Source organism: Myxocyprinus asiaticus, chromosome 27 (genome assembly GCF_019703515.2).
Source record: "Myxocyprinus asiaticus isolate MX2 ecotype Aquarium Trade chromosome 27, UBuf_Myxa_2, whole genome shotgun sequence".
NCBI lineage: Eukaryota > Metazoa > Chordata > Actinopteri > Cypriniformes > Catostomidae > Myxocyprinus > Myxocyprinus asiaticus.
Genome location: NC_059370.1, coordinates 15,647,678 through 15,761,069, shown reverse-complemented (window position 1 = coordinate 15,761,069; position 113,392 = coordinate 15,647,678). Strand labels below are relative to the sequence as shown.

General features: G+C 35.2%; 4 protein-coding genes across 11 annotated transcripts; 2 read left to right on the top strand and 2 right to left on the bottom strand.

The window, feature by feature from the left end:
* Positions 1-2,196: 2,196 nt before the first annotated feature.
* On the bottom strand, positions 2,197-32,218 carry LOC127417796 (neutral alpha-glucosidase AB-like). 4 transcript variants are annotated; one of them, XM_051658040.1, is made up of 24 exons: positions 31,981-32,218; positions 25,916-26,017; positions 24,682-24,790; positions 23,882-24,009; positions 23,508-23,687; positions 23,238-23,310; positions 19,432-19,513; positions 19,177-19,273; positions 18,904-19,084; positions 18,628-18,781; positions 18,254-18,489; positions 18,010-18,136; positions 14,034-14,113; positions 13,410-13,550; positions 11,495-11,591; positions 11,275-11,376; positions 8,390-8,633; positions 7,923-7,987; positions 7,745-7,821; positions 7,549-7,623; positions 7,354-7,467; positions 4,734-4,846; positions 4,533-4,633; positions 2,197-4,418 (listed from the first exon to the last, which is right to left on the bottom strand). In XM_051658040.1, the coding sequence occupies exons 1-24, from the start codon at positions 32,052-32,054 to the stop codon at positions 4,312-4,314; spliced, it is 2,859 nt and encodes a 952-aa protein (XP_051514000.1). In that variant the 5' UTR covers positions 32,055-32,218; the 3' UTR covers positions 2,197-4,311. The 4 variants fall into 4 exon arrangements, with proteins under 4 accessions (XP_051514000.1, XP_051514001.1, XP_051514002.1 ...); XM_051658041.1 differs by lacking the exon at positions 31,981-32,218 and adding an exon at positions 26,916-27,070; XM_051658042.1 differs by lacking the exons at positions 2,197-4,418; positions 4,533-4,633; positions 4,734-4,846 and adding an exon at positions 5,107-7,055.
* Positions 32,219-41,131: 8,913 nt separating this feature from the next.
* On the top strand, positions 41,132-51,611 carry LOC127418411 (phospholipase A and acyltransferase 3-like). Of its 3 annotated transcripts, none has more exons than XM_051659073.1 (5): positions 41,132-41,258; positions 41,899-41,951; positions 49,674-49,782; positions 49,932-50,200; positions 51,175-51,611. In XM_051659073.1, exons 2-5 carry the CDS (start codon positions 41,937-41,939, stop codon positions 51,313-51,315), a joined length of 534 nt encoding a protein of 177 aa, XP_051515033.1. In that variant the 5' UTR covers positions 41,132-41,258; positions 41,899-41,936; the 3' UTR covers positions 51,316-51,611. The 3 variants fall into 3 exon arrangements, with proteins under 3 accessions (XP_051515033.1, XP_051515031.1, XP_051515032.1); XM_051659071.1 differs by lacking the exons at positions 41,132-41,258; positions 41,899-41,951 and adding exons at positions 47,237-47,902; positions 49,173-49,232; XM_051659072.1 differs by lacking the exons at positions 41,132-41,258; positions 41,899-41,951 and adding an exon at positions 47,946-49,232.
* LOC127418412 (phospholipase A and acyltransferase 3-like) lies at positions 41,163-44,766 on the top strand. The gene is made up of 5 exons (XM_051659074.1): positions 41,163-41,258; positions 41,899-41,951; positions 42,838-42,946; positions 43,166-43,434; positions 43,833-44,766. The coding sequence occupies exons 2-5, from the start codon at positions 41,937-41,939 to the stop codon at positions 43,944-43,946; spliced, it is 507 nt and encodes a 168-aa protein (XP_051515034.1). The 5' UTR covers positions 41,163-41,258; positions 41,899-41,936; the 3' UTR covers positions 43,947-44,766.
* On the bottom strand, positions 51,370-98,129 carry LOC127418406 (N-terminal kinase-like protein). 3 transcript variants are annotated; one of them, XR_007893423.1, is made up of 19 exons: positions 97,982-98,129; positions 71,656-71,796; positions 69,982-70,104; positions 69,664-69,884; positions 69,413-69,503; positions 69,115-69,270; positions 65,606-65,764; positions 65,370-65,477; positions 65,131-65,244; positions 63,204-63,359; positions 62,932-63,120; positions 62,749-62,824; positions 62,167-62,361; positions 57,740-57,858; positions 57,524-57,604; positions 56,101-56,463; positions 55,561-55,969; positions 54,418-54,496; positions 54,226-54,286 (listed from the first exon to the last, which is right to left on the bottom strand). XR_007893423.1 is itself a non-coding variant. In XM_051659058.1 (18 exons), exons 1-18 carry the CDS (start codon positions 98,087-98,089, stop codon positions 54,162-54,164), a joined length of 2,604 nt encoding a protein of 867 aa, XP_051515018.1. In that variant the 5' UTR covers positions 98,090-98,129; the 3' UTR covers positions 51,370-54,161. The 3 variants fall into 3 exon arrangements, 2 of the variants coding, with proteins under 2 accessions (XP_051515018.1, XP_051515019.1); XM_051659058.1 differs by lacking the exon at positions 55,561-55,969 and having other exon boundaries at positions 51,370-54,286; XM_051659059.1 differs by lacking the exons at positions 54,226-54,286; positions 54,418-54,496; positions 55,561-55,969 and adding an exon at positions 56,984-57,026 and having other exon boundaries at positions 56,300-56,463.
* Positions 98,130-113,392: the final 15,263 nt, after the last annotated feature.

The following is a 113,392-nucleotide window of genomic DNA, read 5'->3' as shown; positions in this document are numbered from 1 at the left end:
TACCAGAGTTTCTCACTGATTTTAATCCCGTTTGAATTGGTCATGATTTTTATGGACTGCACGTTCACGCACCATTAAAGATAATCGCGTAGACTATTTTACCTTCTATAAAACGCCTGGTAAAAAATAACCCCTGGTTATAATCCCGTGCAAACTGACATGCTGGTAAAAAGCCAGTGAATCTGCACTGTCCATCATGAACCCTAAAGGGTAAGAAAGTAAAGGTTTCTGTGAACTTTCCGTGTTTCTCAAGTCATTCAATTGTCTGAAGTTGATGCTGGCCAAGAGAAGAGACCAGAAACCGTAAAACGCGATTCACTTCAGAAAAACTGCAGATAATGTTGGCTTGCGTTTGGACTGATGCATGTTTTTCTCAAGCATTTTATGCTGTCGAGAGTTTATTTAGTCAAGAATATATATATCAGAAGTTTACATATACATAGGTTGAAGTAATTAAAACTAATTTTTTTTTTTTTAACCACTCCACAGATTTAATATTAGCAAACTATAGTTTTGGAAAGTTGTTTAGAACATCTACGCTGTGCATGACAAAAGTAATTTTTCCAACACTTGTTTACAGACAGATTGTTTAACTTTTACTTGACTATATCACAATTCCAGTGGGTCAGAAGTTTACATACACTAAGTTAACTGTGCCTTTAAGCAGCTTGGAAAATTCAAGCTTTTGACAATTAGCTTCTGATAGGAGGTGTACTGCATTGGAAGTGTACCTGTGGATGTATTTTAAGGCCTACCTTCAAACTCAGTGCCTCTATGCTTGACATCATGGGAAAATCAAAAGTAATCAGCCAAGACCTCAGAAAAATAATTGTAGACCTCCACAAGTCTGGTTCATCTTTGGGAGCAATTTCCAAATGCCTGAAGGTACCACATTCATCTGTACAAACAATAGTACACAAGTATAAACACCATGAGACCACGCAGCCATCATACCTCTCAGGCAGGAGAGCCATTCTATCTCCTAGAGATGAATGTAGTTTGGTGCAAAAAGTGCAAATCAATCCCAGAGCAACAGCAAAGTACCTTGTGAAGATGCTGGAGGAAACAGGTTGACAAGTATCTATATCCACAGTAAATCAAGTCCTATATCGACATAACCTGAAAGGCTGCTCATAAAAAAGCCAGGCTACAGTTTGCAAGTGTACATGGGGACAAAGATCATACTTTTTGGAGAAATGTCCTCTGGTCTAATGAAACAAAAATTGAACTGTTTGGCCATAATGACCATCGTTATGTTTGGAGGAAAAAGGGTGAGGCTTGCAAGCTGAAGAACACCATCCCAACCATGAAGCATGGGGGTGGCAGCATCATGTTGTGGGGTGCTTTGCTGCAGGAGGGACTGGTGTACTTCACAAAATAGATGGCATCACGAGGAAGGAAAATTATGTGGATATATTGAAGCAACATCTCAAGACATCAGCCAGGAAGTTAAAGCTTGGTCGCAAATGGGTCTTCCAAATGGACAATGACCCCAAGCATACCTCCAAAGTTGTGGCAAAATGGCTTAAGGACAACAAAGTCAAGGTATTGGAGTGGCCATCACAAAGCCCTGTCCTCAATCCGATAGAATATTTGTGGGCAGAACTGAAAAAGCGTGTGCGAGCAAGGAGGCCTACAAACCTGACTCAGTTACACCAGTTCTGTCTGGAGGAATGGGCAAAAATTCCAGCAACTTATTGTGAGAAGCTTGTGGAAGGCTACCAAAAACGTTTGACCCAAGTTAAACAATTTAAAGGCAATGCTACCAAATACCAACAAAGTGTATGTAAACTTCTGACCCACTGGGAATATATATATATATATATATATATATATATATATATATATATATATATATATATATATATATATATTATTCAGTTAAGAAAATGAGAAAAGTAGCTACACAAGCACGTAAAATTGTGATTGGCCCTGCCTTTCAGAACATATTTAGCAGAGAGACAAATATAATGTGAACAGATCTTCTTTTTTTTATTTATTTTTTTTTTATTCAAGAGTATAATATAGGATTACAGTCTCGCTAATATCACCAGTTGTTATATTTTGCCAGATATTCCAATACATTTCTTCTAAAAATCCCAGATCCAGTATATGATCATGTTTAAAATGTCCTGCATAATTAATGCACTGCAATAAATATTCTGATAGGTCAGTTACGTGGCGACAGTGTGTAAATGCAGAAGACACACCCATCTCTATAATTTCTGTAGACATTCAAATCGACAGTAAATTTACAGACATCGGCAGTAATAACATACAGACAAATGTCCGGTAAATGTATCCTGTCCAAATAGGGCTTTCCTTCCACCTCAAAAGTCCTTTTACTCTATATCCCTTAAAATCATCATGATAACAATAGTTTTTCCACAAAATGCCATATTTACTATACTATTATTTATCATCTGAATAATCACATCCTCTTACTCCACGTAAAATCTATATTAGGTCTCTTATCTTTACTCCCCCTTCTGGTGACTTTTGTAAGTGTTGATTAGAAGAGTTATGCACATTAAAAATAGGAGTTTTTGTTGGGAGAATCAGAAACAAAAAACAGAAAAGACTAGATAAAAAAAAAAAAAAAAATGAATCAATTGGTGTATGTTTGTTTTTTACTTGAGTAGAAAAATTAAAAAGAAAACACCTGTTTTTTCATTATCCGTTTTTTTGAAGTGAAGAATGAACTGAAGATACACAGATTATTATTGTACACTTTCACTTCATTGTATTATTTATAATTTTATAATTCTATTTTATTTTTCATTCTATTTGAATTTTTATTTGATTTCATATCATTTTATTGTTCATTTCTTTAGTAAATTGTATTTTTAATCTAATTTAATTAAATTTAATTGTGCAGAGCTTTCCACCATAGGCTGACTCTTTCAATACTGTAATAGTGGATGCCATATTTGGATGTTTTTAATTTGAATGTTTTTTTGTTTTGTTTTTTGGATTTGATTTGGATTGTATTTTAATAAAGAGAAAAACAAACTTTAAAATGGAAGTCAGTCTAAAGTGGATTTGAATGAAATGTTCCTGAATTTTATTTAAAACACTTTAAATTCATAACATTTTATACTTTTCTCCAGAACCTTCTGCATTTTATCAACAAGCATTTAGATCTCCCAGCAAACTGAAATAATGGAATAATTAACTACTTGAAATGAAAATGTAACAATACTTTGTGTAGCAAGCATTGAAGTTTGATTGTGATGGGCAAACTTCTTATAATGAAATAATTAGGTGAGTGAACAAATCAAGTGAACCTTACTGCCGAAGATATGATGGGGGGAAAATGAATGCATTTACATTTAATCTTTATTACCATCTCATTTGAACACCCATTCATCAATAGAGACATTAAACTCGGTCTCAAAGCCCACGCTTTCAGGGTCACCTTCGAAAATGCAATTAAACCATAAAATGGAAAATCAGCAACACAGAGCAGTCACATAAGATGATAAAGCAGAAATGTACACAAAACACTTCACTCTTTTGGACATCATATATATCGTTCTATAGTGGATGACAATAAAACTAACTTCACACAATCTTCCACATCACAGTATATGAGGCTGGAATAATTATAAGCACTGGGCTGTTGCTGGTTCAAAACAATCACAAAGTCCCAACCCACCCGACATATTCAAGTGCACTGAGAAACATATTAATCAACAAGGAAAAAAAATCCCACAGATTTAGTGGTTTATCCCCCTGAAAAATATTTCACAAGAGTCCCATGTCAATTAAACCAAGCCATGAGCACATCCTGCTCATTGTTAGTCTCCAGTGAAGGACTAACTCATTTAAAAACTCTAAAACCCTCCACGTGCACAGGTGATCACAGGTAAACCATTTACTGGAGCTTACATGTTTTTGAAAAGGAAGCATGTCAAAGACCAATTCACACCAGTAATAATTGGATTTTCGTTGTGCACTGTGTTAACTACATTAAACTCGCAACTGATCTAAATCTTCTGACTTGTGTGATGATTTAATTCATCTGACTTTAACACTACTTTTTCACTACATGGAATTAAAAAAAAAACATTGGACTGATTTTACTAAATTTAAAATGGAAAGAATTTACTGTCTGACCCTGCCATTGGGATCCATTTCTTTTGAGCACTGAGAAATATCTCTGACCCTGAACATAGTATCACTTCTTCACTTTTGAATTGTCATGTTGATTCTGTGTGCCTAATGTGTTTGTATGTTCATATGATTCTCTTTTTGGCGTCTCTCTCCTCTCATCTCATCTGGCCCCGGCTGCTGTAGAGATCCAGTGCGCTACTGCAGCTGCAGGGTCCAGTCGGCCCCCGCGTTCATCCCAGGTTTACGAAGAGTTAACACTGACATAGAGGCATCAAAGTCAAACTCCACAGAGCTTTCTTTGCCTGTTTGACAAAATGTGAGACGATTAGGAGAGGATTTAATCCCCAGCATGAAGGTCATTTTAATCATCATTTTACAATGTTATGATTTTGAGAAGAGCTAAATGAATATCTTACCATCCATCTTCAGAAGAACCTTGCTGGGCTTGCTGGCCCCCAAAATGATAACTTTTTCAATCCATGATGGGGTTGAGAAGTTACAGTCTGGGCACAGGTTACTGAGATGAGGAAGAGATGAGGAGTCAAAACTTGTTACGGTATATATGGAGTAGAATGCAAAAGATTGGAAGACAGGAAAAGGAGGGATCAATAGAATACCTGGAGGTGAGAGCATTATTGGCAAATGTGAGGCTCTGATGAATAAATTCTTTCTTTGTATCATAGCTAAAAGTATGGCCATCATCAATGTAGAGCTCTCCTTCAGCAAATTTCTAAATAAAAAATAAAATAAAATAGTTGGTCTAAAACATGGATTTTCACTTTGCGCATCATATCTATTTTAACTAGGGCTGTCAATTAATTAAATATAATAATTCAGATAATTAAAATTCATTACATAATTGTGCAGATGAGTAAAGCATTGATAAGACAATAAAAAAAGTGACTTCAAAAGGCAATATACTGTTTGTTTCCATATTATTATTAATATTTATTTTTATAAAATTTTATTATTTTTTTTTTTGATTTTTCCCCTTTTTCTCCCAATTTGGAATGCCCAATTCCCAATGTGCTTTTAAGTCCTTGTGGTCGTGTACTGATTCGCCTCAGTCCGGGTGGCGGAGGACGAATCCCAGTTGCCTCCGCGTCTGAGATCGTCAACCCGCGCATCTTATCACGTGGCTTGTTGAGTGCGTTGCCACGGAGACAAAGTGCGTGTGGAGGCTTCACGCCATCCACTGCGGCAACCACGCTCAACTCACCACGCGCCCCACCGACAACGAACCACATTATAGTGATCATGAGGAGGTTACCCCATGTGACTCTACCCTCCCTAGCAACCGGGCCAATTTGGTTGCTTAGGAGACCTGGCTGGAGTCACACAGCATGCCCTGGGATTCGAACTAGCAAACTCCAGGGGTGGTAGCCAGCGTCTTTTACCACTGAGCTACCCAGACCCCCATTGTTTCCATATTATTGAACACAAGCCTTTCATTGGCCTGCAGTCCAAAGCGATCCATTTTGCAATTGAATTCGTCAATCTGTCCGAGATTTATTATAAGGGCTTCTTTAAAGACATGTCAATGTACACATGGACACATTAACGCTTTTGGAGATTTTCCCTTAGGTTGAGTCACATCAAACAGTGTTTTTAGGTTGCTGTGTCAAGTTAAACATGGTTTGAAACTTAGAAAAACACAACTCGGGAGATCCCTGCTTTCAGAGTTGCGCTCTGTCGAGCCGTTTTTGAACCCTGAACATGTATAGCCAACATTTGGGAAGGGATCATTTTGGCAAGCTTCGCGATTTGGATTGAAATGTGATAAACATTGGGTCATCTCATATTGAGGCTGTCGTCTCAGTGTTTTACCACACACAGCTGCTAAATGGTGCCATTAGCTTGTGCATCGCTGACTGTAGTAGTTAATGCAGGCTGTTAAACGAGGATATGGCATGCAAGGCTACATCGTAATTTAAATTTTAATTCACTCCATAATGCTGCAGATAACATATACCAATGTCTCAGAGGTCAACATTTGTAGAATTTAAAGAGATTTCCCATAACATGTACTGTTTCTGTGCTTCTTTTAGAGCTGTCACTCTTATTTTTCCACATTAATGTGAAAATGCCAATGAATAAAAATGTATTACATTTTCTTAGGAGTTTTTACAGAGAGTGGTCTCCCAAAAACTCATGTTACATCTATAACCCAAGTTCATTTCCTGATCTAAACTGGGGAAAACTTCATCTAGACTGAATATTTTTTAATGTCTGGACTGCATCTGCAGGGTTTTATTATTATACAGACAAACGGCTCGATATGTGTGAAGATAAATTTCACTGCAAATATCACATCAGTAACGCTGGAATAGCAGCTAGTGATTTGTAACCTGTCAGCATTCGTGGCAACGGTTCAAACCCATTTTATATCAAACCATTTAATTTCTCTTGATGAATTAAAATAAACCGGTCTTACTTAAATGAAGTCCTGACGGCGAAAATCAGGAGCTTCCATCTCACGCACACTCAAAGTTTGTGCGTGACGCAGCAGCAGCGAAGTTTAAGTGAGTGAAGTTGTTCTGAGGGAAGTTTGAATGACACTTGTTTGAGTGAAAAATGCTTATCAAGAATGCACCGGACAGGACATTGTCGATAACATGAACCCCGATGAAATATGAACACAAGCAAAACCTTCGAGATTTAGTTTCATAATTTCATCACTCCACAGAAATAGAGTAAGCGTGCGTCTCCTCGGTCACTGCATGTATTAACCAGGAACATTTGCAATTATACGTTTAAAGTGAAACCGGAGTGCTTTGCGTTCACTATCACGGTTTATACTTGTTAGTTTATATTTTTGTGGCAGTTTGGCACGAGCCTCTGCTGACAGTGTGCGCATCAGATCGCTTCACGTGCTCTTCAGGACTGGAGCTGGTTGACCTCTGCGGTGCGGCACAGTGATGCTCGGACTCAGAGTTCAACTGAATGACACACAAAAGTACCGTTCATGGCATTTATACAGTATATTCGCTTAAAATCCCTTATTTGGGCATTAAAATGTGATAAAAATAAATAAAAAAATTCAATGCCAAAAGATCAGATGGTTATTTAATAATCGCGACAGGCCTAGTAGGAATATTCCTTATTACAGTCCGGGGATGTGATTAATTGCATACATTTAACAACGTATTATTTAAAAAATATATATAATTAAATCACATTGAATTAATGCATTCAATTGACAGCCCTAATTTAACTAGTGAAGAGACAGCTCTGTACCTGAGGACTGAGGGCCACATACAATGTGTACGGGTCATTTTCCATGCATGCAGAAGACCTGCGTACTCTGTCCTTCCTAGGGATGATAGAGCCACCACGCTGGAACACTGGGATCTAAAAGAGACATAAAACTCCAAATAAACCAACATTTTTATATAATGTTGCATTTTGTTTTCTTTAATAAAAGGCACTTACAGAGCTAAGACCGACTGGGATGTAGAGATTCTGTGCGCCGTTGTGTTTCTGGAAGGTGTGGACATCGTACCAAACCTGTATATGAAAACAGAAAAATAAGATCAAGCACTGGGGTGAGAGTGAGATGCTACACAGATAAACCTAAATTACATTTAAATAACATTTAGTGTAAACTATGACAAAACACAGGTGGCACCTCTCCAGCTCCAGGCAGGTATGCTGTGACCCCACGAGATCCTTCCTCAGTGACCGGGTGAACCAACAAATCCCTCCCTGAAAACAGAAGCAGGTTTTATCAAGTTATACATTCTATATTACAGACTTGCTGATATCTGAGACTTTCATTTATAAATGTAACAGTTATTATCTCTTACCAATGAGGAATTCATCATCAATGGTGAAAGTAGCTGTGTCCTTTGGATAATCAACCCACAGAGGTCTGACAAGAAAAAGAGCATTAAAGTGAAAAGGCATTGCACTCATGACTGCAAAAACAAACTAAGTCAGCTTAGAATAGCGAACAACATCCTAAACAAGCATACACTGAGATCAGACTCAGACTGATCTCAGATTGTTATACCACGGTACAGAATGATTCCCATATTCATGTTCAGCACCATCGTATTTACAAGTATCCTTTGAAGTACCTTGGAATACATGATAATAACATGGTAAATGTCCAATAAAACAAGGTAATATCATGGTACTTTTGGGTACTATTATTGTCAGTGTAGAATGATAAACTCTCAAATTATATACAATGAGAATCTCTGAAAGGGCTGTCAGAAATTATTTCAAATAAAAGGAAATCTACAACATTGTTCAAAGGGACCACGCTCACCTCATGACTGGCATTCCAGTTTTGTGTGCATTGTAGAACTGCTGGTACCAGTATGGCAGCAGGGTATAACGCTGGCGGACTGCCTCCCGGATGAGTGCTGTGTTCTCTTGGCCAAAGAGCCAGGGCTCCCTGCGTGGAGTGTCTAGATGGGCATGAGCACGGAAGAAAGGCTGATACGCCCCCGTCTGGTACCAGCGAACCAGCAGCTCAGTGCTGGGATTCTTAAAAAAGCCACCTACATCAGCTGTGTGTAAGAAGAGAGATTAACTATCATGATTACTGAAAATATAAAGCAGACAATCTCCATCATATAGCATTCAGTTCACACTTCACAATTGAGAATATTAATTATTTTAACTTTAGTTGTAGGATTCAAAACCCCATTTAATCAAAATTGAAGTTTTATGGCTTTTATTCCATGTCTGTTAACTTCTATAAGCTAGTGGGTGATTCTGATTTTAGTAATAGATCTACCGATCTCTGTTTGAGATTTAGAGGTCAACAGATGAATTTTGCAGATACCAATAACTAAGATGGTGGAAAAGACCGATAACTGATATCGGCCGATAATTTAAAAAAATGATTTAAAAATAAATCATAGTTTTTCTTTACTATGACTACAACAGACACAAGAGTCCAAATGAATAAAAGCCCAGATGCAGTTTATTGTTCAACCAAAATTTTAACCAGAAAAAAAAAAAAAAATGTTTGGTGCATAATGCGGGACTTTCAACTATATTTATATATATATATATAAAATAAATAAATAAATAAATGCCCAAAACACACAATGGACTCTTATTATGAAATGACAGAGACTTGGCCCCATTTCAATGCTCTATATTCAAGTATTTACCAAATTAGGCTTTTTATAGCCTATGTATTCACCAGATGAAGGGTTTTGCACGTATATATTTCACCAGATGAGGTTCAATGAGGAACATTTATTATTATTCACAAGATTTGAAGTTGGAGATACGATGTATGTGCTGACGGGGCAAATTTCCATATAGTCGTGGTTTTCTTTGTGTGCCCTCGCTTCAATTTAGAACACTTGATTATCTATCAAAAAAACAAAACATGCATTGAAGTGAGGATAAAAAATAAATGAAAGGTTTAGATACCGCAAATCCCCACATTATTGTTAATCACAAATAAAATAAATAAATAAATAAATAAGCAACTATCGGCATTTATTTTTGCCCAAAACCGCTAGTTTTAAAAAGCACCTATCGGCACAGATTAATCTGCAAAACCAATATATTGGTCTACCTCTAATAAAAATAATGCTGCTGCCACCTCTGTAAGGTTATTTTTTAACCTGTAGGTTTTCTCCAAAATTATAGCCAAAAGTTTTCATTTTGTCCCCCTCTCTACAAAATAATGGACTACTCTGTAAAGATTGATCCATGGCATTTAACATTTTATCATTCTTCAGAAAAATTATTAATAAATTCAAAAATCTTAGCCGGAGAACTTACTAAAATTTGGTTGATTTACTTAATTAACTTAAGAGTACACTAGGGTTATTCCATTAAGTTGACAAAATGAACTTTCAGCTGATGTATATATATACCGATCAGCCATAACATTAAAACCACCTGCCTAATATTAAAACAAAAAACATCCAGTGAACGGCAGTTCTGCGGACGGAAACGCCATGTTGATGAGAGAGAACAGAGAATGGCGAGACTGGTTTGAACTGAAAAAGTCTACGGTAACTCAGATAACCACTCTGTAATGTGGTGAGAAGAATATCATCTCAGAATGCTATTCTGAGATGCAGGTTGACACTGTTTTTGTGGCACAAGGGGGACCTACACAATATTAGGCAGTGTACATGCATTTAAAATCTACAGTTTTTCTCTACCGAAAATAAGTCCCAAAAATATAGATGACTCACCTTTCACTAGACAGAGTGTCTGAATCAAATGTTTACCTGCAATCGACAAGCAAGTAGGTTCATGGCGTAACAAAAGCCTATTGGGAATTTAAAGTGCCATGCAATTTCATGATATCTTTAAGAAGATTGAGAGAAATCTGTTTTGAGTTGCATTTTAAGTAGTGCTGATGATTTAATGCAATAATTCAGTGTGCTTAATTATATGAAAAACATCATGTTAAAAAAAATGAACACAATTAATCATGACCCCGGACCAGAATTTTCCTACCATCGGAGCAATTTAAGCTTGAAAGTAGCATCATAATTGTTTAAATACAACTTTTTATAATTATTTAACCATTATATATTTAATTATTGTTATTTTAGGGCCTTTCTCAGCAAGCATTTATACATGCATTTAATTCTATTAATTAATTGGCATATCTTGCAATTCATTTGTTTAACATTTTTAATTGATTGACAGCCCTACTTTTAAGTAATAAATTGACTGCTAAAAATGTACTATGGTGGAGGCCTGGGTAGCTCAGCGAGTAAAGACGCTGACTACCACCCCTGGAGTTGCGAGTTCGAATCCAGGGCGTGCTGAGTGACTCCAGCCAGGTCTCCTTAGCAACTAAATTGGCCCGTTTGCAGTGGAGCGTAGAGTCACATGGGGTAACCTCCTCGTGGTCGCTATAATGTGGTTCTCGCTCTCGGTGGGGTGCGTGGTGAGTTGTGCTTGAATGCCGTGGGGAATAGCGTGAAGCCTCCACGCACACTATGTCTCCGCGGTAACCCACTCAACAAGCCACATATTGCGTGGATGCGCGGATTGACGGTCTCAGATGTGGAGGCAACTGAAATTCGTCCTCCGCCACCCGGATTGAGGCAAGTCACTACGCCACCACGAGGACTTAAGAGTGCATTGGGAATTGGGCATTCCAAATTGGGGAGAAAAATGTCCTAGTGACATTTAAAGAGAAAATCTAGGTTTTTGACAGACCTCCACAAAAAGAAATGCCCACAAGCCCCAGACTGAGACACATGGGAATAGAAATCTTGAGATGGTCCCATTCAGCTGCATTATCACCAGTCCAGGCAGCACCTGAAAAACACAACGAGACCATGTTACTTGCTCTCCAAGCACATGTGTAGACTAAAATTATACAAGTATCTCTCTCAAGCTCTGAGTTCAGTGTACACAAACTACTATATGAATTCACCGTATCTCTGAGATCCAGCAAAGAAGGCTCTGGTCAGCACAAATGGCCTTTCAACTCCACCTGATCGCTGAATCTGACCCTCAGCAGTGGCCATTTGCTGAAATACAGAGTGGAAATTAGGGATGTCTCAAAAAATCTATTTTTGAAGAAAAAACATTTACATGAAATCATCATTGTAGGTGTTAGAGTATGAAAAACATTAAATCAATGTTATTGATGGTTGTTCCTCTTCCAATGGTTCTAAAATTTATATATACAGTTGTGCTCAAAATTTGCATACCCTTGGAGAATTGGTAATATATGTACCATTTTTAAAGAAAACATGAGTGAGCAGGCAAAACACATTTCTTTTATTTCTTATGGGATTCATATTCAACTGTAGGTTATAACAGAATGGCACAATCATAAAACAAAACATGGCAACAAAGAAAAAAATGAAATGACCCCTGTTCAAAAGTCTGCATATCCTTAGTTCTTAATACTGTATATTGCCCCCTTTAGCATCAATGACAGTGTGCAGTCTTTTGTAATAGTTGTCTATGAGGCCCCAAATTCTTGCAGGTGGTATAACTGCCCATTCATCTTGGCAAAATGCCTCCAGGTCATGCAAAGTCTTTGGTCATCTTGCATGAACCGCACGTTTGAGATCTCCCCAGAGTGGCTCGATGATATTAAGGTCAGGAGACTGTGATGGCCACTCCAGAACCTTCACCTTTTTCTGCTGTAAGCACTGGAGGGTCAATTTGGCCTTGTGCTTAGGGTCATTGTCATACTGGAAAGTCCAAGTGCGTCCCATGCGCAGCTTTCCTGCAGAAGAATGCAAATTGTCTGCCAGTATTTTCTGATAACATGCTGCATTCATCTTGCCATCAATTTTCACAAGATTCCCCGTGCCTTTAGAGCTAACACACCCCCAAAACATCAGTGAGCCACCACCATGCTTCACAGTGGGGATGGTATTCTTTTCACTATAGGCCTTGTTGACCCCTCTCTAAACATAGCGCTTATGATTGCGACCATAAAGCTCTATTTTGGTCTCGTCACTCCAAATTACAGTGTGCCAGAAGCTGTGAGGCGTGTCAAGGTGTTGTCGGGCATATTGTAACCAGGCTTTTTTGTGGCATTTGCTTCTTTCTGGCAACTCGACCATGCAGCTTATTTTTGTCCAAGTATCGCCATATTGTGCTCCTTGAAACAACCACACCATCTTTTTCCAGAGCAGCCTGTATTTCTCCTGAGGTTACCTGTGGGTTTTTCTTTGTATCCCGAACAATTCTTCTGGCAGTTGTGGCTGAAATCTTTCTTGGTCTACCTGACCTTGGCTTGGTATCAAGAGTTCCCCGAATTTTCCACTTCTTAATATGTGATTGAACAGTACTGACGGGCATTTTCAAGGCTTTGGATATCTTTTTATATCCTTTTCCATCTTTATAAAGTTCCATTACCTTGTTATGCAGGTCTTTTGACAGTTCTTTTCTGCTCCCCATGGCTCAGTATCTAGCCTGCTCAGTGCATCCACGTGAGAGCTAATAAACTCATTGACTATTTATACACAGACACTAATTGCAATTTAAAAAGCCACAGGTGTGGGAAATTACCCTTTATTTGCCATTTAAACCTGTGTGTGTCACCTTGTGTGTAACAAGGCCAAACATTCAAGGATATGTAAACTTTTGATCAGGGCCATTTGGGTGATTTCTGTTATTATTATGATTTAAAAAGGAGCCAAACAACTATGTGATAATAAATGGCTTCATGTGATCACTATCCTTAAATAAAAGACAGTTTTTTTTTTGCATGATCAGTCTTATTTTCAAAATCAATGGCAAAATTTCACAATTTCTGCCAGGGTATGCAAACTTTTGAGCACAACTGTATTAGGTCTTCATATTGCATATCATGCCGAGTTCCTTACCACGTAAAGTCCATAGATATTGTGTACATCTCTGTGCTCCCAGTTTCCATGGAGTGCATCTTTATGCATTGTGACCTCTGGGCCATTGAACACAGATGGCTCATTCATGTCATTCCAAGTATAAAGGTTCTCCATTGAGCCCTGTAAAGCAATATATAAACTTGTGATGGTGTTTTTGTCCTTTTCATTCCTAAAGCTTACTGACAGTATTCCATAATATATGTGTGTGTTCTAATAGCATTACTGGTTCTGTTTTGAAGGCATTGGTGAGGAGTTTGATAATGTATTCTATCATCACGTGTAGGCGTGGCTGCGTCTTCCTTCCTGAGACATTCATTTGTGCTTATTCTGCATTAAAATGCTTTGTACTTATTTTTGCAAACTGATTTTGTGAGCGTAAACACTTGGCATACGTAGAAGGGAAATGAAGCATAAAAACATCACATCCTGTTTGGGTGAAATGAGGGGAGAGACAAGTTTAGAGTAACAACAGCTGCTTGAATAAATCTATCTACACTACAACCGAAATCATAAGGTCTAATGCTTCTAATAATCTAGTTTCAGGTCCTTATTCTGGATCAGTTTTTCAGCTCTTTCAAAAAAACGAGAACATTAAGGTCTCACCTCATACTGATCATAGGCGAACATGCTGGCCCACCAGGCCCGCATCTCTGGGTTTGTAAAGTCTGGGTAACCGGAGTTTCCTATATCAAGACCAGACCAAAAAAGCAACAAGATATACATTTAGAGGGGCTGTCAATGCTAATCAAATTAATTTCATGTTATGCAAAACAAAACACAGAAACCACCCCCCCAAAATGATAATTCACAAAGATATTACATTACTGTGGCAGGAAAGTAAATAATTGAATAGAGATTATAAAAAGTTGATTTAGAAGTCAATATATCATTTTATTTCCATAACCTTGAACATAAGCCAATCACTGGATCCAATCCATAGTAATTAATTTTGCAATCAAATGTATAAAATGTAATGAATTCAATATTAAAGGGATAGTTCACCCAAAAATTCTAATTCTCATCATTTATTCACCCTCATGCAGTCTAAAACTCACCTTGAATTTCTTTCGTCTGCGTAACACAAAGATATTTTGAAGGATGTCTGATGTGTTTTTGTCCGTACAATAATGGGGTCCAAAACTTTCAAGCTCCAAAAAGCACAAAGGCAGCACAAAAGTAATCCACATGACTTGAGTGGTTTAATCCGTGTCTTCTGAAGTGATATGATCACTTTAGGTGAGAAAGACCAAAATGTAAGTACTTATTCACTATTAAGGCCTCGATATACTTCCTACGAAATCGAAGAACGAATGGGTGTGACGTAATTTAGAACGTTGTGTTTTGTGCCATTGCTTTGGCAAAGCATCACTCACTCCCAGTCAGTCAGTCACTCCATCCCCCTGCTGTACGCGAGCATGCTCGCTCACACACGCACGCACGCCCGCCCGCACGCACGCACGCCCGCCCGCCCGCCCGCCCGCACTGGAACCACCTGGCTGCATCCGAGACACCATGGCATTTTGGGGACACAATATTGTTTGAGATAAGTAACTTTAACTAACGTTACAATATCCACTACAGTTATCCACTAGTCCAAACACAATTTTATCATTATTAATGTACGACAGCAAACAGATAATGTTCCTGCATAAGTTATCGTTGATAGTTAACATTAATCTAACGTTAGCTAACGACGTTAGCTGTCAGTCTCCTTGCTAATGTCAACTGACATAACCGGCTGCTTGTCGTGAAAAACAATGTATAACGTATGTAACGTTATATCTAGTTAGCTAACGTTAGCTAATTATCTAACGTTAATGTTTTTACCAGCGGCTCTAACAATGTAACTATTTTCAGCATCTGAGGAGCAAGTTCATTACAGGTAACCACTTTTGCTTCATTTCTTTGATGGCTCACAGGGCTCCACATTAACGCTTGTCCACTTGTCCAGGACAAGTGGATTTTTGAAGGGGCAAGTAAAAAAGAATTATACTTGCCCGACCGGACAAGTAGACTGATTAAAACATCAATAACACAAAAATAACCAGCTGTATTTGTGATAGGCTAGGCCTGTGTCACTTATTAGAAAGTTCATATTCTTATTCTGCTGTTGAAAGTAATGAAGAGCACATAATTTTATAACTCGCTATTGATCTAGTAACAGCTGCACCCTGTTTGATTGACAGGCGGCGTATGTGTGTGTGCTGAACATGTGCGTGCGTTCCGAAAATGCTCATGATAATGCACACCTGAACGGACAAATACATTTCAAAATTACACCAAAATGCCCATCTTGGTGAGGTATTCATGTAAACATAGAGAGTGGTGTCTAAAGTGAACTTAACAGTGGAGAAAAAAGCGGATTTGTATTAAAATGTCGGATTTGTAAGTATAAATGTAAGCTAATAAATAGACCTGCTGCTGTCTAGTGTGTCATTATAATAATCAAACAACCATAACAAGAAAATGAGAAAACACTCACTGCTCTTGACGGAGTAACTTCAGTAGCTTTAAAAAGTATTAATGTATTATAATCAGACAGTGAACACCAGTAGTAGTTTTGTTGTATTTCATTCTGAATGTTTACTTCAATACTTGATGGTCTACTGCTGTTATTTTTTTTTAAAGCTCTTAATTTGTATTTTTGTTCTATTATTTTTAATCTATTTCTATTCATTGCTGTTTTTATTGTTATTTTATTATTGACTGTTTACTAGTCTTGAACAATTACTTAAGAACTTGAAACCATTCTTCGATAATTAACATTAGTGTTATTTGTTGTGGTTTTGAAGCTGGTTTTGAGAATCGTCAAATTTCACTACAGACTACTGAAATTTTGGTATTATGATAATGTATAGCCTACATTGTACATGGTAGATCTTGCTGCAATAACATGATGAAAAAGTAGATCTCATTCCATAGAAGTGTGAGCATCCATGATGTTAATGATGGCGATGGAGGCTTTCCTTTATTTGACTACCATACGTGACATAAATTAACTATCATATGGCAATAGCCTCCTCCCCTACCCAGTGCAGTTTACATTTCTGTCGCAGAGAATTGAGTTGATTGCATAGGTACACTATAAGGCTGGCCATCGATCGTAATTGTAGAAAACTATACAACAAACTCTGACATGTTACTTGAGCATGTAACTTAAATGTCCTTTTTTCTTTCTCTTCGGACAAGTATCTTTTTTACTCAGACAAGTGATTGACCAATTTTCTTGTCCGGAGGACAAGCACATGATAATGCTTAATGTCGAGCCCTGGCTCAAATGTATGCTCTAGTGGATTTTGTGTTTTGACCATTTGTGAACTGTTTTAAACTCTGTCTCCGTTTACAATGCTTTGTGGGTGTGACTCTTTTTGCCATATCATCACCATTCATATCTATACAACCAATGTGTTTATGATTAAATTACTACTAGGGCACAAATTTGTTTACAACAATACAAAGTTCTTGATAGATCTAGCCCCTTAATTTTGCTCTCAAAGTGCACCAGATTGATGCATTTAACTTTAAAATGTACAAACTTTTCTTACAGGGGAGCATGCCCCCACCCACCACACAGTCTCACACAATCCTGTGGGAAACACTGAACATGAACATATTGGCGTGTATTTTTTTTTTTTTTTATATTTTCCAAGACCATGCAATTTTTTTTTTTAGTCTACAAAAGGAATCAAATCTACTCAAATACTCTCAGTGCCCATTCACTCATGTGCCATCTGCAGCGAAAGCCATTCACACATCTGTCTAAAGATATGCCTCTATCATCATTCTTTTGTCTTTATTCTGCACATTAACACTTTTATAGACTCATCTTTGCAATAATATCAGTGTCATAAATCACAATAACAGAGTGTAACCAGCACATATTATGGCCGCATGTAGCATGTTAGCGCATTAGCGTTATTAATTCAGAATTTTAACAACACAAATTAAACATTTTCTACTGCATATATATTACTTAAAATCATCATCAAGTGGTTAAAACAGCTTCTTTTACTGACCTCATATGAATTCTACTCAGAATGAAGCATAAGTCATTGATAACACATTTTTAAGGTTTTACTGAACGTCCTCATTTAAATGTACTTCTAAATGCCTCCCACATTGGTGTGGCGGGTGTCTGAATGTTTGGAAACAGTATACCGTTGCTCTGCAGTTTAGAACTTCTTTTTACCCCTGAATGAAGAAGAAGAACTTCTAAGGAAATATATCGGGGTCTTAAATCTTGACATCTGGCCCGACTGGAACACAGTGAATAAGAACTTAAATTTGGTCTGTTTCTCACCAAATTACCGTATCGCTTCAGAAGACACGGGTTAAACCTCTCATGTCATGTGGATTACTTTTATGATGCCTTTATGTCGTTTTTGGAGCTTGAAAGTTTTGGACCCCACTGACTTATTGTATGGACAAAAAAACATACAAATTATCTTTGTGTTCTGCAGTAGAAAGTCATACGAGTTTGAGATGGCATGTAAGAGAGAGAATTATTTTTAGGTGAATTTAATAAAATTCAGAACTCATAATTGCTTATAAATAATAAAGGAAAGAAAAAACAGCTCACCTGGCCAGCACCAGCCTTCATAATTTCCACCATCCTTGCTTTTAGTGTAGAAGTCTTTAGAAGTAATCTCGTTGTGGATTTTGTAGCCACTATCAACTTTGATGTGTGGGTCTACTATAGCCACAATCTACAGGCACATGTTAGATTACTGTCACAAAATTAATTGACTTTATAACTTCGGTATGTTTAAATAAAGATCCATACTCATACTCGTACTACACTTTTACAAACAGCGGAGGCTGACCTTACGCCCCTTGGCCATTAAACCCTGTAGCATTTCTTTAGGCTGAGGGAACTTGTGTGGATCCCAGGTGAAGTAGCGCTTGCCATCTGTATGCTCAATGTCAAGCCATATGAAGTCGTAAGGGATGTCATGCTGGTCAAAGCCCTGATCCACCGACTGCACATCCTCTTGGTCATTATAATTCCAGCGGCACTGGTGATAGGCCAGACTAGCGAGTGGGGGGAAGGACTGAGTGCCTAGAGAGTGAAAAAAATCACAATATTCAATTTGAATTGGTCAGGTGCATTGATAACTGACGCAGATTTACTCAAGTTAATTCAAGCCTGTAGAACTGACAAGACTGGTGTAGTTTAGAGCTCATAGGTGGTATTTACCTGTGAGAGAGGCATACTGTGAGAAGACATCTGAGGGTGTGGGCCCAAGCATGATGAAGACATCGATGATGCCGCTCTCAGAGATCCAGCGGACGTCTGTCTGTGGTGTCTCACTGGAGCCTTGAACAAAGTCAAGCATCTTACCAAAAACAGTCTGTAAGGAAAAGAAGGTGTCAATGTGATATTGTGAAAACAAATCAATTCTAAGACAACAGAAACAGAAACTTTAATTTTTAATTATTTGCAAAAGAAGCATTTTCACAAATCGACTCTTACCTTTCCTGCCGTGTTAGAGCTAATGTCTACCCAGGTCTCAGCTGCATTAAGCCAGAAAATGCCCATGGTTCTTTGTGTGTTATGAGCCAGCATGACAGGTACTGATCCATATAAGGCCATTGGGTTATAGAGTTCATATTGAAACACATCTAGGTTATACAGCCTATATGGGTCTCCACCACTAAAACAAAGCAAAAAATAAGAAACATTTGGACCTCATTGCTAACTGATTTAATAGGAGGTCATTTTTAAATCTCTAGGATGTCTACTCACTCTGTAGTTTTGAGTTTTAGGTTGTCTGCATGCTCTGGAATGCCATATACATGTTCTACACCAGGCAAGGAGAAGTCTAAACTTATTGATGTGGGGCCTAAGGAAAATAAATTATTTGACAGATGAATATCAGAGATGATAATCATTAGTATGCAGTCTTACTATCATAAATAGCAATTACAGATCCAAATGACACTTCCAAATATAATTTTTAATAATGCATTTTGTGTAAATGTATTTGCAATATTGACAGACCATTTGGTTTGGTATCTGTATGAGATTTAAATGTTTCTTCCCATAGACCATCCTCCTCTTTATCACTCTCTCCATCCTCCACCTGTTGTGAGAGGAAAATAAAGATATTAAAGAGAAATGCAGAGACAAACTAGATTTTAAAAATAAAGTGAGTGGTGTAAAGTTTGCTGTCACGATGCAAGGGTGTTCTGAGTGTTTGTAAGCATGTTGCTACGCAGTTGCTAGGGGTTTCTAGATGGTTGCTTATTGGCCCAAATCAAAAGGGACCACCCCCAGGCCCCCTTTACACCTGGCATTAACATGCGTTTTCTGTGACAGGAGTAAAGGGGGCCTATGATATTCTGGCTCCGGGGTAAGAAATTAAGACAGGCTTGGGTCCAAAATGCCCCTGAAAATTCAAATTCTGTGAGGCAAAAATGCCTCTGTAATAAATTAATCCTTTTTTTATTTGTAAAATCTGAAAGTCGATTTGAGGTCTAGTTATATATTTATAGCATAAAGAAATGAGCTGATTTTGACTTAATTTTAAGAGTAAGAGGTCAATCTAATAATTCAGATTTAGAATTTACATATAACTTACAATTTTTACATATAATGAACTGATTATTTTATTAAGTATTTGACGTAAAAAGGACGATTCTGTATTTTTTATGTTAGGAAATAAATAAAATTGGCCCTCAAAGAATAAATTGTCCCTGAAAATCAAATTCAGAGGACAATTATTGCCCCAAATTTCACACACTGTTCTGCGCCGTAACTATAGCTCAGGTCCCCCCTCCAATGCAAATCTGTGTGATTTTTTTAAAAAATTTTTTTTATTGTTTACCAGGTGAAAATCTAAAGTCCAATTGCCTAGAAAATTCATACAACAGGCTATTCAATCAGAGGTATCCTTTATGTCTGCAGCACAAATCGTGCGGGATGGATTATATGCAAAAATGTAATACTTAAAGGGATAGTTCACCCAAAAATTAAAATTCTCTCATTTACTCATCCTCATGCCATCCCAGATGTGTATAACTTTCTATCTTCAGCAGAACACAAACAAAGATTTTTAGAAGAAAATCTCAGCTCTGAAGGTCCATATAATGCAAGTGAATGTGTCCAGACCTTTGTATTGTAGCTCCAAAAATCACATAAAGCAAACATAAAAGTAATCCATATGACTCCAGTGGTTCAATCCATATCTTCGGAAGCAATATAATAGGTGTGGGTGAGAAACAGATCAAAATTTAAGTCATTTTTTTACTCTAAATATCCACGTGGTGCCTGCTTAATTTCGCTTTCACATCTGAAAGTGAAAGTGGAGATTTAGAGTAAAAAAGGACTTAAATGTTGTTTTTCTATCACACCACTTCTGAAGATATACAGTTGAAGTCAGAAGTTTACATACACCTTAGCCAAATACATTTAAACTCAGTTTTTCACAATTCCTGATATTTAATCATAGAAAACATTCCCTGTCTTAGGTCAGTAAGGATCACTACTTTATTTTAAGGATGTGAAATGTCAGGGGCCTGGAGTCGCGAGTTCGAATCCAGGGTGTGCTGAGTGACTCCAGCCAGGTCTCCTAAGTAAACAAATTGGACCAGTTGCTAGGGAGGGTAGAGTCACATGGGGTAACTCCTCGTGGTCGCTGTGTGGTTCTCACTCTTAGTGGGGTGCGTGGCGAGTTGTGCGTGGATGCCGCGGAGAAGAGTGTGAAGCCTCCACACGTGCTACGTCTCCGCGGTAATGCACTCAACAAGCCACATGATAAGATGCACAGATTGACAGTCTCAGACGCGGAGTCAACTGAGATTCATCCTCCGCCACCCGGATTGAGGCGAGTCACTATGCCACCACGAGGAATTAGAGCGCATTGGGAATTGGGCATTCCAAATTGGGGAGAAAAAGGGGAGAAAATCAACAAACAAACAAAGTGTGAAATGTCAGAATAATAGTAGAGAGAATTATTTCAGCTTTTCTTTTTTTCATCATATTCCCAGTGGGTCAGAAGTTTACATACACTTTGTTAGTATTTGGTAGCATTACCTTTAAATTGTTTAACTTGGGTCAAACATTTCGGGTAGCCTTCCACAAGCTTCTCACAATAAGTTGCTGGAATTTTTGCCCATTCCTCCAGACAGAACTGGTGTTAACCGAGTCGTGTTTGTAGGACTCCTTGCTCGCACATGCTTTTTCAGTTCTGCCCACACATTTTCTATTGGATTGAGGTCAGGGCTTTGTGATGGCCACTCCAATACCTTGTCTTTGTTGTCCTTAAGCCATTTTGCCTCAAATATGGAGGTATGTTTGGGGTCATCATCCATTTGTAAGACCCATTTGTGATCGAGCTTTAACTTCCTGGCTGATGTCTTGAGATGTTGCTTCAATATATCCACATAATTTTCCTTCCTCATGATGCCATCTATTTTGTGAAGTGCACCAGTCCCTCCTGCAACAAAGCACCCCCACAACATGATGCTGCCACTCCCATGCTTCCTGGTTGGGATGGTGTTCTTCGACTTGCAAGCCTCACCCTTTTTCCTCCAAACATAAAGATGGTCATTATGGCCAAACAGTTCAGTTTTTTTCTCATTAGACCAGAGGACATTTCTCCAAAAAGTAAGATCTTTGTCCCCCTGTGCACTTGCAAACTGTTGTCTGGCTTTTTTATGGTGGTTTCGGAGCAGTGGCTTCTTCCTTGCTGAGCAGCCTTTCAGGTTATGTCGATATAGGAATTGTTTTACTGTGGATATAGATACTTGTCAACTTGTTTCCTCCAGCATCTTCACAAGGTCCTTTGCTGTTGTTCTGGGATTGATTTGCACTTTTCGCACCAAACCACATTCATCTCTAGGGGACAGAATGTGTCTCCTTCCTGAGCGGTATGATGGCTGCGTGGTCCCATGGTGTTTATTCTTGCATACTATTGTTTGTACAGATGAATGTGGTACCTTCAGGCGTTTGGAAATTGCTCCCAAGGATGAACCAGACTTGTGGAGGTCCACAATTATTTTTCTGAGGTCTTGGCTGATTTCTTTGGATTTTTCCATGATGTCAAGCGAAGAGGCACTGAGTTTGAAGGTAGGCCTTAAAATATATCCACAGGTACACCTTCAATTCAGTACACCTCTTATCAGAAGCTAACTGTCTAAAGGCTTGACATCATTTTCTGGAATTTTCCAAGCTGCTTAAAGACACAGTTAACTTAGTGTATGTAAACTTCTGACCCACTGGAATTGTGATATGGTCAATTAAAAGTGAAACAATCTGTCTGTTAACAATTGTCGGAAAAATTACTTGTGTCATGCACAATTCGAAAACAGTATACAGTCCTAAACGACTTGCCAAAACTATAGTTTGCTAATGTAAATCTATGGAGTGGTTAAAAAAAATAGTTTTAATGACTTCAACCTAAGTGTATGTAAACTTCTGACTTCAACTGTAGATTTAACCAATGGAGTCATATGGATTACTTTTATGTTTGCTTTATGTGATTTTTGGAGCTACAAATGTCTGGTCACCATTCACGTGCATTGTATGGACCTACAGAGCTGAGATATTCTTCTAAAAATCTTTGTTTGTGTTCAGCTGAAGAAAGAAAGTCATACACATCTGGTATGGCATTTTTGGGTGAACTATCCCTTTAAAGTTCTTTCAAATCCTTAACTCTGAAAATGAGCAATAGTTATAGTTGTGCTTGCATTAGCACTATGAACTAAAAAAAAAAAAAAAAAATCTGCCAATGAGTAGGTCACCGAGTCTCACTGATGTGTAATTAACCTAAGCACACCCACAAATGCACACATATAGCTACTGACCTTGTCCCCTTCATCCTGCAACTGAGCTCCATCTACACTCTCTTTTACTTCTGCACCATCTGGCTGAGCTTGCCTGTGATGATACACAAACACACAAAGAAAATAAAAACGTTAGTCACGCAGTAGAAAATGATTGTCATTAATTTAGTCTCGGTTTACAAAATCTCTTTGGACTTTTTAGTATGGCCATGGCTATCTTCACTAATGTTGTCTATTCAGGTGTTAAAACTCAGAATTTAGCTGGAATGGAAAATAAAGCAGAAGGCTCACGTGTCCTTGCGAAGCTTCAGGTGCTCAAAGGCCAAAAGGCCACGAGAGTTGAGTGACAGTAGCAACTCTGGACCCTCCATAATGTCCAGCCTAAATGGACGGGCACTAACAATCAACCTCTGACTCTCTGATCCCAGAGACAACACGACACCATTATCATCCTGAGAAAACACTGAGAGACTGTAGATGAAGAGAGATATAAAGAGAGGGAGAGAAATGGAGATACAGAGAGAGACAAAGCAAAGAAAGCAAATGCATGAGAAGAAGAAACAAGGAGACAAGACGAGGTTACTCAGAGGAACAGACTAAATCGTGCATGTGGTTGAGTGTTCCCTGAATAACACTGTGTGTTCTCAGATCACAGGGACACTCACGGCTCAGTAGGTGGCTCTGCTATGAGCACATCTGGCACCTCAAAGCGAGGCTTCAGAGGCCTCAGTTCATTTATCTTCACCCGTGTCACATTCCCCTGCAGCCTGTACAACTCCAGCAGCAAATGCACCTGCAAACAGCAAGAAACCAGACTGAGCCAAATCAAGGCTGAAATAAAATGTAACTGAAATAAATATAAACATATCTGGAAAACACAAACTCAACTACAATACATTTTCAGCTCTAAAATACAAAAACAAAAATGAAATCTAAACACCATGAAAAACGGACAGTCAGAATGTACAGTAAGGAAATTATTTTTACATACTTCTCATAGCACAAGTAAAATCCGGATAGCAATAAATGCACCAGATATTCTAGCAAGACAATTAAAACTTCTGTTGTCAGAGGTTACGTATCACTGAGCATGTTTACATGCACATTCTTACATCAGCTATGCCTAATAAGCCAATAACGTGTGTGGTCATGTAAACGCATTAAACGGCTTTCCTTTACTGTGTCAGGTCAAACGGCATAAGGATAAACCCGATCGACATGGGTAGATTTTTGCCCATTATGCTGATTTTCCGTTGCACGTGAACACCTTTACCGGCTTATCCAATGTGCGCATGCCTCTCCATGGTTTGACATCAAAAGCGGAAAATAACACGATTATTAAAATGTCATGAAAACGCAGATTTCTTGCTTTGTCTAATTTTTAAAATAAGCTGATTTTTGGGTTTAATCAGTGTATTGCCGTGCATGTAAACAGGCTTAGTTAAAAGAGAAGCATGAAACAGACCTTATTGTTGTCATTGATGAGCTGGAGGGTCAGTCTAGATTTGCTGAGCTCCAAAGTGTCCAGAAGAGCTCGGTATGGAGACTGGCCCGGTTTGAGCGCCCGTTGACGTCTATGAACAATCAGAGAGACAAGAATGATTGATTTTTGCATTGAGTCCAATAAGACACAATGCAAGTGTAGCACTTTCTTGATTTTACTCATTACACAATTATTTTCAGGGATCTCTGAAGGTGATAGAGTGATTCTCACAAAACCGGTCAAGAAAATGTCATAAAGAAAATTATTAAATTCTATTTTGCATAAAGAAATTGAAGCATACATTTAGGACCATTAAGATTTTTTTGCATTGTGACATTATTTTCAGGACACGTAAGCACATTTTACCCCCAATTCTCATTACCGTAACGCAGGGGTGGGGAATGTCCGGCCTCGAGACCATTTTAAATGTCCCACAGGGCCATTCAAGAATTAATTTAATAAGTATAAACAAATGCTATGATTCCGTTAAGTGTAAACAATTCAAATTAAAATAATGATTACAAATTATTTTAAATAATAATGATGCAAAACACTGTATAATGTAAAGTCCCCATTACATTTTTTTCTTGTTATGTGAGCACGTACAGAATGCACCTGTACGCTAACATCAACCCCAAATAAAAAAAATTGCAAGCAATTCAATGGTCTGCAAATCATTTTGTAAATACTCGAATGGCCCTTGATAGTAAAAAGATTCCCCACACCTGCTGCAAAGAATCCGGATGTTTTACTTTTCTATTTCCATTGTTTTCAATGATGATTCACTGTTTTGTGTGTGTATTCCTTTTAAAAAAAAAAAAAAAAAAAAAAAAAAATTTTACAATTTTTTTTATTAAAATCAGTGAAAATAAAAGGCAGTACCAAGGAAGTACTAATATGATCTATAAATACTTTACAGTTTAAATTATGTCTAATCTATTCCACGTTGAGGTAATGAGAATTGGGGGTAAAATAAGCTTAACTGTCATGAATAAAATGTCACAATGTAAAAAAACAAAATTATTGCCCTACAAATAGGCTCGCTTTTCTAATATGCAAAATATAACTTCTTATTTGTTTCTTTTGATTTGGGAGTAAAACAGGACCAGGACATTTTCTTGACAGGTTTTGTGAACATCACCCTATACACACAATGCTAGTTTTCTGCTGTAGAGATCATTGAAAAACATACAGAGTTACAGTAAAATGGACATACTTGCAGAAGGCACTCTGATCGCAGGTTTTAAAGTTTCCCCGGTCCACAGCAAAGGTGCTGCTGAAAAACAGAGACACAAAGACCACAGACAGCAGCCCCATCCTAAAGAAACAAGAGGAGAGAGCTGCACTCAGAATGGGTTACTGTTGTGGATCAGGTTAGTGTAATGAATGAGCAGGGTGTAGTTTAAAGAGACTGAAGTTACTGAAACAGGCAAACTCAAAGGAGTCAGTGCTGGATTCACTTGAACTTCCTCATTTACCACCCTTTAGGATCATTTTCTTGTCTGTGATAGACATGTGACATTACACACTGGATACTACACAAAAAAATCTAATTGAAAGGAAATCAAGCTAAGACGAGGTTTCATTTGACATATATGCAATTTAAACACACATACTAACTATCCAGGAAAACTGCATTATGAATAATAAAGATCATGTAAAGAATATTTTTCTAAACCCAGATTTCCCCCAATTCTGTCAGTTTTTGCAATAACACTTAATGCATAACCATTGGATAAATCGATATTTTTAGACTCCCATTTTTGCTGGCTATTTAGAACCAGACCTAAAACGTCATGTGCAAACTTTTGCAGTTTTAGTAAAGACGATTTTCAAGACAGATATAAGAAATCTCATGTGAATCCCTCGATTGCCTTGATCTACTGACAGATCTTCAATGGTAGGATGAGATGCAAACGGCAATGCATGCTCAAACAATCAATGCAATAAAATATACTTATGGATTTAACTACATAGATAATAAGTGTATAAAGACATTAATGTCTTGTGAATTAAAACATGACTCGTCATAATCCCATCGATGGTACAGCCACGCATTCACATCCACTTTCTGCTTCCTTTCTCAACACCTGCAGCAAATTTAGTGTCCAGCTCTCATACGAAAGGCACAGCGTTTAGCTTAAAATAAAGACGTATGAAACTCAAAGAAAGGCATGATAACGGACTGATACGAAAGCTAAAAGTCTTTGTTTTACCTTTCAATGGAGATAACCGCCATCTTGGACACACAGCGTTAAGCCCAGCCTCCCAGAGGTCGGTTTAGTTAATGTTTGCTGGAACACTATTGAGTAACAACGGATACCCAGAAGACCGCACTGTCCATGGAAACCGATCCGTCTGACATGTATGCTTAAGTGTGCTCAAGATAATTGTGTGATGAAATGGCTTCATATTGCACATAATCAGTTCTCCATTATGGTTCTTAATTTCAGTTCTATGTTATGTTAAAGGTGCAGTGTGTCATTTATTTCCTCATTAAAAACTTAAAAAAAAAATAGTGCTTATGAAACATATGCATAAAATAATGACCACTCACATTAGATGAAGACTCCAGTCATATCAGAGACCTTATAAAAGCTGTTTTATTCTACACGGAGAAGGTCCCCTCATGGAGGCCGCCATATTGGATCACATGACCAGCAGAGTACAACTTGCTTAGGCTGCATTCCATTCAAAGTCAGATGTGGAATATTCCTACTAGATATCTCCGACCTCTGACCATAAATGCATGCCAGATCATTGATGACGTGTAACTAAACAAAACTGCAATGCAATTCCAACATGGTCTGAACACATCAAAAGTTCTAAGATGACTGCCATATTTAACAGCATAACATAAAAAAATTACCGAGTGCACCTTTAAATTTAGAGACACACTGCATCAAATGTTATGCCATTAATCTGTCTTATTCTTGTTTTAGGTGATATTTATTCATTTTATTCATATTATACTACTGTCCTATTTCTGAACAGAAATATGAAACAAAGGAAGAGGCATATTTCTTATATTTGAGATCTTTACTATTTTGCATACAACACAAAGACAAAATGCAAATAGAAAAGGATTTCAATTGTCCTACACTGTATACATAAAAATTCAGTGCTTAATAATAATAATAATAATAACAAAATCTACAGAAATTTGGCTGGACAATATAAAGGTTTCCTATTACGAAAAAAAGAGTTTGGCAGAAAAGCAATTCACCAAACATATCTCAATTACATCTTAAAATTGTTTTTCTGTAACTATTTTTGCACATTTTAACATTTCTCTCTTAAAATGTCAAATTCACATCTATGTACTGCTTTAGTTACCAATTAATACCATGTAGAAAAATATTGTCTGTCATATGAATGCAAGAAAATTCTAGTTTGTAACCCCCATGATTTGTCTGCTCTTAACTGCAGTTATACTTGAAACCTCCAGCAAAGGTGTCCCAGACGGTCAATGTTCTTATGTAGAACACTGTGGATGGGTGCTGTATAGCATGCAACATCACCATCACGGGAAAAGTCCCGAAAGAAAAGTCCTTGGTCGGCACAGAAGGTGAACTTCTGTGGCATAGGGCTGTTCCCCTGCATGTACTCCCATACACCCAACAGCAGCAGCCTTACTTCGAAAGGAGAGACGTGAGGGAAGACCTCTTGGATGTTACTTAAAACTGGGGGAAGAAGCTGTCCTTCACCCATACATGATACAAGCAAACAAGAGGCCTGAAGGTGCCAGGGGGAGTCCAACACTGATGGTTCCCTCAATGCTTCCCAGTGAGCCAGTAAGGTGGAAAGTAGGCCCCGCAGAACAACAGAGCAGTAGCATAGAGCTGGACGTCCAGCCGCAACTATGCAAAGGAGATGGAACACCACAGGGTTTCCTTCAAAGCAACGACGAATGTGAATGTCTCGCTCAACTGTAGTTTTGGCATGTTCCTCTGGAGGCCATGACAGTTCTCCATTTGCTACATCTGGGCAGATGTTTTCCACCAAGGTTACAGCAATTACCTTTGCAGCTTCAGCATTAATTGGGGGAAGCTCATCTGAAATGAAAGGTTCACTTCCATGAGGGTAGCGGCCATTACCAGCACCTGCAGCAGAGCCATTTCTAGTATTGCTAGTGGTGCATCCTCCACCTGAACTACAGCACTGAACAGTGACTGCAAGTAAGGACTGCATATTCTGATTTACTGTGTCTGGGTCAGGTTGTGAGGCCATGTGAGGAGGTTTCAAACCCTTTCCAATCACTCCAGCATGGAATACAGACCACACACTGCCAGAGAAGTTAATAGAGGTGCCAAATTTGCAGTTGATGTCCATAAGTGAGACGCCTAAGTCTGGGACAAGGTTGGGCAATTGTGTTGTGTTATCATCTGGACTATCCTGCAGACCTCCAAACAAATCTCTGTTTCCTTTGTGTAGCGCTCCCTCTACCAATTGTTGCAGAACAGCTTTCAGTGTCAAGGGAGAGTAGGCTGCCAGACGTGACAAAAGTTGCATGGAGTAGCCCACTGCCTCGTCCCCTCCCTGCCATCCTACCTTAAGGCTGTAACCTCGCTGCCGAAGAGACATAAAGAAATGTGACACTGCCGCTCTACATATCACCAACAGATGAGCTGGAGAGCAAGCTCTGGGAAGTTGGCTACACGACAGCAGACGGACAGCAGCCCTGGAAACCATAGTGTCACCATGGAGAAGCAATGGGCAGAAATCATGTAGGTGATTGGAAACAGCAACTCTGACTTGCGTAGACATAGATGACTGAGCTGAACTGCTTGCTACAGCTCCTCCATTTTTACGATCCTCCTCTTGACTCTGTACTGCTGTAGCCAAGTTGTTCAGGAGCTGAGCTAACTCTCTGTTGTTGAGGTTCTGGGTGTGTATCTGAGCAACACAGCGGGCTACTGTTGAGGGTAGCAACCCAGAAAGAGAAGTGGAGAGGGGGGTGTACAGTTGTGAGGCCAGGGCAAGCTCCTCTGGGTTCCGGGCTTGGGTGAAGAGCTGACACAATGCTTCGGTGGCCACACTCAGGCCGCCATACACAGATAACAGACACAGGAGTTGATGCAACCAAAGGTGCCTCTTCCGCTCAAGACGGAGAGTTTCAGCACACAGTTCATCTATGTGTCCTTGGAGCTCCTCTAGAAATGGAATCACTTGAGGCATTGCTGAACCAGAGGCAGAGGAGGAGTGTAGGTAGGGTTCGTCACCCTCAGGCCGGTTGTGCACAAGCTTGTGAAGATGTAGAAGCAGCATTTGGAGCAAGCGGTCACAGGATTCTCGAATAGTATCATGTGGGGAGGGTGTAGGGCCTGATATGATCACAGAAGGTGGTGTGGCAGTGTCGGCAAGGAACTTTAGCACCCTTGATCCACCTGCAGGACTTTGGCTAATAAGATGCACTGCAAGATCCAACATGTTCTCGAGCTCCTCCCGGGTCAAGGCCTGAAACTGAGCCTGGAGTTGAATGAGGACAGGTGGTTGGAGAAACTCCACCAGCTCAGCAGAAACAGCACCCAGGAGAGTAGGGGAAAGAGCAGCCAGCTGAAGCAGGAAGGGCACAGTGGCCCGACGGAGATGAGGGGAGCTCTCCCACCCACCTGCCCCAGATGAATGTGGAGGTAAATTTTGAGGTGGAGGAGACAGACTATCCTGAAACATCCTGAGAAGCTCTTTCTTAATGCTGTCAGAATGCCTGGAGGCCAAATGCCCGAGAATACCAACCACTGATCCAATTTTGGGCACTCTACTGCTCTTTTCTGTTGCCTGCTGTTGGTTTAGCCCCTCTGTGGAGGAACAGCCATGTGCATAAAAGTCTTTGAGGCCACAAGCCAGCACCCTGCTGATGATAGTTCCAGGGAAAGCTGAACCAATGTGGGCAACAACCCAGTCAAAATGGGGGGAGTGCTGGACGGAGGTGTCCAGCAATGCATCCACACATGCATCAGGGCACCAGGCCAACATGGCTGCTAGACACTGAGAGTAGCACTCCATAAGTGAGCGAGTGGCTGCACATGACATCCATAGCTGCAGCAGCTCATTAAGGCTGGAGGAGTGAGGTGCTGCCCTTCGTCCTGCATGCTTGCTGCTAAGCTGACCAAGAAGGTCTACGGCCCATGTGCACACAAGTGGAGCCCAGGCTTTAGGGCTAAGTGTGATAAATTCTGAGAGGACTGCATGGACCTCTTTAATAACATCCTCTAGATTGGATACACTCGTAATGCCTCCTCCAATTGTACTGTTACCTCCATTTTCACCTTCTGCCTCCAGATCTTGTAAAAAAGATGCTACATATTCATCATACACTCCCCTTAAGTGCTCCAAGACGGCTCCACGGCATGCTGGGACGGTTCGGAGGAGGCGCACTGCACAGCGGGCATGATCGCGAACACTGAGTTTGCGTCCCTGTGTCTGGTCAACACCGCTGATGAAAGCCTTGACTTCTAAAGCCAGCTCTTGAGGGCTAATAGGAGACAAAAAGTACAGTTGGTGTATGTAGAACAGAAGACTTACACATTTGGATTTAAATAAAAAGCTTATGAACTTTTATGTATAGGCTATAGCATGAAGTAAACAAGATTTATTTTTCTAGTATAATTATAACTTCTTGTATAATTTCTTTTCTACAAAAAGTTGTATGACCACATATGAATTGAGGGACTACACAGACTACACTTGTCACCCACAAGTGAACTTAAAAAAAAAAAAAAGCTTAAAAAGGTGATTATAATGGTGAAAAACTTTAAAGAAATTGTGACCAGTTACAGAATCTACAATACGCACTTTCCCTGACAATAAATTCTAATCCAAAATCTTGATGTTGGAAAAATGTTAGCCCATTGTTCTCTGTCAAACACACGTTTGTTTGTATACTGTTTACACTGCCAATGTAAGCCATTTACAGTGCCAGTATTTTTTATACAACAAAACATTTATGGCATACTGGAGTAAACATGACAACACCTGTAGGCTATAGCATGACTAGTTAGTAAGTTAATTAGTGATTAAATTAAAAACCTATGTACGTTTTTTTTTCCGATAAGAACTCTAAAACTGATTCAGATTGCTATAGAATCTCTTCAAGTGTTTCTATAGCAATACTATATATATATATATATATATATATATATATATATATATCAAAGAATCAGACCAAATGTACTCACAATAAAGGACGAACGCATTATAACACTCCTTTACAGATTAATTTAAATACAAACTGAAATGTCTTCCCTAAATTGAAGCATTGGTGTGGCAGTTGTTGCTCACCTGTAATTGTTTAGAGTGTGGCAGTGAGACGTCTGCACGCTTGATAAGACATTCCCCTCGAACATGGCAGACATCGTTTATGTGCTTAAGATAAATACTCCATTCACAATATTTTATTTACGTCCAAATAACTACTACAAACGGCAAACTGAGAGGAAAAACAAGTTTTAGCAACTCTTTAGAAATTTCAGCTCCGTTTCAATAAACGATGGAAGAGGCAGCGGAAGCTCACGTTCATTCTCTCGTTTTAGGGAATATTACGTTTAGCCGTATGTATCGCCCTCTGTAGTTGAGCAGAGATATTGTCCAAATCAAAAGTGTCAAATGGCTTATGTGTGTTTGACTATAATGAAGGAAATTGTTCCTTCGAAGACCAAGTACAGGATATGCAATCATTTTCTCCAGGAAATAATTTGTTCATTTTCATGTGCTTAAAGTTTATCATTTATTAATATTTTTATCCCAGATATTCATTTCTCAAGATAGGTATCTTCCTGATATAACCGGATCTAAAAATATTAAGAGTTTCAAAAGAGCATAAAGATCACATTTAGGGCATCCACCAATGAGCTCTATATACTGATCAGTTTGCTAATTTAACCTCTGGAGTTATTTTTACTCAAACCACAAATATGATGGATAGTAGTAGTATCGGGCACAGACATCATTGTAAGTATATTGTAAATATGCCTCAAGGTGGCAGCTATGTTATCATCACATGACCAGCTGAATACTACTTGCTTAAAGAAATAGTTCATCCAAAAATGAAAATTCTCTCATCATGTAATTACCATCATGCCATCCCAGATCTGTGTGACTTTCTGTCTTCTGCAGAACACAAATTATGATTTTTAGAAGAGTATTTCAGCTCTGTAGGTCCATACAATGCAAGTGAATGGGTGTCAACATTTTGAAACTCCAAAAATCACATAAATAAGCATAAAAGTAATCCATAATCCACACATGCAGCGAATTCCAGCGACAAAGCAACACAATCCCATTCATTTTCAATGAGAGCTGCTGACATCCGGCGACACGAGTGACTGCGACGTCTGGCGACTAGATGTGGGCATGGTCATAGGTGAATTACAGACCGAGCCAATGGGGCCAGTGCCAAGGGGCTCTTGACTATCAGGGGCCTTGGGGGCCCTGGGCTTTAAGGTCTTGCGGCCCGTCAACTTTGAAATCAAATGTTTATATATGCTTGAATATCCGAGCCCCACAGCCTATACAAGGCCCCTTCGATAGGGCCCTGTGACTATGAAGGCCCCCAGCCCTTGTATAGGACCCTTTTGCCTTCCTGTTTCTAATTAAAATTTGTTTGGGCTACTCTTTTACCCTATAAAGCTGCACATATTATATTTCATATATGCCAATCTAAAGCCTTTATGTCATCAACATGATCAAAACTTTGCTAAAAAAAAAAAAAGAAGGGGGTGGGGGGATTTGTTGTTGTATACATTGTACTAGATGTCTACTGCCTCCTGGTGAAAGCATCCATAGATAGATTTTGTACACTGATAGATCTCTAATCTGTTTAATGATTAAATAATTGAGCACTGCTGTAACAACACTCTCCACAGCACTCATCACACAGCAAACAAATTTCTTGTCAAATTAAAATAATATTTTGGTTTTACCAGCAATATATCTGATCTGTGATCACAATTTTTAAAGAAATGGCCAGACTTGCAGTCCACCAATAACATTAGAGTGACAATAGTAGGAGTGCCCAGCGACTTCACAGTATAGAGATGAGCGACATCAAGCGATGAAGTCGCTGCATGTGTGTACAGGGTTATATTTGTGTGACGTCATGCACCTACATCTCAGCGAGAAAATTGCAGACACATTACAAATCCGTTAAGACGCACAATGGACAAAGAGGTGCCCAAAGGAAAAACTTCCCATGGTTCGAGATCATGAATGGTGTGCTTGGACATCGTCCTGCTGTTAGTGGAGAGACCACTCGGGACACCATGGCAGTTAAAGTCAGTGAGTTGTCAATGGTTACTTATCTTGCTAGCTAGCTAACATTTCCATACAATATAAGCTTGATATTCAAGATAACTAAATAACGCGAGGGCCTGGGTAGTTCCGAGAGTATTCAGCTCTGTAGTTCGACTCCAGCCAGGTCTCCTAAGCAACCAAATTGGCCTGCTTGGTAGGCTAGAGTCACATGGGGTAACCTCCTCGAGGTCGCGATTAGTAGTTCTCGCTCTCAGTGGGTTGCGTGGTAAGTTGTGTGTGGATCGCGGAGAGTAGCATGAGCCTCCATATGCTGTGTGTCTCCACGGTATCATGCACAACGAGCCACGTGATAAGATGCGCAGATTGACGGTCTCAGAAGTGAAGGCAACTGAGACTTGTCCTCCGCCACCCAGATTGAGGTAAGTAACCGCGCCACCACGAGGACCTACTAAGTAGTGGGAATTGGGCATTCCAAATTGGGAGAAAAAAAAAAGATAACTAAATAACATGCATGTTTATTTTGGCTTGTGAAATGGGCGGGGTGTGACGTTTGGACCAGGGCAGCGTATTAAAGGTGAGGTTTAGGGCAAGGCTGCGTGGCTTACTGAGTGCACCTTTAAGTGATGGCATAAACGAAGCTTTCCGAAACTTCGAGTCAGTTGAACCAATTGCTTCGGAAAACGATTCACTGTTTCGAAGCTCTCCAAACACCACACACTGAGGACATCTGATGGTCACAGGTGTGTAAGTGCAATGAGAAACCTTTTTTGACTCGAGTCTATGGTACCAGATTTCTGCAAAAATAAACAAACAAATAGAATGTTTTGCAAACAAACACAATCTGCTTCGCAAAGGAAAATTTTGAAAATGTTTTTTTACCTGATTAGGAAAAAATATAAAAATATAAAGATAAAATATATATTTTTTACTAGAAAATAGTGTTATTCATGACATTTTTTGTTATTACCAGAAAGGATACAAATTTTACCAGAAAATAAGTAATTTTTACCATAATAACGCAACTGAGTGAAAGTATGTGGCAGCACTGCACCATCTACTGTTATAAAAGAAGACGTGACTCTCTCTATATAGATCCTCAAAGTGGGCTCAGCCCATTTGAGAAAATCATTGATGCATTTGTTAGAAAATCAGAACTGTGTTTGAGAAAAGTTATGGTATTAAAATTGTATCAAACTGAGGTCTTGAACTCACACATACTGCTTCAGATTAATTGACGAGTGTGTTACCCATTACACTATACAGTATTTCTACTGTTAAGAAATTGGGTGATTTTATAGACCTAAGTTATTGCTGAACTGACTCGAGATCACCTTATTCACGCTAGCGCCATCTTTGATTTTGAATGGGAATGACATCGAGGCTGTGAGGGATACACTTACCATCTCTTCAGTAGTCTGTACCAAGGGTGTAGAATATGAGGGGGATACGGGGGATGTGTCCCCCTCACTTTCAGTAAAACCAAACTTTGTCCCCCGCACTTTTTCATGGGACAAAATTGTTTACTTTGTGTTTCATTCAGCAAATGTGTATATGTGTAAATCCAAACATTTAAATTCTCTGGTCAATCAACAATAGCTGCTCAACCACGTACTACTTGAGCTCGTCATGTAGCATAGTTTCCAATGTGACCATATCAATCACCCGAGCTGGATCTCAGCCATCAGTCATTGGTCACAAAATCAACATGGCAAAATATTCTCCACTCATGTTTTTACTGTGACATCAAGCAATTAAGTTGTCAAATGGCATCTGTTGGATGTTTTTGATGATGATCTGTGATATTATGGTATTATAGTTCGCACCGGATAGCGGAAGAAGCTTAATTACGTGCGCAATCGGCATTCGCACTAACATGCGAATTAATACGCATTTTCATCTAACACTGCATCATAGTGGGTGACACAACTTTGCCAGATCATACCTGTTTATTTGCCCATTTTGACGATTGCGTGAGTCGCTCACTGCAATAATGGTAACTACAATTAATTAAGTTACAATTAATATATTTTCTCAATGTTTCCAAGTCTCCACTGAATGATTATTTGATATAATGAATTAGTACTGATTCTTTGCTCTCAAAATTTGACTGAGAAGTAGGTATGTAAATTAAAATTAGCCAAATAATTATGTATTATTGCTTGGTTTGAGATGGCTTATAAAATCTGAAGTTATCCAGCCAAAAAATGACAAAAAAGGCTTCAAAGTTTTTTATTTTTTTTGTAGCCAAATTTTCATTATCAAATTTTCACACTTCGTTTTCTTTGAATCTTTGATTAGTTGTGCCAAACTCATCTGTCACAGGACAGATCACAGTAAAAAGTGGTAACCTGCAATTGTTACCTTAAGGAGCTATTTCTACATGATCTAAACACCAAAGCTATCTTTTTATCTTGTAACCTAAAGTAGTAAAGTTAATCCAGTTAATAATAATTAATGCAGCTAAGGCTACAATACGTGGATATAATATTTCTTATACTGCTGCACACAAGAAAGCCCTTATATATAAATGGCAAGATTTAGAAAAGGAGGTTAAAAGACTAGAACATCTGCATAGTACAACCCCCACTCAAATAAACTGGTCTGCTTTATGCCATGCTAGGGCCAAACTCAATCTTGATCACACTAATCATATTAAAAAACTACTGTTTCTCTCCAAACAGAATTATTATGAGCATGCAAACAAATCCGGTAGACTGTTAGCATATCAGATAAAAAAAAAAACAATCTGAACGAGCAATTAAGTCTCTAAAGATGCCAAATGGTGTCACTACATACAATCCTGTACTTATAAATGATGCATTTCGATCCTACTATGAATCGCTCTATTGTTCACAAAACAGTGCCTCACAATTAGAATTTCAAACTTTTTTCAATAATATTTCTCTTCCAGCTATTTTGGATGAAGACAGAGATTACCTTAATTCGCCTATAACTTCAGAAGAGGTCCTGGCTGCAATACAATCAATGTCATCCAACAAGTCACCAGGACCCGACGGTTTCCCCCCGGAATTTCATAAATCATTTTGGCCCGAGCTTTCTAACATTTTTATGCCAGTTTAACAAGCTATTTTAGATCAAGGCGCAATACCTGAAACATGGAAAATAACAAATATCTGCGTAATACTTAAGAAAGATAAAGACCCACAAGATTGTGCATCATACAGACCAATAAGTCTACTTAATACAGACTCTAAAATACTGGCAAAAGTTCTGGCATGTAGGTTAGAGAACATACTACCGAAGTTAGTTAAGCCGGACCAAACAGGGTTTGTGAAATCGCGTTATGGCACAGATAATATACGCCGACTTTTAAATGTTATTAATTTTGTTCAAAGTGAAGGGCACCCTGCACTTGTTCTCTCCCTTGATGCTGAAAAAGCTTTTGACAGAGCTGAGTGGGACTTTTTGTTTGCAACTCTTGGAAAATTTAACCTAGGGAATAATTTTATTAGGTGGATTCAGTTGCTTTATTCTGATCCTAAGGCAACAGTAATTGCGAATGGTCTCACTTCGACTCCGTTCTGCATAGGGAGAGGCACAAGGCAGGGTTGCCCTCTCTCACCTTTGCTTTTCACCCTAGTCATTGAACCCTTAGCAGAACTCATTAGACAGAGCAGAAATTTCCACAGCATTATAGTGGGAGGGGAAGATCATCGAGCATCACTTTACGCTGATGATGTACTTATATTTATGTCTAAACCAGAGCAATCTATTCCAGTATTACTGGAATGTATTTCTTATTACAGTAGTTTTTCTGGTTATAAAATAAATCTTTCCAAATCCATTGCATTACCTTTAAACGTCTCTTCTTTAGAACATTTAAAATGAATTTCCCCTTTCCAATTACCAGAAAATGGCTTCAGATATCTAGGCATTTTTGTCACAGCTTCACTTAATGATCTTATAAACACTCATTATATTCCTCTTATAGAGAAAATCAAGCTTAACTTGAAAACATGGTGCTTACTCCCAATCTCATTTCTAGGGAGATTAAATGTTATAAAAATGAATGTACTTCCCAAGCTTTTATATTTATTCCAGTCCATACCTAGTTCCAGTCCATACCTAGTTATTTAGCAAATTCATTTTTCAAAGATCTCAATAAACATCTCTCAAAGTTTATCTGGAATAATAAAAGGCCACGTATCAAATTTTCCAAATTAATGAAGCCAAAAGATAAGGGTGGGATAGCTCTGCCAAATTTTCAGTTTTATTATTGGGCAGCCCAGATAAAAAATATGATCAGTTGGTGTAGTGAGAGGACAAATTCTGTTTAGTATAAGATGGAAGAAACAACTTGCGCCCCATTACCAATTAGATATTTGCCATTTGTTAAGAACTATACAAAGCTAAAAAAGGTTTCGGAAAATTTTACCATATCAAACACTCTTTGAACCTGGAGGGATGTTAAGACATACTTAGGAATTTCTGCCTCTCTTTCCTTGTCTTCTCCACTTTCTTTTAACCCTGATTTGCCTTTAACGTTGCAGAAGATTGGTCTTTCAGCATGGCTGAAACTAGGAGTCTCTCAAATATCTTGTTTATTTTCAAAGGGCACCCTAAAGTCTTTCCAGCAGATTGTAGAGCAATATAAAGTTTCAAAGTCCAATTTTTACAAATATCTTCAATTGCAGCATTTTTTAAAACCAAAGATAGACAAAGAAGAGTTGAGAACCGAAACAACAGAGATTGAAGACCTTATACTGAATCCAAATTGTTTAAAGGGATTAACATCAAGGGCATATGACATCTTGTCTAGTAATTGCACTTCTGCCTTGCCGGGACTGAAGGGTGTTTGGGAGAAGGATATTGGTCAAACCATTGAAGAGAATGACTGGGCTATTGTATGTGATAATATAAACAATAAAAAAAAAAATAATAATAATAATAATAATAATTAATAATATTTTTGACTTCAAACCCATTATCAGTAATTTAGATGTGGGGACATGAAGCACATTTTTAAAAAAACAGTAGCTTGTGTTAGGTAAAAATATGCTTCATGTGGTAACATCTTAATTAACTGCTTTTAACATTTCGTCCCCCTCACTTTTAAAATGATGGCTACGCCCCTGATCTGAACTGCAGTTTAAAGTGTTTTTGGATTGTTCCACGGACAAAACATCAATAAAAATATCTGTCCAAGAACATTCAGTATACAAAGAACTCCAGACAACATGAGTTGTGGAAAATCATATATGATTTAGGAGCTTTATACAGCTTTATACCGTTCGTGCCATTGAAGTGATGGCAAGTCTATACCTCACAGCCTCATTGTCATTCCCATTAAAAATTAAAGAGGGCGCTGGTGTGAATAAGGTCTATATAACACTAATTCAAGGTTTCACTGTAGGATCAACACCCCCTAGCGTAACCGCGAAACACTTCTAAACGTTTCGAAACTGTTTTGAAACAGTATGACGTAACGAAGCCTCGTTTGCTGAAATCACATGACTTGTCCAGTTTGATACGCGCTCCGAAGCATTGGTTCAAAACAAATGTTTCGTAAAGGTTTCAAAGCTTTATTAAGCAATGTTTTGAAAGCACCCATCACTACTTTAAGGTAGCCTACATGTATTTTACAGACCTGAAAATAATAGAAAGAATGAAAAGTAACATTAAAGGGGTCATGACATGAGAAATTAAATTTTTCTTGATCTTTTAACATATAAGAGTTCATTGTACTTTAAAAACATATTTTAGAACTCAAAACATCCTCCTCACTCCAAAAAGAGCATTTGTTGAAAGCAAGCTGCCAAAATGACTCGTACTCTACTTCCTCCACATTGTGATGTCACACTGTGTAAGACATTTGCATCTGACCAGAACCCTTCTACTAAGGGTAGCCTACAAGCTAGCATAAAATAGCATAACGTGGCAGTTCCATTGACATTCTATGAGCGGTACACTGCTGAGGACACGAGGCCATTCTTTTTTAATGGATGTCTATGAAAGAGATGCTTCAGTGTGCTGAATAAACTACTTTTGAATTGACCACCTGTCCACTAATCTTCAACATGTTTTACACGACTTTTGGAATTAACTATGTGTGGAGTTTACTATGATAAAATTGCTGTTTTATAAGAGCAGACATGGACAATTTTACGACAGGTAGGTGTCAGTTTACGGCTCTCCCCATTCATTTGTATGGTATCCGCAAATGGTGACTCACTGTCGTAACATGCTAGTTGACCATTACGCTCTCTCCTATGATAGAACCATGTAGAATCTCTGATCTGACCGCTTCCACAACAACACATCAATGCCATCCTACATTCAGTACCTTATTACTTCTGTAGCCCTGCCCAGTAGCGGTGAGCAGTGAGATCAGAGCAAGTGAGTCGAGAGACAGTCATAACAGTGGGCATTTACTGTCAAGTCTTAAAGGAGAAGTAGCATCAAAACCATGCATTTCTAACAGAGGGTCAGAATGAGGGAGGAAAATGATCATGTTTTACAAATATATGATTTTTGTTTTTTTTTTTTTTGCAAAAAAACTACTAATATTATAAGTTAACCTTAAAATTAAATAATAAAAAAGGCATGTCATGAATGTTAAATACAAAACCATATTTAGGTGTTTTAGGTATTTTGGTGTTGTTACTACTGATGAAATTGGAGGGTTTGATGCACAGTGCAATTATTTATGGATATTGTTCATGGAATTCAAGGTTGAATTCTATTCAGGTGTGTGTGTGAGAGAGAGAGAGAGAGAGAGAGAGAGAGAGAGAGAGAGAGAGAGAGAGAACTTATTGCTTAAATATGCTTTACAAAACAATTGAACTGCAAAAAAAAAATGTAAAAAAAATGACCTAAATATTCAACTAAATGAACTGATATTATTGTAGATTGATCAGAAGCCAGAGCATGGATAATTAGCACAGGGCTATTTATATTCACCTGCCTCCACCCTGTGAGCTATTCACAAACACATATTTTGTACTGCATTATAATAGTTTATTTCTGCTTGGACATTTCATGTCTCATGAATCACACTCTTTAACATGAAGCTGAGCATGTTTATTGCATATTTTACAAAAAGAATGACCATTTTACAGAACTGGTTTTCTGCTTTTCTTTTTCTATAACTGAGCATGCTCACACGACGTCAGTACTGTATGACAAAGCCAAAGTGAAGAAAGATGAACTTTGAAGTGTAGTTGGCAACGATAAGTACCGTATCAACAACCTTCTGTATTACAGCCCAAAGCTTTGCGGGAAAGGAGTATTGAGAGAGAACTCTAGCTAAGCACTTTGTTCCAGAGCTGAGATCTGGGAAACCGCAGGTACATCATTTAGATAATTAAAGTTATTGTGCCTGTATAAACAATACAGGATTATTAGGATATTTTATATTAATTTATGGGGTGCTCAGACAATGCTTCTATTTTGCACTCTTATGTAGTTTAATACAAAAGAAAATAACAAATGATAGCTGTTATCAGTATGACAATTTGAGTAAAAGTTTGAGAAATTAACATACATTTTAAAATCTATTTGGTATGTGCTCAGTTTGCTTTCAGCATGAACAGCAAACTGACATGGACTTCAAAAGTTGAGACTTCTTTGCTTCCTTAGAAGCACACATGATGCTCTTTGGAACATTCTCAAATTCTACATGGATCGTCAGTGACAAAATCTCTATATTTTGAAATATTTGTTCGCAAGATCATTGTCTAATTTTGGATTGCTTTGTCAATTTGATGTTTATTTTCACTGAGTCAATTGGCTTTGTTTACGATAATTTTTAAGTTCATAGCTCACTATTCAGCATGTAATTTTTCAGAAAATGTTTCTTTGATGTAACAGTGATTTAAAGTAATTGTCTCAAATGTGCTGCACTCCAAAAGTCATTTTAAGCTGAAATATGACAGTCTTATGATAATGAACAGTAAAGAATCTCTAATGTCTTTGTGTTTGTCGTAGGATTAGTTTAAAAACCAGAAGAGCAGCTTGAGGTTGTCATGGCATCAACAACGGTAAATGTATACTCATTTGAAATAAAATGAAAATGTAACATTAAATAGTAAATAGGTAAAAGTATATTTTGGTATTCCTGATAAAATTGGAGGTTTTGATAGTACTGCACAGTGACACAGAGAAAGAGAGTTAAAAACTGCTCAGTGTGAAGGATTTTGCTAAATGCACTTCTTAAACAAGGGTGTGTCTCTTTACTTAAATAGGCTTTATGTTATGCAAAAGTGCACTGTTTCACTTTCATTTCTTTTCTTCATCAATAATGTACAATAATGTATTTTAGTTTAACAGTATAAGCCAATTCACACACTGCCTGAACAAACACCAACAAACAATGACATTCGAAAGTTTGCTGTTGGATTTAGAATGTTGAGAAGAGCTTAACTGTCATTGTCCATGTCACACTCCTCCAACAAAACCCAACAACTGTGTTTGTCTGTGTTTGATGCTGGGGCACAGCGAATTGGCCTTATGATATACGGTATGAGAGTTTTGACAAGGACTTTTACTACAGCTCTATAAAACTGAACCAAATATTATGTCTTATTAAAGTTATTAAATTGACTTTTTCCATTAATGGTCAATATTTGTCCCTAGATTTGATTTTTAGGGGCCTTTATGAAGGCATATTGTTTTTTCTAACCATACTTTTATGTCACACATTCATTTACGCATAAAATTAAATCAACATCGATTCACTTTACAGTATATGTGATAATATGTATAATTTGACATATAATAAAATATTAAGAACAACATCAGATATTTTTGGGCATTTGTTTGACCTCACATTCTAAATTTCAGGAGCATTTTGGACACTTTCTGTGGCATTTTTGCCCCAACCCCCCTTAATTTCTCACCCTGGTCTGATATTATTGTCTCCTATAGTATAATGCGAAGCCGGAGCCTGGAGACCTCATTGAAATTTTCAGAGTTGGATACCAGCACTGGGCTATTTATGTGGGTGATGGTTATGTCATTCACCTGGTCCCACCCTGTGAGTTATCCACAAACATGATAGATGTTTCATAATATTAAAATGCAGATTATGCTACATTATCACAGAATGTTTATTTCTGCCTAGACTCTACAGCTCACGAATGAATGACATCTCTTTGTTTTACATTAAGATTGAGCCCTTTACAGATATTAAAAGGAAATGTAAAGAAAATAATGATATTTTGTTTTCCATTTTTCCCTTTTATTGAATCTGTAGCTGAGCATGCTCAAGCTGGGGCCTACAGTATGATGTCTGTACTGTATGACAAAGCCATAGTGAAGAAAGAAGAGCTTTGGAGTGTAGTTGGTGATGATAAATTCAGTATCAACAACCTTCTGGATGACAAATATGAGTCTCGGGCTCTCAGAGACATCATATTGGAGGCCCATAGCCTTGTGGGAAAGGTGCTTCCATATAGTGTGTGTACAAGCAACTGTGAGCACTTCGTTACGGAGCTGAGATACGGGAAGCCACAATCTCGCCAGGTATGAAAATCTCATAATTCACAAATTTAATAGTGTATCTGGATGTTAGTCAATTATACTGCCCTACATAGGAAAGGCTAAGATAAATGCTTAAAAGTTACTTTAGTGTGGATTTTGTATGCAATTTTTACATTGTTTTTTCTGAATTTGAATCTAGTTGAGCCAAGCCCATCTTTCACTGGGCGGATCATTAAACTTGATTCTGATCTTAACTAATTTTTGACTAAATCTATAGTTACTGTGTTTTTTTATGGAAGTATAATTTATAGTGCCTGTATAAATAAAACAGGATTACAGACCTGTTAGGATATTTTATATTAAGTTGTGATGTCGTAAGCAGCACTGATGCACTTATATCAGAATGTGAATGAAGACACTTTTTCTGTCCCTTTTCACAGGTGCGGAATGCAGTGACAGTTTTTGCTGGAGTTGCTGGTTTCTTGGGATTTTTTGCTACTGCTGTATACTTGCTCAGTTCAAAAAACAAACAGAAGGAGACACAGGAAAAATAAAGAAAATAAAGACCTTTATGTGATCCTTTATAGATACTTTTTTTAATTACTGTACTGATTTTCCTGATGACTTTTTAAGCTTTTTGATAAATGTAAAATTAACAAAAAATAACATCTGAATTAAAACAAACTGACATGGGATGTGTTTCACGGTAACGTCACAATTCACAGTTTTACGACAATCTTAATAGAGCCCAACAGTCTGGTTCTGGAAGTAAAAATTCCATAAATTTTTTCCATAAGGGAATTTTTTAACGATAACTTATAAACCTTAGAAGGTAGACATACTGTGAGCTCTGAGGTTGTTATGGTAATCAATGGTATATGCTTCTATTGAAGCCATCAGTTCACATTATATTTTCTTATTTAAAAAATAAATAAAATCATGTTTAATACTGGAATTCCTGGTGAAGAACTACACTACCCATGAATCCTGAAGAGAAACTTCCACTAATCAGAGTTGACAAACCCACTGCAGCAAAAAATCTTCGAATCGACCGCCCACTCCTGTAAAGTGCTGTGAATGACGCAATCGAGTCTCCCTACACTCTCAAACTACATTTGTTTGTAATCGTAATGTGTTTTTATTACGATTACATCATTCACAATGCTTCATGGGATTTTAGTTCATTCACCAAAAGTGATCAATTTTAACAAAAACAACTATACAATATTTTTGGAAGTTTACTGAATTTTCTAATAACTTTTTAAGCTTTTGATGACTATGCAATCAGGAATATTGGTGAAATATCTACTTTATAGAATAAAACAAAAATGTGCATTTTACTCAAACACATACCTATAAATAGTAAATCCTGAAAACTGATAATTTTGCAGTGGTCTCTTAATTTTTTCCAGAGCTGTGTATATATATATATATATATATATATATATATATATATATATATATATATATAAATATCAAACAATTTACTGGTATTTGTGACTTAACATTTCAAAGGTCTCCTATTCCACATGTCATCATGCCGACTGTACCTGCTGTCACACCTCAGACTGATACACACTGATCACTGATACACACTCACTGCATACAGTAAAGTCTATGACAAACATGAAATAAAAGGATCTTTACTGTTGTTTTTTCCTAAAAAAAAAAGGAAGATATACTTACATTGTTGTGTATGTTTGAGTGAGACACCATACCAGTATGTGGTATGAGTAAATATAACATCAGAGGTTATGAGTCAACTGATTGACCTAAGCTCACTTGTGGACGCCCTAAAAGCATTCTTGATGCTCTTTTGAATATCTTCCTGTGACCCACCCAGCAATTAAACTTTGTCATCAGACATTTTGTTTTTTCATATATATATATATATATATATATATATATATATATATATATATATATATATATATATACAGTTGTGCTCTAAAGTTTGCATACCCTGTCTTTTATTTAAGGATAGTGATCATATGAAGCCATTTATCATCACATAGTTATTTGGCTCCTTTTTAAATCATAATTTTAACAGAAATCACCCAAATGGCCCTGATCAAAAGTTTACATACCCTTGAATATTTGGCCTTGTTACAGACACACAAGGTGACACACTTCAAGGGTATGTAAACTTTAGAGCACAACTGTATATATATATATATATATATATATATATATATATATATATATATATATATATATATATGAAAAAACAAAATGTCTGATGACAAAGTTTAATTGCTGGGTGGGTCACAGGAAGATATTCAAAAGAGCATCAAGAATGCTTTTAGGGCGTCCACAAGTGAGCTTAGGTCAATCAGTTGACTCATAACCTCTGATGTTATATTTACTCATACCACATACTGGTATGGTGTCTCACTCAAACTTACACAACAATGTAAGTATATCTTCCTTTTTTTTTTTTAGGAAAAAACAACAGTAAAGATCCTTTTATTTCATGTTTGTCATAGACTTTACTGTATGCAGTGAGTGTGTATCAGTGATCAATGTGTATCAGTCTGAGGTGTGACAGCAGGTACAGTCGGCATGATGACATGTGGAATAGGAGACCTTTGAAATGTTAAGTCACAAATACCAGTAAATTGTTTGATTGAAAACGAATAATTAAAACTTTAATGTTGTATTTTTTTTTTTTTTTTTACAAAATAGAATCATTGCAGTTTAAGCACAAATGGAAATATTTCTAAACAGAATGTGAGGGACAAAACATTCCTATCTGTTGTTAGTTAACAAGGCAATAGTGTCTTTCACCACTAATGAATTGCTAATGCTTGACGAAAGCAATTTTCTGTGAATGTGAAATAGTAAAATATTTAGATTGACATTAAATACATACATGAATCTCTTTGTCATTACTCTGACCTTATACAGCCTTACATGTTTACTCTATGCATTTAAAAACCTGTTTGTTTCAGCATAAGTTATTTGAAGCTTTTGCTGATATTATATCTTAACGTCTATAACTAGACAAACTATCACACCATACTCACATGTTTGTCCTCTTTCTGCGAAGAGCATATCCTGATGTGCATATGTCCAAAATGCAATTCATCGTTGTAAGCTGCTGCATGACATGATAACATCATGCAAATATTCAGTGCTCATTTGTTGTTATAATTTCCTTAAAGTGTATGTTGGATGATGTACATTTTCTCAGGAGCATTTAAATGCTATATAACCTGTTATTTTGTATAATACTAGCTCGGCTGTTCTTACTGACTCTTATAAGTCATTTATGAGATATCTAATCTATTATTTTTCTGTACTTCACCAAATATCATTCATAATCAGTTCACTAAATTTGTTATTTTTTACAATTTTGGTGCTTGGTCCCCTTTTCCTTTAATAATGCCTTTCTTTTATTTTGTCCAGAAAGAGTTAAAAGCACACCATAACTGAACACATTCCAACAAATTTCTTTTACATACTAAAAATGGTGCTCCTTTTGTTTCTAGGCCACCTGAATCATTACTAACACTTATTTTACCAAATAGGCTGATCATATACTCTATATTGTATATTACTTAAAAACAAAGGTTTAGAGATTTTGTCCACTTTTCCCATTCCATTTCTTTTTCTGTATCTGATGATGGGGCCTTCAGTGTAATGTCTGTGCTGAGTGATAAAGCCACAGTTAAGAAAAATTCGGCACTCATTAGTCCTGTAGCCTATTCTGTAAAAACTATATTTTGGTACCTGTATATTGTGACTTTCCAGAAAAGCCAGAGGGGACTTAAAATTGCTGCAGACCAATGAATGACTCAAGAGAAATCCAAGTCATGTGTTCCTATTAAAATGTCCCTTTATTGCATCCACAAAAAAATAAAAAATAAAATAAAATTAAAAAAATAAAATAAAATTAGCTCTCTTAAAACACTATTTTCAATTTAATTTAATTAATTTACAAACAATGTCCAACAGGATTTTCATTAATCTCAGGAGAATTATGTCTCCTTACCCTGGCATGTCATGAACAAATGTTATTTAATGTTATCTCAAATCGCCATTCATTCTGTTATGGTAATGGTGGAAATGACATTTTGAACTTTTTATTTTTATTTTTTATTATAAAATATCAGACCTGTTTGTCTTTAAAGGGCGTATTTTATATTTCCTAAATACACACACATTAAATATTATTGTCACACTATTTCAATATTTTACAAAATGTGATTGACACATGAATACATAATACTAATTTTATATGTCTATATATATATATATATATATATATAAAATAGACAATCATATTTTAAGATTGAAAATTCTGGTCTTGGACAAAAATAATAAACTAAACATTGAAGTAATTTGAACCGCATGCGTCCACCAATGAGCACTCGGTGCGCTTCAACACTCTGCACACCGATTGGTCAATTTCTCTTCTAAACCCATCAGCTGATTCATAACCTCTGATGTTATTTTTACTCCAACCACAAATACACTGACGCTACTCTCTCCCAGACTCTTACTCACTGTAAGTATGAGATCTTATTTATTTCAGACAAAAAAATACATAGTTTAAAATGTATACGCTCTCAAACAGCTACTAAATCATCTCTAAACCAAACCTGTTTGCTGACGATGAACTATCTGACGTGCATAGCACATTTGTTTGCCAGAACAATGTATAATGTCAAGTTGCTCCGACAATCTAACGATTGTTTTCAGCCGATGCCCGTGTATTTTAAGACTAGGCCTTCAGTGTGATTCATGCCATTAAGAAAACACAGTTTCACAATGAATAAGACACCCTATGCCTATCATACATTATGTGGCAGTCAACTAATAATACCAACTGACATTTTAAAAACACATCCACGTATGAAAGCCAGAACTTGATCCGACACTGAATGCTCAAGCAGCCTAATTTACACTTAGAAAAATCCTAATGTTGCTATAACAACGCAAAAATCACTTACTAATTTACTTGAAGTGAAAATCAGTTCTCTTTTCCTGTTTAATAAATTAAGCAATCACACAGTCATGCAGAACATCTCCTGTTTTTAAATCCATAAGGATCTCTTTCGCAGTGGTGATGTGGCAGTGACAGCTGACTCGTCAGCAAGATCTAGCGCTCTTCGCTTTCAAATTACATCACTTAAAGCATGATTGCATCACTCAAGGCCAGCTAGAAGGCCTCGACCGGGACATATCCTAAAGATCACACTCACCGAGAACAAATAAATCAATCTGAGTGGCTGATGAATCTGACGATCTGACTTTAGTTGCTCACTCATTTGCACTGTTGAGAGATTCTGTGGAAATTCTGAAGGCCTGAGGGGGTGGAGTTCAAACTCACGTGCTGCTTCAGGCATGTGATTTGTGAAACTTGTCACACTTTGCTTGTAAGCATCAAGGAATAAATTCTGACTGGATAAACTTTTAGTTTTTCTGCATTTGTTTGTAGATTAATTAAGAGTGGAAAGCGATAAAAATACAAAAACGTGATTGAGAATGAAAAGATGAAAAATATTTATTTATTTGGCATGTTAGGCCAGCAGAGAAGGCTTTGCTGGCCCTGTGAAATCGCCACTGTTTGTTTTCGATGTGTCAACCGGATTCCTTTAAGATAACCTTCACACTCATGCACATAACCCATCATTTATGTAATTCCTCAAAAATATTTCTCTTAAGTTACAGGGATTTAACTTCTTGTCTCAAATGTGCTGCGAGTACAATGACAGTCAAATAATATGGAATACAAACAGCAGTGAAGTCTAATGTCTCTTTCTGTGTTTGTACAGGATTCCTGTCAAAACCTGTAGAGCAGCTTGCTTGCTAAGGTTGCCATGGCATCTTTTCAGGTAAATGTATTGACTGATCTGATAAGAATGTACAGAATTAAATGTAACATTAAATAAAGTAAATAGGGAAAGGTGTATTTTAGGACTGTTCTTGGAGGTTTTGATACTATTGCTCAAGGTCTATTACAAAATAAATTCTATTAAGGCAACACAGAGAGACAAAGTTAAACGTTGCTCAATTTGAAGGATTTTGTTGCATGTTTTTAAGGCAATAGAGAGAACTAAAATGCAATTTTGAAACTAGAGTTAGTGTCATTGCTTAAAAAATAGCAACAGCACTGTTTCGCTTTCTTTTTCTTTTCCTCTATTCACAGGTTTAACAGTATTTGGTTATTTTGGTTTAGCAGTATGATATATTAGAGTGTTGATAAGACAAATGCTTTGACTATTCAACTATACAAATTAAACTTTAATTTACATCTGTATTATTGTCTCCTATAGTATAATGCGAAGCCGGAGCCTGGAGACCTCATTGAAATTTTCAGAGTTGGATACCAGCACTGGGCTATTTATGTGGGTGATGGTTATGTCATTCACCTGGCCCCACCCTGTGAGTTATCCACAAACATGATAGATGTTTCATAATATTAAAATGCAGATTATGCTACATTATCACAGCATGTCTAATGAATAATAACTTATACAGTAACATCAAGGTTTAGCATTTTATAGATTCCTTTTCCATTTCTGAATCTGTAGCTGAGCATGCTCAAGCTGGGGCCTACAGTATGATGTCTGTACTGTATGACAAAGCCATAGTGAAGAAAGAAGAGCTTTGGAGTGTAGTTGGTGATGATAAATTCAGTATCAACAACCTTCTGGATGACAAATATGAGCCTCGGACTTTCAGAGACATCATACAGGAGGCTCAGAGTCTTTTGGGAAAGGAACTTCCGTATTGTGTGTTTAGAGGAAACTGTGAGCACTTCGTTACGGAGCTGAGATACGGGAAGCCACAATCTCGCCAGGTACAACTGATTTTCATCACCTGACAATTTATGCCTGTAATAGTATAACTGTGTGGTAGTCAATTATAGTGCTCTAAAAAATGTTTTGTTTGGGAAATCGCAGGATTACAGAGCTGTATAATGGTAAAATATCTGACTTAAAAGGGATAGTTCACCCAAAAATGACAATTCTCTCATCATTAACTCACCCTCATGCCATCCCAGATGTGTTTGACTTTCTTTCTTCTGCAGAACACAAATGAAGATTTTTAGAATATTTCAGCTCTGTAGGTCCATACAGTTCAAGTGAACGCTGACCAGAATTTTGAAGCTCCAAAAAGCACATAAAGGCAGCACAGAAGTAATCCATACAACTCCAGTGGTTTAATGCATGTTCTCTGAAGCGATCTAATGGGTTTTGGGTGAGAACAGACCAAAATGTAACTCCTTTTTCACTGTACATCTTGCCATTGCAGTCTCTAGGCACGATCATGATTTCAAGCTCGTTTACACTTACTAGTGCTTGACGCATGTGCAGAGCACTAGGAAGTGTAATAGAGCTTGAAATCATGCTTGCCAAGGAGACTGCTGTCAAGATTTCTAGTGAAAAATGTTACATTTTTGTCTTTTCTCACCCAAAACCCATTAGATCACTTCAGAGAACATGCATTAAACCACTGGAGTTGTATGGATTACTTTTGTGCTGCCTTTATGTGCTTTTTGGAGCTTCAAAGTTCTGGTCAGCATTCACTTGGATTTAATGGACAAACAGAACTGAGATATTCTTTTAAAAACCTTAATTTGTGTTCTGCATAAGAAAGTCGTACACATCTGGGATGGCATGAGGATGAGTAAATGATGAGAGAACTTTCATTTTAAGATGAACTATCCCTTTATGGTCATTTAAGCTATTTTTACATTTTTCATCAAAGGTGATAGGCACTCCGCTTCTCACTCAGAATTAATTTGGACGCTTTCCCCATCCATTCTTACAGGTGCGAAAAGCGGTGGAGATTGGTGCTGGAGTTGGCCTTGCTGCAATGATTAGCTTTGCAGTTCTCGCAGCTGCTGCAGCCATTTTTGGTTCAAAAGACAAAGAGAAGCAGACACATTTAGCACAGAAAAGGAAGAACTGAAAGCACAATTGTGGTTTCACCACGGTTTCTAAATTTCTAAAACATTTTCAAAATTATTTTGATACCATACTTTATTTTGATTCCTGTACTTATTTTAATAATAACCCATTTTTAGGCTTTTTGATTACTATATAATCGAGAATGATTGGTTAAATATTTTATCTGGTAATATTTGAATTCCTTAAACTGACATATTTGTGTCTTAGTGCCATTCATTCTTTTGACTCATTTTCATTCATTTAGTAGTTTTATAGTGTGAATTCTAATAAAGCACAAATAATTGTGGTTGTGTAATACACCGGGATGCTTTCTGGGTGCGGTTGCACAATTTACACATAAGAAAAGCTAGAAAGTGTAGTTATTGTGGTGTTGATGTAGGAGGGCAACTCTGTGTCGCTGGCCTGTGTTACAACAGATCAGTGAGGCCTTTGTTACCATTTGCTAAACCAAATACCTGCAACAGCAAAGCACTGTGTCCAAATGACAGACCGTGTCTGTTTACTATAGTACATAATATGTTGGATTTAACGTGTGTATACAGTACATGAACAACGCCGTCTGAAAATATTGCACCAGCTCTCACAGACATGTCTTGTTAACTTAAAGAATCATCTCTTGATTAGTTTATAATACAAAATATGCAGTATTGCCCGCTTGGAACAAAAAATGAAGGCACAAACCAGAAATAATAAGAACATCCACTCTGACCATGTCATATGGCAAACAAAAGTCCAAAACACCTTTCATGACTTGTAATGTTTCTTTGGACCAGTGAATCCATTGTTTTGAAAATATTCATCTGTTTACACATGCTATAGTAATGACTCTGTCTCACCTTGGACCATGATTAAGTTCACAGCTGTCTGCATAATCTGTCATAAAGTCCACATTCAGGCCATAAGGAGTCTGTGTTGATGTATTATCAGTGTACATACATAAAAGATACAGTTGAAGTCAGAAGTTTACATAAACTGAATTTAAATGTAATTTGCCAAGGTGTTTCACAATTCCTGACATTTAATCGTAGAAAAAAATTCCCTGTCTTAGGTCAGTTAGGATCACTACTTTATTTTAAGAATTTGAAATGTCAGAATAATAGTAGAGAGAATTATATATTTCAGCTTTTATTTCTTTCATCACATTCCCAGTGGGTCAGAAGTTTACATACAATTTCTTAGTATTTAGTAGCATTACCTTTAAATTGTTTAACTTGGGTCAAACGTTTTTGGTAGCCTTCCACAAGCTTCTCACAATAAGTTGCTGGAATTTTTGCCCATTCCTCCAGACAGAACTGGTGTAACTGAGTCAGGTTTGTAGGCCTCCTTGCTTGCACACGCTTTTTCAGTTTTGCCCACAAATTTTCAATTGGACTGAGGTCAGGGCTTTGTGATGGCCACTCCAATACCTTGAATTAGCTGTCCTTAAGCCATCTTGTCACAACTCTGGAGGTATGCTTGGGGTCATTGTCCATTTGGAAGACCCATTTGCGACCAAGCTTTAACTTCCTGGCTGATGTCTTCAGATGTTGCATCAATGTATCCACATAATTTTCTTTCCTCATTATGCCATTTATTTTGTGAAGTGCACCAGTCCCTCCTGTAGCAAAGCACTCCCAAAACTTGATATTGCCACCCCTATGCTTTGGGATGGTGTTCTTTGACTTGCAAGCCTCACCCTTTTTCCTCCAAACATAACGATGGTCATAATGGCCAAACAGTTCAATTTTTGTTTCATTAGACCAGAGGACATTTCCCCAAAAAGTATGATCTTTGTCCCCATGTGCACTTGCAAACTGTAGTCTGGCTTTTTTAGGTGGTTTTGGAGCAGTGGCTTCTTCCTTGCTGAGCAGCCTTTCCGTTTATGTCGGTATAGGACTCGTTTTACTGTGGATATAGATTCTTGTCTACATGTTTCCTCCAGCATCTTCACAAGGACCTTTGCTGTTGTTTTGGAATTGATTTTCACTTTTCGCACCAAACTACGTTCATCTCTAGGAGACAGAATGCGTCTTCTTCCTGAGCGGTGTGACGGCTGCGTGGTCCCATGGTGTTTATACTTGCGTACTATTGTTTGTACAAGTGAACAATTTTTTTTCTGAGGTCTTGGCTGATTACTTTTGATTTTCCCATGATGTCAAGCAAAGAGGTACTGAGTTTGAAGGTAGGCCTTAAAATACATCCACAGATACACCTCCAATTCAGTACACCTCCTATCAGAAGCTAACTGTCTAAAGGCTTGACATAATTTTCAGGAATTTTCCAAGCTGCTTAAAGGCACAGTTAACTTAGTGTATGTAAACTTCTGACCCACTGGAATTGTGATATAGTCAATTAAAAGTGAAACAATCTGTCTGTAAACAAGTGTTGGAAAACATAATTGTGTCATGCACAAAGTAGATGTCCTAAACAACTTGCCAAAACTATAGTTTGCTAATATTAAATCTGTGGAGCGGTTAAAAAATTATTTTTAACGAACAACCGAAGTGTATGTAAACTTCTGACTTCAACTGTATCTAGGATTATATTTTTCAAATCTCCCTTGACTCCTAATAGCTCAACCAAGTGAGTTCATGCTCACTCAGTAAACTGATATTTTTTAAATATAAAAAACATTTATTGTACTGTGAGGAGACTAAAGGAATATTGTGGCAGGTTAGCCAGCAGACTCGTCTTCCCTCTTCCAAGTTTTCCAATGTACAGACAGATGTGAGGCTCCTCCTCTCTGCCATCAGGAATGTTTCTTTAAAATCTTGCACTGACCGCAGTCCCTTCATCTTCAATTAATGTTCAATCGGAGCCTTTGGACTTCTCAGTCTTCACTGTGCCTCCCACGTTAAGGCGTAAAACTCAGTCCAGTTTGCGTACGCCCAGTTTGAGAGGACCCTTTGCTGCCTTGCGTTCTGCCCGTTTGGCCTCCAGCTCCTTTCGTCTCTCTTCTCGTTTCTTCTTTGCCAAATCTGCCTTGCTAAGACCTGATGGGACAAAAGAGAAAGTGTGGTTACTAAGTCAATAACTCAGTTTCCTCTAACTGAAAACACAGCAGCCTTTCAGTGTCAAGAAGAATCTGCAATGTGTGATCTGGAGAAATGTTCACAGATCTGACCTTGATCACCATCCAGCGATTCCCAGTTTTCTTCGGTTCCCCAGTCTCCTGCAGTGTCTACATCCCAGCCATCAGACTTCTGTGACAAAAATACACACATCATACTCATAAGCACATTAATTCATTTTTAAGCATTCAGACAACTTCGATTCAAAAAAAGAAAAAAATCTTGGTATTTCTTAAGTTGGTAGTCAATTCAAGCTTTAATTTAATTAGTCATTTTTGGAAGGGGTGGGGCAGGGGTTATCTAAGGACCTTTTTCAGACTTTGTATTACCAACTTGGTTTAGCAGGTAAAATCTAGCAAACTTAATAAAATTATTTAAAAGGGATAATTCACCCAAAAATGAAAATTCTCTCATTTAATCACCCTCATGCCATCCCATGTGTATGACTTTCTTTCTTCTGCAAAACACAAAGTTTTAGAAGAATATTTCAGCTCTGTAGGTCCTTACAATGCAAGTGAATGGTGATTAGACCTTTGTAGCTCCAAAAATCACATAAAGCAAACATAAAAGTAATCCATATGACTCCATTGGTTAAATACATATCTTCAGAAGCAATATGATAGATGTGGTTGAGAAACAGAACAATATTTATGTCCTTTTTTACTCTAAATCTCCACTTTAACATGTGACTTTAAGATGTAAAAGTGAAAAAGTACATTTTTATCTGTTTCTCACCCACACCTATTATATTGCTTCTGAAGATATAGATTTAAACACTGGAGTCATATGGATTACTTTTATGTTTCCTTTATGTGATTTTTTGAACTACAAATGGTCTGATCACCATTCACTTGCATTGTATGGACCTACAGAGCTGAGATATTCATCTAAAAATCTTCGTTTGTGTTCAGCAGAAGAAAGTAATTCATACACATCTGGGATGGGATGAGGGTGAGGGTGAGTAAATGATGGGAGAAATTTCATTTTTGGGTGAACTATCCCTTTAATGAACAATTTTATCCATTTATAATACAGCCTGCAACCGCAAAAGGCCTGCTTTCCCTTCTAGTGAAATCACAAACTGAATTACAACGAAATGCACCCCGTTCCTCATGTACATCCACTGACAAACAGTTGCAATTTTGATTGGTTTATTTAAAATTGTGTATGCTGACAAGTTTTGAAGCAGGGTTCACCTGCATTAAAACCATCCTTCCTGGGGGGCCTGGGTAGCTCAGTGGGTAAAGACGCTGACTACCACCCTTGGAGTTTGCGAGTTCGAATACCAGGGCATGCTGAGTGACTCCAGCCAGGTCTCCTTAGCAACCAAATTGGCCCGGTTGCTAGGGAGGGTAGAGTCACATGGGGTAACCTCCTCGTGGTCGCTATAATGTGGTTCATTCTCGGTGGGGTGCATGGTGAGTTGTGCGTGGATGCCGTGAAGCCTCCATACGCGCATCACGTGGCTCAACAAGCTACGTGATAAGATGCACAGATTGATGGTCTCAGACATGGAGGCAAATGAGATTCATCCTCTGCCACCTGGACTGAGGCGAGTCACTACGCCACCACGAGGACTTAAGAGTGCATTTGGAATTGGGCATTCTAAATTGGGGCAAAAAAGGGGAGAAAATAAAAATAAAAAAAAATAAAAAAAAACATCCTTCCTTATCCTTTTTCACCACCATTTCCCAGTCTCTATACTAACTTCTCACCCAACGCCCTACTGTCCTTACCGGCATAGCAGCAGTGGTGTTTGCTCGTTGTGACACACTGGAAAACAGATCAGATGTTGCTGATTTTCCTCCTGATCCATCCCAGTGGTAATCACTGGTCAATCGCACCCCTTCTTGGCCAGAGCTTGAGCTGGCACTCTTTGAAACAACGGCTGAGGAGGTGGCTTTATTTCGTGGTGTTGGGGTGAAACTCTCAGCCAAATTCCCATCGTCATCCCAGTCGTTACCCCAGCCCTCATCAGCAGGTGAACTTTGACCCTGAACATCAGCGTCTTTCTCATTGGACCAGCTGTCATCAGCATCCCAGCCAGAGCTCCAATCAGAACTCTGCTTTTTAACTGCCTCAGAGGATTTCCGACCCACCTATGGAACGATAAAGTATATGGAGTCATAACTACCTGACTAGACATGTTTTTTTTTTTCTGTGTCCTGGGCATTTACTGAACTGAACGATTCCCAATGCATCTAAAATTTTCTGAGACAACGTAGGGTTGCAAATCTGTGACGAGTTAGGGGCTGTTCACATTGAATGTGTTCTTCAATTATTTTTCTATGTAAAGACGCACTAGATGGACATCTTTGGTGCACTTTCAGATGCTGTGTCAAGCTAAAACAACTTCAACACTGGCATTCTGTCATTTTGTGTAACTGAAAAGACACATCAGAATGACCATCAATCAGCACAAACTTTCTGTGGCTGTGCAAGTGAATGAGCAAGTTTGTTAAGCATGTGATACATACTGTCCCACATTTGTGATTCCTGCATAAATACATTTATGCCCTTTAAATAAAAACTTAAATGCACAGAATTTTGGCTGATTATTTTCTTTAAGATGTTGTAAAATAAAGCTTGTGTATGTTTGTTTGCACAGTGTAAACGCACCTGCAGTGTGTAATTTCAGCGCCACTAGTGCCACTAAACGAAACTGCAAAAATAAACATTGTTATCAAACAGCTTTCCCGAATACTAGCCCTGTCTGCCATTGGTCGAATAAATAGACAGCCCCCCGACAGCCCCCTCCCCCTCCAAAAAAAACAAAGCGGTCAGTCGAGTCACTGTTGGTGTATTGGACGGTCAGGATGCTTAAACAAACAGAGCAATATTTTTTATAGTGCCACAGAAATAGTGTTTACAGTTTTAGAGGAAATAAACCTACTAGTGGCTTACTTATAGTTGTCTCTGCATATTGAGTTGGGATAGGAAAAAATATTTTAACATCAAAATGGCTATATAATTCAGCATTAACAATTCATTTAAAAAAATCACAATGACATTTTTTTCCCTTTCACCCAAAACATTTACAGAATGAAGCTGCGCTACACAGAATTGAAAGCTAAAGTCATCAAGTGAACAAATCAGTAGGATAATGGAAATCTCTCATCATCCCTATGTAAACAAGTTACACTAATACAAATCACCTACATTACTTTTCCTGTGTGTTGAGGAAACAGCTGACCAATCAGAGTGCCAATCGTCTGGATCTGTTTGTACTTTCTCGGGGTCCTGTGGGAACACAGAGATAGCTGGCCATTATTTACATTTCATTGTTCATGTCTAAGCTACTTTTTAACTCTGTAAAAGTTCAAGGATTAACAAAAATACTAGAGACTTTGCATAATTTGAATAACTATCAATCACCTCAAGGCTTCCCCAATCCTCATCCTCCCACCGTTCTCCATCTGGCTCTGCTGTTTTCTCATTTGACGTCTCCGATTGGATTCCATATGCACTGGAACTCTGTGTGCTCATTTCAGGGTCTAAAAGAGGAGGAAGTTGACATAAAACTAGGCACTTCTGATTTCAATGATTATTTCTACTTATAACAGGGTTCATACCGATGCTTCAAAGTTAAATTCAAGGACTTTCAAGGACATTTTTATTTGTTTTCAAGGACTATGCTCGAGATGTCATTAAAACTAATTATTTATTCATTTTAAATAAAAAGATTTTATATGTTAATTTATTTTTTATAAAACACCACTTATTACAAGTACAACATACAGTGAATATAAAAAGTCTACACACCCCTGTTAAAACAGCAGTTTTTTTGTGATGAAAAAAAATGAAACTAAGATAAATCATATCAGACTTTTGCACCTTTAATGTAAAAATTACAACCTATGCAATGCCACTGAAAACCAAAGTGACAGATTTCAGAGAAAAAAAAATAAAAATGAAAACAGAATAACTTAACTGCATAAGTGTGCACACCCTTTTATAATTGGGTATGTGGCTGTGTTCAGAATCAATCAATCATCAAGCTCATGTGAAATAGTACACACCTGTCTTCACCTGAAGTGACTCTGATTAACTCCAAATAAATCTCAGCTGTTCTTGTAGGATTTTTCCTACAAGGATCTTCTTGGTTGCATGCTACTACAAGAGCCATGGGCCACAAAGAGCCTACAAAGTATTAACGGGATCTCAATGTTGAAAGATATCGCTCAGGTGAGGGCAACAAAAACATTTCCAAAGCATTAAATATACCATGGAACACAGTGAAGACAGTCATCAACAAAAGGAGAAAGTATGGCACAACAGTAACATTATCAAGAACAGGACATCCCTCCAAAATTGATGAGAAAACAAAGAGAAAAGTGGTCAGGGAGGCTGTCAAGAGGCCTACAGCAACATTAAAGGAGCTGCAGTTCTTTCTGGCAAGTACTGGTTGCTCCATACATGTGACAACTATCTCCCGTATTCTTCATCTGTCTGGGCTATGGGGCATGGTGGCAAGACACAAGCCTTTTCTGACGAAAAAAAAAAAAAAACATTCAAGCCCGGCTAAACTTTGCAAAAACCTATATCCAGTCTCCCACAACCATGTGGAAAATGTGTTATGGTCTGATGAGACCAAGATTTAACGTTTTGCCCAAAACTGTAAAAGGTATGTTTGGCGCAAAAACAACACAGCACATCAGCAAAAGAACACCATAGCCACGGTGAAGCATGGTGGTGGCAGAATCATGCTTTGGGGCTGCTTTTTTTCAGCTGGAACTGGGGCTTAAGTGAAGGTGCAGGGAATCATGAATAGCTCCAAGTACCAGTCAGTTTTGGCACAGAACCTTCTGGCATCTGCTTGAAAGCTGAAAATAAAAAGATCTTTCAGCATGACAATGCTCCAAAGCACACATCCAAATCAACAAAAGAATGGCTTCAGCAAAAAAAGATTAATGTTTTGGAATGGCCCAGCCAGAGCCCAGACCTGAATCCTATAGAAAATCTGTGGGGGGACCTGAAAAGGGCCGTACACAGGAGATGCCCTCGCAATTTGACAGCTCTGGAATGTTTTTGCAAAGAATGAGAAACTATTCCCAAGTCAAGATGTGCCAAGCTAATAGACTCCTATCCAAACAGACTGAATGCTGTAATAAAATCAAAGGGTTCTTCAACTAAGTATTAGTTCAGGGATGTTCATGCTTATGCAGTTAGGTTAAGTTTTTTATTTTTCTCTGAAATGTGTCACTTTGGTTTTTAGTGGCATTGCATAGGTTGAAATTTTACATTAAAGGTGCAAAAATTCTGATATGAATTATCTTTTTCATTTTTTACATCACAAAAACCTGTTTTAATGGGCGTGTAGACTTTTTATATCCACTGTATCTCAATGAGCATTGTTAACTACATATTCTCAGTAACAATTCTTGGTTCTTTCATGACGAAACTACAATTGCACATCAATGTAGTGACAAATTTTTATTCATAAAGGACAACTTGGCTGTTGTTCTTTTATTTAATTTTGTTTCACAAATGATTCAAGTGAACACTTAAGTTAACACTAATGAGGGTTAAATGGGTTACACCACCAAATTTTGAGGGTTCAATGGGGTACAACACAAAATATTAATGTGAATTACTAACTTTTAACATGCTGGGAAAAATCACTATATGCCTATTTAAGCAGCCTTTGAACTTTGACCTTAATAATTTCCACAACGTTTTATATTAAAAAATAAATAATTAAAACATAAAAAAAGGTTCTAACATTGATAACACCAGTGCCATGAAATCCACGGGCAAACATTTTTTTTAAATTATTAATTTTGTTTTGCTTTTTTTGCACACTTGTTCGGCTGTGCACTAATGCTAGTATTAAAAATAAGAACAAAATAAACACATAAATAACTTTAAATGTCACAGAAGTGGTGTACCAGGTGAAGGGGACAAGGATTTATTTTCAGGCAATTGACAATTTCAAATATGTTTTCCTAAAAATTGTCAAAACAGAGTCAAGCCATTTCATATCATTTTATTTATTTATTTTTATTTATGTTTTTCTACATACACTTAGGTTGAAGTCATTAAATCTCTTTTAACCACTCCACGGATTTAATATTAGCAAACTATAGTTTTGGCAAGTCGTTTAGGACATCTACTTAGTAGATTTAGTAATTTTTCCAACAATTGTTTACAGACAGATTGTTTCACTTTTAATTGACCATATCACAATTCCAGTGGGTCAGAAGTTTACAGTCACTAAGTTAACTGTGCCTTTAAGCAGCTTGGAAAATTCCACAAAATGATGTCAATCCTTTAGACAATTAGCTTCTGAAAGGAGGTGAACCTGTGGATGTATTTTAAGGGCTACCTTCAAACTCAGTGCCTCTATGCTTGACATAATGGGAAAATCAAAAGAAATCAGCCAAGACCTCAGAAAAAAATTTTTGGACCTCCACAAGTCTGGTTCATCCTTAGGAGCAATTTCCAAATGCCTGAAGGTACCACGTTCATCTGTACAAACAATAGTACGCAAGTATAAACACCACGGGACCACGCAGCCATCATACCTCTCAGGAAGGAGACACATTCTGTCTCCTAGAGATGTAGCTTGGAACGAAAAGTGCAAATCAATCCCAGAACAAGATGCTGGAGGAAACATGTAGACAAGTATCTATATCCACAGTAAAACGAGTCATATATCGACATAACCTGAAAGGCTGCTCAGCAAGGAAGTAGCCACTTCTCCGAAACCGCCATAAAAAAGCCAGATTACAATTTGCAAGTGCACATGGGGACAAAGATCTTATTTTTTGGAGAAATGTCCTCTGGTCTGATGAAACAAAAATTGAACTGTTTGGCCATAATGTCCATCATTATGTTTGGAGGAAAAAGGGTGAGGCTTGCAAGCCGAAGAACACCATCCCAACCGTGAAGCATGGGGGTGGCAGCATCATGTTGTGGGGTGCTTTGCTGCAGGAGGGACTGGTGTACTTCACAAAATAGATGGCATCATGAGGAAGGAAAATTATGTGGATATATTGAAGCAACATCTCAAGACATCAGCCAGGAAGTTAAAGTTTGGTCGCAAATGTGTCTTCCAAATGGACATTTACCACAAGCTTCCCTCCAAAGTTGTGGCAAAATGGCTTAAGGATAACAAAGTCAAGATATTGGAGTGGCCATCACAAAGCCCTGTCCTCAATCCGATAGAATATTTGTGGGCAAAACTGAAAAAGCATGTGCGAGCAAGGAGGCCTACAAACCTGAATCACTTACACCAGTTCTGTCTGGAGGAATGGGCAAAAATTTCAGCAACTTATTGTGAGAAGCTTGTGGAAGCATGGTTGGGGGGGGTCAAAAAGGTTGAGAACCACTGGTCTAGTGGTCTGTCGTCTTGTTTTTCCGAAAATAAACATATCACTTATTAAATGATTTAAGCAACGTATTTTACAATTTTCTATAATTCAAGAACTTTTTAAGCACCTCTTGATAAAAAAGGCTATTTTCAAGGGTTTTCCAGGGCTTAAATTTGAAAAAGCCAAATTCAAGTACTTCAAGCACTTCAAACAAACCCTGTTATAATCTCATTTCAATTTTTGATTATAATCTGCCGATTTGTTAAAAACTGGGCATTAAGTTTGTTTGGTAGTTTGAAAACTAGCATATCAGCCAATGGAATCAACAACTTGTGCCCCGAATGAGCATGTCAATGCTTTTGCATATTTAAATATTTCAGTGTGCTAACTGGTTACATAAATTCTATACATCCTATTCAAGATTTCTTCCTTTGATCATCTTCATTCCATTTGCTTTAGTTATCATACTCTAACAATCATGTTTCACACCTTTGCCTGCAGTATTTGTGGTTACTGATCCAGCAGTAGGTTGAGGGGTGGGACTGTTTTCGGCAGGTTGTGCCTCTGAACCAGCCGGAGCATTTCGGATGAGTTTGGAGGTGAGAGACGAGACACCTGTTACTGCCCATCCTGCCCATGTAGCAGCCGAGCCTCCTGTCTGTGCCGATGTAGTCACATCTTTTTCTGCAAAGAAGCAAAATGTTTTTAATTTAATTAAATATAATTCATAGTAACGTGCATTTTAATTTAATTACAGACATTTTCAGAGGTGATAGGACAGGAGTGATCTATGGACATTTTTATTTTAACCTTTTAACGCAGACTTTATATTTCCAACTTAGCAAACTTAATTGATTTAATTTAATTCACTTTTATTCATGTTTTGGAAATTCAATAGTGGATTTTTTTGTCTTGCTGTTGGAGCAAATAGGAAAGCAAAATTATTTCCAATGTCTACTGTTTACCTCTATACATCAGCTGCGAAGTTTCCACTGCTATAGTTTACTTTCACAAAATGTGGCTAGTGTCTATTAAGTTGAACTGCACAGCACACCTTTAAAAATACCTTACCTATTTCTGCTAGTTTAGAAGGGTCTTCAGAAACAGTCTCCAGCTTAGTGAGGAAACTATTTATGGCTTTGAACGCCTACAGGAACAGAAAAACAAACTGGATTCTCCAACAGTGATGGATGACACACCCAAACCACAAAAGATGTTCAAAAGATGAACCACTCCGCTGTGTATTTTCTTTACCTGATCTCTGACGTTTTTGTCCGGGTCCACAGTCAGTGTGCAGAGTGTGGGCAAAATACGACTGGCGCTCTCAGTCACACTGTAATATTGATGAGTGGCAGCAAATCCCAGCACACCTGCTGCCCGTGAGGCAGGAAATGGGTCTTTAGTTGCCCGTGAGAATGCAGAGATTAACACACGCTGGCGAATCTGAAAAACAAAAAACAAAACATGTTAAAGAGACACAAGATGATAATTAATAGAAGTAAAAATAGGGTTTTTATTGTATTTACCCCAGCATTGAGGTAGGGGGCGATCTTGCCTAGGCATACGGTGGTGTTGCAGCGGATGGGGCCCTGATCATCCCGGGCTTGCAGTCTTGCAAAGTGACGCATCAACTCCTGATTCAAATTGGTCTCATTCAGTTTAGGGGCTAACAGTAGCATGGACTACAGGGATAAAAAGAAAAAACATAACATCCAAATATTACATTAAAAAAAAAAGGTATAAAAGAAACACCTTTCTCTGAAAAGCTTACTTCTAGGAAGTCGATATGTCCTGCAGTGTAACACGCTGTACTCCATATAAAACTATTTTAAACATCATTATGCTCTTTCTAATATATGCAGCTTTTAAAAGCTTATATTAATCGAGAGACAACGTGGAATATGTGTGCTTCTATAAATTAACGTCACTCCATAGATACACTATATTGCCAAAAGTATTCGCTCACCCATCCAAACAATTGAATTCAGGTGTTCCAATCACTTCCGTGGCCACAGGTGTATAAAATGAAGCACCTAGGCATGCAGACTGCTTCTACAAACATTTGTGAAAGAACGGGCCGCTCTCAGGAGCTCAGTGAATTCCAGCGTGGTACTGAGATAGGATGCCACCTGTGCAACAAGTCCAGTCATGAAATTTCCTCGCTACTAAATATTCCACAGTCAACTGTCAGTGGTATTATAACAAAGTGGAAGTGATCGGGAATGACAGCAACTCAGCCACGAAGTGGTAAGCCACGTAAAATGACAGAGCGGGGTCAGCGGATGCTGAGGCGCATAGTGCGCAGAGGTCGCCAACTTTATGCAGAGTCAATCGCTACAGACCTCCAAAGTTCATGTGGCCTTCAGATTAGCTCAAGAACAGTGCGTAGAGAGCTTCATGGAATGGGTTTCCATGGCCGAGCAGCTGCATCCAAGCCATACATCACCAAGTGCAATGCAAAGCGTCGGATGCAGTGGTGTAAAGCACGCCACTGGACTCTAGAGCAGTGGAGACGCGTTCTCTGGAGTGACGAATCACGCTTCTCCATCTGGCAATCTGATGGACGAGTCTGGGTTTGGCGGTTGCCAGGAGAACGGTACTTGTCTGACTGCATTGTGCCAACTGTGAAGTTTGGTGGAGGAGGGATTATGGTGTGGGGTTGTTTTTCAGGAGCTGGGCTTGGCCCCTTAGTTCCAGTGAAACGAACTCTGAATGCTTCAGCATACCAAGAGATTTTGGACAATTCCATGCTCCCAACTTTGTGGGAACAGTTTGGGGATGGCCCCTTCCTGTTCCAACATGACTGCCCACCAGTGCACAAAGCAAGGTCCATAAAGACATGGATGAGCGAGTTTGGTGTGGAAGAACTTGACTGGCCTGCACAGAGTCCTGACCTCAACCCGATAGAGCACCTTTGGGATGAATTTGAGCGAAGACTGTGAGCCAGGCCTTCTCGTCCAACATCAGTGTCTGACCTCACAAATGCGCTTCTGGAAGAATGGTCAAAAATTCCCATAAACACACTCCTAAACCTTGTGGAAAGCCTTCCCAGAATAGTTGAAGCTGTTATAGCTGCAAAGGGTGGGCCGATGTCATATTAAACCCTATGGATTAAGAATGGGATGTCACTTAAGTTCATATGCGTCTAAAGGCAGGTGAGCGAATACTTTTGGCAATATAGTGTATGTCCTTATACATTAATATACATTTTTACCTAAAAGGAACCTTATAAGGAACAAGTCCACGGACTTTCTATGGTTATGCATCAACTACCCATTTATTTACTGGCTAAATTAGTCTTCTTATTGTAATAGCATTATATTAACCCAAAGATGCAGCAGCAAAAGTAATTTAAAGACATATTAAAGACAAACTCCTTCAATAAGCCACTATAAGTTACAATGATCGAGTATCAGAACACCAGATGGAAGAAAATATGGAGCATAGAGGTACCTTTACAGTCTGCTCTCGGATTGCAGGGTTTGTGTCTGTGAAACCGTGAACCACATGTGGGAAAATCTGGGAATTAACTGCTGCTTCATTCAAATACTGAATAAACTGCTCCATCTGACATTTATAAAGAGAAAGGATGATGTAGGAGAGTCAGAGAAAGACAGAGTGAGAAAAATAATAATTTTGAATTGAGAAAAGTACATTATTTAAATACTATGAAACAGTGGACTCGTCTATACCTGTTGTAGCAATCGTATCCTCATCGCCCGGTCGGTAGAGGAGAACATCTTCACTATAACTGGAATGATTTTCTGCTGGTACTCTTCAGCCGACAAATACTTTCCTACCTAAAATAAAAACATTGAAACTGTATTGAACACCCTTGATATGTACTACTTAAAATGCTCACATTCCTAAGGTTTTGTTCTGCACTGAACGTAATGTGTAAGTTAAAAATGACAAAACTTTCTGGTACCTTAAATAGCGGTGTGAGGATGACAGCGCCAGCGTTGCCAAACTCAAAGTCTGTAAGGAGCTGTGGCAGCACTTTGTGTTTGCAGAAATCTTCAGGGAAAGAGTCCAGATTCTCACTCAGGTCCTGGAAGAACTGCTGCTTCTCTGCAGGTTCCTTAATCTACACACACAAACAAACACACATATAAGTGACCTGTATGACTGGGTACAATCATTTCTAAAATTCGAATAATACTGTTAATTTATTACATTAAAGGGATAGTTAACCCAAAAATTAAAACTGTCATCACTAAGTCATGTTGCTTGCTTATGGCAAGAAAGCCATATGGTTTGCAACAACGGAAATATAAGTAAATGACGAAGGAATTTAAATTTTTGGGTGAACTAACCCATTAAATCTATACCTTAAAACTGGGCCATAAAAAAAAACAACCACAAAAGACTGATTACTGAATACATAAAATATACAAGGAAAACAGACATTTATTCAGTAAATGTATGCATTATTACTTTTAACCCTCCTTTTGTCTTTCGGGTCATTTTTGACCCGTATTGAAAACCATTCAAAATGCATCAATTCTTGAATAGCGTACAATAGCACTAGGGACTCCCTTATCAAAAATCTGTTTTATTGTGGTTCCAAAGTGTAAAATGATTAGAGATGTGCAAGACTAGTCGACTAGACGGTTCTGATGCTGCTAGTCGACGCTGGAATTACTAGAAAGTTTATATTTTTCCCCATTAAACCGTTCAACATTTTTACACATTTATGTTAGGCTTTCTATTTTTACAGGCTGCACTTAAATTAAGCCTACTGTCATATTAATGTTACACATTTTAAATATAATTAATAATACAAATATTACGAGGGCCTGGGTTGCTCAGCGAGTAAAGACGGTGACTACCACCCCTGGAGTCGCAAGTTCGAATCCAGGGCGTGCTGAGTGACTCCAGCCAGGTTTCCTAAGCAACCAAATTGGCCCGGTTGCTAGGGAGGGTAGAGTCACATGGGGTAACCTCCTCGTAGTCGCTATAATGTGGTTCTCGCTCTCGGTGGAGCGCGTGGCGAGTTGTGCGTGGATGCCGTGGAGAATAGCGTGAAGCCTCCACACGCGTCATGTCTCAGCGGTAATGCGCTCAACAAACCACGTGATAAGATTTGCGGATTGAATGTCTCAGACGCGAAGGCAACTGAGATTCGTCCTCCACCACCCGGATTGAGGCGAGTCACTACACCACCACGGGGACTTAGAGCGCATTGGGAATTGGGCATTCCAAATTGGGGAGAAAAGGGAAGAAAATAAATAATAAAATTATACAAATATTATAAAACAAATAAAATAAAAAAAAGAGGATATTTTTTCTATGCTATTTACCTTATTCGCCAGAGAAACTAGCACGCAGCCATCTTGAAAATGTTGTCTCTGAACTTCCATTCTACCGGTTCTATATAGATTTCTATGGTGTTGATGTCAAAGTGTAATTAGCCAGCGAAGTGGATTTACATGTTATAGAGTTGTCAAAAGTTATCATGAGTATTTTAAAGTGTTCAGGGGATGTCATAACAACTGGAAGCAGAGGGGGAGATTTTAAAACAAGAGTACTTCATTCATAAATACACAAGATCCTACCTTCATGCTGTGGACGTACTGTTGTGCCTCTGTGCTCATGAAATTCCAAAAGACAACACAAAATCATTAATAATATCTCGTACAACACCTCTGACCATCTTGTCATGCCATTCACCCATCGCGTTATAGTTAAGGTGAGTAGATTTTTTGAGCGTTAAACCGGGATGGGGGAAGGGGTGCAACTATACACACACACATATACATGTGGAAGTGTATTTTTTATTTTAAATTCCATTTACAACTATTTTAATCACATTTAAGCCTCTAAAAAATGTAGAGTGACAAATTAATTTTAAAAAGTACAATTGTAATTTTCTTTAATGTTGAACTTGCATGAGTAATAATATGAGCTGTCACTGTTGGAAATTTCATATCAACTACACATTTTAACACAAATTATTAACCTAACCTAAAAAGCAGAATTACACGTATAACAATTAACGCTCGTATTATGAAAAAGCGCATTGTGTCATAGCTGTCTGAATGTGATCTGTCAGGTCCAATTTACCTCCGCGGGTGTTGGAAAAAACCCAGACCATTTAGAGTGACAGAAAAAACACCTCATGAACATTTTCACGTAGTAAAAAAGGGTGCTGTAGACTCACACCATCAACTCTTGTTGAAAAATACTTTCTGTGCTCCCACACGTAATCCATTTTGATCGACTCTTCTCAGTAGCATTAATACAAACAGGAAGTTAGATGACAAAATTCTGAAGAGCGAAGCACGGAAAAGGGGCGGGGCTGAATAAGGTGAATAGCTATTTTTTCCCCCCATCGTAACTGTTATTGGTTAACATTCTTTACCGAACAGCTGTCAGATTAGATTAACGGCTAATGCACGACTGCACTTCATTCAAACATCAGTGAAATTAGTCGTTCCGCACATCCCTAAAAATGATTGGGAAAAATGTTATATATTGAATATTAATGGAGTAAAATATTTTTTAAAGAATTAACAAAAAAATAAAAACTTGGCAAACATTTGCCAAGGATGTCTCAACTGGCTATTTATTGCATTTACTTTTGGCAATTTATAATATCTTAACTATATTACAACTATATTATGATTTATTCTGCTTTTAGAAAACCAACAGTGTACATTTTAGATACAATTTTAGTACATGCCTTTTTCACAAATTAACCTCTATTGCCTTTTCCAGTAGTCAAAACGGGGCCACTTTGCACGTCCATTGCAACAAATTCATTCCTTCCCACTAATGTCAAACATTTTGTTACAGGCATTTAGGAAGGTGCCATAACAGTCATTTTTGCCTTCTAATGTTTAATGGGCTTTGGGCTTTAGACTTGTTGTACCCTATCATTACAAATAATGTTAGTAAACTTATTTGCTAACATTTTACCTGTTCAAAACTGTAAAAAATAATAAAAAATAAAAATACCCTGTGTATTTGTTTGTGTGTGTGAGAACATCTGAACAAACCCCATTTTAGAAAAAAGAATGCAATTTGTGGGAGAGATGCAGTACCCTGTGGGGAAGTTTGAGAAGAGAAAGGGGCCTGGGGCTAAATCTGAGAACATCTGAAATATTTTCAGGTCAAATTTGATACATAGATGTACCAAAACCAATTTATAGCTGTATAACATCCAGAAATTACAAAGGTGAAACTCACACCTTGAAATTATTACTTCTCTAAAAGAATTATATACAAAAATTATTATTATTATTTTTTGATGGTCTTGACAAAGTCACAACATTTGGTTCCAGTATCAAAAACTATGCAGTATTTATAATGTATTCTTTACCTGTTCCAGGTAAAAATGACACTAAGACGACAACAGGAAGGTTAAGGAAAGTCTCTTTACAAATACAATACAGTTTCAAAGTGCAAAACAAACACAAAACAATCTTTAAATACCTGTATTTCTTCTAAAAATAAATTACTCTCCACAAAGCTGTTGTTCATAAAGCCTCCTGGAGATCTGCAGTTCAGGAGGAACCGGGCAGGGTTGGGACGAACCTTTGGGTTTGCCCCCACCAACTCACAGTAATGTGGGACTAACTGCTTTGGAATCTGTGTGATGTAAACAGGGTGGCTTGAGAATCTCTGAATATAAACCTAAGATTACGCGTGTCAACAAAATACAGTTGAATGAAACAGGTAATGCTTATGCACAACTACTTCACATTACAATGGATCAACAATGACCTAGTACCTTGCCGAGAGATCGTAATGAGGAGGCACGTGGTAAAGGTCCATTAAATACTTCCCAAATTAGACAACCAAGGTGCCACACATCACCAGTCCTATGTGGAGATTAAAAATCAGCACATTCAGTCCATTAGAAAAGCATTCTGATCATTTACATACCAGCCAAACCAAAGAGCAAGAGTGAAACACTTTGTGGCTGAAAATGAATACTGAGGACACAAATTCCACAAAGTGTTTTCTGCTTGTATATGTTACCATTTTTCTCCACCACTGCCAGGGCTCTCTGGAGGGTCATATTTCTCCAGGTCAGGGTTGATCACTTTTGGTGGTGGTAAAGCGGACGAGTCTCCCTGGTCTGAGGTCACATGATCCAACCCTCCAAGTTTCCATTCACCCGCACGGTCCACAAAGATGGCCCACATGCCCAAATTATTATGGAGGAGGTGGCAGTCATTCACCAAAAAACTCAGTGCTTTCTGACAGAAGAAGAGTGAGAGCAAACTGTATCATTCGAAAGTCCAATTAAATAATAATGCATGGAAGAGGAAATTGCCTTTTTTCTTCTCAGCTTACCACAATCTGATGAAGGCCCCATGACACCTCTAAATCACTAGCTCCGCCCTTCTCTGCCTGGACTTTCAGGTGTGCAGCCAAAGGGGTCACGGGTTCTGTGACGATGTACAAGCTTTTCTCTGTCTGATGTCAAACAGACAGGAAAAGATAGAAGGCTTTGTAAAAAATGGCTTTTCTTAATTAAGTTTAGGATAACTCTAAGATGTGATTTACTCATAAAATATCCTGCTAACATAAAATGATCTACATTACTTCTATTGTTGACACAGGGCTACATTCACTATAATGAGCTCACCTCAACCTTAATGATCGAGAAGAAAGGCGTGCACAAGAAAAGAGGAGCCATTGCTTCAAGAGAAACATACACTATATTGCCAAAAGTATTCGCTCACCCATCCAAATAATTGAATTCAGGTGTTCCAATCACTTCCGTGGCCACAGGTGTATAAAATGAAGCACCTAGGCATGCAGACTGCTTCTACAAACATTTGTGAAAGAAAGGGCCGCTCTCAGGAGCTCAGTGAATTCCAGTGTGGTACTGTGATAGGATGCCACCTGTGCAACAAGTCCAGTCATGAAATTTCCTCGCTACTAAATATTCCACAGTCAACTGTCAGTGGTATTATAACAAAGTGGAAGCGATTGGGAATGACAGCAACTCAGCCACGAAGTGGTAAGCCACGTAAAATGACAGAGCGGGGTCAGCGGATGCTGAGGCGCATAGTGCGCAGAGGTCGCCAACTTTTTGCAGAGTCAATCGCTACAGACCTCCAAAGTTCATGTGGCCTTCAGATTAGCTCAAGAACAGTGCGTAGAGAGCTTCATGGAATGGGTTTCCATGGCCGAGCAGCTGCATCCAAGCCATACATCACCAAGTGCAATGCAAAGCGTCGGATGCAGTGGTGTAAAGCACGCCGCCACTGGACACTAGAGCAGTGGAGACGCGTTCTCTGGAGTGACGAATCACGCTTCTCCATCTGGCAATCTGATGGACAAGTCTGGGTTTGGCGGTTGCCAGGAGAACGGTACTTGTCTGACTGCATTGTGCCAACTGTGAAGTTTGGTGGAGGGGGGATTATGGTGTGGGGTTGTTTTTCAGGAGCTGGGCTTGGCCCCTTAGTTCCAGTGAAAGGAACTCTGAATGCTTCAGCATACCAAGAGATTTTGGACAATTCCATGCTCCCAACTTTGTGGGAACAGTTTGGGGATGGCCCCTTCCTGTTCCAACATGACTGCGCACCAGTGCACAAAGCAAGGTCCATAAAGACATGGATGAGCGAGTTTGGTGTGGAAGAACTTGACTGGCCTGCACAGAGTCCTGACCTCAACCGGATAGAGCACCTTTGGGATGAATTAGAGCGAAGACTGCGAGCCAGGCCTTCTCGTCCAACATCAGTGTCTGACCTCACAAATGCGCTTCTGGAAGAATGGTCACAAATTCCCATAAACACACTCCTAAACCTTGTGGAAAGCCTTCCCAGAAGAGCTGAAGCTGTTATAGCTGCAAAGGGTGGGCCGACGTCATATTAAACCCTATGGATTAAGAATGGGATGTCACTTAAGTTCATATGCGTCTAAAGGCAGATGAGCGAATACTTTTGGCAATATAGTGTATCTTTCTGATTCACCATCACGCCAATAAACAAATTCGTTTCATAGGACACGGGTCCTTACCTCCAACCCGTCAACGTAAGACAAAATGTTGGGATGTCTAAGTGTTTTTGTGCGTTTGAAAGCAGCTTTAGCCAGCTGTGTCTGCTCCTCTGTTCCCTGGGACACCTCGTACACAAAGACGGACACTGGCTCGCCCGTTGTCTGGAACAAAAGTGAATACAAGTGAAGTTATTACTCAACTATATACAGCAAAGAAGTAAAAAATCAGCAGTGTAATCAAAGGTATTTGAAAAGATTTGAAAAGGTTAAAATTTCCTGATTATGTTATCAACAGAATTAGTGAAATAAACCAAGCCACTAATAAAGCTTTTAGACAATAAAATGTTTTGCTATCATGATGTTTGTTGTCTTTCTAGAGATCTAAATTATGAAACAAATCTTAAGTTTCTTAAGCACACATTAAACTTGGCAAATTATCAGATACAGTAACTGAAACGACATATCAGTAATTCTGATAAATGATAATTAGATGCAGTTATTAATGATACGACATGTCAGTAATTCTGATAAATGATAAATAGATGCAGTTATTAATGATACGACATATCAGTAATTCTGATAAATGATAATTAGATGCAGTTATTAATGATATGACATGTCAGTAATTCTGATAAATGATAATTAGATGCAGTTATTAATGATATGACGTCAGTAATTCTGATAAATGATAATTAGATGCAGTTATTAATGATATGAAAAATCAGAAATTCTGGTAAATGATAATTAGATGCAGTTATTAATGATATTACGTCAGTAATTCTGATAAATGATAATTAGATGCAGTTATTAATGACGTCAGTAATTCTGATAACTGATAATTAGATGCAGTTATTAATGACGTCAGTAATTCTGATAAATGATAATTAGATGCAGTTATTATTGATATGACATGTCAGTAATTCTGATAAATGATAATTAGATGCAGTTATTAATGATATGACATGTCAGTAATTCTGATAAATGATAATTAGATGCAGTTATTATTGATATGACATGTCAGTAATTCTGATAAATGATAATTAGATGCAGTTATTAATGATATGACGCAAGTAATTCTGGTAAATGATAATTAGATGCAGTTATTAATGATATGACATGTCAGTAATTCTGATAAATGATAATTAGATGCAGTTATTATTGATATGACAAATCAGAAATTCTGGTAAATGATAATTAGATGCAGTTATTAATGATATGACATGTCAGTAATTCTGATAAATGATAATTAGATGCAGTTATTAATGATATGCCATATCAGTAATTCTGATAAATGATAATTAGATGTATTTATTAATGATATGACGTCAGTAATTCTGATAAATGATAATTAGATGCAGTTATTAATGATATGACGTTAGTAATTCTGGTAAATGATAATTAGATGCAGTTATTAATGATATGACATGTCAGTAATTCTGATAAATGATAATTAGATGCAGTAATTAATGATATGACATGTCAGTAATTCTGATAAATTATAATTAGATGCAGTTATTAATGATATTACGTCAGTAATTCTGATAAATGATAATTAGATGCAGTTATTAATGATATGACATGTCAATAATTCTGGTAAATGATAATTAGATGCAGTTATTAATGATATGATATGTCAGTAATTCTGATAAATGATAATTAGATGCAGTTATTAATGATATGACATGTCAGTAATTCTGATAAATAATTAGATGTAGTTATTATTGATATGATGTCAGTAATTCTAATAAATTATAATTAGATTAAGTTATTTATGATATGACATGTCAGTAATTCTGGTAAATGATAATTAGATGCAGTTATTAATGATATGACATGTCAGTAATTCTGGTAAATGATAATTAGATGCAGTTATTAATGATATGACGTCAGTAATTCTGATAAATGATAATTAGATGCAGTTATCAATGATATGACATGTCAGTAATTCTGATAAATGATAATTAGATGCAGTTATTAATGATACGACATGTCAGTAAATCTGATAAATGATAATTAGATGCAGTTATTAATTATATGCCATATCAGTAATTCTGATAAATGATAATTAGATGTATTTATTAATGATATGACGTCAGTAATTCTGATAAATGATAATTAGATGCAGTTATTATTGATATGACAAATCAGAAATTCTGGTAAATGATAATTAGATGGAGTTATTAATGATATGACATGTCAGTAATTCTGATAAATGATAATTAGATGCAGTTATTATTGCTATGACATCAGTAATTCTGATCAATGATAATTAGATGCAGTTATTAATGACGTCAGTAATTCTGAAAAATTATAATTAGATGCAGTTATTAATGATACGACATGTCAGTAAATCTGGTAAATGATAATTAGATGCAGTTATTAATGATATGACATGTCAGTAATTCTGATAAATGATAATTAGATGCAGTTATTATTGATATGACATATCAGTAATTCTGATAAATGATAATTAGATGCAGTTATTAATGATATGTCAGTAATTCTGATAAATGATAATTAGATGCAGTTATTAATGATATGATGTCAGTAATTCTGATAAATGATAATTAAATGCAGTTATTAATTATATGACATATCAGTAATTCTGATAAATGATAATTAGATGCAGTTATTAATGATATGACGTCAGTAATTCTGATAAATTATAATTAGATGCAGTTATTATTGATATGACAAATCAGTAATTCTGATAAATGATAATTAGATGCAGTTGTTGATGATATGACGTCAGTAATTCTGGTAAATGATAATTAGATGCAGTTATTAATGATATGACATGTCAGTAATTCTGATGAATGATAATTAGATGCAGTTATTAATGATATGATATGTCAGTAAATCTGGTAAATGATAATTAGATGCAGTTATTAATGATATGACGCAAGTAATTCTGGTAAATGATAATTAGATGCAGTTATTAATGATATGACGTCAGTAATTCTGATAAATGATAATTAGATGCAGTTATTAATGATACGACATGTCAGTAAATCTGATAAATGATAATTAGATGCAGTTATTAATGATATGACGTCAGTAATTCTGATAAATGATAATTAGATGCAGTTATTATTGATATGACAAATCAGAAATTCTGGTAAATGATAATTAGATGGAGTTATTAATGATATGACATGTCAGTAATTCTGATAAATGATAATTAGATGCAGTTATTATTGATATGACATATCAGTAATTCTGATCAATGATAATTAGATGCAGTTATTAATGACGTCAGTAATTCTGAAAAATGATAATTAGATGCAGTTATTAATGATCGACATGTCAGTAAATCTGGTAAATGATAATTAGATGCAGTTATTAATGATATGACATGTCAGTAATTCTGATAAATGATAATTAGATGCAGTTATTATTGATATGACATATCAGTAATTCTGATAAATGATAATTAGATGCAGTTATTAATGATATGTCAGTAATTCTGATAAATGATAATTAGATGCAGTTATTAATGATATGATGTCAGTAATTCTGATAAATGATAATTAAATGCAGTTATTAATTATATGACATATCAGTAATTCTGGTAAATGATAATTAGATGCAGTTATTAATGATATGATGTCAGTAATTCTGATAAATGATAATTAGATGCAGTTATTAATGATACGACATGTCAGTAAATCTGATAAATGATAATTAGATGCAGTTATTAATGATATGACGTCAGTAATTCTGATAAATGATAATTAGATGCAGTTATTATTGATATGACAAATCAGAAATTCTGGTAAATGATAATTAGATGGAGTTATTAATGATATGACATGTCAGTAATTCTGATAAATGATAATTAGATGCAGTTATTATTGATATGACATATCAGTAATTCTGATCAATGATAATTAGATGCAGTTATTAATGATGTCAGTAATTCTGAAAAATGATAATTAGATGCAGTTATTAATGATACGACATGTCAGTAAATCTGGTAAATGATAATTAGATGCAGTTATTAATGATATGACATGTCAGTAATTCTGATAAATGATAATTAGATGCAGTTATTATTGATATGACATATCAGTAATTCTGATAAATGATAATTAGATGCAGTTATTATTGATATGACAAATCAGAAATTCTGGTAAATGATAATTAGATGCAGTTATTAATGATATGACATGTCAGTAATTCTGATAAATGATAATTAGATGCAGTTATTAATGATATGCCATATCAGTAATTCTGATAAATGATAATTAGATGTATTTATTAATGATATGACGTCAGTAATTCTGATAAATGATAATTAGATGCAGTTATTAATGATATGACGTTAGTAATTCTGGTAAATGATAATTAGATGCAGTTATTAATGATATGACATGTCAGTAATTCTGATAAATGATAATTAGATGCAGTAATTAATGATATGACATGTCAGTAATTCTGATAAATTATAATTAGATGCAGTTATTAATGATATTACGTCAGTAATTCTGATAAATGATAATTAGATGCAGTTATTAATGATATGACATGTCAATAATTCTGGTAAATGATAATTAGATGCAGTTATTAATGATATGATATGTCAGTAATTCTGATAAATGATAATTAGATGCAGTTATTAATGATATGACATGTCAGTAATTCTGATAAATAATTAGATGTAGTTATTATTGATATGATGTTAGTAATTCTAATAAATTATAATTAGATTAAGTTATTTATGATATGACATGTCAGAAATTCTGGTAAATGATAATTAGATGCAGTTATTAATGATATGACATGTCAGTAATTCTGGTAAATGATAATTAGATGCAGTTATTAATGATATGACGTCAGTAATTCTGATAAATGATAATTAGATGCAGTTATTAATGATATGACATGTCAGTAATTCTGATAAATGATAATTAGATGCAGTTATTAATGATACGACATGTCAGTAAATCTGATAAATGATAATTAGATGCAGTTATTAATTATATGCCATATCAGTAATTCTGATAAATGATAATTAGATGTATTTATTAATGATATGACGTCAGTAATTCTGATAAATGATAATTAGATGCAGTTATTATTGATATGACAAATCAGAAATTCTGGTAAATGATAATTAGATGGAGTTATTAATGATATGACATGTCAGTAATTCTGATAAATGATAATTAGATGCAGTTATTATTGCTATGACATATCAGTAATTCTGATCAATGATAATTAGATGCAGTTATTAATGACGTCAGTAATTCTGAAAAATGATAATTAGATGCAGTTATTAATGATACGACATGTCAGTAAATCTGGTAAATGATAATTAGATGCAGTTATTAATGATATGACATGTCAGTAATTCTGATAAATGATAATTAGATGCAGTTATTATTGATATGACATATCAGTAATTCTGATAAATGATAATTAGATGCAGTTATTAATGATATGTCAGTAATTCTGATAAATGATAATTAGATGCAGTTATTAATGATATGATGTCAGTAATTCTGATAAATGATAATTAAATGCAGTTATTAATTATATGACATATCAGTAATTCTGATAAATGATAATTAGATGCAGTTATTAATGATATGACGTCAGTAATTCTGATAAATTATAATTAGATGCAGTTATTATTGATATGACAAATCAGTAATTCTGATAAATGATAATTAGATGCAGTTGTTGATGATATGACGTCAGTAATTCTGGTAAATGATAATTAGATGCAGTTATTAATGATATGACATGTCAGTAATTCTGATGAATGATAATTAGATGCAGTTATTAATGATATGACATGTCAGTAAATCTGGTAAATGATAATTAGATGCAGTTATTAATGATATGACGCAAGTAATTCTGGTAAATGATAATTAGATGCAGTTATTAATGATATGACGTCAGTAATTCTGATAAATGATAATTAGATGCAGTTATTAATGATACGACATGTCAGTAAATCTGATAAATGATAATTAGATGCAGTTATTAATGATATGACGTCAGTAATTCTGATAAATGATAATTAGATGCAGTTATTATTGATATGACAAATCAGAAATTCTGGTAAATGATAATTAGATGGAGTTATTAATGATATGACATGTCAGTAATTCTGATAAATGATAATTAGATGCAGTTATTATTGATATGACATATCAGTAATTCTGATCAATGATAATTAGATGCAGTTATTAATGACGTCAGTAATTCTGAAAAATGATAATTAGATGCAGTTATTAATGATACGACATGTCAGTAAATCTGGTAAATGATAATTAGATGCAGTTATTAATGATATGACATGTCAGTAATTCTGATAAATGATAATTAGATGCAGTTATTATTGATATGACATATCAGTAATTCTGATAAATGATAATTAGATGCAGTTATTAATGATATGTCAGTAATTCTGATAAATGATAATTAGATGCAGTTATTAATGATATGATGTCAGTAATTCTGATAAATGATAATTAAATGCAGTTATTAATTATATGACATATCAGTAATTCTGGTAAATGATAATTAGATGCAGTTATTAATGATATGATGTCAGTAATTCTGATAAATGATAATTAGATGCAGTTATTAATGATACGACATGTCAGTAAATCTGATAAATGATAATTAGATGCAGTTATTAATGATATGACGTCAGTAATTCTGATAAATGATAATTAGATGCAGTTATTATTGATATGACAAATCAGAAATTCTGGTAAATGATAATTAGATGGAGTTATTAATGATATGACATGTCAGTAATTCTGATAAATGATAATTAGATGCAGTTATTATTGATATGACATATCAGTAATTCTGATCAATGATAATTAGATGCAGTTATTAATGATGTCAGTAATTCTGAAAAATGATAATTAGATGCAGTTATTAATGATACGACATGTCAGTAAATCTGGTAAATGATAATTAGATGCAGTTATTAATGATATGACATGTCAGTAATTCTGATAAATGATAATTAGATGCAGTTATTATTGATATGACATATCAGTAATTCTGATAAATGATAATTAGATGCAGTTATTAATGATATGTCAGTAATTCTGATAAATGATAATTAGATGCAGTTATTAATGATATGATGTCAGTAATTCTGATAAATGATAATTAAATGCAGTTATTAATTATATGACATATCAGTAATTCTGATAAATGATAATTAGATGCAGTTATTAATGATATGACGTCAGTAATTCTGATAAATTATAATTAGATGCAGTTATTATTGATATGACAAATCAGTAATTCTGATAAATGATAATTAGATGCAGTTGTTGATGATATGACGTCAGTAATTCTGGTAAATGATAATTAGATGCAGTTATTAATGATATGACGTCAGTAATTCTGATAAATGATAATTAGATGCAGTTATTATTGATATGACATGTCAGTAATTCTGATAAATGATAATTAGATGCAGTTATTAATGATATGAAAAATCAGAAATTCTGGTAAATGATAATTAGATGCAGTTATTAATGATATTACGTCAGTAATTCTGATAAATGATAATTAGATGCAGTTATTAATGACGTCAGTAATTCTGATAACTGATAATTAGATGCAGTTATTAATGACGTCAGTAATTCTGATAACTGATAATTAGATGCAGTTATTAATGATACGACATGTCAGTAAATCTGGTAAATGATAATTAGATGCAGTTATTAATGATATGACGCAAGTAATTCTGGTAAATGATAATTAGATGCAGTTATTAATGATATGACATGTCAGTAATTCTGATAAATGATAATTAGATGCAGTTATTATTGATATGACAAATCAGAAATTCTGGTAAATGATAATTAGATGCAGTTATTAATGATATGACATGTCAGTAATTCTGATAAATGATAATTAGATGCAGTTAGTAATGATATGCCATATCAGTAATTCTGATAAATGATAATTAGATGTATTTATTAATGATATGACGTCAGTAATTCTGATAAATGATAATTAGATGCAGTTATTAATGATATGACGTTAGTAATTCTGGTAAATGATAATTAGATGCAGTTATTAATGATATGACATGTCAGTAATTCTGATAAATGATAATTAGATGCAGTAATTAATGATATGACATGTCAGTAATTCTGATAAATGATAATTAGATGCAGTTATTAATGATATGACATGTCAGTAAATCTGGTAAATGATAATTAGATGCAGTTATTAATGATATGACGCAAGTAATTCTGGTAAATGATAATTAGATGCAGTTATTAATGATATGACGTCAGTAATTCTGATAAATGATAATTAGATGCAGTTATTAATGATACGACATGTCAGTAAATCTGATAAATGATAATTAGATGCAGTTATTAATGATATGACGTCAGTAATTCTGATAAATGATAATTAGATGCAGTTATTATTGATATGACAAATCAGAAATTCTGGTAAATGATAATTAGATGGAGTTATTAATGATATGACATGTCAGTAATTCTGATAAATGATAATTAGATGCAGTTATTATTGATATGACATATCAGTAATTCTGATCAATGATAATTAGATGCAGTTATTAATGATGTCAGTAATTCTGAAAAATGATAATTAGATGCAGTTATTAATGATACGACATGTCAGTAAATCTGGTAAATGATAATTAGATGCAGTTATTAATGATATGACATGTCAGTAATTCTGATAAATGATAATTAGATGCAGTTATTATTGATATGACATATCAGTAATTCTGATAAATGATAATTAGATGCAGTTATTAATGATATGTCAGTAATTCTGATAAATGATAATTAGATGCAGTTATTAATGATATGATGTCAGTAATTCTGATAAATGATAATTAAATGCAGTTATTAATTATATGACATATCAGTAATTCTGATAAATGATAATTAGATGCAGTTATTAATGATATGACGTCAGTAATTCTGATAAATTATAATTAGATGCAGTTATTATTGATATGACAAATCAGTAATTCTGATAAATGATAATTAGATGCAGTTGTTGATGATATGACGTCAGTAATTCTGGTAAATGATAATTAGATGCAGTTATTAATGATATGACGTCAGTAATTCTGATAAATGATAATTAGATGCAGTTATTATTGATATGACATGTCAGTAATTCTGATAAATGATAATTAGATGCAGTTATTAATGATATGAAAAATCAGAAATTCTGGTAAATGATAATTAGATGCAGTTATTAATGATATTACGTCAGTAATTCTGATAAATGATAATTAGATGCAGTTATTAATGATACGACATGTCAGTAAATCTGATAAATGATAATTAGATGCAGTTATTAATGATATGACGTCAGTAATTCTGATAAATGATAATTAGATGCAGTTATTATTGATATGACATGTCAGTAATTCCGATAAATGATAATTAGATGCAGTTATTAATGATATGACTGTCAGTAATTCTGATAAATGATAATTAGATGCAGTTATTAATGATATGACATGTCAGTAATTCTGATAAATGATAATTAGATGCAGTTATTAATGATATGACATGTCAGTAATTCTGATAAATGATAATTAGATGCAGTTATTAATGATATGACGTCAGTAATTCTGATAAATGATAATTAGATGCAGTTATTATTGATATGACAAATCAGTAATTCTGGTAAATGATAATTAGATGGAGTTATTAATGATATGACATGTCAGTAATTCTGATAAATGATAATTAGATGCAGTTATTAATGATATGACATGTCAGTAATTCTGATAAATGATAATTAGATGCAGTTATTAATGATATGACATGTCAGTAATTCTGATAAATGATAATTAGATGCAGTTATTAATGATATGACATGTCAGTAATTCTGATAAATGATAATTAGATGCAGTTATTATTGATATGACATATCAGTAATTCTGATAAATGATAATTAGATGCAGTTATTAATGATATGTCAGTAATTCTGATAAATGATAATTAGATGCAGTTATTAATGATATGATGTCAGTAATTCTGATAAATGATAATTAGATGCAGTTATTAATGATATGACATATCAGTAATTCTGATAAATGATAATTAGATGCAGTTATTAATGATATGACATGTCAGTAATTCTGATAAATGATAATTAGATGCAGTTATTAATGATATGACATGTCAGTAATTCTGATAAATGATAATTAGATGCAGTTATTAATGATATGACATGTCAGTAATTCTGATAAATGATAATTAGATGCAGTTATTAATGATATGACATGTCAGTAATTCTGATAAATGATAATTAGATGCAGTTATTAATGATATGACATGTCAGTAATTCTGATAAATGATAATTAGATGCAGTTATTAATGATATGACATGTCAGTAATTCTGATAAATGATAATTAGATGCAGTTATTAATGATATGACATGTCAGTAATTCTGATAAATGATAATTAGATGCAGTTATTAATGATATGACATGTCAGTAATTCTGATAAATGATAATTAGATGCAGTTATTAATGATATGACATGTCAGTAATTCTGATAAATGATAATTAGATGCAGTTATTAATTGATATGACATATCAGTAATTCTGGTAAATGATAATTAGATGCAGTTATTAATGATATGACTGTCAGTAATTCTGATAAATGATAATTAGATGCAGTTATTAATGATATGACATGTCAGTAATTCTGATAAATGATAATTAGATGCAGTTATTAATGATATGACTGTCAGTAATTCTGATAAATGATAATTAGATGCAGTTATTAATGATATGACATATCAGTAATTCTGGTAAATGATAATTAGATGCAGTTATTAATGATATGACATGTCAGTAATTCTGATAAATGATAATTAGATGCAGTTATTAATGATATGACATGTCAGTAATTCTGATAAATGATAATTAGATGCAGTTATTAATGATACGACATGTCAGTAAATCTGATAAATGATAATTAGATGCAGTTATTAATGATATGACGTCAGTAATTCTGATAAATGATAATTAGATGCAGTTATTATTGATATGACATGTCAGTAATTCTGATAAATGATAATTAGATGCAGTTATTATTGATATGACATATCAGTAATTCTGATAAATGATAATTAGATGCAGTTATTAATGATATGTCAGTAATTCTGATAAATGATAATTAGATGCAGTTATTAATGATATGATGTCAGTAATTCTGATAAATGATAATTAAATGCAGTTATTAATTATATGACATATCAGTAATTCTGGTAAATGATAATTAGATGCAGTTATTAATGATATGACGTCAGTAATTCTGATAAATGATAATTAGATGCAGTTATTATTGATATGACATATCAGTAATTCTGATAAATGATAATTAGATGCAGTTATTAATGATATGACGTCAGTAATTCTGGTAAATGATAATTAGATGCAGTTATTAATGATATGACATGTCAGTAATTCTGATAAATGATAATTAGATGCAGTTATTATTGATATGACATGTCAGTAATTCTGATAAATGATAATTAGATGCAGTTATTAATGATATGACAAATCAGAAATTCTGGTAAATGATAATTAGATGCAGTTATTAATGATATGACGTCAGTAATTCTGATAAATGATAATTAGATGCAGTTATTAATGACGTCAGTAATTCTGATAACTGATAATTAGATGCAGTTATTAATGACGTCAGTAATTCTGATAACTGATAATTAGATGCAGTTATTAATGATATGACATGTCAGTAAATCTGGTAAATGATAATTAGATGCAGTTATTAATGATATGACGCAAGTAATTCTGGTAAATGATAATTAGATGCAGTTATTAATGATATGACATGTCAGTAATTCTGATAAATGATAATTAGATGCAGTTATTATTGATATGACAAATCAGAAATTCTGGTAAATGATAATTAGATGCAGTTATTAATGATATGACATATCAGTAATTCTGATAAATGATAATTAGATGCAGTTATTAATGATATGTCAGTAATTCTGATAAATGATAATTAGATGCAGTTATTAATGATATGACTCAGTAATTCTGATAAATGATAATTAGATGCAGTTATTAATGATATGATGTCAGTAATTCTGATAAATGATAATTAAATGCAGTTATTAATTATATGACATATCAGTAATTCTGATAAATGATAATTAGATGCAGTTATTAATGATATGACGTCAGTAATTCTGATAAATTATAATTAGATGCAGTTATTATTGATATGACAAATCAGTAATTCTGATAAATGATAATTAGATGCAGTTGTTGATGATATGACGTCAGTAATTCTGGTAAATGATAATTAGATGCAGTTATTAATGATATGACAGTCAGTAATTCTGATAAATGATAATTAGATGCAGTTATTAATGATATGACATGTCAGTAAATCTGGTAAATGATAATTAGATGCAGTTATTAATGATATGACGCAAGTAATTCTGGTAAATGATAATTAGATGCAGTTATTAATGATATGACGTCAGTAATTCTGATAAATGATAATTAGATGCAGTTATTAATGATATGACATGTCAGTAATTCTGATAAATGATAATTAGATGCAGTTATTAATGATATGACTAGTGATCAGTAATTCTCGATCAAATGATAATTAGATGCAGTTATTATATGATATGACATATCAGTAATTCTGATCAATGATAATTAGATGCAGTTATTAATGACGTCAGTAATTCTGAAAAATGATAATTAGATGCAGTTATTAATGATACGACATGTCAGTAAATCTGGTAAATGATAATTAGATGCAGTTATTAATGATATGACATGTCAGTAATTCTGATAAATGATAATTAGATGCAGTTATTATTGATATGACATATCAGTAATTCTGATAAATGATAATTAGATGCAGTTATTAATGATATGTCAGTAATTCTGATAAATGATAATTAGATGCAGTTATTAATGATATGATGTCAGTAATTCTGATAAATGATAATTAAATGCAGTTATTAATTATATGACATATCAGTAATTCTGGTAAATGATAATTAGATGCAGTTATTAATGATATGATGTCAGTAATTCTGATAAATGATAATTAGATGCAGTTATTAATGATACGACATGTCAGTAAATCTGATAAATGATAATTAGATGCAGTTATTAATGATATGACGTCAGTAATTCTGATAAATGATAATTAGATGCAGTTATTATTGATATGACAAATCAGAAATTCTGGTAAATGATAATTAGATGGAGTTATTAATGATATGACATGTCAGTAATTCTGATAAATGATAATTAGATGCAGTTATTATTGATATGACATATCAGTAATTCTGATCAATGATAATTAGATGCAGTTATTAATGATGTCAGTAATTCTGAAAAATGATAATTAGATGCAGTTATTAATGATACTGACATGTCAGTAAATCTGGTAAATGATAATTAGATGCAGTTATTAATGATATGACATGTCAGTAATTCTGATAAATGATAATTAGATGCAGTTATTATTGATATGACATATCAGTAATTCTGATAAATGATAATTAGATGCAGTTATTAATGATATGTCAGTAATTCTGATAAATGATAATTAGATGCAGTTATTAATGATATGATGTCAGTAATTCTGATAAATGATAATTAAATGCAGTTATTAATTATATGACATATCAGTAATTCTGATAAATGATAATTAGATGCAGTTATTAATGATATGACGTCAGTAATTCTGATAAATTATAATTAGATGCAGTTATTATTGATATGACAAATCAGTAATTCTGATAAATGATAATTAGATGCAGTTGTTGATGATATGACGTCAGTAATTCTGGTAAATGATAATTAGATGCAGTTATTAATGATATGACGTCAGTAATTCTGATAAATGATAATTAGATGCAGTTATTATTGATATGACATGTCAGTAATTCTGATAAATGATAATTAGATGCAGTTATTAATGATATGAAAAATCAGAAATTCTGGTAAATGATAATTAGATGCAGTTATTAATGATATTACGTCAGTAATTCTGATAAATGATAATTAGATGCAGTTATTAATGACGTCAGTAATTCTGATAACTGATAATTAGATGCAGTTATTAATGACGTCAGTAATTCTGATAACTGATAATTAGATGCAGTTATTAATGATATGACATGTCAGTAAATCTGGTAAATGATAATTAGATGCAGTTATTAATGATATGACGCAAGTAATTCTGGTAAATGATAATTAGATGCAGTTATTAATGATATGACATGTCAGTAATTCTGATAAATGATAATTAGATGCAGTTAGTAATGATATGCCATATCAGTAATTCTGATAAATGATAATTAGATGTATTTATTAATGATATGACGTCAGTAATTCTGATAAATGATAATTAGATGCAGTTATTAATGATATGACGTTAGTAATTCTGGTAAATGATAATTAGATGCAGTTATTAATGATATGACATGTCAGTAATTCTGATAAATGATAATTAGATGCAGTTATTAATGATATGACATGTCAGTAATTCTGATAAATGATAATTAGATGCAGTTATTAATGATATGACATGTCAGTAATTCTGATAAATGATAATTAGATGCAGTTATTAATGATATGACAGTCAGTAATTCTGATAAATGATAATTAGATGCAGTTATTAATGATATGACATGTCAGTAATTCTGATAAATGATAATTAGATGCAGTTATTAATGATATGACATGTCAGTAATTCTGATAAATGATAATTAGATGCAGTTATTAATGATATGACAAATCAGAAATTCTGGTAAATGATAATTAGATGGAGTTATTAATGATATGACATGTCAGTAATTCTGATAAATGATAATTAGATGCAGTTATTATTGATATGACATATCAGTAATTCTGATCAATGATAATTAGATGCAGTTATTAATGACGTCAGTAATTCTGAAAAATTATAATTAGATGCAGTTATTAATGATACGACATGTCAGTAAATCTGGTAAATGATAATTAGATGCAGTTATTAATGATATGACATGTCAGTAATTCTGATAAATGATAATTAGATGCAGTTATTATTGATATGACATATCAGTAATTCTGATAAATGATAATTAGATGCAGTTATTAATGATATGTCAGTAATTCTGATAAATGATAATTAGATGCAGTTATTAATGATATGACATGTCAGTAATTCTGATAAATGATAATTAGATGCAGTTATTAATGATATGACATATCAGTAATTCTGATAAATGATAATTAGATGCAGTTATTAATGATATGACTGTCAGTAATTCTGATAAATGATAATTAGATGCAGTTATTAATGATATGACATGTCAGTAATTCTGATAAATGATAATTAGATGCAGTTATTAATGATATGACATGTCAGTAATTCTGATAAATGATAATTAGATGCAGTTATTAATGATATGACATGTCAGTAATTCTGATAAATGATAATTAGATGCAGTTATTAATGATATGACATGTCAGTAATTCTGATAAATGATAATTAGATGCAGTTATTAATGATATGACATGTCAGTAATTCTGATAAATGATAATTAGATGCAGTTATTAATGATATGATGTCAGTAATTCTGATAAATGATAATTAGATGCAGTTATTATTGATATGACATGTCAGTAATTCTGGTAAATTATAATTAGATGGAGTTATTAATGATATGACATGTCAGTAATTCTGATTAAATGATAATTAGATGCAGTTATTATTGATATGACATATCAGTAATTCTGATAAATGATAATTAGATGCAGTTATTAATGATATGTCAGTAATTCTGATAAATGATAATTAGATGCAGTTATTAATGATATGATGTCAGTAATTCTGATAAATGATAATTAAATGCAGTTATTAATTATATGACATATCAGTAATTCTGATAAATGATAATTAGATGCAGTTATTAATGATATGACGTCAGTAATTCTGATAAATTATAATTAGATGCAGTTATTATTGATATGACAAATCAGTAATTCTGATAAATGATAATTAGATGCAGTTGTTGATGATATGACGTCAGTAATTCTGGTAAATGATAATTAGATGCAGTTATTAATGATATGACGTCAGTAATTCTGATAAATGATAATTAGATGCAGTTATTAATGATATGACATGTCAGTAAATCTGGTAAATGATAATTAGATGCAGTTATTAATGATATGACATGTCAGTAATTCTGGTAAATGATAATTAGATGCAGTTATTAATGATATGACGTCAGTAATTCTGATAAATGATAATTAGATGCAGTTATTAATGATATGACATGTCAGTAATTCTGATAAATGATAATTAGATGCAGTTATTAATGATACGACATGTCAGTAAATCTGATAAATGATAATTAGATGCAGTTATTAATGATATGACGTCAGTAATTCTGATAAATGATAATTAGATGCAGTTATGATTGATATGACAAATCAGAAATTCTGGTAAATGATAATTAGATGGAGTTATTAATGATATGACATGTCAGTAATTCTGATAAATGATAATTAGATGCAGTTATTATTGCTATGACATATCAGTAATTCTGATCAATGATAATTAGATGCAGTTATTAATGACGTCAGTAATTCTGAAAAATGATAATTAGATGCAGTTATTAATGATACGACATGTCAGTAAATCTGGTAAATGATAATTAGATGCAGTTATTAATGATATGACATGTCAGTAATTCTGATAAATGATAATTAGATGCAGTTATTATTGATATGACATATCAGTAATTCTGATAAATGATAATTAGATGCAGTTATTAATGATATGTCAGTAATTCTGATAAATGATAATTAGATGCAGTTATTAATGATATGATGTCAGTAATTCTGATAAATGATAATTAAATGCAGTTATTAATTATATGACATATCAGTAATTCTGATAAATGATAATTAGATGCAGTTATTAATGATATGACGTCAGTAATTCTGATAAATTATAATTAGATGCAGTTATTATTGATATGACAAATCAGTAATTCTGATAAATGATAATTAGATGCAGTTGTTGATGATATGACGTCAGTAATTCTGGTAAATGATAATTAGATGCAGTTATTAATGATATGACGTCAGTAATTCTGATAAATGATAATTAGATGCAGTTATTAATGATATGACATGTCAGTAAATCTGGTAAATGATAATTAGATGCAGTTATTAATGATATGACGCAAGTAATTCTGGTAAATGATAATTAGATGCAGTTATTAACGATATGACGTCAGTAATTCTGATAAATGATAATTAGATGCAGTTATTAATGATATGACATGTCAGTAATTCTGATAAATGATAATTAGATGCAGTTATTATTGATATGACATGTCAGTAATTCTGATAAATGATAATTAGATGCAGTTATTAATGATATGACATGTCAGTAATTCTGATAAATGATAATTAGATGCAGTTATTAATGATATGACATGTCAGTAATTCTGATAAATGATAATTAGATGCAGTTATTAATGATACGACATGTCAGTAAATCTGATAAATGATAATTAGATGCAGTTATTAATGATATGACGTCAGTAATTCTGATAAATTATAATTAGATGCAGTTATTATTGATATGACAAATCAGAAATTCTGGTAAATGATAATTAGATGGAGTTATTAATGATATGACATGTCAGTAATTCTGATAAATGATAATTAGATGGAGTTATTAATGATATGACATGTCAGTAATTCTGATAAATGATAATTAGATGCAGTTATTATTGCTATGACATATCAGTAATTCTGATCAATGATAATTAGATGCAGTTATTAATGACGTCAGTAATTCTGAAAAATGATAATTAGATGCAGTTATTAATGATACGACATGTCAGTAAATCTGGTAAATGATAATTAGATGCAGTTATTAATGATATGACATGTCAGTAAATCTGATAAATGATAATTAGATGCAGTTATTATTGATATGACATATCAGTAATTCTGATAAATGATAATTAGATGCCGTTATTAATGATATGTCAGTAATTCTGATAAATGATAATTAGATGCAGTTATTAATGATATGACATGTCAGTAATTCTGATAAATGATAATTAGATGCAGTTATTAATGATATGACATACAGCAATTCGGATAAATGATAATTAGATGCAGTTATTAATGATATGACGTGTCAGTAATTCTGATAAATGATAATTAGATGCAGTTATTGATGATATGACGTCAGTAATTCTGATAAATTATAATTAGATGCAGTTATTAATGATATGACATGTCAGTAATTCTGATAAATGATAAGTAGATGCAGTTATTAATGATATGACATGTCAGTAATTCTGATAAATGATAATTAGATGCAGTTATTAATGATATGACATGTCAGTAATTCTGATAAATGATAATTAGATGCAGTTATTAATGATATGACGTCAGTAATTCTGATAAATGATAATTAGATGCAGTTATTAATGATATAATTTGTCAGTAATTCTGGTAAATGATAATTAGATGCAGTTATTATTGATATGACATGTCAGTAATTCCGATAAATGATAATTAGATGCAGTTATTAATGATATGACATGTCAGTAATTCTGATAAATGATAATTAGATGCAGTTATTAATGATATGACATGTCAGTAATTCTGGTAAATGATAATTAGATGCAGTTATTAATGATATGATGTCAGTAATTCTGATAAATGATAATTAGATGCAGTTATTATTGATATGACATGTCAGTAATTCTGGTAAATTATAATTAGATGGAGTTATTAATGATATGACATGTCAGTAATTCTGGTAAATGATAATTAGATGCAGTTATTAATGATATGATGTCAGTAATTCTGATAAATGATAATTAGATGCAGTTATTATTGATATGACATGTCAGTAATTCTGGTAAATTATAATTAGATGGAGTTATTAATGATATGACATGTCAGTAATTCTGATTAAAGATAATTAGATGCAGTTATTATTGATATGACATATCAGTAATTCTGATAAATGATAATTAGATGCAGTTATTAATGATATGTCAGTAATTCTGATAAATGATAATTAGATGCAGTTATTAATGATATGATGTCAGTAATTCTGATAAATGATAATTAAATGCAGTTATTAATTATATGACATATCAGTAATTCTGATAAATGATAATTAGATGCAGTTATTAATGATATGACGTCAGTAATTCTGATAAATTATAATTAGATGCAGTTATTATTGATATGACAAATCAGTAATTCTGATAAATGATAATTAGATGCAGTTGTTGATGATATGACGTCAGTAATTCTGGTAAATGATAATTAGATGCAGTTATTAATGATATGACGTCAGTAATTCTGATAAATGATAATTAGATGCAGTTATTAATGATATGACATGTCAGTAAATCTGGTAAATGATAATTAGATGCAGTTATTAATGATATGACGCAAGTAATTCTGGTAAATGATAATTAGATGCAGTTATTAATGATATGACGTCAGTAATTCTGATAAATGATAATTAGATGCAGTTATTAATGATATGACATGTCAGTAATTCTGATAAATGATAATTAGATGCAGTTATTAATGATACGACATGTCAGTAAATCTGATAAATGATAATTAGATGCAGTTATTAATGATATGACGTCAGTAATTCTGATAAATTATAATTAGATGCAGTTATGATTGATATGACAAATCAGAAATTCTGGTAAATGATAATTAGATGGAGTTATTAATGATATGACATGTCAGTAATTCTGATAAATGATAATTAGATGCAGTTATTATTGCTATGACATATCAGTAATTCTGATCAATGATAATTAGATGCAGTTATTAATGACGTCAGTAATTCTGAAAAATGATAATTAGATGCAGTTATTAATGATACGACATGTCAGTAAATCTGGTAAATGATAATTAGATGCAGTTATTAATGATATGACATGTCAGTAATTCTGATAAATGATAATTAGATGCAGTTATTATTGATATGACATATCAGTAATTCTGATAAATGATAATTAGATGCAGTTATTAATGATATGTCAGTAATTCTGATAAATGATAATTAGATGCAGTTATTAATGATATGATGTCAGTAATTCTGATAAATGATAATTAAATGCAGTTATTAATTATATGACATATCAGTAATTCTGATAAATGATAATTAGATGCAGTTATTAATGATATGACGTCAGTAATTCTGATAAATTATAATTAGATGCAGTTATTATTGATATGACAAATCAGTAATTCTGATAAATGATAATTAGATGCAGTTGTTGATGATATGACGTCAGTAATTCTGGTAAATGATAATTAGATGCAGTTATTAATGATATGACGTCAGTAATTCTGATAAATGATAATTAGATGCAGTTATTAATGATATGACATGTCAGTAAATCTGGTAAATGATAATTAGATGCAGTTATTAATGATATGACGCAAGTAATTCTGGTAAATGATAATTAGATGCAGTTATTAACGATATGACGTCAGTAATTCTGATAAATGATAATTAGATGCAGTTATTAATGATATGACATGTCAGTAATTCTGATAAATGATAATTAGATGCAGTTATTATTGATATGACATGTCAGTAATTCTGATAAATGATAATTAGATGCAGTTATTAATGATATGACATGTCAGTAATTCTGATAAATGATAATTAGATGCAGTTATTAATGATATGACATGTCAGTAATTCTGATAAATGATAATTAGATGCAGTTATTAATGATACGACATGTCAGTAAATCTGATAAATGATAATTAGATGCAGTTATTAATGATATGACGTCAGTAATTCTGATAAATTATAATTAGATGCAGTTATTATTGATATGACAAATCAGAAATTCTGGTAAATGATAATTAGATGGAGTTATTAATGATATGACATGTCAGTAATTCTGATAAATGATAATTAGATGGAGTTATTAATGATATGACATGTCAGTAATTCTGATAAATGATAATTAGATGCAGTTATTATTGCTATGACATATCAGTAATTCTGATCAATGATAATTAGATGCAGTTATTAATGACGTCAGTAATTCTGAAAAATTATAATTAGATGCAGTTATTAATGATACGACATGTCAGTAAATCTGGTAAATGATAATTAGATGCAGTTATTAATGATATGACATGTCAGTAAATCTGATAAATGATAATTAGATGCAGTTATTATTGATATGACATATCAGTAATTCTGATAAATGATAATTAGATGCCGTTATTAATGATATGTCAGTAATTCTGATAAATGATAATTAGATGCAGTTATTAATGATATGACATGTCAGTAATTCTGATAAATGATAATTAGATGCAGTTATTAATGATATGACATACAGCAATTCGGATAAATGATAATTAGATGCAGTTATTAATGATATGACGTGTCAGTAATTCTGATAAATGATAATTAGATGCAGTTATTGATGATATGACGTCAGTAATTCTGATAAATTATAATTAGATGCAGTTATTAATGATATGACATGTCAGTAATTCTGATAAATGATAAGTAGATGCAGTTATTAATGATATGACATGTCAGTAATTCTGATAAATGATAATTAGATGCAGTTATTAATGATATGACATGTCAGTAATTCTGATAAATGATAATTAGATGCAGTTATTAATGATATGACGTCAGTAATTCTGATAAATGATAATTAGATGCAGTTATTAATGATATAATTTGTCAGTAATTCTGGTAAATGATAATTAGATGCAGTTATTATTGATATGACATGTCAGTAATTCCGATAAATGATAATTAGATGCAGTTATTAATGATATGACATGTCAGTAATTCTGATAAATGATAATTAGATGCAGTTATTAATGATATGACATGTCAGTAATTCTGGTAAATGATAATTAGATGCAGTTATTAATGATATGATGTCAGTAATTCTGATAAATGATAATTAGATGCAGTTATTATTGATATGACATGTCAGTAATTCTGGTAAATTATAATTAGATGGAGTTATTAATGATATGACATGTCAGTAATTCTGGTAAATGATAATTAGATGCAGTTATTAATGATATGATGTCAGTAATTCTGATAAATGATAATTAGATGCAGTTATTATTGATATGACATGTCAGTAATTCTGGTAAATTATAATTAGATGGAGTTATTAATGATATGACATGTCAGTAATTCTGATTAAAGATAATTAGATGCAGTTATTATTGATATGACATATCAGTAATTCTGATAAATGATAATTAGATGCAGTTATTAATGATATGTCAGTAATTCTGATAAATGATAATTAGATGCAGTTATTAATGATATGATGTCAGTAATTCTGATAAATGATAATTAAATGCAGTTATTAATTATATGACATATCAGTAATTCTGATAAATGATAATTAGATGCAGTTATTAATGATATGACGTCAGTAATTCTGATAAATTATAATTAGATGCAGTTATTATTGATATGACAAATCAGTAATTCTGATAAATGATAATTAGATGCAGTTGTTGATGATATGACGTCAGTAATTCTGGTAAATGATAATTAGATGCAGTTATTAATGATATGACGTCAGTAATTCTGATAAATGATAATTAGATGCAGTTATTAATGATATGACATGTCAGTAAATCTGGTAAATGATAATTAGATGCAGTTATTAATGATATGACGCAAGTAATTCTGGTAAATGATAATTAGATGCAGTTATTAATGATATGACGTCAGTAATTCTGATAAATGATAATTAGATGCAGTTATTAATGGTATGACATGTCAGTAATTCTGATAAATGATAATTAGATGCAGTTATTAATGATACGACATGTCAGTAAATCTGATAAATGATAATTAGATGCAGTTATTAATGATATGACGTCAGTAATTCTGATAAATTATAATTAGATGCAGTTATGATTGATATGACAAATCAGAAATTCTGGTAAATGATAATTAGATGGAGTTATTAATGATATGACATGTCAGTAATTCTGATAAATGATAATTAGATGCAGTTATTATTGCTATGACATATCAGTAATTCTGATCAATGATAATTAGATGCAGTTATTAATGACGTCAGTAATTCTGAAAAATGATAATTAGATGCAGTTATTAATGATACGACATGTCAGTAAATCTGGTAAATGATAATTAGATGCAGTTATTAATGATATGACATGTCAGTAATTCTGATAAATGATAATTAGATGCAGTTATTATTGATATGACATATCAGTAATTCTGATAAATGATAATTAGATGCAGTTATTAATGATATGTCAGTAATTCTGATAAATGATAATTAGATGCAGTTATTAATGATATGATGTCAGTAATTCTGATAAATGATAATTAAATGCAGTTATTAATTATATGACATATCAGTAATTCTGATAAATGATAATTAGATGCAGTTATTAATGATATGACGTCAGTAATTCTGATAAATTATAATTAGATGCAGTTATTATTGATATGACAAATCAGTAATTCTGATAAATGATAATTAGATGCAGTTGTTGATGATATGACGTCAGTAATTCTGGTAAATGATAATTAGATGCAGTTATTAATGATATGACGTCAGTAATTCTGATAAATGATAATTAGATGCAGTTATTAATGATATGACATGTCAGTAAATCTGGTAAATGATAATTAGATGCAGTTATTAATGATATGACGCAAGTAATTCTGGTAAATGATAATTAGATGCAGTTATTAACGATATGACGTCAGTAATTCTGATAAATGATAATTAGATGCAGTTATTAATGATATGACATGTCAGTAATTCTGATAAATGATAATTAGATGCAGTTATTATTGATATGACATGTCAGTAATTCTGATAAATGATAATTAGATGCAGTTATTAATGATATGACATGTCAGTAATTCTGATAAATGATAATTAGATGCAGTTATTAATGATATGACATGTCAGTAATTCTGATAAATGATAATTAGATGCAGTTATTAATGATACGACATGTCAGTAAATCTGATAAATGATAATTAGATGCAGTTATTAATGATATGACGTCAGTAATTCTGATAAATTATAATTAGATGCAGTTATTATTGATATGACAAATCAGAAATTCTGGTAAATGATAATTAGATGGAGTTATTAATGATATGACATGTCAGTAATTCTGATAAATGATAATTAGATGGAGTTATTAATGATATGACATGTCAGTAATTCTGATAAATGATAATTAGATGCAGTTATTATTGCTATGACATATCAGTAATTCTGATCAATGATAATTAGATGCAGTTATTAATGACGTCAGTAATTCTGAAAAATTATAATTAGATGCAGTTATTAATGATACGACATGTCAGTAAATCTGGTAAATGATAATTAGATGCAGTTATTAATGATATGACATGTCAGTAAATCTGATAAATGATAATTAGATGCAGTTATTATTGATATGACATATCAGTAATTCTGATAAATGATAATTAGATGCCGTTATTAATGATATGTCAGTAATTCTGATAAATGATAATTAGATGCAGTTATTAATGATATGACATGTCAGTAATTCTGATAAATGATAATTAGATGCAGTTATTAATGATATGACATACAGCAATTCGGATAAATGATAATTAGATGCAGTTATTAATGATATGACGTGTCAGTAATTCTGATAAATGATAATTAGATGCAGTTATTGATGATATGACGTCAGTAATTCTGATAAATTATAATTAGATGCAGTTATTAATGATATGACATGTCAGTAATTCTGATAAATGATAAGTAGATGCAGTTATTAATGATATGACATGTCAGTAATTCTGATAAATGATAATTAGATGCAGTTATTAATGATATGACATGTCAGTAATTCTGATAAATGATAATTAGATGCAGTTATTAATGATATGACGTCAGTAATTCTGATAAATGATAATTAGATGCAGTTATTAATGATATAATTTGTCAGTAATTCTGGTAAATGATAATTAGATGCAGTTATTATTGATATGACATGTCAGTAATTCCGATAAATGATAATTAGATGCAGTTATTAATGATATGACATGTCAGTAATTCTGGTAAATGATAATTAGATGCAGTTATTAATGATATGATGTCAGTAATTCTGATAAATGATAATTAGATGCAGTTATTAATGATATGACATGTCAGTAATTCTGATAAATGATAATTAGATGCAGTTATTAATGATATGACATGTCAGTAATTCTGGTAAATGATAATTAGATGCAGTTATTAATGATATGATGTCAGTAATTCTGATAAATGATAATTAGATGCAGTTATTATTGATATGACATGTCAGTAATTCTGGTAAATTATAATTAGATGGAGTTATTAATGATATGACATGTCAGTAATTCTGATAAAAGATAATTAGATGGAGTTATTAATGATATGACATGTCAGTAATTCTGATAAATGATAATTAGATGCAGTTATTAATGATATGACATGTCAGTAATTCTGGTAAATGATAATTAGATGCAGTTATTAATGATATGACATGTCAGTAATTCTGGTAAATGATAATTAGATGCAGTTATTAATGATATGACATGTCAGTAATTCTGGTAAATGATAATTAGATGCAGTTATTAATGATATGACATGTCAGTAATTCTGGTAAATGATAATTAGATGCAGTTATTAATGATATGACATGTCAGTAATTCTGGTAAATGATAATTAGATGCAGTTATTAATGATACGACATGTCAGTAATGCTGGTAAATGATCAGATCCAGTTTTAAGACTGGACACTTGTACTGTAAACATTAGCACGACAGCTTTTCTCAGCTATTTACCTCATCACACATAAATGCATAAGTGATGGCAGTTGACAACCGATAGAAAATAAACAGAAACAATCAGATTGGTGCTACCGATTGTGCTTAGTCACATAATCATTGAGCTCTTTAATATGAGAGCAGTTTTTTGTTGACGTGGCCACAGAAACGTAACGAGGCTGCACGAGTGATTAAATGACAAAACAAAAACAAAAATTGTTTTCTACAATTAATGGTTTTATAATCTAACTAGTACATCCCACAACGATACTGACCCCTGACTACTGAAACGTATAACCTGTCAAAGAAACACAGGGTGTTTTGAGCCCTCTGTGTCTTTGCTGTACTACCCGCTGATGCGCGATGCTAAGCGAGACACAGTTCAAACTCGAGACCGGGGCCTCGGCGGCCTGTTTCGACGATTTATGTGTTTAAAATAAATGTCAGCTTATTTTACCTTGCGCTTGCCCCGACTAAGGGTCCAAATGCCTGACTTTTCTTGGTTCTTGGATAAAATGTCATAGTTGAAGTCTTTGATAGGATCCCGTGCGAAAAATGACCACATCCTTCCCCGTCAGTCCAGCCCACGGTGTTGCTGTAAGACGGATGGCGGGCCGCTAGAGGGCGAAACTGCTTCGTGACGGACCGGCCACTCGTAGTCACATGACCGGGATCTTTCCAGAGATTTTTTTTAACGATTGCGAATGATGCGTGCTTTTTTTCACTTTCTACGCTCCTAAGCAAATAAAAGCAGCAGATGAGCTGGCAGTTAAAGGGACAGTTCACCCCAAAATGAAAATTCTTTCATCATTTACTCACCCTCGTGTAGTTCTAGATCCGCATGACTTTCTTCCGTGGAACACAAAGAGGAACGTCAGTGTCCCAAATGACGTGCTATATGCACTCAGCCATGTAGTGTATAAATTTGTGCAGTGTCACAACAAATAGAACACTAAATGTTTTTACTACACAGAGGCAAAGTCTGTTTTTCAGCTGACGGAAGTGACGTTTCATACGCATGCAATGTGTTGCCACTAGATTAAGCATGTTAGCCAAACTCTTTTATCTCAAATAATGTACATATTCACACAATGTGGGGTTATGGTAAATCATTTAACTCACATTTGCAAGTGCTTTCTTTACAGAAGTTTCACTAGTTGCCACATTCACCATTATTATCATTTGTCAAGCCAACATCACAGCCAGGTTATACCACTCCTTCTGCTACGTATGGCAAGCCGTAACCACTGAGGGCATAAAGTGTCCAACTTTCCACACTCCGTTATTTTGATTGAAGTAGTACTACATCATCCAGGTACTCGTTTTGCACTTCTTTTTGTTGCATTTTCAGTGTGAACATATTACTCGGACTACTTAAGGGCAAATTATACTTCGGGTGTGCGCATTACGGATCGCTCTGCGCACAGTACTGTATGTGTGATGCAAATTGTGTCATCAGCACAGCCACGCGCCACCTAGATTTTCTTGACTCATGCACATGGTCCTCAGCTGTACACGTCATCTGCACATGCGCTGGCCAATGACCATACCAAAAGAGTGTCACAAAACAGTTGTAGTGAGCATGCGTCGCATTCCAATCGTTCACGGTCAGAAAAGTATACTCAGAAAGGCAATGCGGTCGGTCAGGCATAAAAACAAAGTATACCTGGGCCTTTACACTACAAAATGGAAGTGCAGAAGTGTGCAGTTTGGAACGCACCTAGAATGTTAGCTTAAGTCACCATTCACTTTCACTCAATGGAAAATAGATGCAATGAAACTGAATGGTGACTGAGGCTAACATTCTGCCTTAAATCTGGTTTTGTGTTCCACAGGAGAAAGTCATGTGGATTTGAACTACATGAGGGTGAATTAATGATGACAGAATTTTCATTTCTGGGTGAAGTATTCCTTTAAGGGACTCTTAAGGAACCTGTGGTGTCATGATTATATCTTACAGAAGTCATTTAACAAAATTGTTTAAGTCTTTACTGAATCCATACAAGGTGTAGGATCAATTTCGAGACCTGAGAGGTGGCGATATTGATGTTGGGGACCACTTACATTTCATCTTGTGGAATTTATAACTGTAATTGACTGGCATTGTTATTCATAGTGAAGGATCTAAAGATCTAATTTAAGTTTCTTAAAAGCAACCTGTGTGTGTTGTTTGATTTTTGTTATTTTCTAAATATTTATTCATTTAATTATGTTCATTTATTATTGACCTATATATTTTACTTTTCAATGTGTATTGTTTCTTGAAATTTTTTGCTATTGTTGTTTGACCTTATGTTGTGCTATATTGTCTTCACAAGTGAGAGATAAGAGGTGTTCTCCATTACAAGGTCACAAGACAATGCTGAGCAGCAGAAATTTCCTACTGCCTTTGCTTGTTACAAAAAACACATTGTTGAATTGTGCTGGTGTGAAAAAGTCAGACTGACTCAACTAAGATTTTTTTACAAATTTCTGCTCATGTTTACTATCACTTTGTCTCCTGTCAGTCTCTTTGCTGTTAGAGGAGTTAACATGACTTTGAATACCAGACAAAAATCTCCTGACAGAGAGAAATCCAGTAAGAAATTAACTGGATCTAACAGCAGCCTGTGATATACAGTACATTGTTCAAATTGTTTTTCATATTTTCAAGGACAACTTTAAATAAAGGCATGTTCTGCTATATCAACATATAGTATATTTCTCAGATTTAATTAAAATTCAGATCATTAACTTCTGACTTTTAGCTGAAGTCCAGTTTCACAATTACTATTGTGAATTTTTTAAATTCTGATGTAGATTAAAAAAAAAAAAAGTTTTGCACATGGATCCAATCAATCTGTTTTTAGCCATGTTTGTTTACACCATTAACCTGATAGATAAACAAATTAATTGTGATATTAGAAGGGGTGAGTTGGGAGCCAGGTGTCAACCCCAGTTTGTTTTTCTGTTTGTCATTTGACGTTCACAATGCGTCTCTTCTGCGAGAAACAGTATCGCCTCTGCACAGAAAATAAAGTTATCTATGGGGTCCTACGACAATTGTTTTTATTAATTGGGGCCTGGATAACTCAGCAAGTATGGACGCTGACTACCACCCCTGGAGTCGCGAGTTCGAATCCATGGTGTGCTGACTGATTCCAGCCAGGTCTCCTAAGCAACCAAATTGTCCCGGTTGCTAGGGAGGGTAGAGTCACATGGGGTAACCTCCTCATGGTCGCAATTAGTGGTTCTCGCTCTCAATGGGGTGTGTGGTAAGTTGTGCATAGATTGTGGAAGGTAGCATGAGCCTCCACATGCTGGGAGTCTCCGCAGTGTCATGCACAACGAACCACATGATAAGATGTGCGGACTGACTGTCTCAGAAGCGAAGGCAACTGAGATTCGTCCTCCGCCACCCGGACTGAGGTGAGTAACTGCGCCACCACGAGGACCTACTAAGTAGTGGGAATTGGGCATTCCAAATTGGGATAAAATAAAATAAAAATAAGGTCATAATAAGCTGAGGTTATTGCTGCTTCAAGGACAACAGCGGGCAGTCACATGCACTACATCTTTCTCAACACACTTGATTGTGATTGGTTAATGTTGTGTCTATACTGTACACCTATATACACAGAATGGCAAAGGGTCCAGCAGTTTATTAATTCTTTCCTTTATGAAGTTATTTTATTGAGTTTACTTGCATGCAGACATATAAATTGTAGTGTACTATAGGTTCGGTTTAAATAATTTTTTGCTTTTGTGTCTTTTCTACATACTCCTGTTTATTTTAGTGTTGTACTGCACCCAGAGCCGCTGAGCTCAGCATGAGCTGCATGGCAAGAATAGGATCAATGACGAAACTGTCCGCTCACTGCAGTATCTGGGCCGTGTCACCTCACGACTCACACTTGTAGTGTAAACTGTGTCATCTGTTAATATGGGTGTTCACGGAGGATGTGTAAACCCGGCATGACGCGCTGACCTGTACGCACGCACATGGCGGCACTCTCAGATCAGTTCACGTTCATTTTGAAATTAAAGTAATGTAGGTTCAAGCATTCGTGCAAATCCAAACATTAGTAACAGTTATATGTTATTATACAAATCTACAAACGCGGCACATAATAACAGAAAAGGAGATTATAGTGTTTCATGCGGAACATTGTAAACTTGTCAAATACACGTTGCCTTTTCTGTGTCGCAATAAAAGCTCCTTGTCAAGTTAAAGTAAATAGGACAGCACTTTTGGTGTCAAAATAAAAGCCCCAGGTGAAGGTGAAGTAAACAGGACATAAATATATTGCTTTTGTATAATGAAAATCTAATAATCAGCATAATAATGATAATTCTGCATTATATAATAAACATGACATGTCCCACAGTAATAATTTAGTATTACGCAATGTTCAACAATAAGTCAGCGAAGTGCCTGTGCACACCCTGTTCATTCACAAAAATGTATTTGTAAAAACATCTGAAGGTAAATAATGATTTTTATTAAGCTACTATGTATCACTGTATATGAAATATAAATATAAAAGTGCATATCAATGAAAATGATTGAAATTCAATCTCCTTGTGTTTATTTAATGAAAAACAAATTATTATATTTCAATTTAATGTCTTTAAAATGTTTGTACTTGGCTACAATGGCTGTTCAGATGAAATGATGGTTCCTCAGATTAAAAAAAACAAATTTGAGCCATTTTAGAGCAAATACATAATTATCGAGATGTATATATCGAATACAGTCAATAGGCGGAGATATAATTTACGACATATCCCCCAGCCCTACTTCAGATAAGCAGTTTGCTACATGGCCCAGTGTGGTATTAATCCCCGTAAAGATGTGACTGAATTAATACATAGTCTGTATGTGCTGCACACTTCAGAGTGCTCTTCTCTTGGTCATCACACACACACACACACACACACACACGATGATCATGATGAAGTGTTTTCAGTGTAAGAGCAGCTTCACACATTCATTTTGAAGTGCACATAACCTGACCTGTGTGAAGTTGGCCCCCAACCCAACGCAAAACGTAGGCAAAAAAGTCTCAATCGTTTGTGCTCCCTTTGTGCTGTAAAAATGTTCGTTTGTGCTGCTTCAGTTTTTTTAGATATTAAAAGAATATTTATAGGTCATTCTGAGGTCACTCAGCCCCCCCACATGCTCCAAATACACCCCAAATAGTCTCATTTGTTTGTGCTTCGTTTGTGCCGGTAAAAGTTTCATTTGTGTTGCTTCGATTTTTAAAGTATTAGACATTAATTACAGGCTTTGACGTCACCAGCCCCCCCATACTCTAAATTCACCCAAAATAAGCTAAATCATTTGTGCTTCGTTTGTGCCAGTAAAAGTTTCGTTTTTGCGACTGTCTTTTTTTTTTTTAACAATACAGTTGAAGTAATACGGTAAGATCCAAATGGCAAACCAAATCACATAAATAGTCGCATTAATTTAACTGTTACCTATCCACTGTGCGTTTTCAACTTTTGACAGACACAGCGGATCACAGGATGTGTGGAATGTAACACAAACTCCAAGGTGTGTTTTTACTTGTTACTGTATGTAGTTATGTGAATAACAGTAGTAATATTAACATTGTCATAAATACAGGCACCATAATCTGTTTGCTGTAGCTCTGTGTTTATACATACATAGGTTGTGTGTGTGTGTGTCTAGGCCTATACAGTACAGGTCAAAAGTTTGGAAACATTAAGATTTTTTAATGTTTTTGAAATAAGTCTCTTAATCTCACCAAGGCTTTATTTATTTGATAAAAAAATACAGTAAAAACAGTAATATTGTGAAACAGTACACTTTAAAATAGCTGTTTTCTGTTTTAAAATAATTTAAAATGTAATTTTATTTCTGTGATGTCAAAGCTGAATTTTCAGCATCATTACTCCAGTCTTCAGTGGTTTGTTTTTCTTTATTTTACTTGTATAGTTTATTTTATAGATTATACTCTATTCTTTTTTTCTATTTGTATTCTATATATGCTCTATATTTTATACTATGTGTTGGAATGACTATTGTCATGTTCATTGTTTGTAATGTGACTGGCATAATAAAAAAAAAAAAAAAAACTCCAGTGTTCAATGTTACATGATCCTTCAGAAATCATAGTAAAATGTTGATTTTGTGCTCAACTATTATCAATTATTACTGGTGCTCAATTATTAAGAATGGTTCTTATTTTATCAATGTTGAAAACCATTTTTGCATGCTTAATATTTCTGTGGAAACTGTGATACATTTTTGTGTGGATTCTTTGATGAATAGAAAGGTAAAAAGAACAGCATTTATTTGAAATAGAAATCTTTTTAACAATATAAATGTCTTTTCTGTCTCTTTTGATCAATTTAATGTGTCCTTGCTGAATAAAAGTATATATATATATATATATATATATATATATATATATATATATATATATTACTTACCCCAAACCTTTGAATGGTTGTGCATCATGGTTTCCACGAGAGAGAGAGAAAAAAAAAGCAGCACAACTGTTTTCAACTGATAATAATAATGAATGTACCTTGAGTAGCAAATCAGCATATTAGAATGATTTCTGAAGGATCATGTGACACTGAAGACTGAAGTAATGACAGCTTTGATCACAGGAATAAATTACAGTTTACTATATATTCAGATAGAAAACAACTGTTTTACATTGGAATATTTCACAAAATTACTGTTTTACTGTATTTTTGATCAAATAAATGCAGCCTTGGTGAGCAGAAGACTTCTTTCAGAAACATTAAAAAATCTTAATGTTTTCAAACTTTTGACTAGGACTATATGTATATATATATATATATATATATATATATATATATATATATATATATATATATAAAATGTGTATGTATGTGGAAACTTGTGACTCAATGAATTAAGCCAAAATGATTTTACTTTTGAAATGTAATTACTGTGTACTATCGAACATCCATTAACAAAAAAAAACTTAAACTTAAAAACGTGATGATTTCACGTGTCCAGATGCCAGGCTTAAAATTGTGTATTCCCTTTTTTGTGTTTTAGAGATCTTGTTGTTGTATTTAACCGTTTCAGGCATGAATTCAATCCATTTCTGAAATGGAACTTCAAGATCAAAAGTCCAGCAATCTTTTGATCTTGGTGAAAGGGACCCTGGCTCAAAATCAGTGTCATCACTACTGCCATTTGTTTCATGATCACATTCATGAGTAAACCCTAAAGCAGTCCAGATGTTGTGTCTATTTAATTTAACAAAAGTGTATAGAGCCTTTACAGTGATCTTGTTTTCTAGCTGCTTACTAAGCTCTGTGCAGATGCTCTGATTAGGAGTAGCTATGTTGCCATTTTGGACTATGGCCTCTTCTGATAAACACAGGACTGTGAAAATGGAATCTCTGTCGACTGTTGGTTTCTTGGCCATCTGGCATAAGCAAAACATAATTACCCACTTAAATAATCCTGACTCAAAATGTCATGTTCAGTATAAACTTGTCTTCATGTATTACTGTATTGGTCTGAATATAAGGATAATATAATATAGTAATAATATATCTTATATTAGGACCATTATGGTAATGTTGACCCCTAGATGCACAATGTATTAAAAAAAAATGGGTCACATGTGCAACTGTAATTAGCATATATTAGTATTAGCAATGAGATTTCTGTTCAATAAACATTGACAGTCTTAGCTCTTTTGAATGTTGTACCATTATTCTTGAAGTTAACAAATATTGTATCTGACAGTGTTAAAACATTGTACATACATTGGCCAGAAATTTGATTTAGTAAAGACTTTTGTAGTTTGATTTATAGTGACTTTCTCTACTAACTCTACACTAATTTCCACAAGAGCTTCTTGAACAGAAGTGTCACTTGCGCCTAGTGATGGCAGTGAAGTGTAGCAGATGATACTCCATGTAAATAAGTTCAATCAGGAAAGACCAGTGAATGAAGTAAAGATAATTGTTTATTGAACAAATGATGTGATGATTAGTCTTGACAGAATGTCTTCGGCAGTTCTACTCAAAAGTGTTCACATCGAGATTTGCACTTTTGTCCTCGTGCCCAGAGCTGAGCGAAAGTGAGTGACAAAAAAAAAAAGTCTGAGACACCAGATGAATATTGAACTGCTGCTGTCTGAACACCAATAAAGTTTGTAATAAACACCATAGCAACTACAAAAACCATTGATAAGGAGTTGTTGTATTAAAACATTTGATTGAAAATTTTCAGATTGAAATGACAAACCCGCAAATAAAATGCTCACTGCTCAAATCATACTGACTACACACAAAACAAGATAGACCTATTTTAGAAATATATAATATAGTAGCCTAATATATAGTAATCAGAATGACCGAGACTGCTACTAACCTCTATTTGATTTGTGACCATTAAGTGATCTATTTTATTCTGTCAGTATTGTATTCAATAAATATCAGCATTTATAATTCGCCTGTGTCTAATATTTAAAAAAACCGAAGCAGCACAAAGGAAACTTTTACAGTGAAGCACAAACAAACGAGACTATTTGGGGTGTATTTGGAGCATGTGGGGGGGCTGAGTGACCTCAGAATGACCTATAAATATTATTTTAATATCTAAAAAACTGAAGCAGCTCAAACGGAAATTTACAGCACAAACGATTGAGACTATTTTGCCAACGTTTTGCGTTGGGTGGGGGGCCAACTTCACACAGGTCATAAACCTGCAGATTAGATATTTAATTAAAATCACAGACATTTGAAGTTAATCACACTAGGATATAATCACAATTTTAATTCTATTAATTGTGCATTCAAATTAATTTTCTTACAAATGATATTCCATGACATTCTGGGTTTCTTAGCTAATGGCATTTTTATGACTAGATTCCATCCATGTTTTCTGCGTACTACAAATGGCAACCGCAGTATAAGCAGACTCCGATCGTTTAATTAACCTCGTTCGACCCCGCGTCCATGTGTGGGTGCTGTATTTTATAGTCGCCATATGCAACGCATAATTTAAATGAATTAAAACGGAGTGAATACTGTTCGCAAGACTCTACACTGTCATTTAAGGGTTGAACTTCTGCCTCACGTGACAACAGCATGACGTCGATTTCCGTGAAGCGCTTCTACTGGCGAGGCACTAACAAAAGTGCCTCTGGTAAGAAACCGCCAAGATTTTTTTTATTTTTTATTGGAACCTGTTGAAGTGTCTCTGGTTTCACTGATATGCCACAAAAAAAAAAAAAAAAAAAAAAAAAAAAAAAAAGATAAAAAGATGAAAATTCAAAACTTCTCTAAAGTTGAAAAACATTTTTCAACCATCACATCTGTGGGTCATTTCACTTGATTTGAACAAATTGTTATTTTATCACTGTATGAGACAGTTCTATTCATTAACATTAGTAAATGCATTCCTATACAGTTACTATGCATTTTCACATTGTGAATCAAAAGGTTCATCCAAAAGCTGAAAAAAGTTGCTTTCAGAGGCTTTGCATGGGAGTTAGGATGAAAATAAGGTGCATTTCAAACTGTTCTGAGACCAGTGCAGACAGACAGCACACTGGAGGTCATTCACTAAATAGGGAGCAAGGGTGCATCCTATAGCTTTCTATGGAGCGAAGTGCACTCACTCCTAAAATCCAACCAAAAGTTCAGTTTCATGCTTCAGATGTTGAGTGGTCCAAACATCATGTTTGGCAGACATGGGACAATGAAAATCAGTACACAGATTCAGAATTTAATAATGCAAAATCTTATTTTAACATGGTTGGCAAAACAATGTTGAAAAAAAAAAAAAACAAAAAAAAAAACCAACTTTCTATAGCTTGCCATTTAAAATTTCACAACGTCTAGCTGTCCACATATGCAGACATAAATAGGTTACGAATCAAAAAGGTAAATGGAAAATGCAGTCAAGTGGGGGATCTCGGGTTACTGAAAATTCACATCCTGAGGTATTAAAGCCTAATCACCACGATAACCACTAAGGTTGTGAATTAAATACATTTAAAAAAAATAAACCAACCATCATAGTGGCCTAAAATTTATAACTCAAATGACTTGTTAACAGCAATGTTAGAATGGGGGAAAAAAAAAAAAAATAAAGTTAACACTATAATACGCTGCAAAGTGGTCTCTTCAATAGACTGTACTGCAGTGGTTTTTGGATCGGACCAAAAACTCCAGACAACATGAGTTGTGGAAAATCAGATGTGATCTAGGAGCTTTATACCATTCATGCAATTGAAGAGTTAGCAAATCCATCCCTCACAGCTTCGTTGTCAAAGACTGCGCTAGCGTGAACAAGGTCCATTACAGTTCAGTAAACCGCAACAAATTATGCCAACGTGTTAAAAACAATGCTGGTTTATCAAACCATGTTGGGTTAACGCAGATGTCAAGTACTCATTAACTGGGATGCAAAAAAAAAAAAAAAAAAGACGACATCAGGCCATGGGCAAACAAAACCTTATTCACATGAAAATATTTTCACCCACTTAAATATAATTTGTGTTTAATTGATAAGCCCCACCAAGAAGAATTTATAAATTGATTAATGTTCTCCCTGTACACATGTTAAGAGTACTGTTTGAGCAGAGGTTAGACAAGCAAAGACACCGCAGGGAATCGAACCCCATCCTGAGAATCAGGAGTGCCTCCACCGGAGTCTTTTGCTTTTTTTCTTATGAGGTTAAAAAGCAAAACCTGAAGAAACAAATGAAGATTGTTCCCTCAGGAAAAGAAAAACCTCAAACCTACTGCTCTACAACACTTATAGGTTTTGAATTTTCTCTTCATTAGCCTGAAAATAGATAAACGACTGCAGGTTTCCCCTCAATCTCCGAATAATTTCTTCAAACACTGATAGTTTTATGCTCCAATTAGGAACTTCAAAAGGCTTCTACTAGCACATAAAATTCTGAACAGAGACATCTTGTAGAAGGCTGCACTTGTATTCAGATGTGACACGATCCTATTTAAAAGCTGAAACACAAAGAGAAGAGTTTAGAGCCCCCCCCCGCCCCCCAACACAAAAAAAATATTATAAATTTAAATGTCATTTACCACCACACAATCATCTGGGTCTCCATATTCCACCAACGTGGTCGGAACAAAGTCACGTTTGTACTTGCCAGTCCTGTAACTAGACAGAAGCTTGCAGGGTTTCCAATTTCCCCCCTACTCCAAACTATTCTCATTTTCATAATCTCTTAAAAGGTGTATAAACTTATCTTCAGCCAGCGAGGCTTCACACCAAATTCTTCCAAGTTCAGTTCAAATGTTTAAGCCTACAGCTGCAATGAGAAAGACAGAAAGAGTTTACAAGCCCACCACCCCCCCTCCCAATCCCAAAGTAACTTTATAAAATGTCAATTTAGAAACCAACGCAAATAGTAGTTACTTAGGATAGCTTTGTTGCAAGTACATCCATCAACTCCAATGTTACAGCTCAAATCCCAGTTTAAGAAATCACAACAGCATACCTGAAGAGTGTTGCCCCACCCCTCCCCAAAGCTTCCAAATTCCAAACACTTACATTGGATTTGACTTTGAAATCTTAGTGCAATGGTTATGTACATGCATAATTTAAGAAAAGTAGTAAGGCTGTCCTACCCATACAGAAGATCAATTTTATGTACTTATAGCAGATAGCAGCAGAGCGATGCTCAATTAGCAGCACAATAAGCCTGAGCTTGATCAGAGTGACTGGATTTGCCAGTGTTCCATCAGGCGGTTAGGGCTCTCCCAGATGACAAGACAATTTGCTTTAAGTGAAATTGACCTAAAAAATAAGAATGGGGGAAAAACAGCGAAGACACGCAGACACACAGAAGGGTTTCGATGCAGGGCTCCCGAGGTTTGGACAAAGCCGTCAAGCACACAGAAAGGGGATTCGGATCGGCATTCATTCAACTGAAGACATTCACCATGAAACTGCTCACAGACAGCCTTGCATTCAGGTGCAGTTGAGAAGGCAGGGGACACATGAGTGATCTGAAACAAAGAGCTGCTACACAAACACTTCCACCACACCAATTGCAATACCAACTGTTATGACTCAACTAAAGGGTTAAGAGATGTAGAGAAACTTAAGTGCATGAAGGCAGTAAAAAAAAAAAAAAAAATAGCTTCTGAAGCACTGGTGATTGATGTTACTGATGTTTAGAAGACACGTCATGAGTATTCTATAATTAGGATTTAAAAATTCAGACACCTGGTTACTACAGACTCCACAGGACGACGACATGTACTTCCACCACACAGGTGGCTTGATATTTCTGCAGAAGAAAAAGAAAGTGCAGAGCCCTCCCCGCCCAAACACATCTTTTCCAGATAACTTGTGCAAAAAAATTTTTCCAAATAAAGCTGCACAGTTGCGCAACTTTTCCAGCCACTTTAAATTTGGAGCCTGGAGCACAGTTGTGCAACAGTTAAAAAGGGGGACTACTGCTATACATTTGTAAAGCAACTTTATCATCCTGCACAGTTGTGCAGAGAATAGTGACTGGATACTTTACACTATGAACAATTTCCAATCTAGTGTAGTTTAACAAACGGTCCTGCCTGCCGACGCGTTCGGTGGGCCGATTTCGGGTCCTAACGTCCAATAGGTGGCATTCTTCACATGGCTTTGTAAGATTCTGCAAGACCAAAAATGGCAAAAACAAGACCCCTACACCCACCCCCACAACACAAGACTAATATATATAAGATTTTTAGAAACGAGGTAGACTTCCATTACATTTTCAACCAAATGACTACAAATGTAATTCATACACAAGATTCTCAATCTGTATATTTTTGCCTTTCCTCCTTTGACTTGAGCACAGCTGTAGGACTGGACTTATCTGCCTCTCCATCTTGAAAAAGTTGACATGAAGCCCTGGCATCCCAGCTCTACAATAAGCAGCAAGCTTTAAACTCATACCTGAAAAAGGCATAAAGAAATACCCAAGAAAGCCCCACACATTCCCCAAAAAACAAATGCATACCAAAATATTTCAATCACAACAGGCTATGTATTTATTAAAAGAAAATGGGAACAGTTACAGTAATGTACTTTACAAAGCTAATTCGTAAGAGCTTGCCCACACATCTTACAATTTATGACGGACTATTAATTAAAAAAAAAAAAAAAAAAAAAAAGGTTAGGAACAAAATGGACTTGCTTTTTGACCTTACGTGACCAAAGAGGCTGAAGTTGATTGATGCGAAAGCAAATCTTTACATACAAATGTTAGGATGACATCTTCAGTTGAAAGCATTCAGGGACACCGCACACTGAAAAATGCAAAGGGGAGGAAAAGAAAGCCTACACAAACCCCTCTCCTCTAAATACAAAAATCAACCAAACAATAAGAAACTGATACACTTAGCCATTAAATTGTATTAAAGTACAATACAATTACAGACAAAAGCAGATGAGTGCCATTTACATGAATACCCATTACTTGCCATTAGAAAACGTTACAAGCGCCTGGGCCTCTATTGAAGTAGCTTTGCGCCGTTAGCGATGGGGGAAGGGGAGCGGATATTGGTTGGACCACCAGCTGTTCTTTGAGGGTTTGATTAAATCTGTAAGAGTCAAAATTAAGCAGCCCCCCCCCCAGATCCACAAACCCCCATGGAAAATATCGAACATACAACCAATATCGACATGCTATTCAATATTGAGACAAAATTGATGGGTTAAGTAAATGGATCTGATGCCATGTTACCCCAGATGTAATCGCTGGTCTAGTTGCCATGGAAGGCTTGCAACAGGTTGCTCATCCACTGGCAGACACACTGGTGGCTCCTTCCCCCATACTGGACTATTCAAGCAATTGCCACCCTTAATAAAGCCGCTTTGATAAGCTGCAAATTCTAGGAAAAGATTTGGGTTAACTGCCCACACCCCTCCCACCCTAATGCCCATGACAACCCAAACAATCAATATTGAAAAAATAGAATATATGGATCACAATTCCAGTTAATACAAATCCAATGAGGTACCTTCCTAAATCCCAACAAAGCAGAGGCTTTCCTTTAACCTTTACAGAGGAGTCAACAAATGGATTCTAAAAGGGTCCACAGAACAGCTTGGTATCCCTTTGGTTTAAATCGCCTTTAATGTGCCCTGGGCCTGTGGGAAAAAGAACTCGAGAAACGCATTTGCCCCTCCCCAACCCCAAGAACCATACACTGTGCAATAACATTACATAATACATCTACAAAAACTACTTTTGCTAAATCTGGACATGTATTATTTACAATACTAGCGTTATTACTTTGATAATTGCGCACTTAGGCAAAAGCGCATTTACTTTTATATTGGGAGCAGTTGCTCCTTTTTAATATTAAGACTCATGCATAAACACGGCAAAATTTTACCGGCAGACCATACGCAGCTGCCCTGGGACCAAAGGTCGGATGCAGTGGTTGTGGCAGTAGAGGTAGTTGTCATGTAGGGGGACGCAGGGTAACTTCGACTCCGATAAACCCTTCATATTTGGATTGCTTCCTTGGCCAGACCTAATGGATTTAAAGTGCAAACAGAGACGACGACTTTTCCACAAGCCTACAGCTGAACGCAGCGGGGGCGTGGTTGATTAAGGACGACCATCTCCACGGCACACTAACAGCATTCATCTCGGTTGCAATCAGACTTGGCCAACAACGGGACAGACGACACGGGGTAATTTCATACATTGTCACTCACCATGCCTGAAAAGGAAAGAACAGAGCTTCGCGAGCAAATGTGTTCTGAAAGGGAAACTGCTGAAATCGTGAGATTTCAAAATTGCACAGAATACCTCTACCCATACAAACCAAACGCTCTCATCATGACTTTAAGATGCTATGGCGATGACCCCCTGATACCCTCTGCTTGTAAGACCACTTTCTTTCTCTGCTGCTGGATACCCATCTGTGGCTTGCTCTGATCTAGAACAGCTGAGCTTCCCCCTTGTGGCAAACGTGGTTCTGACGCTACTCTGCCTTGTTGATCTCTCGCTCCCCTTTGGATACTGCTGCGCTTCTCAGCTTGCCTCTGTTCCCTGTTCTGTGCCCTCTGATCCTCCCTGGCTCCCCTCTTGCTTCTGCCTGGCTCGACATCTGGTCCTGGTCTCTGCTGCAGATTTCTTCCATCCGTAGATATCTAAGAGCTAGGTCCTCAATGGATAACTAATTAAACTAAGTCCATTTCTCCTGTCCTTCACAGACTTATCTTCGGTCTTCTGAGATATTTTAAGAACATAAACTAAGCTCCAATAACACGACTTGTGTTATGTCACAGCATTTGACTCAGTCCATTAGCGATCACTTCGATGCGTAGATAAATTATTTCTAAACTATAACTGACGGTTGAAATACTTTGTCTTGAAAGAAAACTTAGATCACAATCAGGTCGTGTTTATCAGTAGTACAGTATCAGGCTTTGATGTCTTCCTTCCAATGAAACACTCACTAAACGTTCATTTAATAATTTCTTTTTTCTTTTCTTGGTATCGGCAGTGTGAGCCGGCGTCCTCTTTTTTTTTTTTTTTTTTTAACGCAACATTTTTCTAGTGAACATTTCTGGCAATGGTTTGATCTGCTTATGGTTTTCAGATACAAAACAAACAAAAAAAGCTTTGTAGAAACCTTTATAGCATCTGGTCACAAATATATTTATTAGGCTCGTGCTCACGACGCAACAGCTGCTCGCCATTTTGTCAAGGCGTCGACGTGCTAACGTCCAGACGTAAAAAACGCATAAAAACGGCCATTTCGTGTCAAGTCACTTCAGAAAAACGTCGATGAAATAAAAATAGACTTCTCAAAACTAGCTCAAAATTTGCGAGCATGGCTATCATGTCTGCGTTTTGCTTATTTGGCTCTAGGCCTACTG

Bases quoted from the DNA above. Each gene is read 5' to 3' on its own strand.
- LOC127418412 (XM_051659074.1), top strand. The intron at 42,947-43,165 runs GTGAGTTATCCA...TTGAATCTGTAG, and splicing joins CATTCACCTGGTCCCACCCT to CTGAGCATGCTCAAGCTGGG. The intron at 43,435-43,832 runs GTATGAAAATCT...CCCTTTTCACAG, and splicing joins GGAAGCCACAATCTCGCCAG to GTGCGGAATGCAGTGACAGT.
- LOC127418406 (XM_051659058.1), bottom strand. From the start codon at position 98,089: ATGTGGTCATTTTTCGCACGGGATCCTATCAAAGACTTCAACTATGAC. The intron at 65,245-65,369 runs GTATAGACGAGT...TATAAATGTCAG, and splicing joins GGATACGATTGCTACAACAG to ATGGAGCAGTTTATTCAGTA. The intron at 63,121-63,203 runs GTAAATACAATA...TTTGTTTTTCAG, and splicing joins CCCCCTACCTCAATGCTGGG to ATTCGCCAGCGTGTGTTAAT.
- LOC127418411 (XM_051659073.1), top strand. The intron at 49,783-49,931 runs GTGAGTTATCCA...CTGAATCTGTAG, and splicing joins CATTCACCTGGCCCCACCCT to CTGAGCATGCTCAAGCTGGG. The intron at 50,201-51,174 runs GTACAACTGATT...CCATTCTTACAG, and splicing joins GGAAGCCACAATCTCGCCAG to GTGCGAAAAGCGGTGGAGAT.
- LOC127417796 (XM_051658039.1), bottom strand. From the start codon at position 32,054: ATGTCTGCCATGTTCGAGGGGAATGTCTTATCAAGCGTGCAGACGTCT. The intron at 31,175-31,980 runs GTGAGCAACAAC...GTCTCCTATTAG, and splicing joins CACACTCTAAACAATTACAG to CCCTCAAGAGCTGGCTTTAG.